At 34.5% G+C, this 144179-nt stretch overlaps 1 long non-coding RNA gene across 1 annotated transcript; it reads left to right on the top strand.

Annotated features, from left to right (window-relative positions):
- Positions 1 to 53937: 53937 nt before the first annotated feature.
- Positions 53938 to 119357, top strand: LOC309642422. The gene is made up of 3 exons (XR_014253186.1): positions 53938 to 59267; positions 76278 to 76327; positions 114426 to 119357. It is a non-coding gene; the product is annotated as an uncharacterized lncRNA (long non-coding RNA).
- Positions 119358 to 144179: the final 24822 nt, after the last annotated feature.

Here is a 144179-nt window from a genome sequence, read left to right as displayed (position 1 = left end):
ACATGCATAAACTCCCGGACTATGGACATCTCACACCATAGTTTTACATTAGTTGCAAGTCATGAACCTAAATTAACGCATCATTATCAACCAAAGTCCATAGTTTGCATTAGGGTTCACTTTTGGTGTTGTATGTCCTATGAGTTTTGCCAGATGTATTCTGACATGAATATGCCATTGTAATATCAATTCAAATAGTTTCACTGCCCTAAAAATCCTCTGTGCTTTACCTATTCATCACTCCCTCCCCAATCCTTTTTACTATCTTTATAGTTTTGCCTTTTCCAGAATGTCATATAGTTGGAATTATATAGTATAATTTATAGTTTTATAGCTCATTTCTTTTTAAGGCTGAATAATATTCCATTTTCTGAATGTAGCATCTTTTATTTATCCATTCAGCTACTGAAGGACATCTTGGTTGAATTCAAGTTGTGGACAATTATGAATAAATCTGCTATAAGCATCCATGTGTATTTTTTGTGTAGACATAAATTTTCAGTTCATTTGGGTAGAACTTTGAGGACGATTGCTGGGTTGTATGGTAAGAGTATGTTTAGGAAGAAACCACGAAACTTCCTAAGTGAATATACTGTTTTTCATTCCGAACAGCCATGAATGAAAGTTTCTGTTGCCCCACATCTCCACCAATATTTAATGTTGTTGGTGGTTTGGATTTTGTCCATTCTAATGGGTGTGTAGTGCTATCTCATTGTTATTATTTTTATCTTTTTTAATTAATTTATTTATTTTTGGCTGTGTTGGGTCTTCATTGCTGTGCACAGGTTTTCTTTATTTGTGTCAAGTGGGGGCTACTCTTCACTGCTGTACGCGGGTTTCTCATTGCGGTGGCTTCTCTTGCTGCGGAGCATGGGCTCTAGGCACATGGGCTTCAGTAGTTGTGGCACGTGGGCTCAGTAGTTGTGGCACACGGGCTCTAGAGCGCAGGCTCAGTAGTTGTGGAGCATGGGCTTAGTTGTTCCATGGCATGTGGGATCTTCCCAGACCAGGGCTCGAACCTGTGTCCCCTGCATTGACAGGCAAATTCTTAACCACTGTGCCACCAGGGAAGCCCCTCATTTTTATTTTAATCTGTAATTTCCTAATGACATATGGTGTTGAGCATCTCTTCATATGCTTATTTGCCATCTGTATATCTTTTTGGATGAGGTGTCTGTTAAGGTCTTTTCCCATTTTTTAAATGGGGTTGTTCATTTTCCTATTGTTAAATTTTAGGAGTTCTTTGTATATTTTGGATAACAGCCCTTATCACATATGTCTTTTGCAACATTTTTTTCCCGATCTGTGATATGATTGTATGCTAAAGTATATGATTTGGTAGAAGCTGTTTGGGGTCATAGAGAAAAAGTGATAAAACAGTATCCATAAGGAATGGGTGGCAGATATAGGCCCACATGTACAGAGGGAGATGGAAAGGCAAAAATAAGGTGAAATAATAGGCTTTGGAAATGAGAGAAGAATGGGATAGAAAGAGAAATAGGATTTTCTTAAAGAATCCATTATTTGAAAAATGTTTCCTTTCCAATCTGGAATGTCTTATATACAAAGTTACAATATGTAAAACTAAGACCTAGTTAAGTTAAATACTTGCCCAGCTAGTATGTGTTAGATCTGAAACTCAGGTCTTTCTTGTACTACATTACCATGGCTCTAATATAAGGCACTATGAATGAGTGTATGTGTATGTTTGTGTGAACATATGTACACAAATACATGACACATGTATATAAATATATATGTATGCATATTCATCTTCCAAATCTTTGATCCAACAGTGATCTCACTTTCATTTTAGCTTTATGCTTTAATGTTTTTACAAATTTACATTTAGTTATTGTGAAACAACAATTTGGAACCTATTTTCCATTACTTGGTTATGTCTAATGATAAAAACAACCTTGGTATGGCATATGTTAGAGGTGTAATAAAATATATTGTGTTTAAATGTAAGTAGTGGTTAAGATGTACTGAATTTATAGATGCCATAATGGATACATTACTTTCAATATCATTTTAATAACAAATTGAATTAATCAAATTATACATCAATTTTTATTTTCTAACAATCATTCTTTTTATATGTAATAGGTCAGTAAAATTTTGCTTACTTTCAAGCTATAGTATATGCATTTGGTGATAATTTTTATTTTGTCACATAGATCTGAATAATCTGGTTTAAATCTCCAGATTATGTTAATGACTTAGTGTTAAAAAAAAAAATTCAGTCAAGTAAATTTGAAGGTCTAATTGGCCTTATTCAAAAATTCATGAATCAAGCAGTATCCCATATAGTAAACAGACAGGTGCTCTGAAGGCTTTTGCAAAAATGAAAAGTTCTTATAGGCAGAAGTAGGGTGGAGCATGGAAGTTCTTAGCAAAAGAAAAGAAAAAAGCAAAAGAAAAGAAAAAATTATTTCAGGCAAGGTCGTCTTTTGGGAATAGGGAACAACAGTGAGGGGGGAGGGGTCCTTTATCGTTCAGATTAGCTCCTCTTCCTTTAGGGGATGGGGGATGGAAAGGGCCCACATAACAGATTACCTCTTTGGTGCTGACCAGGAAATTCCAGACTGCCACTTAAGATTACAATTCTGGGGCAGATCAAAACTGCAATTAGGTCAGGTATTAAATCTAGGTTTGGTATCATGGGCTTTAGAACAATCTATGCCATTTTGGGTCTGTGGTTTTCTCTTTAGCAAAAGTCTTAATTTTACATTAAAGTATATCAAAAAAACTATTTCATTTCTAGTTCTGATACTTAGAACAAAATGCTTTAAAAAGAATTAAGAATTACAGTAAACTTCAAAGCATTCTAATATATATATATACATACAGAGAAGAGAAATAAATTGAATAGTGTACTATCCTATTTATTTACGTGAATTTAATATACAATTAAAAATCATACATTAATGAGCATTGAGTTATTAATTTTACAAATGATTTTATGAAACATATTTTGTAAAATTAAAAAATCAACTTTGTTCTTAACATATAAATTCCAAAGGTTATAAATACAAATGGATAAAAGGAACAAAGCTATTTAATCAATTTTAAATAGGGTAAGAACTTTCAAAGAATAAAAATCAAGGAAAAACTACCAGTGATGTTATTTTATACAAGTTATGTATAAAATCTATGATAATTTTAAGGCAAACATCAAACTGAGACCATATTTGGATTAATATACTAAACAATTGAAGCACTGAGACTTAATAAGAAACACATTAACATACCAAACTGAGATAAAAATATAAATTCTTAGACATTAAAAATTTTTAGAAAGGACATATAAATTTTATATCTAATATATATAAAATGTTAAAGTCAGGAATCAAAACGTTGACATTTTTAATATGTCAAATTACCAAAATTTTCAAAATTATGATATTAGGAAATCTCCGTTAGATATTGTTTTTCAGTTATTCAACATTAGGTACCAAAAGATATTTAACAATGAGAATGCTTCATGGTATATTCCCAAGGGGAAAGTTAGGGCATGACCAAATTAATACTACATGTATACCCAGCAATTGGAGGCCCCTCCCCTCAGATATGGTCCCAAAGTCCCCAAGCTTTGGAGTGCTTTCCTAGAAATTTGCTCAGTTCCCTTCTGATGCTTAGGATTGAGAGATCCCAAAAGTGCCATCTGGGAAGAGCAGTCCCAGACTTGAATTCAGTTCAAATTTCTCCCCTTCAGGGAAGTCTAATCATGTGGTCAATCACATGCCCTGGGAAGCTAGGAGGGGGGAAAAATTACACCTATGTGCTCATCCTGGTACCTGCTGGTCTGGTTTTTGTTCCACAGAGCAGTATGATGACCCACTTGCCTGAATTAAATCACCAAAATAGTGTTGACACCCTGATTTTGGATGATTCTCCTTCACATTAGAACCAGGTTAAGTTCAGGGCTCTGCCTACTGGTCCATCACCAAGCTAAAGCCATATATTGGGACCAATGTATGGAGTTTCGCTTTTCCCGTTCCCACCATTGTGCAACCTCAAAGGGAGTGTGTGTGTGGTAACAGGCTCCACTGACTTCATTGTGCTGCCTCCACTGGCACCCAGGACAGTCCGTTATCCTCCCACCTAAGGTCTGAATCATGTAGTCAGACAGTCTTTCATGGTTGCACCCACAGGGTGGCTGTTCTGTCCTTTATGAGGACTTTCCAAACCCATGGCCCTTCTGATTGATGGGCTCTCTCTTATTGCTGATTAATGTGGAGGTGAAATTGGATCCTCACAGGCTGGAGGTAGAATAAACATTATCTGTGGGAATGCGACCACTGACTCAATCAGACAATGGGTTTCTCAATATCCTCCTTCCTGATGATGGGTGTATGAAAGGCAGGATGCAGTAGCATTCAAAGAGATCACATTTGGAAATGGGGCAGTTAAGGCCTAAACAGTTAAAATGAAGACACAGTTGGAAGATGCGTTCTACATTTACTTAATAAAATTCCAAAGACTATATTTTACATGACCTTTTACTTTAAATAATCTTTTACATTTTCCTTCATGTTCTGCGTGAGATTTACCTTCTGGTCATCATTAACAAAGCAGAATAACAAACTCAGAGAAAAAGCCATTAAAAGGCAGAATTCTTGGGTGACACAATGGATGATGCAGCCTCATGAGTAACCAGCATTAACTAAATGGTATCAGGGAACTATAGAGATAAGAAAATTTATATGGCTTCAATACAACAGCTATATTGAAGAGATACAGCATTGTGAGTACAAGTGCCACTGACTTTTTTCTGGAGGGTATGGCATATGAAATTTACAGGTATGTGGTGTGCATGTGTGTGTTTTTGTTTGTTTTTTGTTCTGTTTTTCAAAAAAGAACAGGAAGAGATGGTTTCTACAACTAAACAGAAAGAAATGGTACCTGAATACTATGAAGAATTTTCATGTACACTGATTGGACAATAAACAAATATGTAATTTCTTTTCTACCCATTATTCTAAAGTTCTCTTGAAAAATCACTGTACCTCAAATGAGCCCATGGATTTTATATTTTTAAAAATTAAATTGTTTATATTCCCTGGCATTGAGCAAAAGAAAAAAATATTTATACAGGGCTCATGCACCTGAAGACACACTTGAATTCTACCAATAGTTTTAATAGCTTGCTACTTTTTATATTAGATTAACATTTCTCAAACAACTCTCAATCACATATTTGCTATTTCTGTATACCATCTGTATCACTATATACTTATATGTTTTTAATCAGCATTTTAGTTTTAAAATACTTTTTAATGTGTAATATGATTTTACTTTTATAATTTGAAGCTAGTGTTATTGGCAAAAAAAAATGAACATGTTCCTAAAAATAAATACGATGAAAACAAAATATTGTCATTTTGATCCACATAGAAAGAGTTGCCTGTAAACACATGAGCCTGAGGGTGCCCCAGTAGTGTTAAAAAAAAGATATGGTGTCAGACAATTGCAAATAACAGACCAACACCAAACTTTATTTTTGATTTTCTCATAGATTTGAAAGAAAATAAAAAGAAGTACATTCTCACAATGTGATATTGGTAACAAATGCCACCTATGTTACAACTCTCACACTTTGAAATCACTGATATTATGTAATAACTGTGTATCGGATTATAGATAACTTTTATTTTTATAAATTTTGGGTTTTTTCATATATTTTAAGAGGTCTATAATTGTCAATTATTATAATTAGAAAAAAGAAATAGAAACACTCTCCCTTAGAGAGGTGGAGCATAACGCTCATTGCTTGAATGTGGACTACATATGTACAGTATGAAAAGTGGGAAAAGAGATTGCTTTCAGCAGAGAAACCTGAAACAAGCTGGGGAGCCAGGAAGGCCAGTGATGTAGTTCTAGTTCAAGTACCAAGACCTGAGAACCAGGAACTCTGACTGTGTAAATCAAAGTTGACATCAACAGTGATGTCATGTTAATAACATATGCCCCTGATACAGCTGGATAAAAATTACGCTTCTTCTCCATGGCCGACCTCCCATACAAAATCACCCCAATCTCATCATAGCAAAACATCAGACAAATCTAAATAGAGGGGACATTTTACAAAATACTTAATCAGTACTCCTGATCACCAGGAATACTTGAAAACTGTTAAGATCATAAAGACAATGAAAGTCTGAAAAAGTGTCACAGCCAAGAGAGCCTAGGGAAATATAACAATTGGATGTAATGTGGTATTCTGGATGGGATCTGGAACAGAAAAAGGATATGCTGTAAGAACTAAGTAAATCTGAAGAAAGTATGCTTTAATAAATAAAAGTAAATTGATATTGGTTCATTAGTTGTAACAAATGTACCAGACTGTTAGTGGTTAGTTTGATGTGTTAATTTGACTGGGTCAGATGGTGCCCAGATAGTTGGTTAAACATTATTCCTCTGTATGTCTGTAAGGGTGTTTCTGGATGAGATAAGCATTTGAAGTGGTGGACTGAGTAAAATTGATCACCGTCTCCAATATGAGTGGACAAGACACAATCTGCTGAAAGCCTGAATAGAACAAAGAGGCAGAGGAAGGGAGAATTTTCTCTTAGCCTGAGTACTTGAGCTGAAACATTGGTCTTCTTCTGCCCCCTGACTGGGATTTACACCATCAGAGTTCCTGGTTCTCAGGTCTTGGTACTTGAACTAGAACTACATCACTGGCTTTCCTGGCTCCCCAGCTTGTAGGTGGCGTATCATGGGACTTCTCAGCCTCCATAATTATGTGAACCAATTCTTATAAAGAAATCCCTCTCTCTGTCTTTGTCTCTCTCTGTCTCTGTCTGTCTGTCTGTCTGTCTGTCTGTCTGTCTCTCTCTATATATATCTCCTATTAGCTCTCCTATTAGCTCTGTTGCTCTGAAGAATCCTCACTAAAACGTTAATGTAAGACGTTAAGACTAGGAGAAATTAGATGTGGAGTTGTGGAGTATAGAAATGATATATTCTATCTTCATAAATTTTTTAAAATTTAAAACTATCCTAAAACAAAAAGGTTATTTTTTTAATTTTTGTTTTATATTGGAATATAGTTGATTAACAATGTTGTGTTAGTTTCAGGTGTACAGCAAAGTAATTCAGTTATATATATACATGTATCTATTCTTTTTCAAATTCTTTTCTCATTTAGGTTATTACATTCTAGTAGACCATTGCAGAACACAAAATTCTTAGATCAACTGCTGTGTAGTATAGGTAAAGAGATAATAGATTATATGTACTTATAACTAAACAGAAGATGAAACATTAGCTTGAGAAAAAAAATGAGTCATATTAAACTTTAAAAGTGTTCATTCCTAAAATTACTCTCAGGTAAAAATTGTTAACATTATGTACTTTCAAACCAAACAGGATTTGGTGGGGTTAAATTCTAACGTAAATGTCTAAATGTTTACTAGGGACTACTAAGCCCCTGGAAGTCAGGGAAGAAAACTAAAACAATTAATAAAAGAAAGCGTATACACCCTTTACAACAAGTACTAGTACTTTTTAGGTGACATGTTCCTACTTTTTCCATTAGTATAATTTCTTATTAAATCCAAAATATTTTTCTAAAGCTTCTAATAGTAAGAAAATAATTAGAAAAACTGCATGATTGTTTTGGGAGCAACAATTTAAGGAATCCAAATTGGTGACCTGCAGTATACATGTCTGGATATAGTTAAGCCAACATAGGAAAAATTGTTAAGGCAGCATTACAGAAAAGAAAGCAAAATTCTTAAACTCTGTGCTAAAAGTGAAAAGGGATAACTAAAAATAAGCCTTGAAGGAAGAAGGAATATTCCCAGGGAGTTCTATGTAACAGATAGCTCATATTCATCTGTACCACTTTTCTTCGTTTAGAATCTACTTCTTGATATTATGATCATTTTTCCCGCAATCCACTGAAATCTCAACTTCAGTGTGTTAAAAAAAAACAACAAAAAAACTCAGAAACAAGATGGTCATGTCCCAGAGCAATTTCTTTCTGTGACAATTTATCATATTCTGCATTCTTTAATTTAGAGCTTCACCACCAACTATATATTCTTCTGTTTATTAGTACCCCAACAATAGATTCTTTCAAATTATTGTAATTCATCTCTTTCCTGACACCATATTATTATGTCTGTTAGTGACTGTTCTTTTCTATGTAACTCTTTATTCACTAGGGGCTAAGATAAGGCAATGAAGGATAAAGACCTCTGTCCTTATGGAGATTACAGGGTAATAAAGAGATAATGTTTGCCTTGACTTACATGTCATTAACTATTCCTTATTTTACGTGAACCTTTTCAATTCTGATTTAGTTATAATTTTACAAATTTTTCTAAGCTGATGATATGTGAATCCATAAAAACTTGGTCATAATTTATAGACAATATTTAGAATTAATGTAATATATAATTTATATGTAATATAAATTATAACTAATGATATATTTTATATCAGTTATAGCACAGTATATGTATATACTGTTACTAGTACATTATATATACTACATATATACACATGCATTTTTTATATATATATGATATATATAATATGATTTTAATAGCCACAAGTTGAAATCCTTTCAAATTCTAGCTTTGTTGTATGCAGGGAAGTCTATATCCTTAAATAACATTTCCAATTTGATTTGATTGGGGGATAGTGTGCATCAAGCAATAAATATTTTCCTCTTTCAACTTATATTTGCAGTGATACCAAGTGCCTTTGTACTTAGTATAACAGATGATCCTCTCTCTTTTGTGTTCCTTTCTGCATGAAGTTCAATTCCATCATAGTCTAAAAATTAATTTCTTCATAGCCAATCTTGTTTCTGGGATAAAATGACTTCTAAATTACTAAATATCAAAATCAGGAGTTCTTCACCATTAGGTACGTGGTTAACCATGATATTTGTAATGCATATGCCTATTTTGCTTTTTAGTCCATAGGAATTCCATTTTCCTTCAGCATTTTAAAAATGTCATTTTTCCAAATTTTTTTTGACTCCTCCAAAGTAATATACATATATATATTACATAAAATGATATATATATATATTCTCCATTATATTGCTACTTTGGTGGGATTTAACTTTTTCTTTCTTATTTTTTAAAGAAATTTATCCTCTCCTACTGTTTTTCTCTGTGGACTTTGTCAAATTCCTCTTTCCCAGTACAGAGGTACTGAACTTAGTTTATACTGTTGTCAACTTATCATTGATACCATCCAGGATAAAGTTTCTTTTATATCATGATGTACAATTCCCAAAATCCATTTTTCTGGATTTGATTCTGATAGTCACTTTTTGAGATTTGGAAAACTAATGAGAAGGAGAAGTCATTATTTCAATATTCATCCTCTGTGGACACAGTCGAACATGTGAGCAGATGTGAGATACACATTTCCTTGTTAAGTTGCTGCTTATTTTATTTTTTTGCTCTATATTTCAATAACTTTTTGTGACAACTTGGAAAATAATTTTATGGAACATTTCCATAATTTATTTGATTTTGTGTACTGTTTTCTCTGATTTAATACAAAAATATATTTTGATATCACTTTAGTAAGAAACCCAACTTTCTCATTTTCCCTTTATTTTAGATCTTCTAATTGTGCTATTTTTAGATCTTATAATTGTGCATTATTTTACTGACATGATCTACCAACTTTTCTTGAGTGTCTTCTGTATTACCACAGATGTAGATAGATAGATAGATAGATAGATAGATAGATAGATGAATTATATTTTAAAACTGATTCTATCCTCAAATATATGACAGTTGAAGGAGGGATATAACGAGTGGTGTTCCAAATAGGGGTAGGGTTGGGAAGGGGTGGGAAGTGGAGGGTGCCTCTGGGTAGGAATGGTCCTCTCTGGAGGAGAGGAATATTTTATCATTGTCATTATGTAGAGTTGCTGACACATGGTGACAATAAAAAGCAGACTGCATTGTAGTCAGGTTTATTTTATTTTTTAATTCTCTACAGCCAATGAACTTCCCTAATCATTTGCACCTGTGGTAAATAGCTCCTACCACCACCCCCCCACCACCTTATTGTACCATTGGGTAGAATATATAAATCTATTTTAATAAAAGACTGTATATGTGTTGGTAATGTTACAATACAGTAATGGAAGTAAAGTAGAAAAGGAATAGGAGGTTCTGTTGGTAGGGCCAAAGAGCACTTCACAGGGGAGCTGATATTTCAAGGCTTTGTGAATGGCAAATAGATGATTACAAATGCTCAAGTTGCTCTTTTTCAACAAGGAAACAGTGTTTTCTCATTACAAGTCAGTCAATCCATGTATTTTTTCCAACTTCTATGTGCTAAATACACTGAGATATACAGTAATGGTTGTCTCTCCCATTTATGCATAAAAACATTCTTAGAGCTTCACAAAAATGGAATAAAAACCAAAGATAACAAACAAAAATCTATGGGGTTATTTCTTATCATTCCAAAATGGAAGAACTCATATTTTCATACTTTAACATTTTAGGAGATGCACAATTGAGTTTACTCAAGCTAGTCTTCTGCTTACTTCTCTTATTTTTTACAACTATACCATACAACTCATATTTTGATACTGTTATTTGGGGTCATAATGGCACTTGTATCATATTAAAGACACACTGAAAGCTTTATCACAGAAAGAAGCAGCTTCCTCAAGGCAATTTTCTAAAGTGTGAAGCTATCTCCAAGGTAAACCAGAGTAATTTTCCATTTAATTTGGCATTTTCTGGAAGATTGACTCCAAAATTCAAGGCTTTTCCAATTAAATTCAGTTGTATTTATGTCCAGATTTTCATAGAGGATTGGTTTCCTGCTGTGGAGCTGAGTCTTAAAGCTACTTGAACTAAATTGCAGATCCTAGCCAATGTGCATTCCTTTCAGCTACTCCCTCCATTCAGTAACCTGATTCTCAGAATAGTTGATTATTTCACATTATGCCTTAACATCTAGAAAACTGTAGTCTGAAAAGAATCTCACTGTATTAGAAATATAAAAAAACATTTGTTAAAGGCATTAATACATTTCAGGACATAGAAAATATACACAACCCAGGGGAGATAATGGGTATGTATAAAATCTTCTGACAAAATTACAAAATCTATTCATTTTTGTCAGGATTTAATTTTACTTTTATTTAATTTTGTCATAGTTCTTTTGTGCCTTGAACGCACAAATACTGAATATTTTCATCAATTCAAAAAATTATACTTCATGGGAGGCTTACTACTCTCAAATTAAGCATGTCTATGCACAATGCTTTTCTACTTCTGATGTTAAAGGATACAATAAAATGTACATGGGGAGAGAGGATTGTATTATTCTTCCCCCAGATGAGGAATAATGAGTTGTGCAAAGAATTAACTTCCTGTTCCTTTATTATTTCCCATTTTGTTTGTTTGTTTGCTTTGTTTTTAATTACTATGCCACAAAAAGGACAGGATTCTAAGAAAATTATTGGTTTTAAATTAATAAAAGGAAAGTGACTAAACATAAAATACAATACATAAATGCAAAATTGAATATAATTCTTAATATTAAGTTGATAAATGATATGAACAGAACTCACAGTATATGAAATATTAAGACAAAAATTTAGAAAATGTCCAGTACTGGTAAAAATTTGTGAGATAATGCTTTTATAAACTACGAGTGTAAATATAAATTGATATGCTATTCTAAATAACTCTTTTTTCTTTTTTGCAATATTACAAAAGTCTTTTTAATAGTTGCCTCCTTTATCCTGTAATTCTACTTTTTGGAAATTATTTTATACTAATCAGAAATACACAAAAAGATTTATTTTATAATAATTAATACCAAATAACTATTTATAATAGGGAAATATTGAAAACAATCTATGTACAGTTAAAGGGAATATTTTGCATTTAATGAAAAGAATAGTATATAATAGTTAAGAATAATCTTTGCAAAATATTAAAATATTTAATAATATAGAAAGTATTTAGGGCATTCTGTTAACTGAAAGTAAGGATGCAAAAATGCATGTATGGTATATGCATTCATAGGTATTGTATGCATATAAGGGAAGAAAAAAACAGAAAGAAAGTTACCAAAATAATAACAATGATTTTTCAGAGTATAGGCCTGCTGATGATACTGGTTTGAATGATCTGTGCTTTGCTTAGCTTTATGTAACTCTCACATATAATACCTTACTAAGCAGGTGACAGCAGTAATGACTCAGGAATGGTTATTTTTACAACCATTAAAAAAATAACAGCAATCAATCAAATGACAGAGCCAGTATTTTCTTTTAGAAAAACAGACTAATGGAAAGAACAATATGTCGTATTGGGCCTTGCACATAGTATGCTTTTGATTAGCATTTCTGCAAGTGTGTGGTAGCTCCTTAAGAGCAGATATTTTTTTCCTATGTATCTTGGGAAACCACCCTTGATCTAACTCCCCTAAGGTGGTGAGGATAATTCTTATATGAAAATAGGCTGAATATAATGATATGTCAAACATTGAAGTATAATTCATTGTTGTGTGGTTTTCCCCAAGTTATTTCATTTGAAATTAAATATCATAATAGAGACTATATATATGATCTTTTCTTTATTAGTACCATTATTAAGAATGGCTGAAAAATTACAAATGAACAATTATTTAAATCTTATCCCATTCCCTGCTTTAAACAATAATGGTCTTGTTCTTTAAACTCTCATATCTCTGTTGCATATTGTAGTGAAGGATGATCTAAAAAGAATTCAGTGTACCTTGTTCTATAAGTAGATGCAGGGTAATTTTAAGAGAAATACAGAATCACTCATTTTCTTATTAGTAAAGTAAATATTACATGCTCCACTACTACATATTCAGGTTATTATGAGGTTTTAAGTGAAATGATTGGTATGAAAAGAATGGATATACAAATATAGTGTTCCATTTACTCTATTTTCTTAATATAATTCATTTTTCACTTCCTTTTCCTCTTTCATTAGGACAAAACAATTACCAAATGCAAGATTAAGTAAATTAAATAAAAAATAAAAATATTTAAATTTCTCCTCCAACAAATTCATCGCTTTTAGATTTATATTTCTTAAACTAAATCTTCATATTTTATGCACTTTACTATCACAAGTTCCATAATGAAGGTATAAAACCACTTGGAATATGGTTTAAAATGCATCTGAGCCTCTGTGTGTGTGTGTGTGTGTGTGTGTGTGTGTATAGTGGGGTGTTATTTGTGTGTAAATCCAACTTTGATTAGAAAAAGAAGAAATAACATTCGTTATACAAGTCCTGAGACAACCAAATAAGTATAATTTGCTGTGAAATGTTATGTAACCAGCATAGATGTTTTACTGGCAGACTTGAGTTTGAAATGCTCCTTTCCTTCTTATTTTTCCAGCAAATATATACCCTGCTTCACCCTAAAATTGAATTGTTTGTAAATCCTCTGAAACTATAAAACAATTCTGTTTTTTAGATTACAGTAGCACTAATAGAAAATAAAGTATGCCACATATGTACCTTTAAAGTGTATAGTGTTCACATAAAAATGAAAAATATATGCAAAATATTATTATTTCAACATGTAATCTAGGTAAAACTTATTAATGAGGTACTTAACATCAATTTTTTTGTTCTCAGTTTTCAAATTCTGGTGTGTACAGTCACAACACATCTCAATTCGAATCCTATATTTTCAAAGTTTTGGTAAAATATAGTCCTAGGAAACAATAAAAATACGTCTAACAAAAATAAGTTTACTCTGCTTTAGCTTTTACTTAAAATGTTGTTTAATTTAAATAATTTAAATTAAAAATTCAACTCCTTAGGCACATATCAAGTGCTCATAGCCACATGCAGCAACCATATTTGACAGTGTTGCTATAAAACTAGGGCAGTATTAAACTCATAAAGCCAAAAAAATGTGAAGACAGCCACCGGCTTTACATTTTTTCAAGGAATTACTTGAAATATCCATTGAGTTTCTATTTTAAAAAGTATTATTCATTAAAAACAGAACAGTAACACTTGGTTACAAATGTGATATCTGTGGTACATATTCTTTTATATTTTCCTCATCATATATGTTAAGTGAAACTTGTCTTGATAGTCATATATTTTCTTCTTTTATTTTCTTATGATAATGTTTAGATAAAATATTGAAGCTAAAATCTATATTCTAACCAGGAAGCCTCAAATCAATTAACTAACTGCCCTACTTGAGGAAACTCAGTTCCTATAGCTGAAACGAAAATTGAAATAATATTATAAGAAAATGAAGCATAAAGGAATTGATTATATGACCATACCTAAATTATATTGTTTTTCTAATGATTTCTAATGAGAATCCAGAACAGCAGGAATATACCTGATTAAATAGTAATATCACCTACTGGGTTGTAGATACACTATTGGAAATAGTACCTAAACCATTCTAATGTTAAAATTTCAGTTTTACATAAAAATTCTATTAAATGTTCAGTATGTAAAAGGAAACACTGCAAATCCGGCATTTCATTATAGGCAAGACAACACAGTGTTTGCTGACATGTTATATGGTGTAAGTTTAAAGTGAATATGAAGGTCAAGGCAAATATCAAGCATAAAAGTCTACTTCACTATCAAGATTGGCTCTCTATAGCACTTATTTACTAGATAATTTTTCCATTCTCAGTTTGTCTTTTCTATGAGAAACATTCTCTCATCATTACTTCCTTCCACAATGATGGAGTCCTAATGCCATTCATCACAATATTGTGACCATGCATACATCTAATTCTTTAACCCATGGTATTGTTATGTGTTGAATTGTATCCCCCTCAAAAAGATGTGTTGAAGTCTTAAATCCTGGTGCTTTAGAATGCGACTTTATTGGGGAATAGAGTTGCTGCAGATGTACTAACTAAGTTAAGATGAGGTCATTACAGAAGTTGGATTGACCCTTAATCCAATATGACCACTTTCCTTATAAGAAGAGAAGAGACACAGAGATAGAGACGAGAAGGAAAAACAGTCATATCCAACTGAAAAATATTTTAAACTGATTTTCCTATTATTTCTTTCACAAAATTATAAGGTGAGGGCTGTTAAAAGCCACCAAAAATTCAGTTGTATATGGTTGCTTCATTAAATGACAACCATATTTAAATTCTAAGAAAAAACTTTATCATGAAGGAAAATGTAACTCCACAATATCAGACAGTTACTTGAGGAAAACATTCAAAATCTTTTTCTTGTAAAACCTACCCTCTTGGATTGTCTATGCTGGAAATCTTTTTTTTTTTTAACTGTTTTTAATTCACTTCTTCAGAACATAGTTGTGTGGGAAAAAAAAGTGTGTATGATGCTTGTTACAGTTGACACATAACGTTTAGAATGCATTTTGAATTAATATCTGTTTGTATTGTGTGAAGCTGTGTCCTTTGGATATCCAACTTTAACAGACTCAGGGGCCAACTATTTTAGAGAAAGAAACTGGAATTTTGCCAGCCATGATATTTCCACTCAACGGTCATTTCACACTTAATGCCTTCCCAGACAAACTGGCATGATTTGTCTAGAATTATATTTGTCAAAAATGCTTGCTGCCAAACATTATCGTTTAGTCATATCTATGAGTATTTTTGACAAAAATTTATAAAACTAATAAGTAGATATAAAAATGTAAGAGACATCTTTTTTCAATTCCCTAAGTCTAATCAAGCACTTTCTCACCTTTACTTAAGATTCTTGTGCTGACAATGAGTATATTAAGCCTGCTTTAGTGATTTCACTACCTCAAGAGAGAGAATCAAAATTGCAAGCCCTAAAATAGAGGATTCTAAGAAGCCAAGTTCAACATTTTGAAAGATAAAATATAGGCTTCTTTCACGGGGCTTTTTATGAGCTTGTGTTTCAAAGAATTCAATTAGCTGATTTTCTCTGATGAGCAGTACTGCTGTATTGAATCTTTTATCCAAAATTCTGTTGATTTATGATAGTCCCAGTAAGGGAATTAAATATACTCTCCATGTTGTCAAGTCTTTTATAAGCCTTTAAAATGTATAGATTTCTTGTGCTTATAAGGCAATTCTGTAGTGATTTCCAGAGATTCTTCAAAATGAACACAGTTGCTTCCATTCTGGGTGTTTCATGGTTTTAATTCAGTTGACAAATATATAGTTCAAAAGATAATACATCATGATTTTCCAGCAGTGCATGCTGTGGCAGTCCTCCTCTCTTCCGTGCAGCAACCATGAGAACTAATCACAGCTGCAGAAGTTTCCACTGGGGTCGTAATATTCATGTGAGGCTATCTCAAAAATTTGTGCACTTCTATAAATCCAAGGAATAATTATTTACAATAAAGCTATGACAAATTTTATAAACTTAAAGGAAACTATGAAAGTAAGTCTATGGATATGTTTGTTTGAATTCCTGGATGCACTATTTTGTAGGGAATAAATATTTGCAGTTAGTAGAGAACTAATTGTACTCTACTAGAGCAAATGTTAAAGCTTTTAACTTGTAGCCTGGGAAGAGAATACATTACAGAAGTGCTAATGGCCTTAAAAAATAGTTGAGTAAACAACATATGTAATTATTCTGTAGGGAAATGCTGCTTAATTAAAACACAGAGTCATTTTATTAGCATACACACCTGCTGTTTATATGGTTCATTTCTTCCTAAAATAACTTAATTCCTGAACAGGGTTCTCTCTCCACTTCATTTCCTTGGGAAATATCCACTTTGAATTTCTGCTTCAGATTTGTCTATGTTGGCTCCAAATATTTTTATATATTTGTTGTCGATATATATATATATATATATATATGTATATGTATAAATCACAGGGAGTACATGAATTTATAATGGCAACTGACCCTCTGACTTTATTCTCCTGTATTTTCTTAAAATATTCAGCATCCAGTCATGACAGACTGCAGATCGCAGTCTTTTTTTCTGAAGAGCCCGTAGGTAAACTTATTGTCTCTACCAAAACAAGAGAATTATTATTTACAAAGGCTTCTATCTGGCATAATCTTGTTTCAGACTTTCCAAGCTTTCAGCTTCATTCCAAGCTACTTTAAAGGCCACTGCATTTTTTAAAGTTTTTCGATGTTGAAATGAGGTTTATTTTCTACAGTCACGTCAGGCTCTCTGTGAGACTGCATGTGTGTATTAATATTGTGTTTAATGTAATAAAATTAAAAGTTGGGGTGTTTCTTCCCTATTTCTTAATCTACAGTGGTCCCTAAATATTTTTTGTATGATTGCACAGAGGAAAAAATAAGTGTGTGTACACTTTCATATAGTACTTTTTTTTGTTTTTATATTTGTAGCATTAATTTATAGTAGGATGATTGCTAAGTGGAAGAATATGTGACTTTAAATGTTGACAGACACAACCCATTTGTACTTCACAGAATCTAGGCAGTTGAGACTGTCACCAGTACTGCATGGAAATGGCCATTGCTCTTCACTTTCAACAGCACTACATATGAGAAAACATTTCACAGTCTTTGGTAACATTTAAATTATTTTATCTGATAGTTCATAAATGATACCTTACTGTTTTTTTAATTGTCTTTTTTTGTTATATCTGACTTGGAAATATCTTGAGCAGTTACTTTTGCATGTCCTTTGCTCTATACATTTTCCTCAATAATAATAGCTCACATTTATTAACTGCTCATGAATGCCAGGCAGGCTTGTTATAAGCACTTTAAATATATTAACTAATCTCTAATCCTCATAATACATCTTTAAAGTAGGAACTGTTAACAGTTCCATATGAGAAAACTGTGACATGGAAACATTAATAAATTGTTCAAGATCACATTGGACATAAGTAAGTAATGGAGCCAACAGACCAACTGAGGTGGCTCTAGAGCCCATGTCCTTAATCACTGCCTTGCATGACTACTATGTAATAGACAAGAGTGGACTTGACTTGGTGTTTTTAATGTCCAGTACTGAAGATGAGCCCAGAGGATTTTTATAAATCCCAATGTTATTTCTAAGAGCATTATGCATTTATTAATCAGATAAATATCACAAGCTTTATGATTACTTAAAAAGGTTGGAGAGGGAGGGAGATGCAAGAGGGAGGAGATATGGGGATGTATGTATATGTATAGCTGATTCACTTTGTTATACAGGAGAAACTAACACACCATTGTAAAGCAATTATACTCCAATAAAGATGTTAAAAAAATGGAGAGAAAATATGTAAAAAAGGTATAGTCTAAAATTGGGAACATGCTTACATAAAATATTTTTTAAATGTTGTAAGTGGTATGATAAATATATCTTAGAAAGACACAAAGCATTTAGCTGAAATTGTAAGGGACAGCTTACGTATGGCACACAGAATGGTGTTAGTTTCAAGGACTCCCTGTGGATTGGCGAATGTGAATAATTTTGGTGGGTGCTGGGCATAGGGGCTGTCCCTGGTTGTCTGGTGCCTGGCCCCTGGGGTGATTAAGGTGGGTGCCTAGTGGACCTGGAGTGTGAGGACATCATAAGGCAGGTGGTTGAGTGTGTGGACTTAATCGGCTGCTCAAGAAGGGACTGACAGACATCTGGTGAAGGCCTCAAAACTGGGTCAAGATAGCACAAACAAACAAAAAGCCATTACTATTGAAAGTTATATTGATTTACACATTCAACGAGCATTTGTTTAGTACCCTTAGGTATACACTCGTTAGGTATTTGATGTATAGAAATGAATAAGCCCATGTTCTCAGCTTTTGTAAAGTGCAGACAGTTGATGATCACACAAACATACTCATTTGTATTTTAGAATGATCTCCCAGGAAGCACAATGAAACTTGAAAAGAGACCCTCAAACTCTAGAGACATTAATAAGGTTAAAATTTTTCCTTACAATACAATCTAGAGTTAATTTGCCCAGAACTGCGAGGGAATATCCCCTCCATGTGGTCCTTTGGGATCTGATTTTCTTCTATTTTGCTTTGCCAGGAGAGTTTTAGTTTCTTCATCAAGGTGAAGTTGGTTGGCCAGTAACAATTCCTCATTTCATGAGGAAATATCAAACAAACTTCAACTGAGAAATATTTTACAAAATATTTGATTTGAACTCTTCAAAATGTCAAGATTAAGGAAATCTAAGAAATACTGAGACTGTATTCTAAATTAAAGGACATTACAATGTGTAACAAATAAAATAAGCACGTGATTAAGAATAGTATCCTAGACCAAAAAAACTAGCAATAATAGAAGTATTTGGACAATTGATAAAATTTGAATCAAAACTGGAAAATTGTTAGTAGTAATATATTAATGTTCAATTTCCATATTTCCATAATTTATGGTTACATAAGAGATTATCTTTGTTCTTAGGAAATGCATTCAGAAGTATTTAAGTTTAAGGGACATGTGATCTCCAATTTACTCTCAAATGATTAAGAAAAATTATTTATATATAGTTATAGATAAACATATATTTCATACATAAATATTTACATATGTGGGATATATATATATTTGTGAGTGTGTAACTATATACAGAGAGTACAAATATATATATGTGTGTATGTGTATAATATGCACATGGGAGTCAGTTGAATAGTCTGGCAACTTTTCTGTAAATTTGAAGTTTTGTTAATGTAATAATTCACAGAAATTATTAAAATTATTATGTGTATAATATGCACATGGGAGTCAATTGAATTAGTCTGGCAACTTTTCTGTAAATTTGAGGTTTTGTTAATGTAATAATTCACAGAAATTATTAAAAGACATAAAATGAGAGGAATCGAATGTGGAAAAACGGGGAGTCCAAGGTGAGAAGCATCGAGCAATGGTAGTATCCTAGAGACTGTGAAACAATTTTTTAAAGAGAAACCCCTAAAAGTGTGCAGATGTAGAACAGCTGTATAACAAGAGAACTTCTATCACAAGGATGTCTAATATTCAACTTTGTATTATTCCATTGCTTCAATATTAATCCCCTTTGTCACTTTGTCTTCCCCAATTCAACAAAGTTGGCTGCAGTTTAATAACCCTTTGTGAGAGGTTTTCTTTTTTCTTTCTTTCTTTTTAATATTATGAGAGGAGACTTACATGTGTAGGTTGAATAAGGGCAGAAGGAAGAAGAAAGTCTCACTAAATGAGATGGAAATTAAATTGAATTTCAGCAGCATTTTTTAATTTATTTGGTACAAAAAGTAAACCCCCAAGAATTTGCAGACATTTAAAAAATGTTATTTGATTTCCCATAGAACCTGTGGAGAGGAAACTATTTGTAATTTTATTTAATTGTCAAGGAGCAGGAGAGTGTCTGTTGATATCTGATTTCCAAAATAGTTAAGATATAGTCTACACAAAAGAGTAATCTAAAATGGTGACTAGGGGATATGGTCCAAAAGTAGAAAGATAACCAGAGAAAATGTAGCCAATAAAAGCAAAGGGAACAAATAAATATTTTTCCGGGTGAATAGAGAAGACAGTGGAGATAGACGGAAAAATCCACTGTATTTACCCACTTAGCAACTTTTTAAGAGCTTGGTGTACAATATGGTGAAAGTACTGGTTTCTGGGGGTTGGCAAATGAACTTGAGTTTAACTTGTGAATCTGAGATATATGGGTACATTTTTTAGGAACTTTTATTGTAAAGGTTCATTTTATCACCCATCATACCTAACAATCCAACAGAACCCTCTGGTTAGCAGCTCTACCTGACTGTTTTTCAGGTAGTTTTCCTCCTCTTCCACCAAAACTCTTTTCAGAGCTCCTAGATGACTTGACTTATCCCGACATGTTTCTAATATATGCATTGCAAAAATCTCTACTACTGCAGTTCTGCCCAATTTATCTTCCTTTTCTCTCTCCCATCTGAGACCTTTAATTTTTCCTTTAATAAGGGTGGTAAAAAAAAAAATCCTCATTTAATCATCTGCACACTGCCAGGATATGAGAGTAGCTCCATAAGTAATTATTGAATGAATAAATTCTTACTATTTATTAAATATTTGTTGAGAATAAATTTACCAAACCTGAACTCCTAGAAAGGAGAATTGGTGATTGGTAAAACTGCTGAGAAGAGAAATCTGCTGTTTGGTAGCACCAAAAAAGGCTGGAGCACAGAGGCCCTTGAGATGCCAGGAGATAGGTTCAAACACCAAACATCCCATGAGGAGAAGCAGGAAGCAAGGGACAGGAGGTCCCTGTTTTCAGCCCTGCTTAGGCTCACTGGAGCAAACCCAGGAAAAATCTCTGCAAAAATCATCACTTGGAAAGTGCCTGCCACAAAGTTATCTACTGAACTTGAATACTTGGCAGAAATTGACTGCCAGGCACCACAGAACACAATTACTAGCTTCTATAAATTTCTGCTTATTAAATTGTTGAACAACTTGAAAATCTTGGGAAATCCGTTTGTATAGATTTTGAGCTTTTTTTTATTGGACAGTAATAGAATGTGTGAAAATTTTTTTCTTCAGAAGGGGGAAAGTGTGTTATTTCTCTAGGAGAAATCAAGACACCTTTAAGCTTAGCCAAGACTCTCACTACGCACAGCACTGTGCATATTTATGCAGCCTGTCCCTAGCTTAAAATAAATAAAAGAGAAGAAAAAACCACATTTATAACCAGCTCCTTTACTCTTGTACACATTTTTCACATAGAGTCAGAAATATGTGAATAATTCATAGCTCAAATGTGCTACCATTTCAATTAATAACACCACATTGTGGTTGCTGCTTTGTTAGAAACTAAATGTTACAAATAATTGTCTCCTAGACCCTCTCTCTTTTTACTTTCTGCAAATCACCCTTTTTAAAGGCCCAGATCTGAAGGTCTGTATGTTTCTTTTAAATTTATGAAAATATTCTAAGAATTTCAGAATTTCTCTCAGGGGCATTTTTCGAATTGGTCTATCATGAGTGTTATTTCCGGCCCTTCCCTTTTACATTAGCAAATATTTATTAGGACTTTTCCTTTGCCAGAAATTTTACAAGCATATTTCATTTAATCCTCAAAATGCTCTAAGGGGGTTTCTATTATTTATTTTGCTTTACCGATGAGAAAACTGAGTTTCAGGGAGTTTCACTAATTATTCTAAGGTTACACAGCAGAAAGGTGACAAAACTAGGAATTTAGTCCAATCCAGGCTATCTGACATCAGGGCTTACATTGAAACTTTACACTACTCTGTCCCTCCCGATTTCTTGTCAGGTGATAATGATGTTAAACATATGATTACTTTTGACTGACTGGACCAAACTATAATAGCATAATAGATTAGATTACAATAACTTAACCTGTTCCCTTGCAGAAAATAAATAACAATTATATTGATGAGGCAGAGGAACAATCTCCACATAATACAGTCTAACAGTTCTCAAAGTGCTGTCCCCAGACCAACAGCATCGGCATCAAATGTATACTTGTTAGAAATGCATATTCTTGAGTCCCACCCTAGACTAGTGAATAAGAAATTCTGGGGAAAGAGCTAGCTGTGTTTTCACAAACCCTCAAATGAATCCTATAATTATTAAAATATTAAAAACAGCGCTACGGGCAAGGGATCAGCAAATTACTGCACATGAGGCAAACTTAGCCCCCATTTAATTGTTTTTATGGTTTTAATATTTTATTGTGGTAAAATATATACAGCATAAAATGTTATTTTAAACATTTTCAAATGTGCAATTCAGTGATATAACTACATTCATAATATAATATGACAACCATCTATTTCCAAAAATTTTCCATCATCTAAAACAAAAATTCTGTACTCATTAAGCAATAACATCTCTTTACTCCTCCTATCAGCCCTTGGTAATTTCTAATATATTTTCTGTATGTATGAATTTCCCTATTTGAGATATTTCATATATGTGGAATCATACGACATTTGTCTTTTTGTGTCTTGCTTATTGCACCTATCATAATGTTTTCAAGGGCTATAATATTGTAGCATATATTAGAACGTCATTCATTTTTATGGTTGACTAATATTTCTTCCTATTTATATACCGCATTTTGTTCATCCTTGCATCTGTCAAGGACCCTTGGGTTGTTTCTGTCTTTTGGCTATTGTGAATAATGCTACAATAAAAGTTGATACACGAGTATCTGTCTGAGTCACTCTTCTCCCTTCTTTTGGTTATATACCAAGGAGTAGATTGCTGGATCATATGTTAATTCTATGTTTAGTTTTTGAGGAGCTGCCAAACAAATTTCCACAGTGACTGTATCATTAAATATTCCCACCAGAAAGGTAAGAGTATTCCACCTTCTTTACATCTCAGCCAACCTGTTCTTTCCAACATGTTCTTTCACACCCATTTTTTTAAAAAATCCATTATAGCCATCCTAAGAGATGTGAAGTGGTATCTCATTGGGGTTTTGATCTGTGTTTCTTCAATTACTGATGATGTTAGATGTTAAGCATCTTTTCATATGCTTATTGGGTATTTGTATATCTTCTTTGAAGAAATGTCTAGACAAGTCCTTTGCATACTTTTAAATTGGGTTGTTTGTCATTTTACAATTGAGCTGTAGGAGTTCTTTATATATTTTGGATATTAAATGCTTATTAGATATATGATTTGCAGTTATTTTCTCACATTCTGCATGTTGTCTTTCACTGTCTTGATAATGTCCTTTGATGCACAAAAGTTTTAAATTTGGATGAATTCCCATTTATCTATTTTTCTTTAGTTCCTCATTCTTTTAATGTCACATCTAAAAACCCATTGCCAACTTTAAGTTCATAAAGATCTACCTCTGTGTTTCCTTCTAAGAGTTTTATAGTTCTACTTCTTAAGTGTTTGGATCACTGATCCATTTTGAGTCTTTTTAATTTTTTTTACATAATGTGAAGTAGAGGTTCACATTCATGCTTTGCACGTAGAAATCCAGTTATTCCAGCACAATTTGTTGAAAACTGTTCTTTCCCCATTGATTAGATTTGGCAGCCATGTTGAAAACCAGTTCCCATAAATGTGTAGGTTTACTTCCAGACTCAATTCAGTTGATCCATAGGTCTATCCTTATGCCAGTACCATGCTGTTTTTTTGTTTTGTTTTGTTTTTAATTTATTTTATTTATTTATGGCTGTGTTGGGAAGCCCCCCATGCTGTTTTATTACTGTCACTTTTTAGTAAGTTTTGAAATAGTGAAGTGTGTGTCTTTCAACTTTCTTTTTCTTCAGGAGTGTTTTGCCTATTGGAAGTCTTCTGGAATTGCATACGAATCTGAAGATTGGCATTTCCATTCCTGCAAAATGACTGTTGGAATTTTGATAGAAATTTTGTTGAATCTTTAGGTAGCTTTGGGTAGTGCCATCTTAAAAATATTAAGTCTTTCAATTTATATACATGGGATGACTTTTTTTTTTAAAGACATTTCTTTCATCAATGCTTTATTGTTTCCAGCATACAAGTTTTCATCTCCTTCATTAAATTTATTCCTAGGTGTCTTAGTCTTTAGATACTATTGTAAATGGAATTAGTTCCTTAATTTTCTTTTTGGATCATTCATTGAAGGTGTAGAGAAACACAAGTAACTTTTGTGTTGACCTTGTAACATGCAATTTTGCTGAATTTGTTTAATTTACTCTGATACCTTTCTGTTGGATTCTTTTGGATTTTCTCTATGTAGGATCATCTGCAGAGAGAGATAGTTTTACTTCTTCCTTTCCTGTTTGGCTGCCTCATGTTTATTTTCCTTGTTAATTGTTCCACAAGAATTCCAGAACAGTGTTGACTGGTGAAAACAGGCATCCCTGACTTTTCTTGGTGTTTCTTGGTGTTAGGGAAGAGCTTTCAGCCTTTCCCTCATTTAAAATACCTGACAGGTTAGCTGTTAGGTATTTTATAAATTTCCTATGTAGTATGGAAGAAGTTACCTTCTATATCTAGTTCTCTGGTTTTTTTTTTATCGTGAAAGGGTTTGGATTTTGTCAAATATCTTTTCTGTGTTGATAAAGTTGCTCATTTTTCTCTTCTATTAATGCGCTATATTCCATTGATTGGTTTCCTTATGTTGAATTACCTTTGCCTTCCTGTTGGTCATGGTGCATAATCCTTTTAAGGGATTTGGTTTGATAGTAGTTTGGTGAATATTTTTGCATCTACGTTACAAAGGCTATTTGTCCGTAATTTTCTTTTGTTGTGATGTCTTCATCTACATTTGGAATAAGTGTAATGCTGGCCTCATAGAATGAGTTAGGATGTGTTTCCTCCATTTCTATTTTTGGAAGAGTTTGAAAAGAATTTGTGTTTGTTCTTTAAAGGTTTGGTAGAATTTACCAGTGAAACTGTCTAGTACTAGACTTTTCCTCTTTGGGAGATTTTTTATTACAGTTGTAATCTCTTTGTTATTCCTTTGTTAAGGTTTTAAAATTTTCTTCTTGAATTAGGTAATTGGTGTGTTTCTAGGAAATTTGCCAATTTCTTCTGGTTATCTAATATATGGTACACCATTTTTTATATTATTCTCTTATAATCTTTTTAATTTCTATAAGGTCAGTAGTAATGACCCCAATTTTGTTTCTGATTTTAGTTTTTTGCTTACTTTCTCTTTTTTCTTTGTCAGTCTAGCTAAAGGTTTGTCTATTTTGTTGATCCTTTCATAGATACAGTGTTTGTTTTCATTGTTTCTATTTTTTTTCTATTCTCTATTTCATTTATTCCCACTCAAATCTTTATTTTTCCCTCTTCTGCTAGTTTTGAGTTTAGTTTCCTCTTCTTTAACTGGTTCATAAAGACCTAAAATTATATGACTGATTTGAGATCTTATTTTTTTAAATGTAGGCCTTTACAGCTATAAATTTGCCTCATTTGCTTCATCTCATGTTTAATATATTGTGTTTTCATTTTTATTTATCTCAAATTATTTTCTATTTTCCCTTCTTTGACTTACTGGTTAAGAATATTTTGTTTAATTTCCACATAATTATGTATTTTCCAGTTTTATTTCTGTTGTTGATTTCAAGATTCATTCCATTATGGTCTGAAGAGATACTTTATATGATTTTAATCTTTTAAAATTTATTATGACACTTTTTGTGGGTTAACTTATGGCCTATCATGGACAATTGGTATTCTGCTGTTATAGAGTGTTCTATATGGCTAGTAGATATAGAGGCACACCTAGGAGATATTGCATGTTTGGTTCCAAAACACTGCAATAAAGTGAATATCACAATAAGGAGAGTCACACAAATTTTTTGGTGTGACTGATAAGACTTACTTTTTGGTTATTGATAAGACTTACTTCTGCCATTTTGCTATTTGTTTTTGGTATGTCTTACACAGTTTGTCTGCCATTTCTTCCCTTACTGCCTTCTTTTGTGTTTAGTTCATATTTTTTGTAGTGAAATGTTTTAAATCCTTTCTCATTCCCTAATGTGCATATTTTTTAAATATTGTCTTTGTACTGACATGCAGATTGTTTAAAATTCTATGTTTAAAACCATCTAGTTTTTTAAAACCAACATAACTTCAATAGCATCAAACACTGTTCCTATACAGTTGGTCCCCTCTATATGTTGTTTCACAAATTATAGCTATATTCATTCCATGCCAATCATCATAGATTTAAAATTATTTTAAAGCATTTTTCTTTTATATCATATGGGAAATAAAGGTGTCATTACACACCAAAAATACAGTAATACTGAGATGTATAATTCCCTAAGTAGTTAACTTTTCTGGAAATCTTTATTCATCTGTCTTCAAGTTAATGTCTTGTGTCCTTTCATTTCAACTTGAATGACTCCCTTTGGAACTTCTCACAGGGCAGGTGTACTAGTTATGAACCCCCTCAGCTTTTGTTTATCTGGAAATGTCTTAATTTCTCTCTCATTTTCGAAAGAGAGTTTTGCTTGATATAGAATTATTGATTGACAGTTGTTTCTTCTTTATTTCAGGACCTTAAATACATCTTTCCTGGCCTCCATGGTTTATGATGAGAAATTAGCTCTTAATCTTATTTAGGGTCCCTTGTACATGATGAGTTGATTCCCTCTTGCTGCTTTTAAGATTGTCTCTTTGTTTTTTGGCTTTCAACAATTTGACAACAATGTGTCACAGTGTATATCTCTGAGTTTATCCTATGTGAAGGGTGTTGAGTTTCTTGAATTTGTGTGGTCATATATTTTCTCAAATTAGGGAAGTTTACAGCTATTATTCTTCAAATATTATTTCTGCCCCTTGTTCTTTCCTTCTGGGATTCCTATGATGTGCATGTTGATCTGCTTGTGGTGGTTGTCTCAAAAGACCCTTTGGCTCAATTAACTTTTCTTCATTCATTTTTTCTTTCTGCTCCCCATGCTGGATTTAAGTTGTTTTTTCTTCTTGATTCAACATTGGCTTTGTTGCTATAAATCTATGACTGTTTTCCAGATTTCTGGCAATGTTGTTTCTAAGAGTTCCTCCTTGTTTTTGATGTTTCTGTGGAGGAAGAGGAAGTTGGAATTGCTTCATCCAACATTTTGCTGATGTCACTCACCTCCACCTATTCTATTATTGTCAGAATACAACCATTTCCATTCATCCACATATTCTTTTTTTTTTAAGTTTTTAAAAAAGTATTTATTTATTTATTTTTGGCTGTGTTGGGTCTTTGTTGCTGCATGCAGGCTTTCTCTAGCTGCGGCGAGTGGGGGCTACTCTTTGTTGCGGTGTGCAGGCTTCTCATTGCGGTGGTTTCTCTTATTGCGGAGCACAGGCTCTAGGCGGACGGGCTTCAGTAGTTGTGGCATGTGGGCTCAGTAGTTGTGGCTCACAGACTCTAGAGCGCACGCTCAGTAGTTGTGGTGCACGGGCTTAGTTGCTCCGCAGCATGTGGGATCTTCCCAGACCAGGGCTCAAACCAGTGTCCCCTGCATTGGCAGGCAGATTCTTAACCACTGCACCACCAAGGAAGCCCGTCCACATATTCTTTATGGCTATTTTTATGCTACAGTTTAGTTGAATTGTTGCAGCAAAACCATATAGCCTACAAAGCTAAAATATTTACTATCCAGTACATTACTGAAAAGTTTGCTGACTCCTGCTGTAGGCTATTGAGAGCCAGAATTAGAATAGTCCAAATAGAAACTGTTGTATAGTCTCTTTTTTTTTTTATGTCTTCAGATTTAATAAGAATCTACAGTTTTTTTGAGTACTTAGAATGTACCAAAGAGTTTTGATCTCTTCCTTGAAATTTTACCTGTTTTGGTTAAAAAAACAAAACAAAACTGGAAAGAACATTTCAGAAATGTTCTGACTCAGCAAGCTAGTGAATCTTAGAACTGAGATTCAAACAAGGTGTGGCTGATTCCAGAGCCAAGGGTCCAATCATTTGAATCATATATTTTAGATAAAATTGATCTGTCTCCATAACAAAAGCACTGGGATTACACTTGACCTGTAAATCAGTTGTATATAAAGACATTATTATCACACCAGTTTGTTTCAGAAGAGCTTTGGTATTCAAAGCTCAAAGCTAACATCCTGAGTGTCAGTTAGAGCCAAAAGTGAGCCTGTGATGTCATCACTGCACCCACCCCCACCACTAGTGAGCACAGAGTTTTAGAATGGGCAATTTATTTGCCTGGTCTTTATTAACCTGATCAACCTAAATATGATGTTAGATTTAATCATAATAATGAGCCTCCTTTTTATAGTAGCATAGATGGGGGTTAGGGTGTTTGTTCCTTATATCTCTATTGACACATTATATATAGTATAATTGTATTATTTCAGATTATATTACATCATGTCAAAATACGTAATTTAACAAACTGAATACAAAACTCCAAGCTGGTTTGGCCAGATCCACACTGTTTCCTTTATCCTTACCTAAGGTAGAATAAATTGTCAGAGTCCCCAAAAATAGCTTTCATTGAAATGGATGGAACTTCTAAGATCATCAGTGACTTTTACAAGGATTTTTATAACATTATTCTTCGGTAGTAAGCCATCAATTTAATTAGTTTTCTATTTGCATCTTTAATACGGATATTTCATAGCAATTTCAAGAAAAAATTATGAAGGCAAAGTGAGTGAGAAGAATTAACATTACACATGTTCCATTTCCATTAACTTCCACTGTCTCCAAAAAGAAATTTAGGTAGTAGCAACATAACTAATGGAAAGAGCACTGAATTCATAGCAGAATCGTAGTGCTGAATTCTGCTCACAGTTTTGATAATAATTAATTTGTTAAACTTGGGTAAGTAGTGACCAGTATGTTCCAGGTTCTTCAATGATAAAATTATTATATAAGAAGATATTATATCAGTGCAAGATGTACCTCATATGATTGTTAAAGTGGCTAAAGAGACTCCTCTAAATTTAATGTGTCTCCCCAACTCCAATATGCCCGCTTGTGGGTTTATTCTGTTCTTAGCCTTGTTATCAGACTTGCAGACTTACATTGTAACTGCTTATTTACTTGTCTGAGTTCTCTTGTTATTGGTTTTTGAATACTATTTTTTTCATTTGTCTTTTTTAAATATCTGGTACATAGTGGGCCCTCTACGAATATCTGTTCAGGAAAAAAATATAATCTCTATTATTCATTCCATTCTGAAACATACACAGATACACACACGCATACATAGATAGATAAGTGACAGGTAGGTAGGTAGGTGGATAGGTAGATAGATAGATAGATAGATAACAGATAACCAAGGTTAATGGCTGCAGATTTTTATAACAGAATCAAAGTGTTTATTGTTGTTGATTTTGTTTGAAATTAATGCATAATTGATCTCACTGACAAATAATATCTATATATCTGATATTATTATCCCTGACATATGTTAATTAGATGTTTGTATGATTGTCTCGCATCACCACTTCTCACCTCAGTGATCCTTAGAGATATATTTACTTACCAAAATCAAAAGTAATTTCTCCTAAGCAAGTCTATCATGAATTTGTAAAAGATGGTTTTTTCCAGTGATAACTTCAAATGTCATTGAACCTATTTAAATAGAGCTTTATATCACATACCTTATGTTCAAGTCTTAGTGTGCAACCAAATGGACCTAATGAGGCAAAGAGAATCAGGCTTCCAAAAATAATCATAATCCTAGATAACCTCCCAAATAAGGTTTCAGTTTATACATTCTAGACAAGTATGTTTTTACATTAAATGCAGTATACTGTCGTCATTTTTCTGGTTTACACTTGTTTGGTGTCCATCTTTGTTCAGGTAGATGGCTCTGAAGGTGATAAAGCATCTGTGTGTCTAACTATATCTTCTTTCCTGTTTCACATCCTACACAGCATTTCCCTTTCACTCAGACTGTTCAAGTACTCCTATTTGCATATAAACGCCTCATGATAATTTTCTCTTTTCCGTCTAAGGCTACATCTTGATACTTCCTCTACCTAGTTTTATATATTTAGGGAGTGTCACAGATTTTCCTGCCAAGGGGGAGAGGGTAGGTAAGGGTAAAACTTCCCATATTTTTTCTCTAGCCATAAACTAATGGTATTTATTTTCTTTTAAATCACAAAGTATGATTGCTGTAGCACTGCTTCTAAGGCCTACTTTCTTCTTCAAAAACCCTGTAAATTGAAGTGGATAGGCAGTTTTGAGCAATAATAAAAAAGTAATGTATTGGCCTTGACATCTGTGGTTTGTAGATTCTAGTCTCTAAATTCTCTAGCTTGTAATGTTTATTAGATAACCCATGTAAAGAGTTCATACCTAATTTATACTAGTTTCATCATCTATAGAATGTGCTGTTGAGCAGAGGTAAGAGTGCATTGTCTGTATGTAAATATGCACTTAGATAGGTTGAATGATAGATAGATGATACATAGATAGATAGATACATACATACATACATACTTTACAAAGCAATTTTTACAATGTAGTTATCCCATCACAATATGCTCCTTTAGCTATACAACTCCTGCAGGAAGAGAGAAAGTTATTAAAATGTTATTTTTACAATTGCCTGTACAAAGATGGATTACAGAGGAATGCTATTGCTCTTCAGAAATAGTATTTGTAAACAAATTTTTTAAATTAGACAAACCAAATTAGTACACTATGAAATAATTTTCTTTTGTTTTGAAACAGTGAGCATAGATGATTGGCTTATTCAGTAAGTCTTTCAGAAGAGTGTTAATATCAAATTTATTATAGTGTTTAATTTGTTCAAAGCTCAGTTCTTATAAAAATCAATGCTGAAATCCTGACAACTCTGAGGGGAACTTAGTATCAAATCTATATATACTATTCTTCCATTTGCACAAGAGACATGATTTGTAGAAAAATAAAATGTGAAAATTTGTAAGTCAAATGTGTTTTATAATCATTTCTATAAGAGAAAGGTTTTCTTGTGGCTTCTAGAAATAAATATCACATATCTAAAATAAATAACTGGAAGGCCAAGAGAAATTTGCATTCTCTTTCATTTTTACAGCTGGGGAAAGAAAAAGTAAGAACTAGAATAATTTAGAGGGCAAAATATCCATTGAAATAATATTTTATAAAATGAAATATTGACTTAAAATAAAACAAATGGATGTGTTTTTAGATGTGTATGTTTAAAGATGGATACTGTGGATACCTGATGGCTTCCTTGATTAAGCCATAACTACTGAGCCGGACAAATGTAATATATGCAATTCTAAAATGGTGGTTAGCTGTCATTCCTGAGCTCATATTATCAATGGGTTTCATTTCACATTTGGAGGCATCCCATTATTTGGGGAACTGGAAAACAGATGTATCTGTGAATTGTCTGTTTACCTATTTTGAGATGCCACATGTAAATAATGTAGACATTAAGCAGATTATGGCATTCTATCTACTGCCCACATGGCAGAAAATATCCAGGAAGTAGTCAGAGGGGCGTATGCATACTTATTAAATAGCCTGGTTCTCCATTAGTCAAGCAAGTATTGCTGAATTTGTTTCACTCTTGAGAAATCAAGCTTATAGTTGAGTTACACAATCCAATGACAACTCTCTTCGAGTACTTGAGGTAATTTGCATAAATAAACATATAATAAAATTAGGCCTTTTATCATTCCCACTTATAAATGAGGAAACAGAAGTCTGAGTTATTTAAGTAACCAAAATCACAGTCAGACAGTGTCCATGATTAAAAATTGTATCTGGTCCCAGAACTGTGTTCTTCAGATAATATTTTTGCATAGTTACAAACCTGAGTACACAGAGTTCACGGTGAATCCTTTGCTGACCTTAGGAGGTTCCATGCAAACAAAAGTTTGTCTATAGTTTCATTTTCTACCAGTCTACATTAATACATATCAAACCAGCTAGGCAATCCAGTAATATATATGTACATAATATATATAAAAAGTAATATGTATATAAATGATGGATGGATGCATGGATAGATAGATAGATAAATACAGAGATAAAAATAAAATCCATCAAATGAACAAAAGTATATCTTGGCATCAAGAAGAAGAAGCTCTTCTTGTTTTTGTTTTTAATGTAGGAATTCTGTCAGGCAAACACAATTATCTAAAATAAAAAGACTCAATCTTATTTCCTAAGATAGATTTCTACTGCAGGTGGCTTACAGCTCTAAAATGGATCTACATCTAGAAGAGATAAGAATATTGTTAATAGAGATATTTCTGACTAGCAGTAAGTCCAATATGGACTTACTTATTATGTCTTTGTATACAAAGTGAATCCATTCGGATGCACAGGTTAGCAGTGTTCAAGGATATATTCTGTTAATAGAGCAATATTCAACTAAAACTTTAATGGTTACATTTTAAATCTTTCCAACCTATAGAGGGTTTTGGGGGTTTTTTGTTGTTGTTGTTGTTGTTGTTTTTGCTTAATTGCTTTTTCAGGACTGTAAGGCACTTGGGCATTCTTACTCTAAATAAAATTATCTGCATTTATTTTCAACATTTCTGTCAAGGTTAAATGCAGGTGACAACACTTTTTTATTTTCTACTTGAATGTTCTGTAAAAGCTGGATATCAATCCTCAACACACAGACAAACATGCATACACACATACAAAGTCACGCTGGCCTTTTTATTCAGTTCGTTAATTTGTTCACTTAAATTGGCTCACAGCTGTACACACATACAGATACAAACACACTCAGGAAGGAATGGCTTTTGTAAAACACTATTTCCCATTAGTATTTCCTTTATCTGTGCTTGATTTTTTATGGCTTATTGTTTTCTACCTCTAACACTTTTATTTTAAGAAGAAAAAGAAAGTAGGTAATTTGGACCAAAGATATAAGGCCTGTGTTACTTTGAATGGTTTTTCTCACTCATAATATGCACTAGCTGTTTCAGCTCTTATTTCCATATTTATTGGATGAGTTTGTCTAATTATCCTACAAAACTTCAGGGAAAAGTGGACACCATATACACTATTTTTCAGGTATATTTATAAACATCATTAGGAAATATAGAAATGTTTCAGAGTGAATTTATAAAAGTTAGAACTCATGTTAGGTCAGTTTTAACCTCAGGTTATCACGTGAACATTATAGTCACTAAGTATGACTCATACCGAAGTACCCACTGATGGAGTTAATAGATAAAAAGCTGCTCAATCACCAAGATCAATAACATATATCATCATTATTCAGATTCTCAATTGACTGCTCCTACCTCATCACCTCTTCCTCCACCACTCAAACACGCACACACACACACACACACACACCTATCTCACAAATACACTCTCATGGGTTTATCAAAGGTAATCCCACTGCTTCCATTCATTAAATCATTGAGCGAAAATAATTATGTGAGAAAAATTGTTGTGTTATTATTGGCAGTTAACTCATGAATTTAGAAATAGTCTGCCTGAATCTTAATAATATTTGATTTTAGAAAATTAATCCACCAAAATATGGAGAGGATAACAATGCCCCATCATAGGGTATCCATGAAGATTAAGGGTAGAATAAATCGGTGTGACGATGGGTATATAGTAAAGACTCAACTTAGGCTCAATCTTTACTCCTTTTTCCCTTTAAAAAAGGAAATGATATGCTCTGGTAGAGCTCTTTTTCTAATTGCCCACAGTATTGATATTTCATAAGTAAAACTTTGAAAAGTTTTACCTGGATTTATGGGTCAGCTTTCTTCCATAGAGGATTCAATACCCTGCATCAAAACACTTTGCTTTTTGGATTCAAAAAATGGAATTATTTGATTATATATTCAAGCTAGTTTTGTTCTTTTACATATATAATATTTGACTGTTCAGCAGTTCACTTGAATTATTAAAATGGGTTAATCAGATTCAATATTTATACTTCCAAGCAGCACTAACCCATAAGTTAAGACTTAAGAGTTTTATTTTTAGATCTGTCACTCATTAGCTGTGGGTTTGGGGACAATTCATTTATTCTCTTAACTCGTCCTAAATAATTTAGCATTGCTTTCCTTGGAGTTATTGAACTTAGATGCACTCTTTGGAGCTTCATGGGTTCTATTCTCAAACCAGAGGAAATAGTTTTTTAAAAACAGTAAGGGGAAAAAAAAAAGCTATAGTCAAAAATGATCTATTGCCATCTCAGAGCAGGAGTAGAAAACTGAAAAGCCTACATTGGATACAAGAAATTAAAATGAGGGAAGCAACCTGGGTGTGAAAAACAATAGCTGAAGCATGACAATAAATGATAAATGTCACCATTGTCACAATTAAGAACACTGTTGAATGCTGGGCATTAAAAATAAATGGAGAAAACATCTGCCTAACTATGGCAGCAGCTATTAAGACTTATGACTGTCTATGAAGAATATGAGTAGATATTCTGTTTTTCAAGATGTAACAGAAATTAAATTGTTCATGTGAAAAATACCCATTTTTTATATTTTAGTCACTAGTTTAAAAATGTAGTGATGTCTTTTAGTCAAACAATATATTGTCAGCCTAAAGACAACCAGTTTGTCATCCATCAAAATCCAGCTTTCCATTTGTTACTTGAATTTTCTTTATAACATTACAAAGAAGTGATTGCTTCTGCTTGAAAAAATGTATAGATGGAATTATTGTTACTTTTTTTGGCAGATGTTTCCACATTTGTAAAATCTCCATCTTAAAAATTTACGTTATATATTTTGATAGTACTGTCCTGACTGTACAAAAAGAACAAAGCGTTGCTCACTACCCCGTTCTACAAGGATTAAGTCATAAACTACTACAGTTGCTGCCTGACAGTGCACTGAGAGGAAATTAAGATGGTAACAAGATAAGGAACTCTGTGCTTTAGACAAGCAGGCTCCTTAGAGAGTTAGATGTATATCTCAGGAAGAATTTTAATGAACCCAGATTCTTGTATCTTCCCATACATAGAAAGGCACTAAAATCATTTACTTGAGTTATCTGTTCTTTGTGACTAGCAGTAATCTTTTACCAAGATGTATGCTTGAATGCACGCATTCCCTAGCCAAAAAAAATTGTATATAAACTGGCTTCCCCTCTACCTCTTCAGACCAATTTCCTCAGAGCTACTGAGAGACTGTGTCCCAGGCTTTGGGTCTCAGTAAGACCCTGAATAAAACTTAAACTCACAACTCTTATGTTGTGTGTTTTTCTTTAAATTGACGCTACCATTCTTACATATATTTGTTAGGTTCATCTCCTAAAGTAACATTGAAAAAGCTGCTAACTTTTCTGCTTTAATGTATTGAAGTATCACATTCCTGTCCTCCTAAAATATCCAAGTCTTTTCTTCATTTATTTCACAGATATAGTTGGATTTTCTTCACCATCCCAATAGATCTCCTCTGACATGATAAAACCATTTTATGTTCTCATACTATAGAGCCAGAGCATAGTGCAGAAGGACTATTAATTCACCACATATCACAACCACTGTATGTAAATAATCTTTGTTTTGAGAAATATTTGATTATTCAGATTAAGTTCTACATCTGTTATGTTAGGATTTTAAAAATTTTCTGAAAACTTTACTAAAAGGTAAATAAAACACACCACAATCATTGTAAATATAACATTAGCATTTTTAAAGGCATGCTCCATTTCTCTTTTTCCTGTTTCATAAACTCATTCTGAGCCACAGTTCCACTCTCTTCTCCTGAGTAAAATAAACATATTTTAAAGTGACAGTAATTATTTCTTACATCTACCACTCCATCCACAGTAAGCAATTTGTTCCACAATTGTCTGAATGAACAGAATGTCTTTTATATCAGCTCCCTACACTCCTCCAAGGCTGTTGGTGCTCAACATTATTTTTCTGAGGTTACTGTCTAGTCACTTTTTCTATTGTCCACTCTAAATGTACTTGCTGTTATCTCAGATTTGATCCTGTTGCCAGTTACTTGACTTCCACATCTCTGCCCAGGCTATTTAGATACATATTTTCTATTAGGCTATCCACTCTGGCATTTAACATATGGATGATGTAAATTACTGAGGTGGTGAGATGAAATACTTTGTGACAGATACCATTTTCTCTAAGGAATTTCCTTCTCAGGCTGTCAAGCCCAGTATAGTTCAGTGCAGTGCTTATAGCTTCTCCCCTAAGGGCACAGCCAACTGGGCTCATAGTCTGTGTCAATCTAAACAAGTTATTTAACCTCCTTAAATTAGCTTTCTTGTTTTATAGAGGGGTGATAACAAAACCATCTACCATACAAAATTGCCATGAAGATTTTAGGAATATTGTATGTAGGATGCTTAGTGCAGTGTCTGACATAAATAATTCCTACATTTTGACCCTTCTTATTGTTATTTTCACTGTCAGCTTTCTACATTACCCTTGGAACCTGTGGATTTGTAGTAAACCACCTCTGTCCCATAACTAGAACCTAGAACATTTACCCTTACATGGTTCCTATATCCTAGAACCCACAAATATAGGAGGGGAGATTTTTGCAATAGTATTCAAAAGATCTGGAAACAAACTGCTATTCCTTTAGTTTGTGGTTTAGGCGTTTTTAGAATCTGGCATTTTATTTCCTTAAAATGTTAAAACGGCACACACATAAATTTATGCTATAAGTATTTATTCAAGTAAAGTGAAAGTTTTCATCCCATGTCTAATTTAACTAAAAACTTCTTTTAATATAAATGTAATTTTATTAAATATCACTTCTGCAACTGAAAAAAAACCTAGGAAATGGATTACAAATGGATCCAAAGTGAGAAATTTCAAGAAAGAAAAATCATTTATCTTCTCGGCAGGATGCTAAGTGATAGGGAATGGAGACAGCAAAACATTCTTTCACTGGTGATTCTTCTGACCCTTTGCAGTTCGCTGCCTCATTGTCTCCCTTGATTGTGTTTGCTCCATAATGTAGGTATGAAACCACATGATCTGTGGTCTTCCCTTCTGCTTTTAGAGATAAATGAAAATCATCAATAAAAACCTGCTGAAAACCATCTTTTCCATTATTCTTTACATCAGGGCAGCTGTCAGCCACAACTGAGCGCTCAACAGGCCACCTTTTAGGACATCTGATGTACTGTATCGATGAGTTATTATTTTCACTTGTAACAACTGTTATTACCATGCTCCAAACTTCAAGTGTTGAGCTAGAGACAGGACTACAGTGGTCTCATCAGTCACACTCTTGTGCTTGACAGTCTTTAAATGGAAATTCCCAAAGAGAAAACAGGTATCTGTCATGCGATATTTTATTTCACACCCTCAGTGATTTATGCCTTTCACAGTTGGTAATATAAGTGGCTTGCTGAGCTTAAACAAATGGATTTTTCGTTTCAAACGGTACAGCTGTGTTTTCCCTCTGTATTAAGTACCTAGCAGGCGGGTTTTCTAATCATTTATGTTCAGTTTTTCTTCCATTATGAGAGAGAGCGAGAGCTTAGAGATGTGTGCAGTGACATTTGTAGTGAAATGACAATAAATAAAAGATGATTCTGTATATTTTGATTAGGAAGGCATTTACTTGGGACCATGGAACCAGAAGTATGTGAGGTGGGGCTGAATAACTTCAGTTATTCAGAAGTCATTCAACATCATCTAGCAGTCTTTGTCTTGGCTCTTGTCACTTGTTAAGAAATGATGAATTGGAGCATGCAATCAGTAGAAGTGTTCAGGACACTGTCTGCATTTAATAAAATCAAGTAGCAGTTGGTAAACATTTTGTGTGGGAAAACTCTGAGGATGGTGCAAGAATGCCTGCATCATCCATAATATAAGTTACAGGGTCTCTACCTGTGGTCAGGGATCTATGCATTATCAAGGATATCAGCTTTCTCATCCAGTTATACAGGTTAAAGCCATCTTTTATACTTTCTGTGTTCCATTCTCATTATAAATAAAGCAGACATCATGCTCAGTAAGAAGGATTCTGTATATCAGCTCACTGGCTCATATAGGCCTTTTTTTTCTTTCAATTCACTCTTTTCAAATTCTGGAATGTAAACACGTACATCATTTAGAATTCGCCTCCTATTTGTGAATGTATGTGTACAGGGAAGAATGGGAAAGTGTTTGTAAGGGGATGTAAGAAAGGGCTGTTGACCCAAAACAAATAGACTGCCAGATATTTCTCCAGCAAAGATGGGTTTATTCAGGATCACGAGAGAATTGCACTTTAGGAGTCTACAACCATGGCAAGCCATGTGCAAGTCCCTGCAGGACAAGGGAAGGATTGTGCTTATATACAGTGGGAGAGGAAGTTGGAAGGCTTCCTCTCCCACTGTATATAACAAAGAGTCCATGACTTTCCACTGTATGTGCCCTTGACAGGAAAGAAAAGAAGTCTTCCTTTTTGTTGGGTTCAGCTGTCACCACAGGGCATGAGAGCTTCCCCTTCTGGTCTATGGACTCTATTTAATTGAGGTTTCTGATTTTTAATTTTTAAACAAATTAAACTTATGAAAAGTTTATAAAATTTATGAACATTTATGGAAAAAAGTGAGATTATTGCCTATCCTTGGGGTTTTCTTTATTTTCTGATTCTCACACCCTCCCAAACTAAATGGACTGTTTTAAATTTTTTGGATAGAGTTCTGACTGAAAGGAACTCCGACAAGTAGGATGGTCCAGAAGTATATCCAAAACAAGTAGGAGATTTTGAAGATAGCATAAGCAATGGCAGAGTTCAAACCATGGCTCAGAAAAGAGGAAATGATTCAGAGCTGGAACATTAGTGCTCTTAAGGCATTAAGTTAGTCCCAAACTAGGAGGATGATTTATGAGGTTAAACACAATAAAGAGTAAGAACAGGTGACAACAAATTATATATATATATATATCAAATACATATGATATATAGGTTAAGAACTTTAGTACCAAATCCATCAAGAACTGTAATAAACCTAAGTTTTCTTTATATGAGTTAATGGCTATGTGTTTTGAGAATGAGGCAGCAGATTAAAGGAAGTAAGTATGATTGGACAATATTGGAAAAATACAAGAAAAGATTTTCATCTGTTCAGTTATTCATGGATTTATTCATTCTTCAAAAGACTGTTTATGTGTGTTGATGGTTCATAATACTAAAACCACATGGGGTTAATTATAACCACATAGAAGCCTAATATAAAAATGGAATCAGAATGTGTTCTGCTCAAGGAAGTTTTTAAAATCAAAATTGTCTATTTTTTTTTTGACTTTATCAGCAATCCATTTGAAGTCCTACGTTTTCCCCAAAGGTTAACAGCCTTATTTACATAATCACCCTTCTCAGTTTTCCTAGTTAAATACCTTCTTTAACACTATAACCCTTTTTTCTTGGTACTGTGAAGTGCGCCTCTAGAAGAAAATTAGAAGGTAGTGATTTTATGAATTTTCTATCCATTGTATGAATTGTGGACAGTTTAGGACTTTTGATTGAGGGGTCATGCCGCCAAGTATTTAAGACCTTGAGCTCTAGCAAGTAAAATACTTTGGTTTCAGTATTGTCCCAGTTATTTAAGGCCAGTTCCCCTTTCTTTCCAAGATTTTTTAAATCCCTGACACTGGACTGGTAATACTATGTCCTTCATATATTTGTTGTAATGATTGACTGAGTGTCTAATAGAGATTATTTTACAGACTCTGGATCATAGTGAGTACTAGATTGGAATTAGGTATCATCATTCCTATTATTTATATGGTGCAAGACAATGAAAGTGAGTTAAATAATTATCATTAATATTAGTAAATATAAAATGGTTTGAATAGTCAGAAATTTTATTTTCTAAACTGTATTTTTCATTCATATTGGTAAAACAATTTTGATCAGAGACTATATATAAAGTATATATATTCTTAAGTTTACACACATATAACTGTACTGATATATTTTGTAATCAAAATATACAAACATGGAAATTGTTTGAATTAGATAAAATAAGGCAGTGCCATTAAAACAAGCAAAAACAAAACAAAACAAAATACTTGAGTCCAACATGAAACCGGGATTAAGAACCACCAGATTAGAAAAAGAAAACAAATTCAATACTAGGCATCTATTAACATTAAAGAACTTAGGTCTCAAAAGAGTACAATATAAAAAGCTTCAGCTAGAGCTGGGAATTTACATTATAATGAGCATTTGAATTAACCTTAACCCCTCATACCAAGCACAATATTTAATTTGAGATGGTTTCACAAAAATATAAATACTGAAGCTTCTAGAAATAAAACTTTGAGAAATATCTTCATGATCTTGAAATCAACAAAGATTTTTTTAGAGCACAGAACATTTAAAAATTGTATTGATACATTGGACTATATTAAAACTTATATTCACTTACTCATGAAAACTTCATTATATAAATAAGGAGCCCCAACAACTCAATAGCAAAAATAAAACAAAACAAAATAAACCAAATAACTCAATTTAAAAATGGGCAAAAGAATTAAATAGACATTTCTCCAAAGAAAACATACAAATGACCAACAGGTATATTAAAAGATGCTCAACATCACTAATTATCAGGGAATGAAAATCAAAACCACAATAAGATATCATCTCACCCCTGTTAGGATAGTTATTATCAAAACAAAATAAAAGTGTTGGTGAAGATGTGGAGAAATTAGAACCCTTGTATACTATGGGTAGGAATGTAAGTTGGTTCAGCCACTATGAAAAATAGTTTGGAGGGTCCTTATAAAATTAAAACCAAAACAACCATAGGATCCAGCAATCCCACTTTTGGGTATATATCCAAAAAAATGGAATCAAGATCTTGAAGAGATATCTACACTCCCATGTTTACTGCAACATTATTCACCATAACCAAGACTTAGAAATGACCTAAATTTTCATCTACAGATGAATGAATAAAGAAAATCTGTGCCATGGAAATTATATTCAGTCTTTTAAAAAAAGGAAATCCTGCCATATGTGACAACATGGATGAACCCAGAGAACATTATGCTAAGTGAGATAAGCCAGTCACAGAAGGACAAATACTGCATGAATCCACTTATATGAGCTATGTAAAATAGTCAAACTCATACAAACAGAGTGGAGTGGTGATTGCCAAGGAATGGGGGAAGGGTTTGCTGTTCAACAGGTATGTAAGCTATGTAAGATGAAAAAGTGCTAGAGATCTGCTGTACAACATTGTGCCTATACTTAACAATGCTGTATTATGCACCTAAAGTTTTATTAAGAGGGTAGATTTTAAGTGTTCTTACCACAATGAAAAAAAAATGAATAAGCATGTCACAGAATAAGAGAACATATTTGCAACAATGTATATCTAACAAAATATTTCTATCCAGAATAAAGAAGTCCTACCCATCTATATGTAAAAGATAACCACCAAATTAAAAATTTGTTAAAAAGATTTGAGTGGTCAATTCATAGAAGAAGACAGTCAAGTGGATAATAAAAGTAAGAAACACAAGTGGTCATAAGGAAAATAAAAATCAGAACTTCAATAAGATATCAATACCTACCAGGATAACTGCTAAATTAAACTGGCTGAATATACCAAGAGCTGAAGAAAAGATACAGGTCAGTGGAACTCTCATACATTTTGGTGGGAGTGCAACTACATTTTAAAGAAGTTTAGCAATTTCTTATAAAGTTAAACTGCATGCATACCCAATGACACAGCAATTCAATTTTTATGTGTATACCAAAAATAAATGATTGTAATTTTCACACAAAAAAGACAAGTATAAGAATATTCACAGAAGCTATTTTTAATAATAGGCAAAAACTGGAAAAAATCTATCAAGAGGAGAAAAAATTTTAAAGCTATGGTATTGACCTATAAAGTAATGATACACAGCAATAAAGAATGAAGTACTAATACATACAATAGCATGGGCAAATCTCAAAAACATGATGCTGAATAAAATAAGCCAGACACAAAAGATTAAATACTATATGACTCCAAATAAATGAAGTTCAGCAGTCGGCAAAAGAAAACTGTAGTGATAGTAATTAGAATAGTCTTAGCCCTGTGTGGTTATTGACTGGAATGGAATACAAGAAAACTTTCTGGTGTAGTGGAACCGTTCCTTATCTTGATATGGGTAAAGTGAACATGAATGCATAAATATGTAAAATCCATCAAGGTGTACACTTAAGATCTGTGCATTTTACTAATTGTAAATTTAGCCTTAGTAATGCACTTCCAAAATCTTTTATTAAGGCTATAAATTATTTTATATGTATATTTATTATACTGTTAGTGATATAGTATCTTATATTTGCATATTTTCTAAGAAATAACCTTGTGGTCTAAGATTAAGTATTTCATTTAATACTCATACATTTATAATCGAGTAAGTGATTTATAATTGAGTAATAACTATGTATAAATCTTTATCACAATCTATAATTTAGGTAGTATTGTCTTAATTTTAAATTAAATTAGTAGTACAGTGATTTTACATGGCTTGCCTAAAACCCCACAATTATTTAATGGTGTATTTGGGACTCTAATCCAGGTCCACTTCTAAGTAGTAATATGTTCATTCTTCTTCAACTTGATAACTTTAAAATATACTTTGAAAGAGTTATTATTTAATTAATTGGTTAATATGCTCTCTTAATGTATTGTAAATTATGTGGATCATGTAACACTAGTTGGGTTGCCATTGTAGTTATGCCTTCTAATAGCCATATGGACTTGGCTACTGAGCTTTCTCTTGGCAAAAGCGAATGATAATATCTCCCATTCTCAAGGCTATTGTGTGGTTTAAATGGAATTTTAAAAATTCCTTTTTGAAAGATTCTATCAGGACACAAAGTGCAAAGAAGATTTTCAATTTTCAGAAATATCTGAATTTTTCCTTTACCTTCTCATTCTTATTGTCACCTCTCTCCACAACGCTGCTGCTTCCAATATAGCCCTCTAAGTGGTAGATTATTTCTTACCCTCAGCTCCCTATCCACTGTCTCAAGAAGTGAAATAAATGTCCTCTCTTGCTCTTTGGTATTGATACTTCCAGAGCTTTCTCACTTCCTTCTCCTCCAACCCCTCCAATTTGGAATCATATGCCATTAGAATCTGTTAACTACTCTCTTCCATTTTTGTAGGCATGTTCCCTCATTCTTTGAAATCTTTATATCCTGATTTACTGTCAATATTTGCAATTCTGCCACTGTCATAATTTTGGTGTTCCATAAAATTCCTCATCCTTAGATATTTGACCTACTCATTTTCAATATTCTTGCCATCTTCAGTACCTCAATCACTCAATCCCATTATCTCAGCTCAAACCGTGTCATTACTCATAATGCAAATTTTTACAATCTAAATTTTAAGCCACCTACTCTCTGAACATTAACTGCCATCTTTCCAGTTCACTCCTTTACTACTACAACTCCAAAAGTTTCTTGATTCCTTCTGGTCCTACAATCTCATACAATATACAATCCTCAATCCAATTTTCACATGCATAGCTCTCATTTCTCAGCAACTCTACCCTCAAAAATATCTAACAATTCCCACTACTATTATTATTCACTCAGTTCAAGTCAACGCATATTTCATCTGAATTTTTAAATATTCCCCTTCTTTCTTCCACATTTGTCACACTTCTATCATTTGCCTCAATACATAAGCAAGAACAGAAAATAATTGAAGTCATATCACTCATCTGATCAATCACCTTCAATAACTTATGATCTCACTCTGAGTGAAAGGTAGTCATCATAATAGTTTACAAAGCCCTGTCCATGCTCCCCACCAGGTGTACCTTTCTCACCACATTGACTATTGCTCTCCCCTTCACCCTGTTCCAGCCTCATTGCTGTCCCGGCCTCCTGATGATCTTTGAAAATGCCAGGGATTTTCTCACATTAGATTCTTTGTATGTGTTTTCTCTGACTGAAAATACCTATATCCAGATTTCCACCTGGATTGCTTTCTTACCTCTCTCATAACTTTCACTCAAATGCTACTTTCTCCATCACACCTTCCTTGATTTCCTTAGTTAAAATTAAATCCTCTTCCTGACATTCCCTATTTGCTTCTTCTGCTTTACTTTTCTCCATATAACTTATCACTACCAACATATCATGTGATTTCATTATTTATTTTGTTATATGTCACCTGCCACATAATGTACACTGCATGAAGGCAGGGATTTTTGTCATTTTTGTTCACTGTGGTATCCACAGTGCCTATAACAGAACGTGGTACATGGAAGGCATCCAGTATGAATGAATGAATGAATGTTAGTCTCATTACCTTTTAAATTTACCTTATTTTTATTTTCCATCTTTAATCCTTTGGGATATACTCACAGAAAGTAGCAAAGTTCAGGAAACACCTAAGCACTCTAGCCAGATTTACCCAAACTTAATTTTCAAACTTTAACTGCAAAGCCAGCCACACAATGTGCAAGCGACAAGTAGTTATCTTTTTTTCTCCAGTAGGTTATTTACCAGTTAAAATTCACTGAAATGATTTGGGGCATTTTTTTCCTCACTGCTTACCCTCCCAATTATATGCTGAGCTCAAATAATTTTTTTTAAAACTCAGCCTGAGCCAGTTTGTATTGCTTATAACTAAGAATTTCAAGAAATAAAATAGCCATAATAAAGCATTCATACAAGTTTATAAGAACCAAAGAGCCCAGTCAAAAAATATCTGGGAAGATTTATTAAGACTTTAAATGCACATATCATTTGATCCCCAATTATTTTTCTGAGAAAGTACTAGAGGAAAAGGTTCAGTTTATAAAGATATAAACCAGAATAGTTATTTCATCACTGCTTGTTGTGACAAAAAACTGGGAAGAGCCAAAATATCCACAAGTTGAAAACTGCTTAATACCTTTAATGTAACAACACTATGAAATACTATGCACTTGTTAAAATAACTTTTTAAACAACTTTATTGGAGTATAATTGCTTTACAATGGTGTGTTAGTTTCTGCTTTATAACAAAGTGAATCAGCTATACATTTACATATATCCCCATGTCTCCTCCTTGTGTCTCCCTCCCACCCTCCCTATCCCACCCCTCTAGGTGCTCACAAAGCACTGAGCTGATCTCCCTGTGCTATGTGGCTGCTTCCCACTAGCTATCTGTTTTACCTTTGGTAGTGTATATATGTCCATGCCACTCTCTCACTTCGTCCCAACTTACCCTTCCCCCTCCCCGTGTCCGCAAGTCAATTCTCTACATCTGCGTCTTTATTCTGGTGCTGCCCTTAGGTTCTTCATAACCATTCTTTATTCTTTTTCTTTGTTTTTAGATTACATATATATGTGTTAGCATATGGTATTTGTTTTTCTCTTCCTGACTTTCTTCACCCTGTATGACAGACTCTAGGTCCTTCCACCTCACTACAAATAACTCAATTTTGCTTCTTTTATGGCTGAGTAATATTCCATTGTATATATGTACCACATCTTCTTTATCCATTCGTCTGTCGATGGACACTTAGGTTGCTTCCATGTCCTGGCTATTGTAAATAGAGCTGCAATGAACATTGTGGTACATGACTCTTTTTGAATGATGGTATCTCAGGGTGTATGCCCAGTACTGGGATGGTAGTTCTATTTTCAGTTTTTTAAGGAACCTCCATACTCTTCTCCATAGTGGCTGTATCAATTTACATTCCCACCAACAGTGCAAGAGGGTTCCCTTTCCTCCACACCCTCTCCAGCATTTATTGGTTGTAGAATTTTGATGATGGCCATTCTGACTGGTGTGAGTGATACCTCATTGTGGTTTTGATTTGCATTTCTCTAATGATTAGTGATGTTGAGCATTCTTTCATGTGTTTGTTGGCAATCTATATATCTTCTTTGGAGAAATGTCTATTTAGGTCTTCTGCCCATTTTTGGATCGGGCTGTTTACTTTTTTTGATATTAAGCTGCATGAGCTGCTTGTAATTTTGGAGATTAGTCCTTTGTCAGGTGCTTCATTTGAAAATATTTTCTCCCATTCTGAGGGTTTTCACCTTGTTTATGGTTTCCTTTGCTGTGCAAAAGCTTTTAAGTTTCATTAGGTCCCACTTGTTTATTTTTGTTTTTATTTCCATTTCTTTAGGAGGTGGGTCAAAAAGGATCTTGCTGTGATTTATGTCATAGAGTGTTCTGCCTATGTTTTCCTCTAAGAGTTTTACAGTGTCTGGCCTTACACTTAGGTCTTTAATCCATTTTGAGTTTATTATTGTGTTTGGTGTTAGGGACTGTTCTAATTTCATTCTTTTACATGAAGCTGTCCAGTTTTCCCAGCACCACTTATTGAAGGGGCTGGCTTTCCTCCACTGTATATTCTTGCCTCCTTTGTCAAAGGTAAGGTGACCATATGTGCATGGGTTTATCTCTGGGCTTTCTATCCTGTTCCATTGATCTATATTTCTGTTTTTGTGCCAGTACCAGACTGTCTTGATTACTGTAGCTTTGTAGTATGGTCTAAAGTCAGGGAGCCTGATTCCTCCAGCTCCGTTTTTCTTTCTCAAAATTGCTTTGGCTATTCGGGGTCTTTTGTGTTTCCATACAAATTGTGAGATTATTTGTTCTAATTCTGTGAAAAATGCCAGTGGTAGTTTGATTGGGATTGCATTGAATCGGTAGATTGCTTTGTGTAGTATAGTCATTTTCACAATGTTGATTCTTCTAACCCAAGAACATGGCATATCTCTCCATGTATTTGTATCACCTTTAATTTCTTTCATCAGTGTCTTATAATTTTCTGCATAGAGGTCTTTTGCCTCCTTAGGTAGGTTTATTCCTAGGTATTTTATTCTTTTTGTTGCAAAGGTAAATGGGAGTGTTTTCTTAATTTCACTTTCCAATTTTTCATCATTAGTGTATAGGAATGCAAGAGATTTCTGTGCATTAATTTTGTATCCTGCCACTTTACCAAATTCATTGATTAGCTTTAGTAGTTTTCTGGTAGCATCTTTAGGATTCTCTATGTATAGTATCATGTCATCTGCAAAGAGTGGCAGCTTTACTTCTTCTTTTCTGATTTTTATTCCTTTTATTTCTTTTCCTTCTCTGATTGCTGTGGCTAAAACTTCCAAAAGTATGTTGAATAATAGTGGGGAGAGTGGGCAGCCTTGTATTGTTCCTGATGTTAGTGGAAATGGTTTCAGTTTTTCACCACTGAAGATGATGTTGGCTGTGGGTTTGTCATATACGGCCTTTATTATGTTGAGGTAAGTTCCCTCTATGCCTACGTTCTGAGGGTTTTTATCATAAATGGCTGTTGAATTTTGTCAAAAGCTTTCTCTACATCTATTGAGATGATCATATGGGTTTTCTCCTTAATTTTTTAATATGGTGTATCACATTGATTTATTTGCTTATATTGAAGAATCCTTGCATTCCTGGGATGAACCCCACTAGATCATGGTGTATGATCCTTTTAATGTGCTGTTGGATTCTGTTTGCAAGTATTTTGTTGAGGATTTTTGCATCTATGTTCATCAGTGGTATTGGCCTGTAGTATTCTTTCTTTGTGACATCTTTGTCTGGTTTTGGTATCATGGTGATGGTGGCCTTGTAGAATGAGTTTGGGAGTGTTCCTCCCTCTGCTATATTTTGGAAGAGTTTGAGAAGGATAGGTGTTAGCTCTTCTCTAAATGTTTGATAATATTCGCCTGTGAAGCCATCTGGTCCTGGGCTTTTGTTTGTTGGAAGGTTTTTAATCACAGTTTCAATTTCTGGGCTTGTGATTGGTCTGTTCATATTTTCTATTTCTTCCAGGTTCAGTCTCAGAAGGTCGTGCATTTCTAAGAATTTGTTCATTTCTTCCAGGTTGTCCATTTTATTGGCATACAGTTGCTTGTAGTGATCTCTCATGATCCTTTGTATTTCTGCAGTGTCAGTGGTTACTTCTCCTTTTTCATTTCTAATTCTATTGATGAGTCTTCTCCCTTTTTTCTTGATGAATCTGGCTAATGGTTTATCAATTTTGTTTATCTTCTCAAAGAACCAGCTTTTAATTTTATTGATCTTTGCTATCGTTTCCTTCATTTCTTTTTCATTTATTTCTGATCTGATCTTTATGATTTCTTTCCTTCTGCTAACTTTGGGGGGTTTTTTGTTCTTCTTTCTCTAATTGCTTTAGGTGTAAGGTTAGGTTGTTTATTTGAGATGTTTCTTGTTTCTTAAGGTAGAATTGTATTGCTGTAAACTTCCCTCTTAGAACTGCTTTTGCTGCATCCCATAGGTTTTGGGTCATTGTGTTTTCATTGTCATTTGTTTCTAGGTATTTTTTGATTTCCTCTTTGATTTCTTCAGTGATCTGGTGGTTATTAAGTAGTGTATTGTTTAGCCTCCATGTGTTTGTATTTTTTACAAATTTTTTCCTGTAATTGATATCTGGTCTCGTAGCGTTGTGGTCGGAAAAGATACTTGATATGATTTCAATTTTCTTAAATTTACCGAGGCTTGATTTGTGACCCAAGATATGATCTATCCTGGAGAATGTTCCATGAGCACTTGAGAAGAAAGTGTATTCTGTTGTTTTTGGATGGAATGTTCTATAAATATCAAGTCCCTCTTGTTTAATGTATCATTTAAAGCTTGTGTTTCCTTATTTATTTTCATTTTGGATGATCTGTCCATTGGTGAAAGTGGGGTGTTAAAGTCCCCTACTATGATTGTGTTACTGTCGATTTCCCCTTTTATGGCTGTTAGTATTTGCCTTATGTGTTGAGCTGCTCCTATGTTGGGTGCATAAATATTTATAATTGTTACATCTTCTTCTTGGATTGATCCCTTGATCATTATGTAGTGTCCTTCTTTGTCCCTTGTAATAGTCTTTGTTTTAAAGTCTATTTTGTCTGATATGAGAATTGCTACTCCAGCTTTCTTTTGATTTCCATTTGCATGGAATATCTTTTTCCATCCCCTCACTTTTAGTCTGTATGTGTCCCTAGGTCTGAAGTAGGTCTCCTGTAGATAGCATATATACGGGTCTGCTTTTTGAATCCATTCAGCCAGTCTATATCTTCTGGTTGGAGCATTTAATCCACTTACATTTAAGGTAATTACTGATAGGTATGTTCCTATTACTGTTTTCTTAATTGTTTTGGGTTTGTTATTGTAGGTCTTTTCCTTCTCTTGTGTGTCCTGCCAAGAGAAGTTCCTTTAGCATTTGTTGTAAAGCTGTTTTGGTGGTGCTGAATTCTCTTAGCTTTTGCTTGTCTGTAAAGGTTTTAATTTCTCCATCAAATCTGAAGGATATCCTTGCTGGGTAGAGTAATCTTGGTTCTAGGTTTTTTCCCTTCATCACTTTAAATATGTCCTGCCACTCCCTTCTGGCTTGGAGAGTTTCTGCTGAAAGATCAGCTGTAACCTTATGGGGATTCCCTTGTATGTTATTTGTTGTTTTTTTCTTGCTGCTTTTAATATTTTTTCTTTGTATTTAATTTTTGATAGTTTGATTAATATGTGTCTTGGTGTGTTTCTCCTTAGATTTATACTGTATGGGACTCTCTGTGCTTCCTGGACTTGATTAACTATTTCTTTTCCCATATTAGGAAAGTTTTCAAGTATAATCTCATGAAATATTTTCACAGTCCCTTTCTTTTTCTCTTCGTCTTCTGGGACCCCTATAATTCGAATGTTGGTGCGTTTAATGTTGTCCCAGAGATCTCTGAGACTGTCCTCAATTCTTTTCATTTCTTTTCCTTTATTCTGCTCTTTAGTAGTTATTTTCACTATTTTATCTTCCAAGTCACTTATCCGTTCTTCTGCCTCAGTTTTTCTGCGATTGATCCCTTCTAGAGAATTTTTAATTTCTTTTATTGTGTTGTTCATCACTGTTTGTTTGCTCTTTAGTTCTTCTAGGTCCTTGTTAAACGTTTCTTTTATTGTCTCCATTCTATTTCGAAGATTTTGCATCATCTTTACTATCATTATTCTGAATTCTTTTTCAGGTAGACTGCCTATTTCCTCTCATTTGTTCGGTCTGGTGGGTTTTTACCTTGCTCCTTCATCTGCTGTGTGTTTCTCTGTCTTCTCATTTTGCTTAACTTACTGTGTTTGGGGTCTCCTTTTCACAGGCTGCAAGTTCGTAGTTCCTGTTGTTTTTGCTGTCTGCCCCCAGTGGCTAAGGTTGGTTTAGTGGCTTGTGTAGGCTTCCTGGTGGAGGGGACTAGTGCCTGTGTTCTGGTGGATAAGGCTGGATCTTGTCTTTCTGGTGGGCAGGTCCACGTCTGGTGGTGTGTTTTGGGGTTTCTGTGGCCTTATTATGATTTTAGGCAGCCTCTCTGCTAATGGGTGGGGTGTTCCTGTCTTGCTAGTTGTTTGGCATGGGGTGTCCAGCACTGGAGCTTGCTGGTCGTTGAGTGGAGCTGGGTCTTGGTGTTGAGATGGAGATCTCTGGGAGATTTTCGCCATTTGATAGTACGTGGAGCTGGGAGGTCTCTTGTGGACCCATGTCCTGAACTTGGCTCTCCCACCTCAGAGGCACAGCCCTGATGTCTGGTTGGAGCACCAAGACCCTGTCATCCACACGGCTGAGAATAAAAGGGAGAAAAAGAAAAGAAAAGAAAAGAAAAGTAAGAAAGAAAGGAAGGATGGAAGGAAGAAAGAAAGAATTAGAAAAAATAAATTAATTAAAATAACATATAATTATTTTAAAAAATTTTAAGTAATTAAAAAGAAAAGGAAAGAAAGAAGAGAGCAACCAAACCAAGAAACAAATCCACCAATGATAACAAGCGCTAAAAACTATACTAAAAAAAAAAAAAGGACAGAGAGAACCCTAGGACAAATGGTAAAAGCAAAGCTATACAGACAAAATCACACACAGAAGCATACACATACACACTCACAAAAAGAGAAAAAGGAAAAAAATATGTATATCATTGCTCCCAAAGTCCACCTTCTCAATTTGGGATGATTCGTTGTCTATTCAGGTATTCCACAGATGCAAGGTACATCAAGTTGATTGTGGAGATTTAATCCGCTGCTCCTGAGGCTGCTGGGAGAGATTTCCCTTTCTCTTCTTTGTTCGCACAGCTCGCGGGGTTCAGCTTTGGATTTGGCCCCACCTCTGCATGTAGGTCACCTGAGGGCATCTGTTCTTCACTCAGACAGGACGGGGTTAAAGGAGCAGCTGATTCAGGCGCTCTGGCTCACTCAGGCCGGGGAGAGGGAGGGGTATGGAGTTCGGGGCAAGTCTGCGGCGGCAGAGGTCAGTGTGATGTTGCACCTGCCTGAGGCATGCCGTGTGTTCTCCGGGGGAAGTTGTCCCTGGATCTCGGGACCCTGGCAGTGGCGGGCTACACAGGCTCCCGGGAGGGGAGTTGTGGAGAGTGACCTGTGCTCGCACACAGGCTTCTTGGTGGCAGCAGCAGCGGCCTTAGCATCTCATGCACGTCTCTGGGGTCCACGCTGATAGCCGCGGCTCACACCCGTCTCTGGAGCTCCTTTAAGCGGCGCTCTTAATCCCCTCTCCTCGCACACCAGGAAACAAAGAGGCAAGAAAAAGTCTCTTGCCTCTTCGGCAGCTGCAGAATTTTTCCCGGACTCCCTCCCGGCTAGCCGTGGTGCACTAACCCCTTCAGGCTGTGTTCACGCAGCCAACCCCAGTCCTCTCCCTGGGATCCGACCTCCAAAGCCCGAGCCTCAGCTCCCAGCCCCCACCTGCCCTGGCAGGTGAGCAGACAAGCCTCTCGGGCTGGTGAGTGCTGGTCGCCACCAGTCCTCTGTGCGGGAATCTCTCCACAGGGGCCCTCTGCACCTCTGTTGCTGCGCTCTCCTCTGTAGCTCCGAAGCTTACCCCTTCCTCCACCCGCAGTCTCTGCCCGCGAAGGGGCTTCCTAGTGTGTGGAAACCTTTCCTCCTTCACTGCTCCCTCCCACTGGTGCAGGTCCCGTCCCTATTCTTTTGTCTCTATTTTTTCTTTTTTCTTTTGCCCTACCCAGGTACGTGGGGAGTTTCTTGCCTTTTGGGAAGTCTGAGGTCTTCTGCCAGCGTTCAGTAGGTGTTCTGTAGGAGTTGTTCCATATGTAGATGTATTTCTGATGTATTTGTGGGGAGGAAGGTGATCTCCGCGTCTTACTCTTCCGCCATCTTGAAGCTCCTCTGCAGTGCAATGTATGATAGCTGTTAGGGAGAATTTATTTTGTGCCAGATACTGCTTTAAGTTTTTTACTTACCTTAATGTATTAAATAATTAGACTCTTTAGGGAAGGCATTGTTACTGTGCACATTTCATAAATAAGCATACGGAAACCAAGAGAAATTCCAAGAGGTGGAGCAAGGATGTTTCACACATTCAGTCTGGATGATATTCTGTTTTTAAATAATATACCATAATTCTAGGCTTTTCAAAGCCCCCAAATTTCTCTGTTTTATTATACAAAAAGAATGAAAACATAAGAATAGATAACCTATTTTTATTCTCCTCTGTCAGGTAAGACAGGCTCTCCACTGAAATAAGGCAACAATATTTAAGGAAGATAAGAAATATTTAGAAAAAGACTCATATGAAATGTAATCTTAGTTTTCATCATATATGCAGAAAAAGAAAAAAGGCTTAAATCATTATTTAAAAATGGAACTACATGTTATATCACCTTTGAGGATCATTTCCATTTAATCAAAAGAAAAATAATGAGATTTTCTTGCTTATTATAGGTACCTAATACAAAAGGAAAACTTCTGTCCTCACTGAACACTGGCTTACAATGTACCATTTACCATGAACCCAAAGATGTAGACATTGAGCTAAAAATGTGTTAAGGGTTTAATTTCAACACATCTTTGGCATCACCTTGGGTACCTTATTTAATATGGTCTGTGAGTACTGACAGTTAAGCATTATTCTTCTTATTTTTAAAAGAGTATTATGTAGTCCAAGGTCAGACAGAAGTCAAAAATAAGGCACTCATGATATTCTTGATGAGTTCATTCCTTTCTTCTAACAACAGTATCCCATAGAGCATAGGTAAGCTAAGAGGCAATGAATACCTAATTAAGACAAGCTTTTCAGCATAACTGAGACAAAAGTATCCAATTTAGTAGGCTTAACCACAATGGCAACCACATCATTTTATAGAAATGTCCTTAGAATTTGCAGCATAATTATGTAGAATGGCTCATAGAGAAGAAAACTTAAAAGTTATGTTCGATTTTTTAAGTTCCATAGGCATGGAAACTGTAACTAAAGAACGCTACTTTGTCACAAAGGATTTATTAATGGCATTCCTTACTTCTCCAGATCTCTTTAATGCTATAAGTAAAGTGTACTGGATTAGGGGAAAACTTTCATTAAACACCAGAGCACAGAGACAAAAGCAGCATAGTGTCTGTGGGTTCTATTCCTGGCGCCACTAGGGTTTTTACTCACTGAAATGGAACTTGTCTTTCTGGTATACTACTTCTTTAGCGATCAGGATGTTTTACAGAAGCAGGAAGTCTTATGACCTTTAATATAATTGCCAGGTTTTCATTAAGATACATGTTATGGAGAGATTTTAGTCTCCTGGTTGTAAGAAGCTCAGTAGGTAATTTTCCTGTAAGAAAAGATGGACTATGCTTTGTTTCTTTCTATGACAAATGATGTGATGTCTCATTTTAATTTTTTGTTATATCTTCTGCTGTAATTGCTGTCAATGGGTAAAAAGTTCAAATCCACGTGATCTGTGCTTCAATTGATTTTCCTTTAATATCTCTACGTGTTTGGGAGCATCTGTCTGTTTGGAGGACATAGTGTGTAAAACATAGTTTTTCTGATGAAAAAAGATGTCCTAGTAAAAGGTAAGTAGGGAATTAGAATTCACTCAAGTTTTCAAATTTCGTTCTCTGGACTCAATATAAAGAGGTCTTGACAGTTATTTCATGGACTGAGGTACAGGATGCATATGTTCAGACAACGACAAAATCTCTTCTTTTTTATGTAAGACAAACCAGATTTCATGTTAAAAAGTAAGTTTGGTATACTAGTTTTATTTTTCAAATTGTTTCACTGGTAGGTGGGCTAGCTGCTTTACTCAGTACCCGTTAGAGATTGGCTCAGTTGTTGGTTATTTATAATTGGGGTTATTTAGAATGACATGTTGATGGCTGTAAATGCCTGCTTGCAGTTTATAACCATGTGTTTTATACTACCTCAGCTGCCAATGGCTGCACTAAGAAATCCAGAGGGAAATAACCATTGATTTTTTTTTAAGTTTTAGGAAATAACACTTACGAGCTTAGTCTCATCTGACATTGATCTGTAAAAGTAATGTTTCTCAACTAAGAATTGTCAGAAATATAGAGTGTTTTGGTTATGTGCCAACTTTCAGTTTCATAAACTCATTCTGAGAACACTAATGTGCAAGGCAAAAAATGGTACAAATAGAACAAAAGAATGGCAAAAGTTGCCTCTAGGTGAATTAAACATAATTTGTCTCACCCCTGACTTGGTAACTGTACACTTGAATAATTTCCACAACTATTCAGCCTGAAAACAAAATCAACACCATGTCTCTTTGGCAAGTTTGACAATGGCAACAGAGAGACACTGAAGAAGGAAAGGGAAGGTGGATACAGAAGGAGAAGTCATTGTAAAAGTAGACTAAGGCTGTACTTCTTGATACTAAATCATAGCAAAGATGCTATCAGGTTACTCTTGCTTCAATATTGAGATAAATTATTGATATTCTCATTTCAGTTTTCTTTACTGCTGAAATTTTAATTTTATTCTTTGGCTCCTGCAGTTTAGGCTGTTTCTTTACACACTAAATGTGCTGGAAAGATGGATTTCCAAATAGTTTCATCTGACTAGTCAATCCATTCAGTATCAAAAATTGCCTCTGTTGCTCTATTGAACTAAACGGTGTGATTAATTTTAAGTTATTCACTTCATATTCTTTACCCAGTCATTGCCTTTCTTATTCCTACCAAAGAAAAATGTAAAATATAAATCAGCTATGTAGTACTTCAGATCATTTGTTCAGTTTGGACTGAATGGTCAAATGGTAGAATGGGGTTAACAAGTTCACTTCTTTCTTTTATATTTGTAAATTTTCATGCAAAGTCAATAATTGTTTAATATAAATTGGGTTTAAGAATAAATTCACTTTCTTATATATGTCTTTTCTACTTTCCAAATGTATCTCTCTTACTAATATACTGTCATATAAGCTATAATTTTTCTTTGTAGCATATACCATGATAATAAGCAACTACATGTTTTTGTATTAAGCAGAGCTCTTTAGTTATTAAAAGTCAGAAACAGAACTTAAAACAGTTAAATGAAAAGAGGTGCTTTACTGATTCATATCACTGCGAAGTCAATACTAGTTTGAATGGTTATATCCATGTGATGTACGGTGCAAGCATGAACAAAGGTGAATATATATTCAGGTAGGGCAGGGAGAATGGAATACAAGGGTCTTATATGAAACATTTCTAACCTGTAAATATTTAAATGTAGAGAATACCCCTAACTGTCTTTGTAATACTTGCATAAAGAGGACCCAGACCCACTGAATCAGACTTTTAAGGAAGGAAGTTAAGAAACGTGTATTTGAATAAGCTGTAAAGAAGAATCTCAGGGAGCACACTGCCATTGATCTACAGAGAAGACTCTGGAACACAACCCTACATGACCTATGAAGTAAAAATACTAAATAAATATTACATTGAAATACACATTCTAAAGGAAATATTAAAAAGAAAATACAGTACAGAAATAAACTCCTAATATTTATACTTAGTGTTTAGGCCTTTAAATTTAACGTTTATACATATTAAACCATTTCCTCTGTAGTCTGATAATGCTTATATTCAAAGGAATGAAAAAAAGTTGCTCAGAATTATAATATGATCTTACCTTAGCAGAGCTTCCACTCAGAAAACATCTGCATTTATCGTGCTGTGGTGTATTTCCCTTGGCATAGTACCCAAAATACTATTCACGGAGGAAGTAATTTCACACTAATTTGAGTACCTGGAGCGTAATGAGAACTATAAGTACAATTCAAAGGATTCTTTCTAGTGCCTATAAGATTGGTTTGGAAAGAATGCTTAATTTGTACAGTTGGGACACATACTATCAGCAAGCAAATCACTTCCTGGGACCTGCTTTTGGTAAGGCAGGAGAAACTTTCCGAACGGAGATTTTATGTTCTCTTCTCTTGGGATTTTAAAGAGGAGGGGAGGGAACATTTGAAATCATTTCTTTCTACAATCCCACTCATCTTTCTAAGATATAAATCTGATCATATTTTCTTTCATATAGTTCCACAAATTCCACATTGCCTGCAGGATAAATTCTGAAAATTTAAAAATTACTAGACAGAGACTAAATTTACTAGTTACTAGACTAAACTAGTTACTGCACAGACTCAGAAAGAACAGATATGCAAAGAGAAGCGCCTCTTAGAATCCAGACCCTCTAGAGGCACAGCTTCACTTTCTGGGTGTTCCTCAATTCTGTTAGATCATTCTGTCTCCTTATAATCAAATACCTGTTTTGATTAAATATCTTGAGTGAGTTTGCGTTTTTTCTATCAGTGTTAGTGTAACCGTACAAAATGTTTGCCTTCGAGAATCCCAGTTACAGCTATATTCCTGCATCCCATTCAATTCAGCATCAGAATCTCCTGGGTTTCCATTTTGAAGAACAAATTATTGTTCAAAAATTATGAAAATAACTTGTGATGGGTTCCACAGGACTCCACTTTGTACTTTCCACTCTGCACTTTCCACTTTGCTTTTGTCTAATTAAGCATTTTCAGTGAAGACGGCTGTCAAAAAAAAAAAGATGGCTAATTGTGCAACTCTCTTTCCCTCAGCTGTTTTACATACAGCATTACAAACTCCTTCCTTACAAAAAAACATTATGCAGGGTGAGCTCAAAAGGAAAACTGGAGAAGTATTGAATGCTGTTGGGCCTGATGGACGTTTGCTGGATGTTTGGCAATGCTGTCATGGCTTATCCTGTTCCTTTCAAAATGCCCTACCATTCTAGATTGCTAGTAGATAGGGTCAGGAAGAGATGGGAGAAATTGTACTTTACGGTGTTCACAAAATATGCTCACAAAATGGCTGAATAGTTCTGCTATAGCACTTATAAAAATTATTATGAGCATTCTTGCTACTGAAGTTGATTTTGGTTTTTAGGAACACATTTTTATTCTGCAATAAACACTTTTAGAAATAATAAGTTGAAAATATGATTTTAATTACTGCATTTTAAATACTGAAAAAGGTACCAATTAAAGTATAATTTGCATAAAATATTCATTGACATGTAACACTTACCATTGGGGCTGTAGTGATAATAGTGATATCACAGAAAACATAAAAATAAGAATACATGAATCTTTTAACAGCATTAATGCCCACTCCAAAAGTCAATAATCTAGAAGACTATACTTGAAAACAATGGAAACAGATTCAACTGCAAAATCTGGGTTTACCTGTCACAATGAGAAGCCTGACTTTTCATTGAGAAAAAATGACTGTCCTAGAGCACAAATATAAGTGGAATGATAGCTTTTAATGTGTTAGCACTGTTAGTAGAACTACCTAAATATTTAAATTATGCTTGACTTACGTCAGTTTCAACAGATGTTTTGAATAGGTTATCGCAAATTAAGGGTTCCATTTTTTTATACAAATCTTGGCAACAGATAAACTTTTAGAAGTTGATTCCATAAAGGTAAAACACCTGACATAATTATTAATGCTATTGTAAATTCATTTAAAAGCTCAATATTTGGAGAAAATAGTTTTGTGACAAAATTTAGTTTTGGGTAGAACACAATATTGTGGTTAAAAATGTTCATAGGAAATTAAGACATTCATGAACACAAATGTACTTGGAATTGGTTATGGAGACATAATTATATAAATAAGCTATGATATTTTATAAATCAAAATCGAAGTTATAGACTAAGTTACAAATGTTTTCAGTATACAAAGATTAATTTTACTACCACATTTGTTAATAATTCCCTTGTTAAAATAAAAACATACACCTTGGAATACACTCATTGACTCTTTATTGATCATCTACCATCAGGTAGACTTCAAAATTATTTGTACCTTTGCAGAGCTACTTTGTAAATCTACATAACTGTCCTAAGATGATGTTGAACTGTTTTTGTAAATGCTCTAATTTTAGTTACAAAAGTTAGCTGAAAATTTAAATCAAGTATTCAATGAATACAGAGGTGTGCAATCTTTTTTAATCCAAAATGTGGCCCTTCTCAGTTTCTGTTGCCTGGTTGGTATTTTATTTGTTTTTTCTTTGTTGTTGTTTTTTGAATGTCTCCTTCCTGAATACATCCAGCTGTACTGGATGAGCTGTGCTTAACTAATTGACAGCTGATTGCTCTATTGTTTTCAACTGTGCCCTGCAGCATAAATTACTGCACAGACAGATCCAATGATATACTGGCTCCTTTAAAGGGGTTGTTTTTGAGGTCAGGGTTTGAGGTTTGTTCTGATTCCAGGAAGGCTTTCTTATCCAACTCTTTCCCTGTTTGTTTCTGGAAAACTTGCTGGGCTATGGTTTAGTTTATATCTCCCATAAAGCTACTATCCTCCACTTAATTGCTTTCCACTAAAACCATTGTTTTTGAGAGTGTCCTTAGGCCTGAACTTTCTCACATTCCCTTTCAAATTAGGGAGAGCTATAGAGCTCTCTATTAGCATATCTTGCCCCCTGGGCAAAAACTCTGAGGTATGGCTCTGGAGCTGATCCTGGGATAGTGGCTTGTTTCTGAGTGGTGCTGCTGCTTTAGAAGCAGAGCTCTGGGTAGGTGTGACAATCTGTGTTTTTTTTGTTCGCTTGTTTTAATTTCCTTTTACCTTTACAAAGAGAAGAATGTAACCTCTGTTCTAAGAATGAGCTGGGGCAAAGGCAGTTGGTCACCAGTATTCTCAGTGTGCTGCACCTTTGCTGGAGCCTCCGATTCTGAGTGGTGGTCTGCCTAGAAGAATGGAGCCTCCAACTCACTTGGAATTTAGCCTCTACAAAAGGTAACGGGGAAAAAAAAAAAAGGTAACTGGGTAGAGAGGATGAGAAATATTGTCGTCCCACACCCCTCTGGAACATGTCATAACCTTCAACTTGGAGGTGGGAGAACAATTCCTGTGTTCTAGTTGCATCCACCTGGAGTTGAGTTTCCATCTTACTGGGCTCAAGAAGGTGTGTGGGAGGGAGGGAGTAATTCATGGTTCAAATGCCAGAGACTCTGCCTTACTGAGTGACAGTAGGTTTTCTTGAATAAATGTTTCTTAGACTGCAGTTTGTTCTTAAGACCATTTCATAAGACTTAAATATGTTCTTATTGTTTTTTCACCAGTTGCTATGGTCTAAATGTTTGTTCCCCTACTCCCCAAAATTCATATGTTGAAAATCTAACACCCTGTGTGATGGTATTAAGAGGTCTTTGAGAGGTGCTTAGGTGATGAGCCTGCAGGAAGGTGATTAATGCTCCTATAAAAGAGGCCCCACAGAGCCTTCTTACTCCTTCCACCATGTGAGGGTGCAGGGAGAAGGCACTGGCTATAAACCAGGAAGAGGGCCCTCACCAGAATTCAACCATGCTGGTGCCTTGATCTTGGATTTCTGTTCTCCAGAACTGTGAGAAATAAATTTCTGTTGTTTATAAGCTAGCCAGTCTGTAGTATTTTGTTATAGCAGCCCAAACAGACTAAGAGACTAGTTATACATGCATCAGTGGGGAGCATATCTTGACAAATTTTGCCTGGTACTATTAATTTATTGTGAATTATATAGAGTACAGTATGTATGGGGTTAAGATAACTGATTGGGCAGACCATAAAAGTGCAGAGAAATGAATGAAACCTGGATCACAGACCAACAATGCTGAGTTTACACGTTAGGTAGTCATTAACAGGTCAAAGTTATCCAAAATGTAGTAGAGAATACTACAGATGCCTTAAAATTAGATCTTTTAAAGTATTTTTGTGGGGAATTCCCTGGCTGTCCAGTGGTTAGGACTCTGTGCTTTCACTGCCAGGGCCCAGGTTCAATCCCTGGTCAGGGAACTAAGATCCCACAAGCCACATGGCACAGCTAAAAAAAAAAAATTGTGAAAAATTCATGTGTGTGTGTGTATATATATATATATATATATATATATATATATATATATATATTTATATATATATATATTTATATACGAACATATATGTATGAAATTCATATATAAATGTATATAGCAGATATATAAAATACAAAACATAATTCATATATAATTTCTATAAATAGAGATTATTTTATATATTTATATATAAAATTTCATGCATATAATCTCCATTATATATATAATAATGGAGATTATTTTAGTCAATCTAACAACCTATCATCAAGATTTAACAAATTTCAACATTTGCCATATTTACTTCTTTTACTTTTAGTTTACTGAAGTATTTGAATCAAGTATGCAATCATGAAATGATAGTGTACATCTCTTAAAAGAAACCGTTTTTTTAATATAACAGAATTTAAAAGTCTCTTAATTCATCTAGTACCCAATCCACATTTAAATTTCTTTGATAGCTAAAGCAAAATAGTATTTTTATCATTGGATGATTGAATCAATATCAAAACAGGTTTTTTTTAAGAGAATTACCATTTGTGAATATTTCTTAATTTAAGACATTGGCTTGGAGATAGGACATCTGTTTTCCTTTACAATGTTCAGAATCCTAGAAATCTGATTGCTTCTTTGTGGTATGATTTAACTTGTTCTTATATTTCTTGTATTTCTTGTGAATTTAAAAATAGATGCAAAGGCTTCAGGAAATTTTGTTTACCATTTTTGCAAGACCATAAAAATAGGTAGTTGTATCTATTTAATTTTACCTTAGGTCATGCAGCACAGGATGCTGGAAATTCCACCTTGAGTGACTGATCATCTGGTTCGGATGGTGACAGCCTGATTCCTCCAGTGTAAATTTATCTTTTTCCCCTTACAATGAGCAGATAATTAGGATAGCAATGCTTTGATATCTTGTGAGTGTACAGTCCCCAAACAAGTTTTCAAGTACTTGTTTTAGCATCTGTTGATAATTATTACATCTTTAGGGAGTATAAAAAGGCAATTTACTGATAAAATTATTTACCTACATTTTTGAAATCAGAATTATAATGTAGTAAAGCCTATTTACTCAATCATGGCCTTCTAGTTGTCCTTACAGACAGTTGCATCAGGAAAATCAAAGTAAAGGCTTAATTCTTTTCCTTTAATTTATCAATTTTCAAAGTCAGTATTTGGTGAAGTAGCTATTTTCAATAGTGACAATTTTTTTTGTTTGTTTTTTGAAAATCATTGTGAAATCATGGACTTTCAGATAATCTATATGTCTCAATCAGTTGCATACATTGTTTTTTGTTTGTTGCTGAAATTGTCACATCTTTGCCCTGCCCTGTGGGATCCTTTTCAGATGTGCACCATTCCTTTTTGTTACAACCGTTAGTCTTTCGGTTTTTTTGTTTCTTCGTTTCTTTGTTTTCTGTCACGAAAAATAATGTTCTGCTAATACCCATCTTATGTTTCCTGCCTCAGACCTTAATTCAACCATTTTTTCCAAGGAGCTCTAGTTCTTTCATTTGAAAAGGAAACTTAACGACAAAAATATATACATGATTAGAGTACATATCATTACTGGCAATTGCTTCCCAGTAATCATTTCTTTTTGGTGGTCAAAATTATGAAATAAGCATTTAAAAATAAATAACAATGAGTTCATACTGCTATTTCTAATTCTCATTTAGCATTATAGAGTTGTACTCATTTCTTTTAGATTTTACTTGTATATATATATATATATATATATTTTTTTTTAACCAAGGACATTATTTCTAACAACATTTTGTAATTTTTAATTTAACACAATTTCTTACAGAATAAATGCAGTTGTTTAAAAATCACTTTGATAGTTATTTTTTGACCTGAAACATTAAAATGTCTGTACCCTAGAAAATAAGTGAAAATTATAACATGGTGCAGAGGTCAGGGTAGGGAATTTTCTAGTGTTCAAAATTGAAATTCTGTAGGTAAAAATCACAGTATGAACAATCTACACACAGAAAAAAGTTTAAATCAGAATTTTTTTCCTCTAATGAGTAGTTGTTATCAACTTCACTTGCAATAGAGATAGTGGGTAACATGTTTAGAATAAACATTTTCTTGCCTCTACCCACAGTTTTTGTATCAGCAGTTACAGGAAATCAAAATTATAAGAAGCTTCTCAGGTAATTTTGAGGTACATGGTATACCAGACCATGCCTTGACCGATACTTATCTGAAAGCTTTTTGATGCTGCTTCTTACAAAAATGAATTACCCTTTGTAGCTAGTGATAGGTAATTCTCATGTAAGCTCCAAATTGTTGTTGCTTGGAGAGCTGCAAGTGTGCTTGAGCCAAGACTAGAGGCAGTAAAAGGAAAGCGAGAACCAGAGAAAGAATCCTATGCAGAACTCCTTAATGAAACAAAGCATTCTGATTCTACAAAACATTGCATGTTTCAGTAGGCTGCATTTTAAAAAAAATTTGGTTAAATAAATAACGGTTTTGTTATAGCACACTAAATCTTGTCATCCTTGGCAAGATTTAAATCAAACTTATGTTCCTTGAAAAAAGTTTGTACATCTACAAACAAATAAAGCCCTATCATCTGGTGACAATGGGAACCAATATTCATAATGCAGGGTACCTTAATTACAAAGATAATGAAATGACCAGAGTCACAGCTAGCTGGCCTAGAGTTTGGGGATCTAATTACAAATTCAGATCTGTCTAGGAACACTGCTATTTGGCCCTATCTACATATATATTTTTGTTTGCATTATATATATATATGTATGTATATATGTGTGTGTGTGTGTGTTCTGTTTGGCCCTACTTGCTAATACATATTTTACTTATATATCAGTATCAGTAAGGATAATTCTGTCTTATGGATGGCTGGCACTTCCAAGACAGTGGCAGAGATTCCAAGAATGTCCCAATTCATTTGTTCCAATTGTATACTCCTGATCAGGAAACATGGAGCCAGAAGAATAATGGAATGTAGGGGTAACATTTGACTCTTTCCCCTGGAACAACTCCTGCTCACCTAACAGAACAAGCCTCTATTTGACAACAGCAGTTGGGTAGAGGCTGGGAGTCAATCCCAATCGTATTTCTGTAATGCACATCAAAGAAGTTATATTATTATGGGCATCTGACTTTCTGAAAATAAAATGAACTCTCAAACTGGAGAGAGATTGGTTTTAATACCAGTTGTATTAGAATATTTGCTTTTTTAAATCTTGAAATATTATTTCGCTGAGCTATGAAGAACTTTAGGACTCACTCACTGCAACCTCCTATTTACAGATTAAATGTGTACATTATGTCAGTTGCTAGAGTGATTAAGTGACTTAACCCAAGCTAATTTGTAATGTGTAGAACTGGAACCCAAATATTTGTAGTTGTAATTCAGTGCAAACATTAGGGAAGTGCAATTTAATATAGCTGCTTTGTAATGCAAGTCAGCAGGTCAGCTCCATTTGTAAGAATAAATCCCTGTCTTCCTAAAATTATGTTCTTTCTTACTTGTTTAAGTAGGATTTTTAGCTTATACTTTTTGCACTGCTACTTTAGCTTATTAAAGGCAAAAAAATAACAAAACAGTTAAACTTATGGTAAATAACATAGCAGGATTTCAGATAAACAAACATTGTTTAGCTCCCCTACTCTGCAAAGATCTCATCTCCTCTGCGTAGCATGAGTAGAAAGGAGAGAAATGATTAGGAAGTAATTGATGGTGATCAAATGGAACTTCCTTAGTTCAGTTATAGACTCCTTGTTATCTTAACTTCATTCTTTTCTTGGTGGCACTACAAACTGATTAAAATATTGTGGGGTTGTTTCATAATAGTGTGAGCCTTTATTTTATATAATTAAATTTTTAAACTCAGTTTCTTACATACAATTTCTAGGTAGACAAAGGCACCAACAGAGCTAATGCCACTTTGCTGATGATCAGCTAATCTACTGAGGCATTACACACTTCAAAGAAGGAAAGAACTGGAACAATCAGAAGTATTAGTACTGAGAAACCATCTATGGGGGTAGTATGTGTCATACCAGCAAAACATTTAACATAAATGAGAGTAGCTAGGTAGAGACAGAGGGGAGTAGAGGAATGACTGAGGGAGAGAGGTCTTACTTAAATGCTTATTTTTAAAGCCCCCACTTTTAAATATACAATAATACAGAGATGGTTTCCAGAACTGAGGAGATTCAGTGGAAATGAAACAAAATTACCTGAAGTTTCCTGTACTTTTCATAGTGCTGAGATTTTTTAAAATGTTATTTTGTTTTTTTCCCTACCATCTCATCTTTTTTTTTTTTTGGTAAATGTTTGCTTATTTTTTATTTATTTATTTATGGCTGTGTTGGGTCTTCGTTTCTGTGCGAGGGCTTTCCCTAGCTGTGGCAAGCGGGGGCCACTCTTCATCGCGGTGCGCGGGCCTCTCACTATCGCGGCCTCTCCCGTTGCGGGGCACGGGCTCCAGACGCGCAGGCTCAGCAATTGTGGCTCACAGGCCCAGTTGCTCTGCGGCATGTGGGATCCTCCCAGACCAGGACTCAAACCCGTGTCCTCTGCATTGGCAGGCGGATTCTCAACCACTGCACCACCAGGGAAGCCCCCATCTCATCTTAATTAAAGCAAATCTTTAACTAATTTCTAGAATAATGAAAGTATAAACCGTCATCATCCTCTTCAGTCAAGCAGAAAATATTATTTTTGCTTGACTTTTGTTTGCTTAAAAACTTATTTAGCATTTAAAATCATGCAAAGGTATGCAGACACACCATCAACAAGCCCACTGTCTTTATTTATTTTTTTAAATTATTTTATTTATTTTTGGCTGCATTGGGTCTTCGTTGCTGCGCGTGGGCTTTCTCTAGTTGGTGAGTGGGGGCTACTCTTTGTTGTGGTGCGCGGGCTTCTCACTGTGGTGGCTTCTCTTTGTTGTAGAGCACGCGCTCTATATGCACGGGCTTCAGTAGTTGTGGCACACGGGCTCAGCAGTTGTGGCTCGTGGGCTCTAGAAGACAGGCTCAGTAGTTGTGGTGCACGGGCTTAGTTGCTCCGCGGCATGTGGGATCTTCCCGGACCAGGGCTTGAACCTGTGTCCCCTGCATTGGCAGGTGGATTCTTAACCACTTCACCACCAGGGAAGCCCAAGTGTGCAGTCTTTAAATGTCAAACTGACCTCAGTTATTGAAATCAGTAAGCTGGTTTTGTATTGCCCTTTTTGAACAATTTGTGATTGCCATTCAAGAAAGCAGTCATACATACTGCACTGCCAAAGAAGTAGAAGCCTCAAACCAGTCTATCCATTGCCGTCCAAATTATTACACAGTAAATGGAAGCAGTGAATGCAACCATGGTCCATTCAGCTATTGACAAATAGCTTACAGAAAAACTTCTATATGGACGACTCAAAATTACTCAGTTGAAAGTATTTTGTACAGAATTGTTTGGTAGTTTTGGCACCCCTGTAGCCCAAATAGATGACTGTCAAAATACCCATATCCATTTTATTCCTGATTTATGAGAGGATAGCTAAGGGATAAAGCACTTTTTTGAGCATATTTATCATCGGTTAAATGGAGAGTCTCAAGCTATTTGATAACTATTAGAGTAAGTAATTGAAGTTTGAAATCTTGAATCTCTCTTTCAATATTGGCCAGTAGTTTATAAGCTGAGTAGCTCCCTGCCCTTAATAGTACCCCTGTCCTTTCTGGTATTAGAAAGATGGATTAGCTTTGTAAAGCACTAAAATAAAATGGATAAATTAAATAATTCCACATAGTATACATGATTGATAGTCTTCAAAATTGATAGTCTTTCATACATTTCACCCATTTGAACCCAATAATAACCCCATGCAGTAGAAAGTGTATTATTTTGCAACAGGAGCACAATGTGGGTCTAACCTGTTTGTACATCAGAATGTCAGTATGTCCAGATATGTCTGGTGCACTAGTAAAACAGGCCTAATAGGAAACTGTTTAACTGAAGGGTCAAAGAATTTGCTGAGAAAGATGTTTTTGGAGGGAAAAGAACAAAAGTTGCCAAGTTTATTTCAAAGACAATGAATCAGGATCAGTGGAGTAGCATATTTACAAGTGTAGAACTGTGTTTATTTCAGATTTTCCTGTGAGTCAGGAACTTTAAAAATATGTCCAAGTCATAGGGCAAGATGTTATAGCTAAAGTTTCTCATTATCAATAGTTTTCATGAGATGTTGACATTGTAGGCTATCAGAAACATCAGTTGCATTAGCAGTGGAGTAAGCCAGCAACATCAGTGAAGACCTGATGGCAGGTGCTACTAAATAGTTTTTGCAAAGCTGACTTCTTGCTTATGTTAGATAGCATCCTCCTTTGTTTCTTAATTTGCTTTTTATTCTGAACCTATCTGTAGAGGGACTTCATTTTTCCTGTATGACTGTCATGAACATAGGGCCTGTTAGTGAGTTTCTTCCACACCAATGAAGTTTTCTTTTGCTTTGTCAAGTGCACTGGGGTATCACCAGTCCAGATAATTTTAAAATTATTTTCTGAGTTTGCATATTCCAGAACCTCAAGAATAATGTAAAAAGTGATGCCTAAATCCACTCTAAGTGCAAGCCCTTAATTTTGAGTCTTCTGGGCTTTTATTCTCCTTTCATTTAACCTGGAGTCTTCAGAATAGATGTTTGTCATCTTTCTGGGCAAATAGGTGAATTTTCTATCCTTTTACATTGATGGTATTGGGTCTTATAGGGGGTCAGTTCATACGTAATATCCTTTTTTTGTCCTCCTTTCTTTACCTAGCATATCTGTTAATATAAAAGCCCTCATTTTGACTGGAACCAACCAAGAACTCTGGATCTAACCTCAAGAGCAAATTCAGTGTCTTTTCTGAAGGTACTCTTTCAGAGCTCACTTCATTAATGGAAACTGAACACTTCCCTTTTATTTAACAAATGTAGATATGTATTGCATTCTTGTCATTGCTGTAGATATATGTTATTGCAAAGTATGCTATGTAGTGTTTGTAGCCAGAGACTTCATTAGTTCAGCTGTCTTCCACTTTTGGGAAATAGAAGTATTTGTATTTGTCTTCCTGCTTCCCATTCTTTGGTCTTCAGCCAGCAGCTATTTCAGGATACCACACCCTGAACTACTTCAATATTTCTCATTACTGTACGTTTTTCCTTAAAGACCAAAATCCTTAATATGAACTGTAATGTTCAGCCATTTTTGTCCTTTACTTGCTCCTTCATCTTGCATCACACTCTTACTCAGTCTTTGTACTTCTGCTCTACAGGTCACCTTTCAGTTTTTCTACCATGCCATGCTTTCTGCAGATGTAGAAACTTTACATGCATTATTTCTGTTGTCAGATTGCACTATCCCTCCTTCTTAGCCTACTTAATGCTTTAAAATCTTTCAGGTTTTAGAAATGTATCACTTCTCAAAGAAACTTTCTTGATTTCTCTTCAATGTCAAGTCTCATAATCCTAGCTCTTGTCACAATTATAAGTGTTATAATTTTATATTTATTTTGGTTGTTATTTGTTACATGTAAAACTTGTCCTCCGCACAGCACCAGACTGGAAGTTCCAAAATGACAGAGGTTTTTGCTCATAATTTTATCCCCAGCACCTAGCACAGAGCTTGGCACAGAGTAGGTATTCTGTAAATATTTTTTGTATCAGTTAAATAATATATTAGTTCAATGTTCTCCAGATTTCACGCTTTTGTCAACATAATCCACATAACAAAAAATCAAGGGTTGCGATATTGCCTCCCCAGTGTCTTAACATTTTTTAAAAATCACTCAAATTTCCTGACTTTCCATTCCTTTTATACCTAAGTCTGATGTAATACTTACCGATTCCTAGTCACAAAATATTTGCGTATAAAGAGCAGGAGCTAGTTTAGCCCTGAATATGGAGGGAAAGCTGCATATATTAGAATAATACACTGAAAGTATAAATGAAAATAGAATAAATTTATGAAAATACAGAGCCTTCTTACATTGTGAATATTCAGACTCAGGAGAGAAATAATGAGGAAAAAAATTTTTAAATCCTCTCTGCTTCAATAGAGAACACTTGCTTCTGATAGACCATTTTCCTTGGAGTCTTTCTTCTAATATATTTTACCTCTCCAAATCTTTCATCAAATCTTTAACAAGTTATATCAATTCTTCCTTCACATTTTCTTAGGTATGTCTCTAAAGTTTTATTTCACAGTCAGCAAGCCTTGTCAGGCATTTATTTTCTCACACTTAGATCCCTGCAGTAGCCCCCTAACTCAATTGCCTTCATTTGATATCTGTTGCAATCTATTCTGCTTCCACTGCCAGAGCAATCTTCGGTTACACAGTTTTTGTAGCGTCACTGTTCTCTTTCAAACACAGGAGCCACACAGACAAATACAATGTGATTACTTAAGAGATAAAGTAAAAATACTAAGATCATGCAACACAATTTTTTTCTCTAATTGCCCGGGCTTCTCAGAGACAAACACTTCCCCCCAGCAAGATAGTCCATCAATTCAGTGTCCTGCGAATTGAATATTAGTTGCTTTTGTCTCTCCAGGAATTCTTCCCCTCTTTTGATAAAAGCAACCCTCTTTTTGGTGAAGAACCTATTCCATGTGATTCATGTAGATCTCTCCCCACTCAAGGCATGAAGGATGAACTCATAGTCTGGTCCATGCCAGACTATTTTATCTCTTAGATCACAGTGACTATTTCAGTGATTGTGTTAAGTAGTCTCAAAGGTGACCACCAATGATCCCCACCTCCCAGTATCCAGATCCTGTATCATCCTCTGCCCGGACTTACTGACTTGCTTCTAATGACTAGAATAGGGTAGAGGTCATGGTATGTCACTTCCAAAATCAAGTAACAAAAGGATTATTATTTCTGTCTTGGTGTCTCCCTCTCTCTCTCTCTCTCTTTCTCTCCCCCCCGCCCCCGTTTCTCTTCCCCCTACCCCCACCCTCCCTTGGGAGGAAGCAAGCTATCATGTTGTGCATAATCCTGTGGAGAGACCCATGGGCAAGTCTGAGACCAAGACTGTAAGTTAACAAGGGCCTGTGGTCTGCTGAAAGCCATGTGAGTGAACTTGGAAGTACATCCTCCACAACCCAAGCCTTGAGATGACTTCAGTCCCTGTTGACTCCTATATTGCAGCCTTATGAGAGACCTGAACAAGAAGTGCCTAAGGTGTGCTCCCAGATTCCTAATCCATAGAAACTGTGAGAAAATAAGTGTTTGTTGTTTTATGCCATTGAACTTTGGAGTAATTTGTTATGTAGCAACAGATGATTAGTACATGTGCTGTCAAGAAGAGTAGCTCGGTCTTTTGGAAGTTGTTATATACAGTGGGCCCTTGGTATCCACGGATAAGGTAGACCAACTGTACTGCACCATTTTATATAAGAAACTTGAGTATCTGTGGATTTTGGTACCTGGGGAGGTTCTGGAAGCAATCCCCCACCGATACTGAGAGATGACTGCATTGGAGGGAGTCTGTAAGGGAAATCTAGACCTGGGACTGACAGAAGCCATATTTTCTGCTGTTTAGAAATAATCCATCTGAGAATTAAATCAGTATACGTAAAGAATCAGAGCCCAGAAATGGAAATACAGACAGACCCCTGACCTCATTTGAGTCCCTGGATTCAGCAGTACCTCAGAATTCTTAATTATGTGAAGCACTTCTCTGCTTATGTTAAAGTTTGTTGTTTGCCCTTTGTAACCAAAACAATCTAGAATAATGCATCCTCCAAACTTACTTAAAGCCTTCACAAGGCTGCCTTTTTACTCAAATTTTACCTCTCATCTAAGCCTCCTCTGTTCAGTCTGATAAACCAACCACTAGAGATGGTTAATTTTATGTGTTAACTTGACTGGCCATGGGGTGCCCAGATTAAACATTATTTCTGAGTGTGTCTGTGAAAGTGTTTCCAGGTAAGATTAACATTTGAATCTGTGGCTTCAGTAAAATAGATGGATCTCCTCAAGGAGGGTGGGTAGCATCTAATCCATTGCGGGCCTGAATAGAACAAAAGCAGAGGAGGGAGGAATTTGTCCCTTCTTGCCAGATTACTTGAGGTGAGATGTCAGTCTTCTCCCTGCCATGGTGATACTGGTTTTAAGTCCTTTGGGCTCAGTCAGAATTACCGCATTGACTTTTTTGCAGATAGCAGATCATGGGACTTCTCAGCCTCTGTAATTGCATGAGCCAATTCCTTGTAATAAACCTCTCCCTGTATATAAATCGTATCAGTTCTGTTTTTCTAGAGAACTCTAATATGCTAGTTATCCTTTAAGACTAATTAAAGTTTTTTTTTTGTCTAAAGACTTTTCTAATTATTTCAAACAAGTCCACTGATGTATCCCCATTATTCAGACAGCCTATTTCATGAATTTAGCTCTTAGAATACTGTATTAGTTTAACTCTGTATGTGTGTGTGTTTTGGTGTAATGGCATATTTTTGTAACTATATTACAGATATTTGAGGAAATCAATGATTTTATATACTTCTTTGTATTAGCCCTAGTGTCAAAAATAGTGTCATGAAATAATATCAGTCATTCATTCATTAGATAGTAGTTTCTCAACTATCCAAAAGAAGAAAAGATCATATATGATCTTTTATTCAGGGAAATAATTATTCTTCTATATGGAACTATAACCCTTTGTCATCAGTAACTTAAAAGTACCATAACTTTAAAGTCACTGGTGCCTACCAGGTAGAAATGATATGTTTTATTTGTGGGACATGTGATATGTATACAATTATTAAACGTGTTTTACAATTTTTAGACTATCATCATAATTAGTAATATATATATATATATTTTTTTTTTGCCAGATGTCTCTCAATGACATTCAAAATCATAGCTAGCTGGGTATTTACCTGTTTATGAGCACATTAAAAATAAAGATAGAATGTTCTCCTTTTATTCAAGCCTTATTGAAATAAATACTTCTTCAAAAGCTTAACAAATACCTGGCATCTTCCTTGAATTAAAACGTGCATGTTTTGCTGCATGTGATAAGGACATAGAAGCAATAAACAGGTCAATTTTTTCACATTTCATGTTCTAGATTTTAAATATGTGTCAAATGCTGATGGTAGAAAAGAGCAACAGAGCTCAATGATTCCAAAATAAAGAAAGCCTTTCTATAGATAGAGACTGTGAAAACTAGTATGCAGCTAAAATGGCATGGAAGCTACTCATCCCTACAGCATGTCTTACTGGGAAACTGAAGGAAAAATAGTACAATTTTTAACCTCCAAAACTGTCATCATTTCCCTCCAATTCCTCCAGTTTACTTCAAATAAAGGTATAATCTAACAAACATAATAGAGTAAATAAAATATTTGAGACTTCTAGTAAATTACTAGGTCTCTCTTCCAACAAAATCAATGCCCCCTATCCTTCCTACATAGAAATTGTGGGGCTACCACTCATTTGGTAGAAATTTGGTCACAAGATATTTGTTAATTGTCTCAATGAATAAAGGAATAAAAGAAGAGAGCCAAGGGAGAAGGGAGGCAAGGAGAGAAGTTTGGAAGTTAAGAAAGCAGGCAAGATTATGCAAAAAGTACAGAGTATCAGAATCAAGTGTTAGGAAATATCATTTATGTATTTAGACTATATTGCCTAACTCTTTTACAAAGTAATTTATTTTTCTTCCTGGAAATACAGCAGTACTACATTTTTCAGCTTTCTTTCGTGTTAGTTAGCTGTGGCCATGTGTCTAACTTCTGGCCAATGGGATGTTAGGAGAAGTAGTGGCACCTCATCCAAACTGGGAGACTGGGCTCATTAAAATGTCCTGTACCTAATTTCCCATGGTCTTTTCCTCACTTAATATTGATGAACATGGCCACTGTGGAAGCTTTAAGTTAAAATAAATCTGTGTCTCTGATTCCTCACTTAGAACGACTTAAAAAACGGAGCAGGAACAATCACTGTATTTGGACTTCATGTGATCAAAACATAAAATTCTCTATTTTGAGACATCTGGGGGTTAGTATGTTGAGCAGCTAATGTTGCCTTAAGAAATATGCTTCTTCTGGTGAATATGCTTTTTTTATGTCTCATATAAAAGGCCAGAATTGCTTAGAACTTAGAGAAGAAATTCACAATAGAAATGTAAAAATTAAGCCAACTTGTATTAAGTGGAAATTAAATCACACCTCTGCTTCTGTGAATCCATTTCCAATGTTCTGGGTTACCCTAATAATTATTTTCTCCAGGACTATCTAAAACTAATCTAGGAATCGAATCTACTAGCATTTTATAGAAAATAATCTTTATCTTAAAATCACAGCAAAATCAAAGTAGTAACCAGCAAAACGCATTCATTATTCACCCAGTTTTCATAGTTCTTCAGTATAGAAATCTTAGAGAAGAGCCTCTTGAAATTATAGTAATCTGCTGACTTAAGCAAGCAGATTACTTTTGTGTCATCAGCAACTGTGTATATACCTCCAAAACCGAAAAGCTATCACAAGGTGGTGCTGACCCTGCTGTGATTATTTCAGGAAATGGATACCTACCTCATTATTCATCTGTTATTGAAGATAGTTTAAGAAACTTAGGTTTATATATAAAGACCTGTAACAGAAGCTTCTGTAGGACAGGTAGTGTTCTCCATTTTGGGGTTTATACTACTTTTATTGAAAATGAAGAAATGGATGATGGAAGTGAGGGCTGTTTAAAATACATCATTTGTTCATTCATTCAACAAATATTTATTATGCACCTGCTCTGTGGCAAGCACTGTTCTAAGCACTGGTGATTGATGATTCAGCAGTGAAAAAAAACAGTTCTCACAGAAGTGATCTTTGGATGGAAAATGTGGCTTCTGAAACTGCAAGTACTTACAGGTTTAACTCATCTGTGAAAGCCTGAGCTCTCAGTTAAGCAATGGTGATTTCCAAGTTTATATCACAAAAGGTCTTACAGAAGCTTTCTCAATGGACCAATGTGATACCCCAATCACTCTATTCTAAGTGCAAGGATGGAAAGATAAACATTTTAATTAAAATAGATACGTTTGCAGAGTATGAATCTGAAGGAACTTATTTATTGTAACGTAGAAACTCTAGTCCCCAACAGAACTTGGCTTGGGAGCTGTTTTGGTTAATGGAACAGAGGTAGGTGAGCCCACTTGAGAGTAGTTTTGAGAGGGAAGTATCTAGCTTGTGAAGAGCACAAGCCAGTATGTTAGGCAGAAGGGATGGAGAATATTGGTAGACTATTTAAGTGAGGTCTTAGAGCCCTACCTTTTTTTGTGGGATATAATGAAGATAAATATGGTACACTAGAAATAGCAATGAGTTTATAATCAAAAGGTACAAGAACCAATCCTAGCCCCAACAGAAATGTTTTATGTGGTCCTCAGACTTCTGAGTCTCTACTGCCTCAACTGTAAATAATGTTTTAAAATTCTGTGGCAATATGAATTACAACTCATATTGACCTGTATTATTTCTTACAAATGACTGCCTTCCTGCAATGTAACATGGTTGTTAAGCACATGACAGAAGGGGGTTTGATTCTTGGCTCTACCTCCTACTAATTGCATCACTTTGAACAAGGAATTTAACTCTTCAACATCTCAGTTTCCTCATCAGAGAAATGACTATGATATTGTTACCCTTACTATAAGTTTTGTGACTATAATATGAAATAAGCATGTATAATAACCAAGTCATTTTAATTGCTGAAGAGCTATGGCTTACTATGATTTTTCACATGAAAAGCGAATCATGAAAAGCAAATTAAGATTATGTGAAGAAAAGCACTTTAACATCTGTATAGATATTTTACACATGCAAAATATAATCATTTAGTCTGGTTCCAGAAAACCAGGATACCACATAATTAAAACGCATGTGAAAAACATAGTTCAGTGCAGTATTTAAAGGGCTTCTGAAGTAGTATCCCCGTTATCCAGGAAATTTCTCTTATTCTCCAGCTTCTAAGTCCATGCTTCCTTTGAGCATTCAATTGTTGAGTGTTGATCTAATATTTATCAAAGTATTAATTGAAATATGTATTCTTTTCTTTATATTTGCATGTGGCATTAGAGCCTATTAACTAAGTTTGTTGATTAAAGAAAGGGATGAGTATTTCAGTTTGCTGCAAGTGAATCTTAAAAGCTTCAATGATTACACATTTCAACTATAATTGCTTTTATTTCAGTGACTAATTAAATTTTCCGAAACTCCCTATGAATCTATGATATATAGATTGGGGAATGAATGAATTTTCAATACCTGAACACTATTTAAGTTAAATATTCTTAAAGTTATGGAAGTTTAGTTCTGGAAAGAACTATAAGAACTATCATAGACTTTTCCCCTTAGTTTACCCAGCTAGAAAGCTGAGGTAATGGAGGGGAGTTGATTTGCAACAGGACCTGATGTTGGAACTAAGTTCATTTCTCTTTCCATGAAAATGTATGACCCCTATTATACCGTATATTATTTGAAATCATAATACAGGAAAGATTTAGTGTGAAGTGAAGAAGAATAATTCACAGAAATATAGAAAATCCTGAGTTAGAATTTAATGTGATTTGGTAAATAATCAATAATTGGTCTGGTTTTATTGACACAAATATGATTTTCCCCAAATTAAATTATATTAGTCACTTCCTCTCTGAATTACCTCCCAAATACCAATATTCTAGGATGAATTTTAAGATGAAAACTAATATAATTCTCCAGTTTAGTAAATACTAAGGATGTTATTAAGAATGTTTGGGAAACATATTTAAACTATTTTATGAGTGACTGATCACTACTCATAGAATTAGGGAAAGAAATGATGTCCTTCTACCTGGTAGAGTTCTTGGAATTTGGTAGATAATAAATGATTGTTGAATGAAAGACTAAATAAATGAGTAAATGACCTAATGGATGACCTAAGGTAATAATTTGTTGAATAATGCTTTCTTAATCTTATGTAGTTAAAGCACTTTTCAAAATTAGATGGAAAATCACCAGGGAATCATTATATGCTCAGAATATTAATTTCCCATACATCCTTCTAAAGCAACTACCAATAAGGTTATCTTACAACTTAGCAAAATGAATATGAGAGAAGAAGAGAAGGGAAGTAGAGAGAAACAGTAAGAGAGAGAGGGCAAGTGCTATCCTCTGCATTCTGTTTCTGAGGATGCTCATTTATGTGACTGGACCCATGTAAATACATGTACACTAAGTAGAATTGTGAACAGCAGAATAGCTGAACAGATGGATACATTTTCTTAATATTATGGATAGATTCATTCCTAGAGGATAAATGATAATAGCTACCAGAAATTATATAATAGCTATGTAATAGTTGCATGAAATGCTCATGATAGTTGTTGACATGTAATAAAGTTACAGAAATTCCATGTAATAAATGAATAGAATAAATTATGAAAACACGTTATATACCTTAGCTCATTATGTTTCTTCTGAATTTTAATTCACTGTAGAGATCTTAAATGGTTGAATGGCTTCCACATATGCATTTCCTTTTACTTCATTCATTAACCCAGTTAATCATTAAGGCTATAACTGCTAGTTCACTACCTTCTTTGTACCCCATCTACTTCTCTTCTCCAGCCCCTTATTAATCTCACAGGGATTTAGATTCCTGCTGAACTGAGCTTGTTAAAGTTTGAAACAATTGAAATCTTTATAACCATTTCATACAGAATATACAACTCCAGAAAAGATCTACTTAAGCCCTCACTTCCTGTTATACGATGGGAAGAAGTGGTTCCTCTGTTTCATACATACTTGTGCCAAATGTGCTGTTTTAAGATGAGTTTGAGAAGTCAAATTACTCTTCTGTGTGAAATCTCTTTACTTCAGAATATAAAAGAATTTCCCAAATGACTGTAAATCTGTTTCGTCTTTGTCTTTTATTTTCTAGGTTACTCTTGGACACTTGGAGTTCTGGATAAAGAGTCTCTGGCTGTGTTAGTAAGTGATCAGTCATTCTGGTCTCTACCTTCTTGTTGCAGGGTTTACAAAAATGCAAATACACAGAGTCTCAGCCATCTCAAATTTCACTTTTGAAAAGGCAAATATAGATCCAGTATCTGTTTCAGTCACAGTATCTGTGACTGTCAAAGTCCCATGGGATTTTACTGTCAATCCAATTGCTGACTGGCTTATTTCAGAACAATCTCAAAGATCCACCAGCACAACTGTATATAGCTTAAGTCATTCTACTGATAGTATCTTATTAGATTCATGAAAATGAAATAAGTTGCAATTTAGAAATAACAATACACTGAAGAATGGTATTGCTATTTTCTTTTTTAATTATAATTCTATTTATAGTCTTTTCATTCTTTTTATATACTAAATATGTGTTTTCTATAGTTATTTTAATAAAAATTTGATTTTTGCCCCTTACTAATGATTATAGACTCCATGAGAGTAGGGATCATATTTATTTTAGTAATTGCTGTATTCTTAGTGCTGGATAAGCATCTGACACATAGTAGGGGCTCTATAAATACCCCAGAATGAAAAAAATTGTAACAAAAGTGGAAACATTTATACCACATGTTTGAGAATAAAACTGTTGAATTGCACTTGCTTAGAGGGGAGGTGTGGATCCAAATGTGTGTAAGACTTAGTTCCTAATCTGACAGTTTTCACATGTCGTGGGGCATATTGACATATACAAGACTCACTATAATATAAGGCAATCAATACTCAATAAGATACAGTTAAAATTGTTTTTAGACGCAAGTTTCAATACTGTTTTACTAGCACTGTTACCTTTGGCAATTTATGTAACCTCCTGAACCCAGTTTTATTATCTGTAGTTAATATCTGTTTATACTGTAGGAATATTAAATGAGATAATGAAGATAAAACATCTAGTGTAATGCTTGGCTCAGAGTAGGCAATCAATATAAATTTGATATGTAAATTTACAATAACATAACTTATTCAACAAATATATTTTTAAAACCTACTAAGGACAGCATACTGATAACTATCTCAAAGATCAAAAAGAAAAAAAGACATGAGTTATGCAATTGAGCACCTCATACCTCTGTGCTGTTACAGACGTTGAATGCTGTAAATGCCTTTCATTCAGTCATTATATGTAAATTGAATACATACTCTGTGCAAAGCTTGGAGCTGAAAACAGTATGAAAATATAGTCAATTGTGTGTGTTTATGTGTGTATGAGAGAGAAAGAACATTCCTGGAAGGTGAGGAGCCAGCACTTGCAAAAGCCCTGAGTTGTGGAAGCATGGCATGAATGAAGAAATGAAAGATCTGAGTTGCCAGATTATTGCAAGTAAGGCAGAGTGGTGTGAGATAAGGTGGTATAGTTAGGCCAATTTATACAGAGCCTTTGATAATTGTGTCTCTGCCTCAAGAAAAATAAGTAACCATCTAATAGTTTTATGTACAATTGAGGAGATGTGCATGGTATATGTATGCTAAATATTTCCTTTAAAAAATACTTGAGACTTCCAATACCAGCTCCAACATGGAAAGGACTTGGAGGTTATCAATCCTACTCTTACAGGAAGAAAAAAGCTGAAAAATTTGAATATCAGTGCCTTTTATTAGACCCATTAGAGAAAAAAATGTTGCAGGGCAAACAACTACTCTGAAATCTGGAGAGCTGGGTGAATATATAGAGAATCAGGCTGGGAACAGGAGCCATTGTAGCCATAAACTGGTAGAAAGAAATAAGTAGTAATTGTGAGGAATTGCTAGAGGCCAGGCATAGAGTACAGTGAGAGTGAGAAATTCCTAGGGACCATAGTATTATGGGGTGCCCACACTTTCATGAGTTTAACCTCCAGGAGCTCCCCACAAGAGTCTCATGATGAAGAATCAAAAAAAAATCCCTTCAGGACTTCAGCAGGAGAAAGGGAAAATGACCAAATTACAAATATTTCTAGAGTGTTTTCCATAAGAAAGGCATATTCCCCAAAGGCAAGACTTTATTAAAACCTTATCTTACCAAGGGACAGAACATTGACACAACTCTAACAACATCTAGCTTTCCTTTATCACCTAAGAGGAAAGGGGAGAGCTAAAAAACCTTGTGAATTTCATAGCCCCTGGACAAAAGTCAACTAAATGACAAATATTTAATTGTAAGATTATAGAATGATTTCACTCCACCGTACTTTACCACCACAAAAACAGGACATCACTATTAAAAACAGTAAATAGCTGAAAGAACTGGAAGGTACAGACTTTATTTAAGGAAGAGTTCTTAGGAAAACCCAAATACAACGAGAACAATAAAAATTGTGAAGTCTCTGACAATTGTAACTGCAGCAAAGGTGAACAAAGAAAAACTCCTAGCCAGATTAACATAAAACCTCACACTATAGGCCTTTTACCCCAGTTCCTATTACTCAATACATCTTGCCAGGTTTGAGCAACAACAGCAAAAGTATTCAAAGCACTGGAAAAAAGCAAGAAAGAACAAACAAATCAGTCTGAAGAGACAAAGCAAGCATCAGACCCATACTCAGATATGGTTCTAATGGAAAAAGTAGACAACATGAAAAAAAGATTGCATAATGTAAACAGAGAAATGGAAACCCTGTGACAGAATCAAAAGGAAAGGCTAGAAATCAAAACCAGTGCAACAGAAATGGAGTATGCCTTTGATGGGCTCTTCGCTAGACGGGAAATAGCTGAGGAAAGAATCAGTGACAGAGAAGATATGTCAATAGAAACTTCCCAAACTAAAATTGAGGAAGAAGAATCTAAAATCAAAACAAAACAAAAACAGAACAGAACATAATACCCCAAAACTATGGTACAAGTTTGGATGGTAAAGGATGTATAGTAGAAATACCCAAATAGAAGAAGGAGATAGGGGAGGAAAATTAAAAAGGTTGAGAATTTGGATCCAAACTTGTTGAGTTGTACAAAACCACAGATCCAGTAATATTAGAGCACACCAACCAGTTAATACACTTTAAAAAATTACAATTAGTCATATCATATTCAAGTTGCAGAAAACCAAATACAAGGAAAAATAAGCCTTACTATACAGGAATAAAAAAATAAAAAGAATTACATCAGACTTCTCATCAGAAACCTTGGAATCAAGAAGAGAGAAGAATGGAATATATATTAGAACGTTGAAGGGCAAAAACCCTACAGTTCTGTACCCATTGAAATTACCCTTCAAAAATGAAGAAGAAATACTCTGACAATAAAACAAAACAAAAAAACCCAGAGTATTTATTACCAGCAGAACTGCCCCATTAGAAATGCTGAAAGAAGTTCTTTAGGGAGAAAAAAATCATGTGGTCAGAACATTTACATAAAAAAAGAAGAGATACAAAAATAGAATAAATGAAGGTAAAATTAAATCTTTTAATTTACTTATTCTTAATTGACCTAATAGATAATTATGTGTTTAAAGTAATAATAGTAAAAATGCTCCCAATAATAGTAACAAAAACTTAGATGGAAAGGCAAAACCTGGAATTAAAACAAATTGAAATTTCACACTGCTGGAAAAGAACAAAATTGGGGAAATAAACAATTCAGTTAAAAATGGCCAAAAGATCTGACTAACCACTTAACCAAAGAAGATACAGAAATGGAAAATAAGCATAATAAAAAATGCAAAAAAAAAAAAAAAAAAAATGCAGATACTCAACATAATTTTCATTTGGAAATTGCAAATTAAAACGGAAATGAGGTAATACTACACAACCCTCAGAAAGGCTTAAAAGAAGAAAAAAACCAAATGCTGGTGAGGATGCAACACAAACCTTTTGTGGTAATACAAAATGGAGAAGGCCACTTTGGGGGATAGTTTGTAGATTACTATGGAGCTAAATATAGAGTTACCATAAGATATAGCAACCACTGTCCTGCATTTTCCCAATTCATCTGAAAACCTATGTTCATACAAAAACCTGCATGTGAGTATTTATAGCAGCTATATTTATAGTCACCAAAACCAGGAAACAACTAAGATGCCTTTCAATAGATGAATGGATAACAAACTGTGGTACATTCATGTACTGGAATACTAGTATATAAAAAGATGTAAAAATATTTTTTTAATTAAAAAGACATAAAGGGATCTTAAATGCATATGGATAAGTGAGAAAAGTCGGCCTGAAAAGACTAGATACTGTAGGATTCCAATTATATGACAATCTGAAAAAGTCAAAGCCATAGAACCATTTAAAAAATTCTGACTGTCAGGATTTGGGGAAGGGGAGAGGAAAAGAGAGTTGAATAGGTGAAGCACAGGGAGATTTTAGAGCAGGAAACTATTCTACATGATACTGGAATGATGGATACATGACATTATGCATTTGCCAAAACCCATAGAATTTAAAGCAGTAGAAAGGAACCTTAATGTATGTAAAATTCAAACAATCATTTAGGACTGTGGGGGATTCTATAAAGAAATGCAGACTGTGACAAAAGTATCTAAGTACTTTATGAATATATGAAACAATGGTACTGAAGGTTGTTCTAAGGTGTTGAACTAAATACCTTTGGAAATGAGTGGAATCTGTAAGACTCAAGGCATAAGGAACAGCACTTGATTTCCATGGGCTATGCCTTCACAATTCTGATACTTGTACACATGTATACTGCAACTGAACAGTTAATTAAAGAGATGGTTGATGGTGGGGGCAAGGTTTCTCACTGTTAAGAGTTTGAATTTACGGATAAGCAAGGGGAAAAAGCTAGAATGATCTATTTGGTATGAATTAGAATTGGAGAAATCAGTATTAACTCATATTTAGCTTAACATATAGATGTTACATATATATAAATAAACATATATATGTATTTATGGATATGTGTATATACAGATGGTAGTATATATCCATATAGTCTCTTTTTCAGTCAGCTGAGAAGACCTAAAAGCAACCACACCCCATTAGCAATGAGCACAGCTAATACCCAGATCTTTGTTCCCAATACCATTCTCCATTTAAAGGAACCAGGGCTCCTCAGAAAGAGGTCTCATTCTGGGACTGAGGCAATGTCTATATTAGATGATACTGCAGCATCTTGTAGTATGAAAAAGTAAGAAAGTGCTAAAAAGAAATTAGATGTGCCAAAGGGGCACAGGAGTCAAACTAAAGGAGGTCTTAGTAGCCAGAGCTAGGACAATTTGAGCAACAAAATAAATAAAGTAGTTTTGGATTATAACCCAAAGAGTAAAGTAAATACCCATGAGTCCATAATGATATAAATAAATTATTTCTACATGCTTGAAAAAATAATATAATGTAGAAAAAATTTTAATATGGACCCAAATTCAAATTTCTTAAAATATGTAAGTTTGTCTACGAAAATAACAACTATTGCTTACTAAAATTACTTTAGTGGAATAGTCTTATGACACATCAGAAATGTGCATTTTAAAAAGCAATAAAAAATAAATTATTGAATACATAAATAAGTGGGGGAGAAGTCACATCTCCCATATATAAGTATTTCAAAAAATTTCTGTAGATAATTCATCCTCAGAGAGGGGGAACATCACTCCCAATTCCTTAAGTTTAAGCTACACATAATTACTTCCTTCTAATTCATACAGTAGGAAAAGAGGGAGAAAAAATAATGACTTTACAGTAGAAAAACCTGACAAACACTGCCTTAGGCAGGTGATCAGGGTCAGCATCAGCAGTGATTATTAGGCAGGTTGCTAGTAAGCATCCTTGATATGTATTGAAAATGGTACTTCCTCTCTGTGATCTTCTTCCTCAGAACCCATAACTACAGTTTAATCATAACAGAAACACCAAATTCCAATAGAGGGACATTCTACAAGTAGTACTCAAAACTGTGAAGTCCATAAAAAATAAGCCTGACAAACTGTTACAGCCAAAAGGAGCCTAAGGAGACATGATAACTTAATGAACTATAATATCGTGGATGGGATCCTGGAACAGAAGAAGGACATTACTTAAATATTAAGGAAATCCGAATAAAGGGTCAACTTTAAGTCATAATAATGTATCAATATCAGTTCATTGATTTTAACAAATATACCAGACTAATGCAAGATGTTAAAAATAGGGGAAATTGGTTAAGGAGTATATGGTGCTACTTCTGTGCTATGTTTTCAATTTTTCTGTAAATCTAAAACTAATATTTAAAAAAGATTTGAAAGATATCCATTTGGGCTCCTTAGGTCATCTTGACTCTACATTTTGAGATTTCTGTGTTGCCCATAAACCTCAACTAGGAATGCCCGTCATATTTGCAATTCCTTCTCTATTTTATGCTGCCTTCACCGCTTTCACTGAAGGAAACCACCTTCTCTCTTCATAGTTTTTCTCTACTCTTCATTACTTTTGCTTCTAGTAAATCTTTTTTTTTTTTTTTAACATCTTTATTGGAGTTAATTGCTTTACAATGGTGTGTTAGATTCTGCTTTATAAGAAAGTGAATCAGCTATACATATACATATATCCCCATATCTCCACCCTCCCTATCCCACCCCTGTAGGTGGTCACACAGCAACAAGCTGATCTCCCTGTGCTATGTGGCTGCTTCCCACTAGCTATCTATTTTACATTTCGTAGTATATATATGTCAATGCCACTCTCTCACTTCATCCCAGCTTACCCTTCCCCCTTCCCCTGTCTTCAAGTCCATTCTCTACATCTGAGTCTTTATTCCTGTCCTGCCCCTAGGTTCTTCAGTACCATTTTGTTTTTTAGATTCCATATATATGTGTTAGCATACGGTATTTCTTTTTCTCTTTCTGAATGACTTCACGTCTGTATGACAGACTCTAGGTCCATCCACCTCACTACAAATAAATCAGTTTCATTTCTTTTTATGGCTGAGAAATATTCCCTTGTATATATGTGCCACATCTTCTTTATCCATTCATCAGTCGATGGACACTTAGGTTGCTTCCATGTCCTGGCTATTGTAAATGCAGCTGCAATGAACATTGTGGTACATGACTCTTTTGGAATTATGATTTTCTCAGGGTATATGCCCAGTAGTGGGATTGCTGGGTTGTATGGCAGTTCTATTTTTAAATTGTTAAGGAACCTCCATACTGTTCTCCTAGGTAGCGGTATCAATTTACATTCCCACAAACAGTGCAAGAGGGTTCCCTTTTCTCCACACCCTCTCCAGCATTTATTGTTTGTAGATTGTTTGATGATGGCCATTCTGACTGGTGTGAGGTGATACCTCATTGTAGTTTTGATTTGCATTTCTCTAATGATTAATGATGTTGAGCATCCTTTCATGTGTTTGTTGGCAATCTGTATATCTTCTTTGGAAAAATGTCTATTTAGGTCTTCTGCCCATTTTTGGATTGGGTTGCTTGTTTTATTGATATTGAGCTGCATGAACTGCCTGTAAATTTTGGAGATTAATCCTTTGTCAGTTGCTTCATTTGCAAATATTTTCTCCCATTCTGAGGGTTGTCTTTTCATCTTGTTTATGGTTTTCTTTGCTGTGCAAAAGCTTTTAAGTTTCATTAGGTCCCACTTGTTTATTTTTGTTTTTATTTCCATTTCTCTAGGAGGTGGGTCAGAAAGGATCTTGCTGTGATTTATGTCATAGACTGTTCTGCCTATGTTTTCTTCTAAGAGTTTTATAGTGTCTGGCCTTACGTTTAGGTCTTTAATCCATTTTGAGTTTATTTTTGTGTATGGTGTTAGGGAGTGTTCTAATTTTATTCTTTTACATATAGCTGTCTAGTTTTCCCAGCACCACTTATTGAAAGGGCTGTCTTTTCTCCATTGTATATTCTTGCCTCCTTTATCAGAGATAAGGTAACCATATGTGCATGGGTTTATCTCTGGGCTTTCTATCCTGTTCCATTGATCTATAGTTCTGTTTTTGTGCCAGTACTATACTGTCTTGATTACTTTGTAGGATAGTCTGAAGTCAGGGCAGCTGATTCCTCCAGCTCCGTTTATCTTTCTCAGAATTGCTTTGGCTATTTGGGGTCTTCTGTGTTTCCATACAAATTGTGAAATTTTTTGTTCTAGTTCTATGAAAATGCCATTGGTAATTTGATAGGGATTGCACTGAAACTGTAGATTGCTTTGCGTAATATAGTCATTTTCACAATATTGATTCTTCCAATCCAAGAACATGGTATATCTCTCCATCTGTTTGTATCATCTTTAATTTCTTTCTTCAGTGTCTTATAGTATTCTGAGCACAGGTCTTTTACCTCCTTAGGTAGGTTTATTTCTAGGTATTTTACTCTTTTTGTTGCAATGGTAAATGGGAGTGTTTCCTTAATTCCTCTTTCAGATTTTTCATCATTAGTGTATAGGAATGCAAGAGATTTCTGTGCATTAATTTTGTATCCTGCAACTTTACCAAATTCATTGATTAGCTCTAGTAGTTTTCTGGTAGCATCTTTAGGATGCTCTATGTATAGTATCATGTCATCTGCAAACAGTGACAGCTTTACTTCTTCTTTTCTGATTTGGATTCCTTTTATTTCTTTTTCTTCTCCCATTGCTGTGGCTATAACTTCCAAAACTATGTTGAATAATAGTGGTGAGGGTGCACAACCTTGTCTTGTTCCTGATCTTAGAGAAAATGCTTTCAGTTTTTCACCATTGAGAACGAGGTTGGCTGTGGGTTTCACATATATGGCTTTTATTATGTTGAGGTAATTTCCCTCTATGCCTACTTTCTGGAGGGTTTTTATCATAAATGGGTGTTGAATTTTGTCCAAAGCTTTTTCTGCATCTATTCAGATGATCATATCTTTTTTCTCCTTCAATTTGTTAACATGGTTTATCACATTGATTGATTGGCATATATTGAAGAATCCTTGCATTCCTGGGGTAAATCCCACTTGATCATGGTGTATGATCCTCTTACTGTGCTGTTGGATTCTGTTTGCTAGTATTTTGTTGAGGATTTTTGAATCTATGTTCATCAGTGATATTGACCTGTAGTTTTCTTTTTTTGTGACCTCTTTGCCTGGTTTTGGTATCAGGGTGATGGTGGCCTCGTAGAATGTGTTTGGGAGTGTTCCTCCCTCTGCTACATTTTGGAAGAGTTTGAGAAGGATAGGTGTTAGCTCTTCTCTAAATGTTTGATAGAATTCGCCTGTGAAGCCATCTGGTCCTGGGCTTTTGTTTGTTGGAAGATTTTTAATCACAGTCTCAATCTCAGGGTTTGTGATTAGTCTTTTTATATTTTCTATTTCTTCCTGGTTCAGTCTCAGAAGGTTGTGCTTTTCTAAGAATTTGTCCATGTCTTCCAGGTTGTCCATTTTATTGGCATATAGTTGCTGGTATTAATCTCTTATGATCCTTTGTATTCCTGCAGTGTCAGTTGTTACTTCTTTTTCATTTCTAATTCTATTTATTTGAGTCTTCTCCCTTTTTTTCTTGATGAGTCTGGCTAATGGTTTATCAATTTTGTTTATCTTCTCAAAGAACCAGCTTTTAATTTTATTGATCTTTGCTATCGTTTCCTTCATTTCCTTTTCATTTATTTCTGATCTGATCTTTATGATTTCTTTCCTTATGCTAACTTTGGGTTTTCTTTTGTTCTTCTTTCTCTAATTGCTTTAGGTGTGACGTTAGGTTGTTTATTTGAGATGTTTCTTGTTTCTTGAGGTAGGATTGTATTCCTATAAACTTCCCTCTTAGAACTGCTTTTGCTGTATCCCATAGGTTTTGGGTCATTTTGTTTTCATTGTCATTTGTTTATAGGTATTTTTTAATTTCCTCTTTGATTTCTTCATTGATCTCTTGGTTATTTAGTAGTGTATTGTTTTGCCTCCATATGTTTGTATTTTTTTACAGATTTTTCCCTGTAATTGTTATCTAGTCTCATAGCATTATGGTGGGAAAGGATACTTGGTATGATTTCAGTTTTCTTAAATTTGGCAAGGCTTGATTTGTGACCCAAGATATGATCTATCCTGGAGAATGTTCCATGAGCACTTGAGAAGAAAGTGTATTCTGTTGTTTTTGAATGGAATGTCCTATAAATATCAATTAAGTCCCTCTTGTTTAATGTATCATTTAAAGCTTATGTTTCCTTATTTATTTTCATTTTGGATGATCTGTCCATTGGTGAAAGTGGGGTGTTAAAGTCCCCTATTATGATTGTGTTACTGTCAATTTCCCCTTTTATGGCTGTTAGCATTTGCCTTATGTATTGAGGTGCTCCTGTGTTGGGTGCATAAATGTTTACAATTTTTATATCTTCTTCTTGGATTGATCCCTTGATCATTATGTGGTGTCCTTCTTTGTCCCTTGTAATAGTCTTTATTTTAAAGTCTATTTTGCCTGATATTAGAATTGCTACTCCAGCTTTCTTTTGATTTCCATTTGCATGGAGTATCTTTTCCTATCCCCTCACTTTCAGTCTGTATGTGTCCCGAGGTCTGAAGTGGGTCTCTTGTAGACAGCATTTATACTGTGGGTCTTGTTTTTGTATCCATTCAACCAGTGTATGTCTTTTGGTTGCAGCATTTAATCCATTTACATTTAAGGTAGTTATTGATATTTATGTTTCTGTTATCATTTTCTTAATTGTTTGGGGTTTGTTACTGTAGGTCTTTTCCTTCTCTTGTGTGTCCTGCCTAGAGAAGTTCCTTTAGCATTTGTTATAAAGCTGGTTTTGTGGTGTTGAATTCTCTTAGCTTTTGCTTGTCTGTAAAGGTTTTAATTTCTCCGTCGAATCTGAATGAGATCCTTGCTGGTTAGAGTAATCTTGGTTGTAGGTATTTCCCTTTCATCACTTTAAATATGTCCTGCCACTCCCTTCTGGCTTGGAGAGTTTCTGCTGAAAGATCAGCTGTTAACCTTATGGGGATTCCCTTGTATGTTATTTGTTGTTTTTCCCTTGCTGCTTTTAATATTTTTTCTTTATATTTAATTTTTGATAATTTGATTGATATGTGTCTTGGAATGTTTCTCCTTGGATTTATCCTGTATGAGACTCTCTGCACTTCCTGGACTTTATTGTCTATTTCCTTTCCCATATTTGGGAAGCTTTCAACTGTAATCTCTTCAAATATTTTCTCAGTCCCTTTCTTTTTCTCCTCTTCTTCTGGGACCCCTGTAATTCGAATGTTGGTGCATTTAATGTTGTCCCAGAGATCTCTGACACTGTCCTCAATTCTTTTCATTTCTTTTTCTTTATTCTGCTCTACAGTAGTTATTTCCACTATTTTATCTTCCAGGTCATTTATCCGTTCTTCTGCCTCAGTTATTCTGCTATTGATTCCTTCTAGAGAACTTATAATTTCATTTATTGTGTTGTTCATCATGGTTTTTTTTTTTTTTAATTAATAGCTACTTTATTTATTTATTTATTTTTGGCTGTGTTGGGTCTTCGTTTCATGCAAGGGCTTTCTCTAGTTGCGGCAAGTGGGTGCCACTCTTCATCGCTGTGCGGGGGCCGCTCTTCATCGTAGTGCACGGGCCTTTCACTATCGCGGCCCCTTCCGTTGCGGGGCACAGGCTCCGGATGTGCAGGCTCAGTAGTTGTGGCTCACGGGCCCAGTTGCTCCATGGCATGTGGGATCTTCCCAGACCAGGGCTCGAACCCGTGTCCCCTGCATTAGCAGGCAGATTCTCAACCACTGCGCCACCAGGGAAGCCCCCATCATGGTTTTTTTTTGCTCTTTAGCGCTTCTAGGTCCTTGTTAAATGTTTCTTGTATTATTTCCATTCTATTTCCAAGATTTTGTATCATCTTTACTATCATTACTCTGAATTCTTTTTCAGGTAGACTGCCTGTTTCCTCTTCATTTGTTTGGTCTGGTGGGTTTTTACCTTGCTCCTTCATCTGCTGTGTGTTTCTCTGTTTTCCCATTTTGCTTAACGTGCTGTGTTCGGGGTCTCCTTTTTGCGGGCTGCAGGTTCGTAGTTCGCATTGTTTTTGTTGTCTGCCCCCAGTGGCTAAGTTTGTTTCAGTGTGTTGTGTAGGCTTCCTGGTGGAGGGTATTGGTGCCTGTGTTCTGGTGGATGAGGCTGGATCTTGTCTTTCTGGTAGGCAGGACTGCGTCCGGTGGTGTGTTTTGGGGTGTCTTTGACCTTATTATGATTTTAGGCAGCCTCTCTGCTAATGGGTGCGGTTGTTTTCCTTTCTTGTTAGTTGTTTGGCATAGGGTGGCCAGAACTGTAGCTTGCTGGTCATTGAGTGGAGCTAGGTCTTTGCATTGATATGGAGATCTCTGGGAGAGCTTTCACCATTTGATATTACATGGAGCTGGGAGGTCTCTGGTGGACCAATGTCCTGAACTCAGCTCTCCCACCTCAGAGGCACAGTCCTGACACCCAGCTGGAGCACCAAGACCATTTTCACAACACGGCTCAGAAGAAAAGGGAGAAAATAAGAAAGAAAGAAAGAAAGAAAAAAATAAAATAAAGTTATTAAAATAAAAAATTAAAAAATTATTAAAAAAAAAAACTAAAAAGTAAGAAAAAAAGAGAAAGGACAGACAGAAGCCTGGGACAAATGGTAAAATCAAAGCTATACAGACAAAATCACACAAAGAAGCATCCACATACACACTCACAAAGAGGGAAAAAGGAAAAAATAATATATATATCTATATATAAAAAAAAAGGAAGATAGCATCCAAATCAATAAAAAAAATCTACCAATGATAATAAATTCTAAATACTAAACTAAGATAAACATAAAACCAGAAACAAATTAGATGTGGAAAGCAAACGCCAAGTCTACAGTTGCTCCCAAAGTCCACCGCCTCAATTTTGGGATGATTCATTTTCTATTCAGGTATTTCACAGCTGCAGGGTACATCAAGTTGATTGTGGAGATTTAATCCACTGCTCCTGAGGCTGCTGGGAGAGAGTTCCCTTTCTCTTCTTTGTTCGCACAGCTCCTGGGGTTCAGCTTTGGATTTGGCCCTGCCTCTGCATGTAGGTCACCTGAGGGCGTCTGTTCTTTGCTCAGACAGGACGTGGTTAAGGTAGAAGCTGATTCAGGGGCTCTGGCTCACTCAGACCGGGGGGAGGGAGGGGTACAGATGCGGTGCGAGACTACGATGGCAGAGGCCAGCGTGACGTTACAACAGCGTGAGGCGTGCCGTGCGTTCTTCCGGGGAAGTTGTCCCTGGATCACGGGACCCTGGCAGTGGCAGCTGCACAGGCGTCCAGGAGGGGAGGTGTGGATAGTGACCTGTGGTTGCACACAGGCTTCTTGGTGGCTGCAGCAGCAGCCTTAGCATTTCATGCCCATCTCTGGGGTCTGCGCTGGTAGCCACGGCTCACGCCTGTCTCTGGAGCTCATTTAGGTGGTGCTCTGAATCCCCTCTCCTCATGCACCCTGAAACAATGGTCTCTTGCCTCTTCGGCAGCTCGAGACTTTTTCCCAGGCTCCCTCCCGGTTAGCTGTGGAACACTAGCCCCCTTCAGGCTGTGTTCACGCAGCCAACCCCAGTCCTCTCCCTGGAATCTGACCTCCGAAGCCTGAGCCTCAGCTCCCAGCCCCTGTCCGCCCCAGCGGGTGAGCAGACAAGCCTCTCAGGCTGGTGAGTGCTGGTCGGCACCGATCCTCTATGCGGGAATCTCTCCGCTTTGCCCTTTGCACCCCTGTTGCTGCGCTCTCCTCTGCGTCTCTGAAGCTTACCCCCTGCCCATCCCCTGTCTCCGCCAGTGAAGAGGCTTCCTAATGTGTGGACACTTTTCCTCCTTCACAGCTCCCTCCCAGAGGTGCAGGTCCCGTCCCTATTCTTTTGTCTCTGTTTTGTCTTTTGCCCTACCCAGGTACATGGGGAGTTTCTTGCCTTTTGCGAAGTCTGAGGTCTTCTGCCAGCATTCAGTAGGTGTTCTGTAGGAGTTGTTCCACATGTAGATGTATTTCTGATGTATTTGTGGGGAGGAAGGTGATCTCCACATCTTACTCCTCCACCATCTTGAAGGTCTCTCTAGGAAATCTTGAGATGTTTTACTTTCAAGGTTTGTAAAATTATTTCTATCATTTTAATAGCCACAGTGGTTCAGCATTCTGGATACAAGAGGCCATGACAAAAGTAATTAATACCTTAGAAAATAAGGGGAAATGACAATAATTATCCTGACCAATCCTGAATTCCATGTTTTCTTTCCTACAAATGTAAATCTCACAGACAGTGTTGGATTCTTGAACTGAGAAATTCATGATTGGCTTCTCTCAATAAACTGAAAGGTAGCAACATATAAAGAGAATGAGACTTGGAACCCAAGAAGTCAAGAGGCTTAAGCTCTGATTCAGTCTCTTCCACAGATGAGAGTAGTTCAATCTCTTTCACAGATGAAAGTAGGAAAATCAGTGAGCAGTTTTAATCTTTTTGGGCCTAGTATTTCCACCTTTGAATTTGAGAAGGGTAGGTCTATATTTACCACCTGTTTTTCTACCATTTATAGTGCTCCATGTATTTTATGGATCAACAAATAATAGTAGTGATGTTTTAAAAGTAAAAGAGAAAGGAAAGGGGAGAGATGAACAAAAGAGAGATTCCAATTTTCTGGGTTTTTGTTACTGCTTATATTCTGTACCCACTCCCAACTATCCTTCTCACAGAAAAACAAGAAAAATCCACATTTAAAACCATTTAATGATTTAACACTGAATTTATAATATAACATCAACTCATTAAGTATCTTAAAAAGTCCTGCATGATCTGGCTGCAGCATCATTTTACTCATTAATGGGAGTTTTCCCAGCTCCCATTAATTTCTGCCACACTGGCCTTCCTCCAATATGTGGAGCTCTTTCCTGTTTCAGATTTTACACACATTACTGGAAAACTCTTTTTCCAACTCTTTGCTTTTGTAGTTCCTGTTCATAATTCAGGAGTGTTTTAGGTCACCTTCTCTGAAAAGAATGCCCTTAACCTTGAATCTAAACTAGTTCTCTTTGTTATTCTAGTTCATCGCACCTTTTACCTTTCCTCCAGAGTACTGATCACATTTTAAATTAATATGTATGAGGGGTTTTTAAATGTGTTTCCAAAAACCTTTGACATTCATTCCATTGAGAAGTGAGTTCTCTGTTCACTTCTCCTTGAATACAGGTCAATCTTAATGATTCACTTGTAACCAGTAGAATGCATCTGAAGTGTTGAAAGATAATTTTGAGCTCAGAAAAGCCCTTAAAAGGTAGTGCAGATTCTGACTCTTTAGATGTTGCTCTGGGGAAAGTCAAGCACCATGTAAGAAGTCTGACTAGCCTGAGAAAATCATGTGACAGAAACCACTGGTAGGAATTTCAGTCAGTAGCTGAGCTAAGTTTCCAGCTTCCAGCCATGTGGAAGAGTCATTTTGGAGGTTCAGCCCAGAAGAATCATGAAATGACTGGAGTCCAGCCAACATTTGCCTGTAACTGCATAAGAGACCCCAAGCAAGAACTGCTCATTCAAATCTCTCCTAAGACCATGACCCACAAAATAAAATGGTTATGCTAATTTTGGAGATAAAGTATTATGCAGCAATAATAACAAAAACAATAGGTGTGTATGTGACTATGTGTTTGCTGTCTTCTCCTCTATGCTGCAATATGTGTATATGCAGAGAGGCTGTGCCTATTTGTTCACTGCTATATACCCAGTACGTAGGATGCACTTAATATATTAATGTTAAAAGAATGATACTAATGTGTAATAGTTTTACAAACATTTAAAATGCTTATAATAAGACATTCATATAGTACACTCAATATTAATCCTTTTATGAATATGCTAAAACATTTTCAGAGGGTTTTCATATAGAATACCATTTAGAAACATAAGTTTGTTTTTCAGAATATATTTAAACTACATCACCATGGATTTTGTTCTTTCGAATAGCTTCAACTACATTCTAACCTCATACATTGCTGGTTGGATTGTACATTGGTGCAGCCACTTGGGGAAAAAGCCTAGAATTTTCTTAAAATTTTAAACATAATTTGTTAAATTTATTACATGAGCGAGCAGTATTACTCCAGGATATACAGAAAAATGAAAACGTATATCCACACAAAGACTTGTATATGAATGTTCATAGCAGCATTACTCATAATAGCAGAAAGCAGAAACAACCCCAATGCCCATCAACTGGTGAATAGATAAATGAAATGTTATATATCCATGCAATGGAATATTATTTGGAAGAAAAAAAGAATAGAGTACTGATGTATGCTACAAGATTAATGAATTCCAAAATATACTAAGTGAAAGGACCCAGAAACAAAGGACCACATATGGTTTGCTTCCATTTATATGACATATTCTTAAAAAGCAAACCTATGCATACAAAAAGTAGATTCATGGTCGTCTGCAAGTTGAGAGAAGAAAAAGGAGTGTCTACAGTAGGAAAGAGTATTCTTCTTGGGGTCATAAAATGTTTTAAAATTTGATTGTGATGATGCTTCTACAACTCTATATTTTTAAAATATATATATTGGATTGCAAAAATAAAATGAGTGAATTTTATGGTGTATAAACTATCCCTTAGAGAAAAGAAAATGTGCCATTCTATAGCACCAAATTATTTCAGTTTTTGAACAAGACTTTGCAGACGTCCAGTGCCACTAGTTTTGAAAGAAAGAGTTCTTAGAATTGTCTGAGTATTTGCAGAAACATATTTCTGAATGTGATTTACCTCATTAAACAATTTATAAAACTTTTTTTGGTGAGTATACATAATGACATAAACCAGCAAGCTAAATACAAAAGAAGGAGCTAAAGCAAAGAGAGAAAGACGAAATGCAGTGAGTTAACTGAAAAAAATAGAAGCGTTTTATAGCAAATGGAGAGGAAAGGAAACTCAGAAAAATCAACAATATATCAAATGGTGCACAAACTAAAAGAGTAGCCAGAGTTTATTGTTGTATAAACTGATTTATGACACTTTCAAAAATCCTGTGGTGAAAAATATATTAAGAAAGTGTGATCCACCAGAGTAGAAAAACAGATACCTGAGTACATCTTGAAACCAGTGAAAATAAGAAAATTGATCAGAACAATGAAGTCTTGTCTATGTGATAAATCAGTGATACTATTTCTCTCCAATAACAACTAAAAATGAAACACATTAACAAATGCAACTGACAAAGTTAATTCCCTATTGTAAAACATGACTTCCCTTTCTGATACATATTATGGTATTGAACAAGATAAATTTAGAAAACAATAATAAAATAACCAAGATTATAGACATTTTATGCATTATAAGAAATTTAATTTTGAATGTATTCTAAGTCATGAGTAATTTTTTAAGCCATCTGTACAGACTGCTAAATTCAATACTAGCCAATTATCACTTAAACAGAAAAACAATGCAGATTACGCGAGCTGTTACTATTTTGTTAGTACATTTAAAAAATGCAATTGAAATAATGAAATAAAACCTCTTTGGGAGCAAACATCACTAAGCAGTGATCTTTTTTGAATAGTGATCTTCCATATCTGCTGAGGTCTTTAAAACTTGAAATTCATTTGGATGGAAATAGGCCTTCTTTAATAAACTTTATATTGGTCTGAAGTTATTGCTTCTTGATGTCTCTGGATCACCATTAAACCATATATAATTTTTCAGGCCAGGGATACAAGGATATATATTCATGGGCAATTTGGAGTCTTTGAATTACACTAAATGGACTCATTTTCATCTTCCAGAAATTGCTGAATAACTTTTCCTTTAATATTGGTTTTTATTTCTTGTTTCTGTCATGTGGCTTATTTGAAGAAATCCACTCACTTCCTGCCTCTAAACTGCCTTGAGCTAAACAAAATATCAGAGTAATAGGAGAAGCAAGGATAATTTAATAAGTGTAACATCATTTGGCATGAAATCAAGAGGGTATGGACGGATGGTCAGAGTAGCCTCTCCCCTTGCAGTGCAATAAAATACATAGGACTTAGTCCAATATTCAGAAATTTTGTGTGACTTACTTTTATATTTTTATAGGTTGAGTTTGGTAGAGTCTGAATACTTGAGAAGTGTTACTTTGTCAATGCCCTAAAATTTTCAGACGTGTAACCAATTTTCCATTCAATCTTTCAAAATATTTTTCTCAAATCAGATTAAATATGTGAAAATATACTGTAACTTCAATTATTTTCAAGTGTTTACCCAGTTTCTATATTTTTATCTATTATATTCTGTCCTTCAATTTGTATTCTACTTTGTAATTTTCCCAGTTTGTATTTTCGCTTTTCTTCTGAAACACAATTTTCTGAAATCAAGAGCAGTGATCAATAAGGACCTGAATGTCAAATTATTGGGAGTATTTTCCCCTTCCTCCTACTCATATAGCTCATGTTGAGTGTCATTTAGAGTGTTCTGGTTTATCTCCTTACATTTTAGTGTTTGCATGCTTAAACCTGAATTGTCTTCCTAGCGTTTGAGAAGTTTTTTTCTTACTCTATAAGAACGGGAAAAGATAATTCTCAGCCAATAATTCACAAACCTTGAGGTTGTTAGAACATAGGGAAACCCTGAACTGGAGCCCCTGGCTGAGAATTGCCCACTGTGGACATTTTGAGACCAGGACTAGTGTCATAGTTCAACGGTAGAGGAAGAATACTGCTCTCTGCTCATTCACGTAAATCAACTGTAGTCAAAAATATGTCTCAATGAATCAATTTATTTTTTTATTCAGTTTCTCCATCCACCAAACCAACTTCCTCAAGTGTCTTCTTAAAATCCCAGGATTAGACTATTTTAGACCATCTTGTCTAAACAAAGGAAACAATTTTGAAAGATAAGATTAAAGTATGAGTGCATAAGTAAGAACATAAAGAAAAGATCTGAAGTAAACTTCTCATTGAGGACTCTCTAACTTTTAAATATGTATTATTTTAGGCATCCTTTAACATAATTTAGAAAAAAAGTAGTTCAAGAGTTTCCTATTTATTGTGTTATGAGGAAATAGTCTAGAAAACTTCCTGAAACATCAATTTAATATGCTAATTGAGAAACAAAAATCCATATATTCAAAAGAGCAAGAGCTACTATCAAGTAACATTTTTGTTTCCTCTTCTCACTAATGAATCTAAAGTTATTATAGAAATGAGAAGAGCTTGCATATTTTGTGCTTAAATTTTTGTCATCCAGATTGTCATAGAGCTTTTAAAATGGAAACCAGGGGATCTACCTTAAACCCTGAAAGTGGAAATTAGGTGAATTTAAGTCATGTGCTCCATAGCACGTAGAAGAAATAACTGTACATAGTAGAAAGACTGGCAAAATTAGCCTTTTTACTGTCTTCTCAAAAGCTGTGCAAAGTGTTAATGCCTGTGAATAAATGCTCTGAACTAGCCAGTTGGTATTAAAAAGAACATTTTAAATGAGAACTTGCATGAAAGTGAGACACAACATTTGTTCTCTCTAATTATTATGAGTCACATAACAAATGACAGTTCTTTAAGTGAACTTAGCAAGAAGAAAAAGACAGTTCAGAAAAGAAATGCCATAGAATTTGATTCTCTTAGATCCAGTTCTTTTCATTTGCTACACTGGATTTGGAAAGCTGTAAGTGACAAAAATAGCAGTGTGAAAAATTTGTAAATGCTTGAAGTTCCTGTGGCAGAGACTATGATGTGTTCATCAGAACCTATTTCATTTTCCTACCACATACTCTGTTAGGCTATATTTTATCATTTTCCTTGCACTTAAATGAGGTAATTTCCTGAGTTCTGGCCAATAAAGTGTAAGAATTGTTATCTATGTCTATTTCAGGACAAGTAGTCAACATAGGCGTGTTCCTTCCCAACAGTCTTTCTCCCTGTCTTCTGGGAGAATGATGAAAACATTGAGGACCTAAAGAATAGTGGCATCACAAGAAAGGAGTCCGAGTCCCAGAGTAGTCAGCTGGAAGGCGAGAACACCTACATTGCACTGTGACATGAATGAATAGTAAGCTCTTATTTTCTTAAGCCATGGATAAATCAAGATGTATTTACAGCAGTGAGTGATAACTAAGCTAATAGAGAAATCAGTTTTTTAGAGTGGGATGCTACAATAAAAACCTATAAAATGTTTGACATTGGTTTTGCAATTGGGCTTTTAGCAATGAGATAGCATACTGGAAAGCTAGAAGTCCATATTGTAAAATGCAAAATATTTAATGAAATCTTATCTATGATAACCTGGAAGGCAGAACAGGTGACTATGAAGCAGGTGGTCGAGGAAAGTGGTAGGAAAGAGTAGGCATGTTTGTGTGTTTTTGACATTCTTTGCCTTCCACAAAGTACAACAACGAAGAGCTCAGGCAGAAGGGGGCTGGATCTCAAAATAATATTAAAGGCAATATAGACAGACTAGAGAGCAAGAACCTGTAACAAACAGAAAATTGTTTTAACATTCACCTACTTATGCTAACACTTTCCCTCTACTCCACAGTTACTTAAATACTTCTATTTATACAATGTCCTTTTCCCTGGCAATATTAGTTACATGTGGGTATTTTTTAATCAAATAATAGATATCAGGATCTGGCACGTAATAGCTCCTTAACTAAAGTGCAAGAACATTGTTTGTATTGCTTTCTCAAGTGTTACCAAGTGCACAGATGAGTGTCCAGCATATAATAGGCACTCAGAAAATATATTTGCCGAATATATTTACACGTTTAATGTACTAAATTAAAACAGCTTAATTAAGGAGAAATGAAAGTTTAAGTTTCTATTCTGATAGTCTTACATAAACACAAATCTCAAAAAGAATGGAAAAGTAACAAGTCAGCGGAATACAAAGGAGCCTTGTATGTTGACAGAGTGTCATATATGTACAGTTTCATATATGTGCAAAATCACTACTTTGCAAAGTCATGCAACTGCCCTTTAGTCAAAGATCATTAGGAGCACCTATATGGGCAAAGGAGGTTTAGTTTATAGGCTCATTGCAACAAGGAAGATAGCCTACCATGGGGAAAGAGGAAGCATCTCAGCAAGAGGGTATTAGTAGGACGTTGTTATAAGATTTTAGCTTCTGTTACATGATTTTGGAGACGGTTCAGGAAGGCAGTGTTTTGCTTTGCATTGAGTGCTGTAGGAAAGCAAGGGTAATTCTAGGATTGGGTAGGCTAACATGTTTTATTTAGATGGTGGCAGAATTGGAGCAGATCTAAAGCTATAATTGATAAAGAAGCATCATTAACTCATGTTATCATGAAAAAGGGAATGCTTGGTCATTTTTGTGGTTTGGACAGAGTTCTTACTTTTGTCTGTGCTCAAACATGATTAAAGAGTGGTTTTGCTTTTGTGTCTCATGATCTCTGAAATTGTTTATGTTCAACAGGAGAAAACCATGTCTTACCTCTTAAAGCCAAACCCACTCCTACCTAATAGCTATCAGGGACTACCTTTCTCGATCACATGTTTGCAAATGAAAAATGATGATTGATTAGGTAAACTACAAATATAAAAATCATAAAATCATTGTCATTTTCAAATAAGGTGGGAAAATATCCATATGTTCTGGTCAGGAGAGGAGATAGGGATTCTAATATAATAATCATAACTTTAAAATATCCACAGGTTTCAGCTTGTCTTTTTCTGAAGTTATTCTCTTCTCAAAAATAAATAATAGTAAATATATAAAGTGGACTTTGGCTACTGCCAGTCTATTATTCTTCAAAAACAATTGTGTCTGTTCAGAACAACTTTTTTTTTTTTTACAATATGTTAACAGAGCCATTGGACCTTCCCAGAAGAAAAATATATTTCTCTCCTTTATTTTTCCAGTATGAAATTTCATACTAATGAATGTAATTTTCTGAACAAAGTAACCAGAGTATAATGTAAGTAAGCATACTTGGCTTCCCTTCCATTACAATTCAAAATAGTGCTTCAAACTTAAAAATACATCTATATCTCTATTATCTATCTATCTATCTATCTATCTATCTATCTATCTATCTATCTATCATCTATCTATCTATCATCTATCTATCTATCTATCTATCTATCTATCTATCTATCTATCTATCTATCTATCACTAGCAAATATGGACTCCAATGCATGAAGATAGATAATATTTAAAATAAGCAAGGCAAAATTTCATTAAAAACCTAATACATATGAAACAAATTTTTCAAATTAATGATGCATTTCATCAAGTCAGTGTCAAAAATGACGGGATAATACCTTAGTGACTTTTTGAAGAATTAGACAATGCCTCTATGCATTGTATACTGATAGGTACTAAGGGAAGACTATTAAAGCACAATAGAAGTTTGTCCCATGGAGGCCAAGAATGAGATTCAAAATTAGATAAAGATACATGACCTAAAATTTCCCTGCATATCTTAAACCACAAAAATAACTTGGCCCTTCTGAAACCATATACAGATAATATAGATAAAAGCCTCTCTGCAGTTTATACTTTGATAACAGATACCAGCACATTGTTGATCTAGATTTTGTAATTCTATCTCCCAGAAGAATCCTAATGCCTTAGGAGCAATGTTTATAGAAAGTCAGTTTGGGTGATAATCATGAAAGACTGAATTCTGATAACTGGGTAGTAAAACAACGTGGTTACAGAGCGCTGCGATCCTTGGCCTCCTTTCCTATAAATGACAAGCAAAAATAAAAATTTTAGAAGTGTCCTCCTTGGTTTTTTTTTTATCTGAAAAAGATATTAACTCTCTTTTAGTCAAATATTAATCTGGTAAAATATTTTCTTTTCTCATAATTTTTTAAAATAGAGACCATTTGACCATGTACATAGAGTACCTCTTTATTTATTTATTTATATGTTTGACATTTGGTAATTTCCTTTCTCTTAATTACTGAGAGGAAAATACAGTAGTGGAATCTATACCATTGAGAACTTTCTAGTAGATTTAAATTTGGGGTTTTGTGCCTAATTATTGAATTTTTATCAGGCTTGTAGATGGTGTTATTAGGTCATAATTACAATTTAAGACAAGTAATATATTTATTTAAAAAATATTTTGATTTATGCCATAAGTCAAGTTTATGTCTAAAATAAGTGTTACATCTAAAACTTTATTTCACAAACAGTTTTACTTTTGGAAAGCAAAACCTTGATCATTAAGATCTGCATGTATTAGAAATCCTGATTGATTTTCTTCCCTGGTGAAAGTGAGATCATATCAAATAAGACATCATAGCAAATTGTAGTTCATATGAGTTTTTAAGGCACTATAGGAGGGCTAAGAGTTGGTAAAATTTGATTGAAAATTAAATTTGCTTTAAGAGATTGTCCTCCATTCTCTATGAATAAATTGCAAATAGATACCTTACATGGAACAGGAACAGAAGTAAGTCATTTGAAAGAAATTTTGACACCAAATTTCTTAAGACCCTGACAAGCCAGAGATAGAGATGTGGTTATACTGGGAAGGATTCTGATTCTAATGAAGTTCACCTTAGCTCATTGTCGCTTCTGTTCGGAATTTAACGAAAGAAGATACCTAATTTTTGTAGCTGCTCTGTGTGTGTGTCTGTGTGTGTGTGTGTAACATTAAAATTAGATTTGCTTTAAAAATGTCACATTAGCATAAAATAATTTATACCTAGTTTAAGAATAGATGAGTATAAAAGTACACTAAACTAAGCTTAACAGTATTTCGGTCATAGCTCAACATCCTTGTGATACTTTCACCAAAATATATAGGCTCTTGACAACTAAGTCACCATGTACACTCGAACATATAAAGAAATATGTTTATTTGATCAATTAACAATCACTTTTGTTAGATCAATTAAGAATAAAAAATATAAAAGTCTTTATTTGTATATTTCTTCTTTAATGCTTTTTCTTTCTTTATGTAAATCCAAATTTCTGACCTATTCATTTTCCTTCTTTCTGAAGAACTCTTCTAACATTTCTATATATCAGGTCTACTGGTGAAAAATTCCCTCAAATTTTGTTTGTCTGACAACACCTTTGTTTCTCCTTCACTTGTTCTTTGAGCTTCCTGGACCTGTGGCTTGGTGTCTTATATTAATCTTGGGTTTTGTTTTTTTTTTTTTTTTTCACACACACACACTGTATTTTATTTTTACAAGAGATAAATAGACTGACACCAAGCATTGTACATGGATGACCACAACAAAAGCAACAATAATTGCAATTACCAAACATGAATCTTGGGAAATTCTCAGTCATTGTTGCTTCAAATATTTCATCTTTTCCTTTCTCTCTTCTTTTCCCAGTATTCCCATTACACATATGTTTGAGGACGTTTAGTATGTTTTAGAATGTGTCCCAGTGCAGATTCAGTGCAAGTAAGGGAACCTGTCTGAGTCTCATTAAGTAATCCTTGAATATATTGGAAAATGCTGTATAAATGAGTTAGTAATGATTGGCTAACTCTTGGGACACTGGATCTTATTAATAATAGCATATTTCATGGAATTTAAAAAATACTGGGTTAGTCATGGAAATTAATAGTTTTCTTTATAATGTATGTACTACATTCCATTTCAATATGTCATATAAAACTAGAATGATATAACAAATGACAGAATTTAATAACTTTGCATTGCCATTTATTTCTCAGTTACTGTCTCAATTTTGGTATATTAAGGTAAGATATCTGAATTGAAATTATTAATGAGAAAGTTAATCCTCTCTACTTATTTCATTGTCTAAATATATTCTAGGATTGTTCCAAATTGTACACGTATTAACAGACTTAACAGAAACTCTATTTTAATTGTTTCTCCTCATTTTAATCCACCATGCCTTAATCTCATTGGGCTCTTTGCTGCATTCCTGTAATTTAGGAGCCATCACAGCACCACTGTTAACAAGAAGAGTGCATTTAATAATAGCGTCTACCTCTCTGGACATCCATTCTACTAATAGGCCTAACAGAAAGCTAATCATCATTAGTGTGATCATTTTATTTCAGAAACTCCTAACCTCCCTGTTGAATTACGGTATTAGCAATTGCAAATTATTAAAAGTTATGGCAGGAGGACTAAGCTTATTATGATCTAGCTCTTAAAGAAATCTAAGTTGGGCTTCCCTGGTGGTACAGTGGTTGAGAATCTGCCTGCCAATGCAGGGGACATGGGTTCGAGCCCTGGTCTGGGAAGATCCCACATGCCGTGGAGCAACTAGGCCCGTGAGCCACAATTACTGAGCCTGCGCATCTGGAGCCTGTGCTCCGCAACAAGAGAGGCCGCAATAATGAGAGGCCCGTGCACTGTGATGAAGAGTGGCCCCCACTTGCCGCAACTAGAGAAAGCCCTCGCACGGAAACGAAGACCCAACACAGCCATAAATAAATAAATAAATAAATAAATAAATAAACCCAAAGTTAAAAAAAAAAAAGAAATCTAAGTCACTGGGAGACGTTCTGCAATAAGAATAGACACAAATCTCTTAGTAGTAAGCATAGAGTAGGTAATGAAAAACACAGCACCAAACCACCAAATGCACAGAATATAATCCTTTAGAGGTAATATTTTGTTTCAATAGCTCCTACTTTTAAGTGATTCACTCTATCTCTCTCTCTAAAACTTATATATTTGTTTCTTTTCTTTTACTCCAATAATTTATTTAACATAACATGGATAGAATCACACAGCTAAGTGACAGAAACTGGATTCATCATAAGTAGCACGGTTTCAAACACTGTGCTCTTAACTAAGCTAACCTGTAATTTAAAACATTTCTTTGATATATTTCTTGGTTTGACTCTATAGTCTTAATTTAGTTAATTTTGGTTGCTATTTTAATATGTTTATTAAAGTATATATGCCCATTTTTGAAAATCAAACACTTTAAATACCAAAAAGTTTATAAAAGTAACAGTCCTTTGCCCTAGTTTACCTGATCCCCAATTCCACATCTTAGAATACTCCATTTAATTCTTTGAATGTGTATTCTGGTATATGCTTCTGCCATTATGATTTGTTCTATGAAGTTTAAATGCTATCTATGGACAAACTATAATAATTTAATTTAATTCATTTACATATTTAATTAATTTACATATTTTCCCTATTACTTCCCTTACCCCTCCAAACAAAATATTACTACTTTAGTTTCTCCCATGGATAAGTAATATACATAAAGGATTTATTTTTTCTAAATGTATAAACTAAATGTCTTCATTATGTATTTGTAAGTTCAGGACAGTAATGATCCTAACTCAAATGCAATATTTCTACTTCCCCAAATCTGTCATAGATAGTTATCTTTTCTAGTTTGGTGTATGGCTTACCTATCAATATTGAAAATCAACAATTTAAAAAATATTATTGTAAACAAGAATTTTTATTGTAATGCAAAGTGATGTGTGATACTGTTTCTTTTCTTATTCAGTGTTTTGTCCTTAGCTTTGTAAATGCATGCCTCTTTTTCTTTGTTCCATTTTCCTTTGGTATAGCCTTAATTTTTCTAAGTATGCATCATATTATCTTCTCTACACAGATTATTCTCTTTCTCAGAGCACTCCACATATCACAAACACTACTGCCTCTCGCATCCATCCCTGATCTAGATCTGTTACTCTCTGAGTCTTTGTGAAGCATCACCCTGGGGTTTTCCTCCATACCTCTCTTGAGTTGGATCCACTGTGCCTTATATCTTCTACTTTCTAAATTTAATACGTTGCTTTGCTGAGTCCGTCACCAAATAAGTAGCTTAGAAAGGGTTTGTAAATACAACATTTCATCCATGAATATGAAAAATATCTTTATTTTGCTTTGCCACTGGATTGATAGTTTGGCTGTCTTTAAAAAATATAGATTCAAATGAGTTTTCCTTTAGTGAAATATGAAATCAGAGCAGGAATTCTGTGAGGAACTTGGCAGATCCTCTCTCCAAAAAGCAATGATGAAATGTGACAAACTTGACAAGAACAATCAGTTAAGCTTCTGGAAATTTACCAGATACATAGTGTTTATTTAAAAGAAAATCACTGAACTTCCATAAGAACAGTGGGCATCTGTGGGGACAGGAAATGCAACTTACACTAGTAGATCATTGAAAGGGGTGGTCAGTAGATCCACTCCTACTTCTTTATTTTCTCATATGTATAGTGTACCATTTGGAGTCACAACAGTACATGTTAGTCATTGATACAGATTGTATAACTTTGTATCCCTTCAGTGTATTACCTTCAAGCTGTCATCTCAACTGCATTTTCAGAAGGGCATACCTTTGGTCTATCAACCTGAATGAACATTCTGTATATCTGCAGATATGGATACTAACTGAAGTTCTGCCTGAAGGAAAGACAAAATCATACCCAGCATATATACAAATTCTAGCCAACATGAATAGCTGCCTTTTCAGTGTGGCAGAGGTCTAATGTAATCAGCTTGTCTCTAAGTTACTGATTGATTTCCTCAAAGAATGTTGTTGATATCCAAAGCTTTGAATTGGTCTCTGTTGCTGGAGTGATTGGACATCAGCAGCTGTTCTTTCTAATTCTTAGTTGAGGGAAGACCATGATATTGGGCCTATAATAGCCTCCATGCCTACTGCCACCATGACTACTCAGGGGTTCAGTACTGAGGTGAGTTAGGTCAGAGGCTAGTTTAAATTGGCTGGCCAAATCACTCTGATTGCTTAGGGTGTTTTCACGGTGAACACTTTTTGGAGGACATCAATATGCAGTAAAAGATCTTTATGCTTTCTGCCCCATTCAATGGGTATATCCATGTGCCATTTTCCCAATTCTCTTTAAGTTTTCAATCTTTCCTATTTCAGAATCTTAATTAACCAGCCAAGTCCATCACCATTACCCATGTGTCCACATATTGTTCTTATCTCTGACCACTTCTCTTTCCACACAAAGTGGATACTCAGGGGCATTGTCTGAACCTCTGCTATTCAGTAATTTTTCCTTCCACTCTTTCACAGGGCCACCTAAAAACAAGGTTGTAGCGCACCACTAGGATACAATAGCAGTAGTGAATGCTGCAGTGTGCCACTCAGATTCCCCTCCAAGTCTGAAGTGCCCATATCTCTGCCATGAGTGTTGGCTGCTGACACCCTCAACAAAGTCCTTTCTAAGCAGCTGTTCTTATTGAAAGGATCTTCTCTTGTCAATAGATTGCACATCTTCTTTAGGACCAGCAAGTGTCCATGGACTGGTTGATGCAGAGTTATGAAATCCAGCCTCAATGTTGGACACTTTGGAAGGGCAAATTTTAATTCTTGATTATAGCATATGTCTCCATTTTAAAAATCTTTCTGCTAATTTAATAACAATTTTGATTTTTTAAACTATTATAAATGAATTTTATGAAAATTCATTTAAATTCTTCATTTCGTGTGTATATATATATGTATACATGTGTGTATATATTTATACACACACTCACATTATATAGCTACTGTTCCTGAATTCATACTAAATCACTTACTAGTACTCTTTACTTTTTGCATTACCCCTATTATTTGGAGAGATTTCTACCATTTTCCATAAGTGCTTAACCTCTAGTTTCTCTATTCTGCTTTTAACCCTTCATGTGATCTCTCCCTGATCATGTTCATCTCATTCCTCAGCAAAAAAATTCATGAGGGACCACCACATGAACTTCTATGTACAGAACCCTATCTCTACTTCTTCTTTTCTTTTTAAGATTTATTTATTATTCATTTATTTATTTTATTTATTTTTGGCTGAGTCAGGTCTTTGTTGCGGCATGCAGGATGTTTGTTGAGGCATGCAGGAATCTTTCGTTGCAGCGCACGGGCTTCTCTCTAGTTGTGGCATGCAGGTTTTCTCTTCTCTAGTTGTGGCACGTGGGATCTGTAGTTGTGGCACACGGGTTCCAGAGCACTTGGGCTCTGTAGTTTGCAGCATGCAAGCTCTCTAGTTAAGGTGCATGAGACCAGTAGTTGTGGCACGTGGACTTAGTTGCCTGCGGCATGTGGGATCTTAGTTCCCTGACCAGGGATCGAACCCCCATCCCCTGCACTGTAAGGCGGATTCTTTACCATTGGACCACCAGGGAAGTCTGTGATCTCTGCTTCTTCATCTCTATAGTGTTATCATGTTCTTCTTGCACTCATTTTGTTGCACTAAGTTAGGAAATTGTCCCCAGGCAGAAAGCCAAGGTGATTATGGGGTGATATCATGTTTCCCTTTCCTTTGGGTAACAGTATTGTCCTGTCTCTCATGTAATGCTTGCCTCATACCTCATATATTGTGCTTCAATTTTGTGGTTGCTTATAGCATCCAGCCTAGTCTGGAACCAATTATATTGTCATGGCCAGAAGCAGAAGTTCCTCCCACTTTATTTCTTCTGACACTTTATGCCATCCACCCATCTTCTCAGATTCCAGTTACATGTATATTAAGTTATTTGATATTGTCCCACAAGAAACTGAGTCTCTGTTCATTTTTGTTCAGATTATTTTCACTATGGTTCAGTTTGACAGTTTAAATGCAGTAGTGTTTATATGTTCAATCTGTTCTTAAAGCCATCCCTTGAACTTTTCCATTCATATGAAAATTGGGGCTCAGTTGTTTATTGTTGTTTGTTTCTAGTTTTTAGTACTGTGATTCCCTATCTTGTTTCTCATTATATTTATTTATTTATTTATTTTTTTATATTTATTTTTGGCTGTGTTGGGTCTTCGTTTCTGTGCGAGGGCTTCCTCTAGTTGCAGCAAGCGGGGGCCACTCTTCATCGCGGTGCGCGGGCCTCTTCACTATCGCGGCCTCTCTTGTTGCGGAGCACAGGCTCCAGACGCACAGGCTCAGTAGTTGTGGCTCACGGGCCTAGTTGCTCCACGGCATGTGGGATCTTCCCAGACCAGGGCTCGAACCCGTGTCCCCTGCATTAGCAGGCAGATGCTCAACCACTGCGCCACCAGGGAAGCCCCTCATTATATTTATTTTTATCTTAAATCTTTGTTCATAGAAAATATATAATGGCTGTTTTAAATTATGCTTTTGCTAATTCCAACATGTCTGTCATTCTATTGATACTATGATAAATTTTCTCATGGTTGTTTGTTGGTTATATTTTCCTTTGTCTACACATATCAAGTTTTTTGTTTTGTTTTGTATGTAGGAAACTATGGGTAATATTGTTATGAATATCTGAGTGTGTTTTCTTTCTTTAAAGAGGTTTGCATATTGTTCTGACATGCAGTTCATTTACATTTGAATCTGCTTGATTTTTTTTTTTTTTAATTTTTTTTTTTTTAATTTATTTATGGCTGTGTTGGGTCTTCGTTTCTGTGCAAGGGCTTTCTCTAGTTGTGGCAAGCGGGGGCCACTCTTCATCGCGGTGCGCGGGCCTCTCACCATCGCGGCCTCTCTTGTTGCGGAGCACAGGCTCCAGACGCGCAGGCTCAGTAGTTGTGGCTCACGGGCCCAGCCGCTCCGCGGCATGTGGGATCCTCCCAGACCAGGGCTCGAACCCGTGTCCCCCGCATTGGCAGGCAGACTCCCAACCACTGCGCCACCAGGGAAGCCCTGCTTGATTTTTTTTTAAGACTTGTTTTTTAAGCTTCCTTAGTCCTTCTAGAGTGATCATGAACCTAGCAACTGAGTAGCCCTATAAATAGAAGCAGAAAACTCTGATTTTTTTAAAAATGAAGGTAGTACTCATTCAATGTCTACACTTTAAATGAAATGTGAGTAAGTGTATTTACTCACAAAAATACAGAACTTGTAGATTTAATTGATTTGATATTCTGTGATTAGCTTTCTTATCACCAGGAATGATATTTTTGAACAAAAATAGAAATAACAATACCACAAAACTTTTCAAAATTCTTTCAATGAATACAAATTATTAGGAAAATAAAATGCTATACATAAAATTATCTCATTATCTATTACTTGAAAGAATATAAGCAAAATAATCTTTATAGATTTTATAACTCTTGAAATTTAATTCTTGATATTGCTGCTGTGCTCTTACAACATTCAGTTCATATAAATTTATTAGTTATTTGAGAACCAAAAATTAATATAAAGCCTGAAAGCATTCTCCGTATTTTTTGATTTGGAAGTGACAGTCTTCCTATGAAAAGTTAATATGGGTGTTTTAACCCCTTTTGCATTGGAAAAAACAAAGGTAAATTAGTAGTTACTTATTTGAGGTTTCCGTTTAAAGTGGCCACATAAATTTTAAATTAGTTCTTTTTATACTACAATTTTGTCTTCTATACACAGTTTCTCTGTGATATGAAATTATGTCATAAATGATATATTACTCTCCTCTTTTTCCCTTTTAACATCTAAAGCCTAAATTTTAATACTAAATTATTTTAAGCCTTCTTTATCACTAGCAATCTTGGATATATAATTTTAAAATATATTTTTTTTCCACAGGGTTTACCTACCTTAACCCTTTTCCAATGAAAGAATTGCAAACTTTGTTTGTTTGGTGTGCATTTTAAAAAATGAGTTTTAAAAATAATTATTCTGTCATAGTAATCCCATTTCAGGGTTCCATCAGTGGCTTCAAAATTTACATTAAATGTTCATTTTTTTGATCACAGCTGTCATTAAAATGGGAGATTGCTATCTTGAGTTTACAGAGGGCATTGACGTGGAAAGCGTAATGCATAGTTTACTAAATGTACTTTGCAAAATAGAAGGAAGACTATTTTAAGCTGTCAAGGTTAGTTGTACATTTTTTGGATGAGCAATACATATGTGTTGGGCAAGTAACAATTGTGATATAACATAGATAATGAGCAGACATCAAAAAAGGGAACATTCTAATAAGATAATTACCTCCAAGATAGTATAAGTTTCCTTTGAATCATAGTGAAGTTTCCTTTCAAGTACTTGTCAAATATTTATCGTTTGCCTGTATTTCTTTTATGTCACATTTTCTGAACATGTTTCCTCTTTGATTTCTACAATAAAAACATTAAGTATATTTTAGATTGCAGACCAACATGAGTGTATTCCAGCATTGTAATATGTTGTCAGAAGTTGCTGGCAGCCTTTGAGAAGTGAACAAATGTTGCACATTAATATGTGTAGCCAGAAAGCACTCAGTTTGACTCTAGGAGGGTTGAAGAAAGCAAAGGAATGAGAGATAAGAAAAACTATAGATGTAGATAAATAATAACTTATTAAGAAAAGTGCTTTAAAGGTAGAATATGTAAAGAATATTACCATTTTATAGTCAGTGTTTTATTTGCTTAATGATTTCATTGATTCAACAATTTTGCCTTGAATATTCAGGTCCTTATATAAGGCATATGGCACTATATAGGAAGGAATATGGGAAGTTGCAGGTCATGAATGATTATGAAGAGGGTAGAATTAGTGAAGATGATGTTAATGACTGCAATACAATGTAGTAAACGTATGAGAGATATTCAGAACACATGGGGATTTTAGAGGAAGGGGAGATTGCTTTAAACAAAAAGTTTTCGGGAGAAAATGTATCACTTGAGTTGGACCTTTAAGGATATACAGAATTTCTTCATAACATGATAAAATGGGAACTAAACAAAGGGAGGTGACATGTGAACAAAGTCACAAAAGCTACTAACTATGGAATAAATAAACTGAAAGTAATCTAGATTTATGTAATTTGCTGTTTGAAGATGAATGACACCAAGTAAGTTTCGGAAAAACCCCTGTTCCATAGTATGGAGGGAATAAATTAACAGAATTATGACCCTGGATGTTTAATTGTTGCAGAGAATATTGAAATTCAGAATTAACTAGTATGTGAGCTGCTATTATCTAGTATGGTTACTGTGGACATCACTGCTTGGTTTGAAGAGCAATTCTAGTCTAGGGAAGTCTACAGCAAAATAGTACTATGGTATTCTAGAATGTGAATGAGATTCTAAAATAGGGTGATTGCAGTTTGATTCAAAAGGCGAGTGAAAAGAGAGAATTATGAAAAATCAAATACCAGTCAAATATAAGAGATGATAGAAAGAGCTAGAATTAATTTGGATATTTCTTCCAACATGTGATAAGTTTAAGATCTTAAAAGAAATAGGTTCAGAATAACAGGTTAGGGTAGAAGAAAAGAAATTAGGTCTGGAAAATTTAAATTTGAGTTTCTGGTAATATCTCTGAGTAAAGCTCTCCATGAAGCACTTTGTAATGTACCTCTGAACTCTAGGCATGAAAGCAAGAGAATGATTATTCAGATTTGGAGTAAAATTGTAAGGAGATAATAGATTAGGCTGTGTTCCTATGTGCCACAGGCCCTACCTGGACTGTATTGCCAGAAATACTGAGACTAGAAGCCTCTGGGATATGTTTCAGGGGTGGAATTAACCATCTGAGAACTGGAAGAGTTGTCTACAAAAGTGTTGCAATTGAGAGATGAGTGTGCCTCCCCCATTCCCCTCCTCCCCCAAAAAAGGTCAGATATCTCTAATGTAATTTTAGAAAATATAATATGTCAATAAGATGTAAAGAGTAAAGTGCCGTTTTTACAGAGTTTTGAGGGATATTGAAAAACAGTTTTGATATATTGAAAATAGGTCTGTAACATTATTTAACCGGCATTCTGAGACAGATTCTCTGTAACATATGTGATTATTCACTTCTCTTTAAGAGTATTCTTTTCAGTGGGTCAGGTGTTGTTTCGTGGCCTGAAAGAAATCTGGCAAACTTTACTGTTATTCCCTAGGGATGCAGGTTCTGTAACAAACATCGGCTTACTCTCTTTTTAAAGAGAGAAAATGTGGCATAATGGACTATCCTATGTTTTGACCATCAGAAAAACCTTGGTTAAGATCTCATTTTCCAACACATTAGCTCCATTGAATTCTTTCTGCTGGTCAAGCAAATTTTAGATGCTGAAGTCAGACTCCAATTTTTACTGAATCTTGTCCTAGATGGTTAAATCCTAATGTTTCAAATTTGCATAATTCCATCACAAAGTGTAAGCTATTTTTTAATATATTAGCCCATTCTACTATGAGTTAATGAGCATGAATCTATTCCCAGAATGGAACCCCAGATGAACTATTTATAGATTTGAGTTCCCAACACTGTTTTGGGTTTTTTTCCCCTTCTTACTCATCTTCCTCAGTCATTTGTACTGTATTACCTCATGGGTTGGTTGCAAACCAAGAGGCCTCTGGGGTCAGAAAAATAATGAAAGTGGTTAAGGAATGCAGGCTTCATGATGTAGTAGCCACCACTCATTCCTGGTGGTAACAAGGTATGACCTGTAAATCATTTAAATGATGATAAGCCTATGCCTTTCTTCCATAAGGCAGAATCAGTTAACTGTGACAATAAATCTAGCAATCAATGTAGTCAATTCAAAAGGAAAAGTAAGAAAAAAAATTCAGGCAAATATAAATTTCACTCATTTTCATGGGAAAAATTTTAAAATTAAGCAAAAGTAAAAATCAATTATGTTGCACAGTGACTCAAACAGAAAAGAAAATTAACACTTGAATATTTTGAATGTTTAATAACTATAGATTTGTTACATTAGCAAAAATACTTTAGCCCAAATTATGTCTTTCTTTCTAGTAAAAGTAAGATGTTGTGAAAGAAATGTATCTTTTTTTTTTTTTAACATCTTCATTGGAGCACAATTGCTCTACAATGAGAAATGTATCTTTTTAAAAGGGTTTCATCTACACTCAATTTCGTTTCTAATCTAAAAATATATAAATGTGAAAATTTATTTTTTCTCTACATATTTTTGGAATAGTTTTACCTAATTGAAGTATTTAATTTAGAGGAACTTATTTCTGGAAATACTTAGTGATTTTATTGTATGTAAAAATATAGATTTTCAAATGATATATACAACTAAGAAAATCATTTTAATGCTACAGATAGTTTGAAATGAATCCTACTTTTCTTTGAGTTAGACAGCTATGATGCAAATAACTTAAATAATGCATAACAAAATTGATTAAAAGGGAGTGAAGTGTTTTGTACATATCAGAGCAACACCTTGTCCAGAAGTTAGATTTTTTTTTCCCCTCGCCAAATATTCGCATTAGGCAAAATGCATGTTGTCATGACAACTGGATGGTAAATTTAGCCTGAATAATTTCTTAATATATCAAGATAGAACTTTTTGCTAGTATTTATACTTCTTAAAACATGGCCTTTTTTCCTATCCCTGATTCCTCAAAATACTGCTTATTTATATTTCTAAATAATTTCCCTAAAATATATTCACTTTTCTGGTATTCAAATATATACTTTTATATGTTTAAGTCAATTATATTTTTTGCATTTATAAAAATATATAAATGTTTGAAAAAAATTAAATATTTACAGCAGCATAATCTTTTTTCTAGATGCTATTTTGTAGACATTCCTAAAATGTTAGAGTACAATATTTTCATACAGTACCTATCCAAAATTTTGCAACAGTACTTATATTAAAATAATTTTCGATGTATTTAACCTAAATAGTTGATAGTCACCTAATTATAACATTTTCACAATGAGATAATAGAGAAATGAAAATTTATACTGCAAACAACTTTCTCTTTAATTATATACTACACAGTCTTTAAAACTGGGATATAAGTATTTTAATATATCGTAATAAGAAAGGTACCTGGAAAATAATATTGTAAAATGTATATGCATTTGGGGAAGCATTTTTAATTTAAATGAGAAAATGTTACATAATGAACACCAATATTTTTAAGAAATTCTTCAGTATTTCTCAGTTAACCTTAATTTTCTTTAATGTGATTAGGATAATAATAATAAGACTAAGAACTTGGTATGAATACATTGACTCAGTTAATGTTCACTAACACAGTGTGGGATCAGCAGTTTGCCACAAATCATATAACTGGAATCTGCAATACTAGGATTCTGACCTGGATCTTTTTGACTCCAGACCAGCACTCTTAATCTCTCCTCATGCAGCCTTTGTTGTAGCAAATGAATGAACAATTAAGCTGAAAACATTGCAGTTAATCTTCAGCTGTACTGAAGGGCATAGTTTCTTTTGAGTCAAGGACTTGGAGCAAAATTAAAACTAGCCCCAAATAACTAAAGTTTTCTTTTATGATTACTTACCTGCAAGGTAATTTTAACACTTAAAACAAAATTAGGGACTTCACTGGTGGTCCAGTGGTTAAGAATCCGCCTTCCAATGCAAGGGACGCAGGTTCGATCCCTGGTCGGGGAATTAAGATCCCACATGCCGCGGGGCAACTAAGCCCGTGTGCCACAACTAGAGAGAGACCCATGCACCGCAACAAAGAGCCCGTGTGCTGCAACTAAGACCCAATGCAGCAAAATTAAAAAAAAAAAAATTAAAGTGTTGTAATTAGGAGACACACTACTAATTATACAGAGTATCCCCTCAGAATCCCTGGGTTAAGCTCATAGACACATAGGGTAAAATTGGAGACTCTAGAGAGACATGCCACAAAACTAAAACCCACCCATATTTCACCAGGCAGGAGAGTTATATTAGAAATATAAGTATGCTTCCTATCGCTTAAAAAATTTAGTGAGCTCACATGTGTGCATTTTCATGTGTGTGTTGGCTTAATGTTGAAAAAATAGACATTTTTTAGAATTTAACATCATATCATGACAATTTCCCCATTCCATTATATATTAATTGTCAACAGTTTTCCTGACCTCAAGGTAACCTTGCTATTTTATTAAGAGTATCTTTGAGAGTAACAAGTTTCATGTAAGAAAACATCAGTTATATTAAAATAACAAGGTACTTTTAATCACTATTTGGTTCTATATCCAGTAGATTATATAAATTATTTTTCTGGTATTTAAATTTTTTCTCGAATGTTCAAGAAGAGGACATGTTTTCATTGGTGCCTAAAAATCATAAGCCCAAAAAAAGTGAACTATGCAGAATTGCAGATGTCCTCCCTAATATGTTAGGAACATTCACAATATATGAGTTTCTCTCCAAATTTAACTAGAGACTGTAGATTCATTAATATTGCATATCACAGAGAGCTCACGTACTTAATAAACTGTCCTTAAGCATGAAGATGGAAATTGGAAGAGTAATCATAGAGCTGATCCTAGTAGCTATCAGACACTATATTGTTAAATGATAAAATTTACTTCAAATTTTCATGACAGATCAAAACTTCTCTCTAATTTCTAGAGAGAAAAAAGAATGTGACGTGAACTCGCCACCTTTCACTCACTGATATATCTAATTAGAGATTTGGGGAGAAAGTATGAGAATGTGTGAGTTAGCCTCTTTTTCTCGTGTTTTGACTTACTCTGTCCTCAGAATCCACAGTTATCTCTGTTACCTCTGTTAGGTGACCTGCCCTTATTCTACAAGTGGTCAGTTGTTCACCTTAATAATGACTAGATAATACTTAGGAAGTCTCCCTAGCCATAGACCTAAGACATATTCTCTAATTATATTTACTAGAAATAAAACTTTAAATATCAAATCATAACTCAGGAAAAGAAAGAAGAATATTTTTATCTCCTCAAATTCCTGCCTATATAAACAGCAGAATGAGAGTTCATATGTCATGGGAACAAACATTATCAGAAGCTTTCCTAAGCTAATTATATTTTCTCATGCAATAATGGATTAACTTAAGCAGGAAAATAGTTGATAATAATGCTTTATATTTCAGTGCTTCACAGTTGAGGCCAAGGATAGTGGAAATGGCCAACTCTAATCATATGGGTGTTTCCGTGTATATTTGTAGGACTGTGTGCAAACTGACTGTAGCTAGTAGCAAATTCTATTCAATAAGATGAATCTAATTAAAAAATAATAACTGCTGCTTTACATAAAAGTATTGGATTAGATGTGGTGCCCTGAACTACAAGAAAATGCACAAATGCTATGGTCTGAAACCCATCCTGGAGAAAGATGAATGATGGCAGCCATAGATTCAGGGATGGGATTTGGGAGTAGCAGGGATTTGTCACTTAAGAAGTAAAAGATTATCTTTTCCTGCTGCTTTTAATTTTCCTCTTTTCAACCCAAAGCTACTACCTACCACAAGAGTGAGAAGTCAGAAACTCAAGCAAAATGACTAACAGAGTGAAATATATAAAGTATTGAAAGGAAAAAATTCCAAAAACCTGGAATTCTGTATCCAAGGAAATTATCCTACACAAATGATGCAGAGATAAAGACTTTCTCAGACAAACAAAAACTGAGGGAATTTGTTGCCAGTAGAACTACCTTGCAAAAAATGTTTTTGAATTTCTCTCTGAGAGAATTTTTAAATTCTCTCTGAATTTCTTTAGAGAGAAGCAAAATAATATGGATCAGAAATGTGGATCTACATAAATAAAGGAAGAGCATTTGACAAGGTAAATCCTTTATTTTTCTTATTCTTAAATGATCTATGTTCAAATTAATAATTGCATCATGTATTGGATAAATAAACTTATAGATAAGTGAAATGAATGACAGAAATATAATAAGAGATGGGAGAAAGAAATTGAGAATAAATTGTTATAAGGTACTTGCACTACCCATGTAACAATATACTGTTGTTTGAAAGTGGAAAAAAAATTAGTAGTAAATATATATCATAAACTCAGAAGCAACCACTAAAAAAATAAAAATAAGCATAATTAAATGCTAATAGAAGAAAAAATGAGATCACATTAAATTATTACAATAAATAGCAGAAAAAGAGTGAAAAGAAAAAAGAAGCAAATAATAAGGTTAACAACTAGGAAACAGTTAAAATATGGTCACTCTTATTCTAACTGTATAAATAATCAAATGAAATATGAATGGAATAAATACACCAATTCAAAGACAGAGATTGTCAGAGTGGATCAAAAAACAACACCTAATTATATGTTGTCTACAAGAAACCCACTTTCAATGTAAAGATACATGTAGACTAAAAGTAAAGGAATGAAGAAAGATATACCACACTAAGGCTAATCAAAAGAAAGCAGGGATAGCTGTATTAATATCCAACATAGCAGATTTCAGAGCAAGGAAAGTTATCAGGGATAAAGACAGGCATTACATGATAAAGGGTCAATACTCCAAGAAGAAATAACAATCCTTAATGCATGTGCCTAACAACAGAGCATCAAAGTACATGAAGTAAAAACTAATAAGACGGCAAAGAGTAATAAACAAATACATTATAGTTGGAAACTTTAACACCAGAAATGAACAGATTTGACAGGTAGAAGTTAAATAAGATGTGATACCAATTTCTCTAGAATATATTTGAGAAAACAGAAGCAAAGGGAACACTTCCAAATTTATTTATAAGGACAGGTATGCAAGGCTGGTTCAACATTCAACCATCAATTAAGGCTGTTCACAACATCAGGCCAAAAAAGGAAAATCATATGATCATATCAATGGATGGAGAATAAGCACTTAATAAAGCACAACACCCATTCATGATAAAAACTCTCAACAAGCTAGGAAAAAATGGAACTTCCTCAGCATGATAGGAACGTTTATCAAAAAATTACAGCAAACATTGCTCTTAATCTTGAGAAACTAGATGCTTTCTCCTATGATCAGGAACAAGGCAAGGATATTCTCTCTCACCACTCCTATACAACATGGTACTGGAAGTCCTTGCTAATACAATAAGACAAGAAAAAAATTATATAGCTTGGGAGTGAAGACATAGAAATGTCTTTGCATATGAGATGATCATCTATGTAGAAAATTCCAGAGAATTAAGAAAAATACTCCTGGAACTAATAAATGATTATTGCAAGGTTACAGCATATGTTTAATATACAAAAGTTAATTGCCTCCTATATACCAGCAATGAACAAATGGAATTTGAAATTAAAAGTGCAATACCATTTACATTAGTACCCCCAAAATTAAATGCTTCAGTGTAAATGTAACAAAATATTTACAAAATTTATACAAGGAAAACTACAGTACTTTGATAAACAAAATCAAAGAAGAATTAAATAAATGGAGAGATACTCCATGTTCATGGAGTGAAAGACTCAATATTATTATAAAGATGTCAGTTCTCAACTTTATCTACAAGTTGAATGCAATTGCAATAAAAATTCCAGCAAGTTACTTTATGGATAGTTACATGTTCTAACTTTTATGTGGAAAGCAAAACGCCCAGAATAGCCAACACAATACTGAACAAGAACAAAGCTGGGGGACCGACACTACTAACGTAAAGACTTACTCTATAACTACACTAATCACGACAGTGTGGCATTGGTGAAAGAATAGATAACTAGATTCCTGTAACAGAACAGAGAGCCCAGAGAGACCACACTAAAATATAGTGAACTTGTCTTTGACAAAAAAGGAAAGGCGATTCGGTGGAAAAGGGTAGTCTTTTCAAAAAATGGTGCTGGATCACCAGTACATCCACATGCAAAAAAGTGAATCAAGACACAGATATTACACTTTTTACAAAGATTAATTCATAATGGATTGTAGACCTAAGTGTAAAATAAAAACTATAAAATTCCTAGAAAATAACATAGGATAAAATATAGGTGACCTTCATTTGGCAATAACTTCTCTGGTAAGAGAATGAAAAGACAAGCCACATACTGGGATTGTGGATTTGCAAAACACTATCTAATAAAGGACTTTTATCAAAAATATACACATAATACTTAAATTCAACAATAAGAATACAACCTAATTAAAAAGTGTGCAAAATATCTGTACAGATACCTCTCCGAAGAAGATATACAAGATGGCAAATAAACATATGAGATGATGCGCAACATCTTTACATTTAGTAAATTCCAAAACACTGACGACACCCAAATGCTCAAGAGTATGTAGAACAAGGAACCTCACTAATACTGGTTACAATGCAAAATAGTACAGCCTCTTTGGAAGACAACTACATTTTCTTACATCAGTAAACATACAGATTACCATCCGCCAATTGTGTTATGCAAATAAGTGAAAATCTTATGTATGCATAAAAACCTGCAGACAAATGTTTACAGAATTTTTAGTCATAATTGTCAAAAATTCGACTAAACCAAGATGTCCTTCAACGGGGTAATAGATAAACTGTGGTACACTTATATAATAGAATATTATTCAATGATAAAAAGAAATGAGCTATCATGCCACTAAAGGATTTGGAGGAATCTTAAATGAATATTTTGAGTCTAAGGAGCTAGTCTGAAGAGCTTACATACTGTATTGGTCCAACTATATGATATTATGGAAAAGGCCAAACTATAGAGACAGTAAAAAAATCAGTGGTTGCCAAGGAGTCTCATTTGGGAGGTGGGGTCACGAGTTGGGTACTGGATGAATGGCTAGAGAAGATGTGATATTTAGAGCAATGAAACTATTCTATATGATCCTATAATGTTGGGTGTATGGCATAGAAATTTGTCAAAGCCTACAGAACTGTACAAAACAAAGAGTGAACCCTCATGTATTATGGAATTTAGCTGAGAACAATGTATCAGTATTGGTTCATCAACTATAACAAATGTGTCACACTCATGCAAGATGTTAATAATAGGGGAAAATTTGGGGGAAGGGATACATGGGAACTCTCTGCACTTCCTGCTCAATTGTTCTATAAACCTAAAACTGCGCTAAAAATGAAGTCTATTAATTTTAAAATTCATGGCAGTGATAAAATTTGTATTATTCTTGAGGTGAAGAGATAAGAATATAATTAGGAGAGACATATTTAGGCCTTCAAACCATTATTATGTACTATTTTTTTAGGTAGATTGTGCATAGCTCGGCAAGTATTTCATATCTACAAAAATCACTATGTGTATAAAAATTAAGAAGAATAACTTGAAATAATGATAAAGTTAATTGGTTTTGTAAGCTTCTTGTATTGTTTACCAGTATCCCTTCAATTTATCTTCTCCAATCTTATCCTTTAGGAAACCCTAGCTCTTTTTCTAAAATGATAGAAGGAAGCATTTTTATTTGGTATATATATTTTTTTCCTCAAAAATACTAAATCAAGAGAATTTTAATGTGTATAATGCAATTCTATGTTTTGAGGATTTTGGGGGTTTTTGCTTTTTTTAAAAAACTGAGAATTTCTCTTTTCTACATTGAAATCATTACATATGACTTTTTTTTTTAATATGGACATGTGTACTATTGAGAAATGAAATATCTATCATATTAATTTAATTTATTATTAAAAACCCGTGTTGTATTCAGAAATATTAACATCCATCAAGAAACCAATGATCACCAAATTACCATTTAAAAATAATATACAGCATAAAGCCTCCTTGTTCTAGGTGGAAATTAATGAAAGGGTAGATATCCAAAGAGGATATAGCATATTTAATTAAACCAACCTAAAATTTATTGATTTCATGTTTGAAAATAATCATTAAGGTTTTTTAAGGTGTTGCCTTCGTTGGTCATACATCTATTCTGGTGATGCCACCTTTGCCAAACTATGTTTGGCAGCTATATTTTGTAGATTTGCCTTCACATTTTATAACACATTTGTCTGAGTGTACTTAATCTTGTCAAATATGTTCCTGGTGTTTGTGAATAGTGTGGGTGGGATGAATAAATGGGATAATAAAGTTTTTATTAAGATATAAATGTTGATTATAAAATGATATAATGTGTGTGTATGTATTTATGTGTTGTATACTCTCATGTATTAGTTCTAAAGTTGTATCCAAAGAGGGATTCTAAAATGTTTGGGAACAATAAAAGCATCATCAAAACAACATGCAACACCTAGGTTATTGCAAATAGTCATTTATATACATAGGATTTGAAAAATGTGGTAAATAAAATATTTTAAACCTGCATTTAAACCTGTATATTTCTTCATAGAGCTATTTTTATCATGGAATTCAATAAAATATATCAATTGAATATTCTGTGCCTTAAGATATGAAACTCTTGAGATAGCCTCCTCCACTAGAGGGCAGACAGCAGAAGCAAGAAGAACTACAATTGTGCAGCCTGTGAAACAAAAACCACATTCACAGAAAGATAGACAAGATGAAATGGCAGAGGGCTATGTACCAGATGAAGGAACAAGATAAAACCCCAGAAAAACAACTAAATGAAGTGGAGATAGGCAACCTTCCATAAAAAGAATTCAGAATAATGATAGTGAAGATGATCCAGGACCTCGGAAAAAGAATGGAGGCAAATATCGAGAAGATGCAAGAAATGTTTAACAAAGACCTAGAAGAATTAAAGAACAGACAAACAGAGATGAACAATACAATAACTGAAATGAAAAAAACACTAGAAGGAATCAATAGCAGAATGACTGAGGCAGAAGAACGAATAAGTGACCTGGAAGACAGAATGGTGGAATCCATGGCTGCGGAACAGAATAAAGAAAAAAGAATGAAAGAAATGAAGACAGCATAAGAGACCTCTGGAACAACATTAAATGCAGCAACATTCGCATTATAGGGGTCACAGAAGGACAAGAGAGAGAGAAAGGACCCGAGAAAATATTTGAAGAGATTATAGTCGAAAACTTCCCTAACATGGGAAAGAAAATAGCCACCCAAGTCCAGGAAGTGCAGACAGTCCCATACAGGATAAACCCAAGGAGAAAAACACCGAGACACATAATAATCAAATTGGCAAAATTAAAGACAAAGAAAAATTATTGAAAGGAGCAAGGGAAAAATGACAAATAACATACAAGGGAACTCCCATACAGTTATCAGATGATTTCTCAGCAGAAACTCTACAAGCTAGAAGTGAGTGGCATGATATATTTAAAGTGATGAAAGGGAAGAAGCTACAACCAAGATTACTCTACCCAGCAAGGATCTCATTCAGATTCGATGGAGAAATCAAAAGCTTTACAGACAAATAAAAGCTAAGAGATTCAGCACCACCAAACCAGCTCTACAACAAATGCTAAAGGAACTTCTCTAAGTGGGAAACACAAGAGAAGAAAAGGACCTAAAGAAACAAATACAAAACAATTAAGAAAATAGTAACAGGAACATACATATCAATAATTACCATAAACATGAATGGACTAAATGCTCCAACCAAAAGACACAGGCTTGCTGAATGGATACAAAAACAAGACCCATAGGTTTGCTGTCTACAAGAGACCCACTTCAGACCTTGGGACACATACAGACTGAAAGTGAGGGGATGGAAAAAGATATTTCATGCAAATGGAAATCAAAAGTAAGCTGGAGTAGCAATACTCATATCAGATAAAATAGACTTTAAAATAAAGAATGTTACAAGAGAAAAGGAAGGACACTACATAATGATCAAGGGATCAATCCAAGAAGAAGATGTAACAATTATAAATATATATGCACCCAACATAGGAGCCCCTCAATACATAAGGCAACTCCTAACAGCTATAAAAGAGGAAATTGACAGTAACACAGTAATAGTGGGGGACTTTAACACCTCACTTATACCAATGGACAGATCATCCAAACAGAAAATTAATAAGGAAACAGAAGCTTTAAATGACACAAGAGACCAGATAGTTTTAATTGATATTTATAGGACATTCCATCTAAAAACAGATTACACTTTCTTCTCAAGTGCACATGGAACATTCTTCAGGATAGACCACATCTTGGGTTACAAATCAAGCCTCAGTAAATTTAAGAAAATTGAAATCATATCAAGCATCTTTTCCAACAAAAACGCTATGAGATTAGAAATCAATTACAAGGAAAAAAACGTAAAAAACACAAACACATGGAGGCTAAACCATATGTTACTAAATAACCAAGAGATCACTGAAGAAATCAAAGAGGAAATCAAAAAATACCTAGACACAAATGACAATGAAAACATGATGATCCAAAACCTATGGGCTGCAGCAAAAGCAGTTCTAAGAGGGAAGTTTATAGCAATAAAACCCTACCTCAAGAAACAAGAAAAATCTCAAATAAACTATCTAACCTTGCACCTAAAGGAACTAGAGAAATAAGAACAAACAAAACCCAAAGTTAGCAGAAGGAAAGAAATCATAAAGTTCAGAGCAGAAATAAATGAACTAGAAACAAAGAAAACAATAGCAAAGATCAATAAAACTAAAAGCTGGTTCTTTGAGAAGATAAGCAAAATTGATAAAGCATTAGCCAGACTCATCAAGAAAAAGAGGGCGAGGACTCAAATAAAATTAGAAATGAAAAAGGAGTAGTTACAACAGACACTGCAGAAATACAAAGCATCTGAAGAGATCATTACAAGCAACTCTATGCCAATAAAATGGCCAAACTGGAAGAAATGGACAAATTCTTAGAAAGGTATAACCTTCCAAGACTGAACCAGGAAGAAATAGAAAGTATGAACAGACCAATCACAAGTCATGAAATTGAAACTGTGATTAAACATCTTCCAACAAACAAAAGTCCAGGACCAGAAGGCTTCACAGCTGAATTCTATCAAACATTTAGAGATGAGCTAACACCTATCCTTCTCAAACTCTTCCAAAAAATTGGAGAAGAAGGAACACTCCCAAACTCATTCTATGAGATCAGCATCACCCTGATACCAAAACCAGACAAAGATACTACAAAAAAAGAAAATTACAGACCAATATCACTGATGAATATAGATGCAAAAATCCTCAACAAAATACTAGCAAACAGAATCCAACAGCTCATTAAAAGGATCACACACCATGATCAAGTGAGATTTATCCCAGGGATGCAAGGATTCTACAGTATACACAAATCCATCAATGTGATACACCATATTAACAAATTGAAGAATAAAAACCATATGATCATCTCAATAGATGCAGAAAAAGCTTTTGACAAAATTCAACACCCATTTATGATAAAAACTCTCCAGAAAGTGGGCATAGAGGGAACCTACCTCAACATAATAAAGGCCATATACGACCAACCCACAGCAAACATCATTCTCAATGGTGAAAAACTGAAAGCATTTTCTCTAATATCAGGAACAAGACAAGGATGTCCACTCTCACCAGTATTATTCAACATAGTTTTGGAAGTCCTGGCCATGGCAATCAGAGAAGAAAAATAAATAAAAGGAATATATAATGGAAAAGAAGAAGTAAAACTGTCACTGTCTGCAGATGACATGATACTATACATAGAGAATCCTAAAGATGCCACCAGAAAACTACTAGAGCTAGTCAATGAATTTGTAAAGTTGCAGGATACAAAATTAATGCACAGAAATCTCTCGCATTCCTATACACTATTGATGAAAAAATCTGAAAGAGAAATTAAGGAAACACTCCCATTTACCACTGCAACAAAAATAATAAAATACCTAGGAATAAACCTACCTAAGGAGGTAAAAGACCTGTGCTCAGAAAACTATAAGACCCTGATGAAAGAAATCAAAGATATCACAAACAGATGGAGAGGTATGCCATGTTCTTGGATTGGAAGAATCAATATTGTGAAAATGACTATACTACTAAAAGCAATCTACAGATTCAATGCAATCACTATCAAATTACCAATGGCAGTTTTTACAGGACTAAAACAAAAAATGTTAAAATTTGTATTGAGACACAAAAGACCCCGAATAGCCAAAGCAGCCTTGAGGGAAAAAAACTGAACTGGAGGAATCAGACTCCCTGACTTCAGACTATATTACAAGGTACAGTAATCAAGACAATATGGTACTGGCACAAAAACAGAAATATAGATCAGTGGAACAGGATAGAAAGCCCAGAGATAAACCCACACACCTATGGTCAACTAATCTATGACAAAGGAGGCAAGGATATACAATGGAGAAAAGACAGTCTCTTCAATAAGTGGTGCTGGGAAAACTGGACAGCTACATATAAAAGAATGAAATTAGAACACTCCCTAACACAATACACAAAAATAGACTCAAAATTGATTAGAGACCTAAATATAAGACTGGACACTATAAAACTCTTAGAGGAAAACATAGGAAGAACACTCTTTGACATAAATCACAGCAGGATCTTTTTTGACCCACCTCCTAGAGTAATGGAAATAAAAACAAAAGTAAACAAATGGGACCTAATGAAACTTAAAAGCTTTTGCACAGCAAAAGAAACTACAAACAAGATGAAAATACAACCCTCAGAATGGCAGAAAATATTTGCTAATGAATCAATGGACAAAGGATTAATCTCCAAAATATATAAACAGCTCATGCAGTTCAATATTAAAAAAAAAACCAACGCAATGCAAAAATGGGCAGAAGACCTAAATAGACATTTCTCCAAAGAAGACATACAGATGACCAAGAAGCACATGAAAAGCTGCTCAACATCACTAATTATTACAGAAATGCAAATCAAAACTACAATGAGGTATCACCTCACACCAGTTAGAATGCACATCATCAGAAAATCTACAAACAACAAATGCTGGAGAGGGTATGGAGAAAAGGGAACCCTCTTGTACTGTTGGTGGGAATGTAAATTGATACAGCCACTATGGAGAACAGTATGGGGGTTCCTTAAAAAACTAAAAATAGAATTACCATATGACCCAGTAATCCCACTACTGGGCATATACCCAGAGAAAACCATAATTCAGAAAGACACATGCACCCAAATGTTCATTGCAGCACTATTTACAATAGCCATGTCATGGAAGCAACCTAAATGCCCATCGACAGACGAATGGATTAAGAAGATATGGTACATACATACATTGGAATATTACTCAGCCATAAAAAGGAACAAAATTGGGTCATTTGTAGAGACGTGGATGAATCTAGAGACTGTCATACAGAGTGAAGTAAGTCAGAAAGAGAAAAACAAATATCGTATATTAACGCATATATGTGGAACCTAGAAAAATGGTACAGATAAACTGGTTTGCAGGGTAGAAATAGAGACACAGATGTAAAGAACAAACTTATGGACACCAAGGGGGGAAAGCAGTGGGAGGGGTTGGTGGTGGTGGTGGTGTGATGAATTGGGAGATTGGGATTGACATGTATACACTAATATGTATAAAGTGGACAACTAATAAGAACCTTCTGTATAAAAAAATAAATAAAATTCAAAAATTCAAAAAAAAAATATTTACAGATAGCTCATACAACTCAATAACAAAAAAGCAAACAACCAAAATAAAAAATGATATGAAACTCTTTTTACTCAGAATATATTACAAATCTTGGCAACTTTAGACCTGCTAGGAATAGAAATTTAAATGGTCATATAAAAGCCTTGTCTTTTTGGTTAGTTTTATTGTTTCCTACAATATTTTTCAGAGAATTTCTTCCCACATGGACATATTTGTAATTAATGTAAAGATAATTGTTAACTTGCATTGAATGATTAAAATTCATTTATTCAACAAACGTTTATTAAGTACCTACTATGTTCCATGTACTAAGAGCCTTATATTTATTATTTTCAATACGTATAGCAAACCACTATGAAGTGTATTCTTTTTTATTGTAATTTTCAGATGAGTAACAGTTATTAGAGAACTGAAATAATTTTCCAAAATGTCATCACAATGTCACAAAGTAACCACAATTAGAAAATCTTTTCTCTTGTATCTAGTTCCATTATATATAGCCATGTAAGATCATTTTTGTATGTGATTTCATTTGAGTGTTTAAACATATTATGTTCAAGTCGTTGTTTTCTGAATTATAAGAATCTGCTCATGGTAAAAATATTGTCATTTTGAAAAAAAATACTCTTTAGAAGGGTAATTTTCTTTTCTTTTGAAACACATTTAGCTAATTAGTCTTCTTTATATTTTCACGTGAGTTTATTATACATGTTTATACAAGCCTTTCTCTTTCACTAAAGATTTCATGTTATGACTTAAATAAAAATAAAAGGGATCTAAGAGGGAATTATGGTATATGGATAATAGCTTAGGGACATTCGAGAACTTTCTACTTGCAGATTCCTCTTAACTGAGCCCACAGAAGTGGCATGTTACCCCCTTTAGAAGGTGTTTCCCTTTTTCCTTGTTTGAAGATCATGAGGGTACCTTACAAAACAAAGCTTTCCTGCCTTAGGATTCACCTTTTTGTCCATTCTAGGCAGCTAGATCAATAACAGAACTCAAACCTAGCATAGCCTGGCTGAATTGAAACTGGGATTTCAAAGGGAGGAGAGGTAATGAAAAAAAAGTTTCAGGATCTGGTTAATAAGTATTTTCAGGAGCTGACTGGATCTTGAGGGTGTTTGATAGAAAAGGGAGAACATAAAGTTGATAAAAGGGAAAGTTTGCTGATATGGGAATACCTTCCCATGATACAAAATTTAACACCCTGACAAGAATTCTGGTAGGTGGTTCCACCATGCTATTAGGATTTCTCTTTTAAGCTTGGATAAAGTGATGACTCATGTTAAATGAAATAGAAATGCCAAAATTCTGTGATAGTGAAGGAAAAGATCATAGGATTAGAGAATTGGGAATTGTAAAGTAAATGTACAGCATAAGGTTAGAAATTCCACTGGCCAACGATATTCCACTGATGAGCCTAGAGGAAACTCCATTTACCAAAATTATAACAACAATAACAAAATGTGCTGATGAAAGGTGCACCACCATCTTTGAGTGGTGGCTCCTTCTTGTAGGTCAGGGCTAACCGCAGGTGATGCTGTAAAGGAATTGGTCCCCTAAGAGGTCAGGTGGTGGCACTTAAATGTCAAAAGTCAGGTGGGCACAATATTTGCAATGAACAGCAACATCAGAGTGGCAGTTGAAGGGGCTCATCTTCAGAGGGTCGTGGAGATGACTGATGTATTGCAGTTGTTTCTAGAAGGAAGAAACATGAGTCAAAAAAGTATTGCTTAACCTTTATAATAACTCAAATTATCAAGGGATTATGAGGAAATCAAGAAAAGCAGCCCCAAAATAGTCATGGTTCATGGTCAGTTACCAAACCTGAGACATTTCTTAGACTATGAAACCACTGAAAGAGAGCCCACATTCCTATTTGAAAGGACAAAGGAAAATCATGGCAACTATCATTAGTAGATATATATCCTCCCACAAAAGACCTACAATAATTTACTTAATAATTTAATTGTTTTAAGTTAGGTGTAGAATAGAAAAAAAAATCTGCAGGAGCTCCAGGTATTTGTGCCATTTGGACCATAGGACCCAATGGACCCTCTAATCTCTAATATTATAAAGATATCATTGGTAGGAAAACAATTTGTATGGAGCTTATGGCTAGCCATAATGGAAGAGGACATCATAATGTAAACCCCTAAGGTTCTGAATCGAGATCATGGAATATGCCTGAGAGACAACACACCATACTAAAAGCAGTTTCTGTCCTCACTTGACCTCTAGACTCATGCATCTAGTTACCTGATTTTTTTATTTGTATGTCTCTTATTTCAACATTATCATGCACTGCAGTGAGCTCTCCATTTCTTTCTACCACAGTTATTTGTGCATACATAAGTCTTCTCCATCTTACTACTTGGTAGCACCATCTATCTACTTACTAAATTTTGAAAACAAGGACTTATCCTAGATTCTAATTTCTCACAACCCCCATATCCAAGATATCACCAAATAAGTTTTTTTATCCATCACCCCAAATCATTCTCTACGTAACAGCAAGAGTGAAACTTTTAAAAATATAAATGAGATCATATCGTTCCATAGCTTGAAATGCTTCAAAAGCTTCACATTGCATTTAGAATAAAATTCATACTCCAGGCCTTTGAGTTTCTGTATGATCTAATCATTTCTCCAACCTTAACTAAGACTACCCTGCATTTCACTAGTTATAGACCACAGTCTTTTACAATTCAAAGACTGCACATGCTTTTTTCTTTTTTTTCACTGACTAGAATGATTCCCCAAAAAGTTCTTCACTGACCATATTATTTAAATAGCCACCCTACACCTTTCTTCATCTCAATCCCTTGTTTATTTCACATGATACAAAGTTTTTATATTTGTTTATAACCTTTGGCTATCTCCACACTAAAATGTGCATTATGTGAGGGCAAAGAAGCTATCAGTCTTCTTCACTGTGGTATCTGAGGTGCTTAGCACAGCTATGTGCTTAACACATAATAGGTACTCAATAACTAATTTCAGATGAATTAATTAACCTAAACTGAGACCATGGATAGTTTCGGTATATGCATATATCTCATATGCAATTACAACTTGAGTGCAAGACAATAATTATTTCTGTTTATTTTGTCTTCTGAGAAGAACGGCTCCTTCTATAAAACTTGCCCTACTCCAGACAGTTTTGCCCACAGTATAACTTTTTCATCCTTCCATTATCCAGCTAAACCTTGGCCATGTGTAAGAACCAAACCCAAGCTGGGATAACTAGAAACTTTATCTAAGATTATAAAATTTGAAATCAGAAAAGGCTTAAGATGTAAAATAGAAACTTTGAACCTGGTGTTTGCCAACTTTCCATCATGTAGCAAGAAATATGTAAAAAACGAATACACCCAACACAAGTGGAGAAGAACATATTAGATGAACCAGTCAGTGTTTGAGATCCAAATGTATTTTTGGTCCAGATTCCTCCCTGCCTTTCTGTTGATTTGTTCAATGAATTGGATCTATTTAGCCAATAAACTTCACCCCAACCCTAGCCCTATATTACTTAGATTAGGATCACTGATGTATTTAACTGAAAGTCCTAAATAATTAAAGATACATTTGGATTCTTCAATGGCAATGCAGAAAATACGGACCACTAATTGTACGATTGCTTGAGGATTTACACAGAACTACATATCCTACTCATCTCCTGGGAATAGATACACATTACGTTACCCACTTGGTAAGCCAATGGCCAAATCTTGAAAATTTTTCTGAATGTCAGTACCAGATAATACATCTCCCCAGTTGAATTTAATTTGTCTTTCACAATCCAAATTTCAAAGCCATTCAGATTTTCTGAATTTTCTCAGTATGTTGTCTCTGTTGAATTTTATTGATGGTTTAATTTAGCATTCAAATTTCTTTTCAAATGGGATTTCAATATTCTGTTAATTAAAATAAGAGCCTTTTAAAAGTAGCATGCAAATGTAGACACAAGATAAATACCTTTGAGTATTTGACTGTTAATAGATGACAACATATATTTTTGATATCTCTGGTATAATCCTCATTAAGATTACTGTCAACAAGCTACAGTGCATCATATCAAGTGGCAATATAATGCACAGTAATTTCTATTTCTAATTCTACACTGTTCTTTAAAGCCCTATCATTCCTATTTTATTACAGTTGTTAAGCAAGACAAGAATATGTCATGCAAGCCAGTGTTTTACTAAACCATTTCACAGTGCACACTTAGTTACAATAATAATTCATTTAATATGGCCTTAATATATATTATGAAGGCTATTTTGCAGAATGACAATTTTGTTGGCATATAAAATAAAATTATGCTTTAGTTTAAGTTGTGATGCAACAAAAAATAAAGGAAAGAGTCTGAATTGATTATCAGCCATATCATTTACATATGTATCTTAAGGGAAGCTAGTTATAAAATTGCATATTTATATGTGGTTGACTAAGATGTTTGGGAACTTAGACATAAAAATATGAATATATGATACTCTTGTTTCTCCAAAATCTTGTTAAAATTTTAGGGAATATAATATTCAGGGATATAATGTTAAATTGAGATAATTTATAGTTATCTCAGTTTATTAGTAGATAACTATAAATTATCTCAGTTTAACATTATATATAACAGTTTAAAAGTAGACTATTAATAGTCTACTTTTCTTACCTTTGTATTACTAAATCTAATGAAAAGAGAAGGATTTCCACTTTATGAGAAGTAAGGTTAAAGTATTTGAAAATAATATTTTTTTCAACTCTGATCATAAAATATGATTTTAAAAATGTATTCAGGATTCAGCACTAATTCTTAAAAGGTAAGTTACATGTAATTAATGTAATTCCCACAGACTTCACCTTGATTCAAAACAGGCATCGATGTGTGAAAAGGTATACCATTGGGGCAAATACTTTAGGCTCACTTATGTCATTTCTTTCCTCTGGATCTCAGGGTTCTCTTCCATAAAATGAGAAGATTAGCTTAAATAATCTCTAATTCTCCTTTTGCTGTTGATATTTTATAAAACCAATATGTATACTCTCAGAAGGAGTAAAATAATTGAGTCTACCAGGATGTTTTAGATTTGGAGAGCTTTAATAACTCAGAAGATGCAAAGACTTTCAATATTTGGAGTAATAAAAATTTAGAATTAGAAGGCATCTGAACAGCTGGATATAAAGAATAGGAAAGTTGTTTTGTTTTTTTTTTCTCACCAAATAATTTTTATCCTCATTCTATGTCTGTACCATATGTAAATTTTGAGGAACCGGTGATATATCAAAAACAAGATTTAAAAATATGTATATTTATTAACAATATTTAATTCCATGTCTCTTCCCCCATTTAAATTTGTAAACTGATCTCTAATTCATTACTTGAGAGGAGGCAAATGGGAAAGCAAAAATTAGAAGTTGCCTTTGTGTCTGGTGTGCTTTTCCCAGCAAAATATCTAAGCTCAAAAAAAAATCTTGAAAGTGGTGAAGATAAATAAAGGGGGAATAAGAGCATAATATCTTTTTTTTTTTTAAGCATCTTTATTGGAGTATAATTGCTTTACAGTGGTGTGTTAGTTTCTGCTGTATAACAAAGTGAATCAGCTGTACATTTACATATATCCCCATATCTCCTCCCTCTTGTGTCTGCCTCCCACCCTCCCTATCCCACCCCTCTAGGTGGACACAAAGCACCGAGCTGATCTCCCTGTGCTATGCGGCTGCTTCCCACTAGCTATCTATTTTACATTTGGTAGTGTATATATGTCCATGCCACTCTCTTACTTCGTCCCAGCTTACCCTTCCCCCTTCCCGTGTACTCAAGTCCATTCTCTATGTCTGCGTCTTTATTCCTGTCCTGCCCCTAGGTTCTTCAGAACCTTTTTTTTTTTTAAGATTCCATATAAGAGCATAATATCTTGAAGGGGAAAAAATAGTCATGAAACTAAAAGGGATATTAAACCTGGTTGGGTAATAGGAGGAAAATAAGGAGAGTTGTAAAGGTCCTTAACACAGAAGTAACAATAAGCCCTGGTGCTTAGGATCACTATGAAGGATTGATGGAGGTGTCAGATAGAAATTCCTGAATAGCACAGCTAGACATGGGGGATCACAGGTAATCCAAAGAAGACTCCTATAACCCAGTCATGGCACAGAAGTAACAGGTTATTTCTAGACCAAAAGGAACCGTGAGAGCAGGAATAATAGACATTTGAGCCACAACGTTTATTAACATGTTACTAAGGCTCAGATGTAGCCTCTTCTGATTAAGTTTTCTGAATTATCCTAGGATAATGAAACAAAAACAGGTCAAGGAAGAAAGGGACTTGAATTCAGAGCTAGTGTTGAGATACAGAAAATACGTTATTTTTTAATGTCATTGTTCTTACGCAACTGAATCTATGGACTAAGATTCATTATCACTGAATTAATTTTTAACGTGGCGTGAGAGAATGAAATAGAAAATTGGGCAACTTGCCCTTATTTATGTGCAAGGCAAGATTCAAGAATTTTCTAATGAGCTACATTTTAAAAAAATGAAAACTATACTATGTGCACCTACATGGATGAATTGCAGAAATGTACAGTAATTCTGAAAAAAGAAGAAAAACATTAAAATCTTTATACACTATGATTTTATTTATATAAATTTAAATACAAGCAGTATTAAACCATGGTCCTCGATAACAGGATCATAGTTACCTTGAATGTGAAGTAATATCTGGGAAGGGGCATAAGAGAGAGGGCCTTTCCTTTGTTCCACTAGTATTCCTTTGCTTCATCTGAACATTGATTATGTGGGCTTTTTAAAATTTGTGATAAATTAATCCAGTTTCACAATAATGATCTATATTCTTTTTGCTTGTTATTTATGTTTTGGTAAATATTTTGGTAAAAAAGGTATGTTGTGTATTTCCAACTAGGGTTTACTCTAAGAATGCGAGAATGCTACAATTTCAGGAAATCTTTAAATGTAAGTCATTACAGTAGTAATTTAGAATAGAAACATCATATAATTATAAAAGTCTAATTAAAACTCCAAATGAAAAATAAATAGAAGCTACATTCATAATATAGAAACACTTTGCATTAAAATGACATCAACTTCTTCTAAAATATAACTCATTTTATGAAAGATGTACAACTATATCTATATCACTTCAAATATTTCTGGCTTGGTAGGGATTTGGGGGTGAGCGATCCTTCGGATCCCTCTTGATAGCCAATCCCAGCCCCACCCAACCCTGCATAGGTGCTGGGAGCACCAGAAACTCTAATTTCTAGAAGAAAAAATAGAAACAGATAAGTCTGAGTTCATTAGAAGGAGGGGTCAAGCTGTCATCATGGGCAGAGCTGAGAAGCAGGCACTCAAATTCCATCTAGAAGGCCAAGCTAATGCCACAGACTGATGCAAGAGTCACAGCTGCCTGGGCTCCCTAGGTAAGGAAAGGGCAGGGGCACTGAACCCCTTCTCCAGGCCCCTGAGACAGCGGGTAGACAAACTTGGCTTCTTGTAGCCTAGAGGCAGGAGGAGGTCCATCCTGGAATGTGTGTGTGTGTGTTTATATGTATCTGTGTATACACTGAATTAGGGAACACTGAGCCACTGTTCCTAGGGAAAATACAGAATTCACATCCTGTGAGACTCTGGTCATACACTTTCACCAACAAATCAGTACATAACCTTGTTTTTAATTGAAGTATAGTTGATTTTGAAGTATAGTTGATTTATAATATTATATTAGTCTCAGGTATACAACATAGTGATTCAGTATTTTTACAGATAATACTCCATTTATAGTTATTACATAATAATGGCTATAATTCCCTGTGTTGTACAGTACATCCTGTTGTTTATCTATTTTAACATAGTAGTTTGTATCTCTTAATTCTGTACCCCTATCTTGCCCCCCCATTCCCTCTCCCCAAACCAGTAAACATGAGTTTGTTCTCTATATCTCTGAGTCCATTTCTGTTTTGTTATATTTGTTCATTTGTTTTAGTTTTTTAGTTTTCACATATAAATGATAACATGCAATATTTGTTTTTCTCTGTCTGACTTATTTCACTAAGGAAAATACTCCCTAGGCTCACCCACCTTGTTGCAAATGGCAGAATTTCATTATTTTTTTGTAGCTGAGTAACATTCCATTGTGTATGCGTGTGTTTGTGTGTGTATCTCACATCTTCTTTATCCATTCATTTGTTGATGGACGCTTGGGTTGCTTCCATATCTTGGCTATTGTAAATAGTGCTGCTATGAACATTAAGGTACATGTATCTTTTCAAATTAGTGTTTTCATTTTTTCTGGGTATATACCTAGGAGTGAATTGTTGGATCATATGATAGCTCTATTTTTAGTTTTTGAGGAACCTCTATACTGTTTTCTCTAGTGACTGTACCAATTTATACTCTCACCAATGGTGTACAAAGGTTCACTTTTCTCCACATCCTCTCTAACATTTGTTATTTGTAGACTTTTTGATGTTAGCCATTCTGACAGGTGTGAGGTGATATCTAATTGTGGTTTTGATTTGCATTTCTCTGATGATTAGCAGTGTTCAGCATCTTTTCATGTAGCTGTTGGCCATCTGTATGTCTTCTTTGGAAAAATGTCTATTCAAGCCTTTTGCCCATTTTTTGAATGAACTGTTTGGGTATTTTTTTATATCGAGTTGTATAAGCTGTTTATATATTTTGGATAGTAACCCCTTATTGGTCATATCATTTTCAAGTATTTTCTCACATTTAGTAGGTTGTCTTTTTGTTTTGTCAGTTTCATTTCCTTTGCTGTGCAAAAGCTTTTAAGTTTAATTAGGCCCCATTTACATAACCTTGTTTTGTGTGTTTCCGTTTAGACAACTCGTTTAATATATATTGTTGACTTATTACCATTGAACTCACAGCCAACAACACTATAACTCATGCCTGAACAAACCTTGTCTAACAAGCATATTTTCTCCATAAGGCACATCACAACCTTCCTGCACTTAGGAACACTAGAGAGCACTTCAGTACTATTCTGGGGGGTGGGGTGACACTTAAAATAGCAAACTCACCAACAATAAGCAAAAAATGCAGAAAACATGGCATTAAATAGACCACAAAAAGGATACCTGTATAGACTTGAGAGATGAAACAAGAAGATAAGGCATCGCATTTTCCAGCCTCATCTGGTGTGCATTGGGCAACTCAAATTTTTGCTACTGTGTGCATGTTTCACGAATGATGGCAAAATCCTCTTGAGTATTGATTTAGGGGTTACAAATAAATTTTAGTAAGTTGGTGAATTCACAAATATGGAATCCATGAATGAGTATTTACTATGTTTAATTTGTTTAAGCAGCTTAAGGGGAATAAGGGCATAATATCTTTTTTTAAAACATCTTTATTGGAGTATAATTGCTTTACAATAGTGTGTTACTTTCTGCTCTATAACAAAGCGAATCAGCTATACATATACATATATCCCCATATCTTTTGAAATGTATAATTTTTTAAAATCAGCTGTACTTATTTATTAGTGATTTTGTTTTATTGAGAGTTTTCCTTGTTTATTCACATAAAACTTTTTATCAAAAAAACTTTACTTATAATTTTTACATGAACAGTGTAAAAAAAAAAAGTCAATAACTTAGGGCACAATTCTTCTCAAACAGCAGAAGCCCACTCAAGTTAGCTTAAGTAAAAAAGAGATTTGTATAAGATTTTTATGATATTTTTGTAAAAGATTTTTATTAGGCAATCCTCAATCTCACAGACTTTGGGTCAAAGCATGTATTATTTGGAAGGGAAACAGGCTAAAGAATTGGTTCTGGAAATCATTTTATAATTAAATATATGACTCTAAAGAAGAGAACAATATGAAAAGGTCCTATAGATAATAAAGAATACCTTAAAACAACAATAATAAAACTATTAGAAAATGGGATAGGACTGGAAATGAAAACCACTTAATGGAACAAAATAGCAGAAACAACTTATATGTAGATGTCTAGTCTTTAAAAAGGTGGCATTTCAAATTGTGGACAGTTAATCAGTCAATCTGAATAGAAAGTGTTGGCTGAGTTCCAGATTGGCACCCTTGATCATCCATTTTACATTTCCACTCTAATAGGCATCTCAACCTCACAGGTCCAAAGTAGAGATCTTGTTTCCCCTCAAGCTAGCTCTTTCCTTTTCAACAAATGACAAAACTCTCTACTTGATTACTCAAAATGAAAATCTTACAATCTTCCTTGATTCCTCCCTTTTCCTTAATCCTAATACTAGCTAAAGTAATTGTAATAAAAAAGAAAACTATGCTCCCATTAAAATAATGAAGTAGATCTATAAGATTGTATACAAAAATTACCCTGATAAGAGTTTTAAGTAGTATAAGCAGGAAACAAACAAAAAACATAACCATGTTTATATCTAATTTTATAGAGAGCATAATAAAATAAATGTAACTAGAATTGAATACAGCAGATTATTATTAGTAATTATTTCTGATGTGATAGAGGTGATGATATGTGCTTAGTTTATCACTTTGTCTTTGTGGATTCACAGGAGGACCACATTTCTCAGTTTCACTTTGAGTCATAAGGAGGCTAGGTGGCTTGGTTTGTTTCTAAAAAGGGGTTGTAGGATGAGAATGATTTAAAACACTTCCAGTACTGGCCCCTTAAAACATTCAGAGGCAAACCTCCAGTAATAACCTTTGAGGCCCTATGTTACAAATCCAGAAGTTACAAGATAGATGAGGGCTACACTAACTTACGTCAAAGTTTGGGTGAGAAATAAATATTTATTATGCTAAGAGACTGATTAATATACCTTCGAAATACGTTAATGAGAACATTCTCTTCCTACTTTATATGTTACTAAATTGCACGCTATAACAAATTAACCCATAACATCAGTGGCTTTTTTTCACTGTCCAGTATATTTCCAAAAATATACCCCCAAATATTTGTAGATGAAAGTCTCAAAATATAGTACATCTATTATAGACTGAATTGTGCACCCCACCCAAATTCATATATCGAAGCCCTAATCCCCAATGTGACTGTATTTGAAGATAGGGTCTTTAAAGGAGTAATTTAGGTTAAATGTGTTCATAAACGTGGAACCTTAATCCAATATGACTGGTGTCTTTACAAGTAACAGAAGAGACACCATGGATACATATGCACAGAGCAAAAGCCATGTGAGGATAAAGCAAGAAGGCAACCATCTGCAAAGCAACATATATAAATATATGTCATACATTTATACACATATACACACATTCTAAAGCACTGTGAAGACATAGACTAGGCTTTAGCAAAACTGGGGGCTGCTCACATTTCACTTCAGAAGAAACCAAACCAGCTGAAAGCTTGCTCTTCTACTTCTAACCTCCAGAACTGTGAGAAAATTAATTTATTTTGTTTTAAGCCATCCAGTCTGTGGTATTTTGTTATAGCAGCCCTAAAAAACTAATGTAACATCTAAGATTGACTTTTTTCACTTATCTATATTTGTTATTTTTATATCTCTGTTATCTGAAGCATCCATATTTAATTCTCACTGAATTTTCTAGATACTACCTCTGACGTCACTTACTATGTTGAATCTTTCTTCCTGTGCATTTCGACCTCCACCACTTTTGCTCACCCCTCAATCTTCTGTTGTCTGAACTTATGCAAAAACATTATAAATGTTGTCCTCGTTTCCAGTTTCTCCCTGTGTAAATCTGTAACTGTGACCAGAGCAATTATTATGGAATGCAAATCTGCTTAAATCACCCACTTGTTTAATAAATTTAGTTGACCCCTAATATATTAAAGTATGGTAAAAAGGACCTTCACAATTTATTCTCAATCTACTATTGTGCCTTCATCATAAGAGCAAGTTTGAATATCACTGTTTCTTTAGAGTCTTTCCTCATTAACCAAAAAATTATTCTCTTCCCTTCAAATGGCATATAGACTACAGATTTATCATAGTATTTTTTTCTTATTAGTTATCTGTTTTATACATATTAGCATATATATGTCAATCCCAGTCTCCCAATTCATCTCACCAACACCCCCCCCCCAACCCACACTTTCCCCCTTGGTGGCCATACGTTTGTTCTCTACATCTGTTTGTCTATTTCTGCCTTGCAAACTGGTTCATCTGTACCATTTTTCTAGATTCCACATATATGCATTAATATACAATATTTGTTTTTCTCTTTCTGAATTACTTCACTCTGTATAACAGTCTCTATGTCCATCCACGTCTCTACAAATGACCCAATTTCGTTCCTTTTTATGGCTGAGTAATATTCAATTGTATATATGTACCACATCTTCTTTATCCATTCCTCTGTCGATGGGCATTTAGGTTGTTTCCATGACCTGACTAGTGTAAATAGTGCTGCAGTAAACATTGGGGTGCATATGTCTATTTGAAATATGGTTTTCTCTGGGTATATGCCCAGTAGTGGGATTGCTGGGTCATATGGTAATTCTATTTTTAATTTTTTAAGGAACCTCCCTAATGTTTTCCATAGTGGGTGTATCAATTTACATTCCCACCCACAGTACAAGAGGGTTCCCTTTTCTCCACACCCTCTCCAGCATTTGTTGTTTGTAGATTTTCTGATGATGCCCATTCTAACTGGTGTGAGGTGATACCTCATTGTAGTTTTGATTTGCATTTCTCTAATAATTACTGATGTTGAGCAGCTTTTCATGTGCCTCTTGGCCATCTGTATTTCTTCTTTGGAGAAAAGTCTATTTAGGTCTTCTGCCCATTTTTTGCTTGGGTTTGATTTTTTAGTATTGAGCTGCATGAGCTGTTTATATATTTTGGAGATTAATCCTTTGTCCGTTGATTCGTTTGCAAATATTTTCTCCCATTCTGAGGGTTGTCTTTTCGTCTTGTTTATAGTTTCCTTTGCTGTGCAAAAGCTTTTAAGTTTCATTAGGTCCCATTTCTTTATTTTTGTTTTTATTTCCATTACTCTAGGAGGTGGGTCAAAAAAGGTCTTGCTGTGATTTATGTAAAATACTGTTCTGCCTATGTTTTCCTTTAAGAATTTTATAGTGTCTGGTCTTGAATTTAGGTCTTTAATCCATTTTGACTTTATTTTTTTGTGTGGTGTTAGGGAGTGTTCTAATTTCATTCATCTAGCTGGGCCATTTTCCCAGCATCACTTATTGAAGAGACTGTCTTTTCTGCATTGTATATCCTTGCCTCCTTTGTCATAGATTAGTTGATCATAGGTGCGTGGGTTTATCTCTGGGCTTTCTATCCTGTTCCACTGATCTATATTTCTGTTTTTGTGCCAGTACCATATTGTCTTGATTACTGTAGCTTTGTAGTATAGTCTGAAGTCAGGGAGTCTGATTCCTCCAGCTCCGTTTTTTTCCCTCCAGATTGTTTTGGCTATTCGGGGTCTTTTGTGTCTCCATACAAATTTTAAGATTTTTTATTTTAGTTTTGTAAAAACTGCCATTAGTAATTTGATAGGAGTTGCATTGAATCTGTAGATTGCTTTGGGTAGTATAGTCATTTTCACAATATTGATTCTTCCAATCCAAGAACATGGTATATCTCTCCATCTGTTTGTGACATCTTTGATTTCTTTCATCAGTGTCTTACAGTTTTCTGAACACAGGTCTTTTACCTCCTTAGGTAGGTTTATTCCTAGGTATTTTATTCTTTTTGTTGCAATGGTGAATGGGATTGTTTCCTTAATTTCTCTCTGATCTTTCATTGTTAGTGTATAGGAATGCAAGAGATTTCTGTGCATTAATTTTGTATCCTGCAACTTTACCAAATTCATTGATTAGCTCTAGTAGTTTTCTGGTGGCATCTTTAGGATTCTCTATGTATAGTATCATGTCATCTGCAAACAGTGACAGTTTTACTTCTTCTTTTCCAATATGTATTTTATTTCTTTTTCTTCTCTGATTGCCATGGCTAGGACTTCCAAAACTATGTTGAATAATAGTGGTGAGAGTGGACATCCTTGTCTTGTTCCTGATATTAGAGAAAATGCTTTCAGTTTTTCACCATTGAGAATGATGTTTGCTGTGGGTTTGTTGTATATGGCCTTTATTATCTTGAGGTAGGTTCCCTCTATGCCCACTTTCTGGAGAGTTCTTATCATAAATGGGTGTTGAATTTTGTCAAAAGCTTTTTCTGCATCTATTGAGATGATCATATGGTTTTTATTCTTCAATTTGTTAATATGGTGTATCACATTGATTGATTTGTGTATAATGAAGAATCCTTACATCCCTGGGATAAATCCCACTTGATCATGGTGCGTGATCCTTTTAATGTGTTGTTGGCTTGTGTTTACTAGTATTTTTTGAGGATTTTTGCATCTATATTCATCAGTGATATTGGTCTGTAATTGTCTTATTTTTGTAGTATCTTTGTCTGGTTTTGGTATCAGTGTGATTGTGGCCTCGTAGAATGAGTTTGGGAGTGTTCCTTCTTCTGCAGTTTTTTGGAAGAGTTGGAGAAGGATGGGTGTTAGCTCTTCTCTAAATGTCTGATAGAATTCGCCTAAGAAGCCATCTGATCCTGGACTTTTGTTTGTTGGAAGATGTTTAATCACAGTTTCAATTTCATGACTTGTGATTGGTCTGTTCATATTTTCTATTTCTTCCTGGTTCAGTCTTGGAAGGTTATACCTTTCTAAGAATTTGTCCATTTCTTCCAGGTTGGCCATTTTATTGGCATAGAGCTGCTTGTAGTGGTCTCTTCAGATGCTTTGTATTTCTGTAGTGTCTGTTGTAACTTCTTTTCATTTCTAATTTTATTGATTTGAGTCCTCTCCCTCTTTGTCTTGATGAGTCTGTCTAATGGTTTATCAATTTTGTTTATCTTCTCAAACAACCAGCTTTTAGTTTTATTGATCTTTGCTATTATTTTTTTTGTTTCAGTTCATTTCTTTCTCCTCTGATCTTTTTGGTTTCTTTCCTTCTACTAATTTGGGTTTTGTTTGTTCTTATTTCTCTAGTTCCTTTAGGTGTAAGGTTAGATTGTTTATTTGAGGTGTTTCTTGTTTCTTGAGGTAGGATTGTATTGCTATAAACTTCCCTCTTAGAACTGCTTTTGCTGCATCCCATAGATTTTGGATCCTCGTGTTTTCATTGTTATTTGGCTCTAGGTATTTTTTGATTTCCTCTTTGATTTCTTCAGTGAGCTCTTGGTTATTTAGTAACGTATTTTTTCACCTCCTTTTGTTTGTGTTATTTAGGTTTTGTTCCCTGTAATTGATTTCTAATCTCATAGCGTTGTGGTCGGAAAAGGTGCTTCATAGGATTTCACTTTTCTTAAATTTACTGAGGCTTGATTTGTGACCCAAGAAATGATCTATCCTGGAAAATGTTCCACGTGCACTTGAGAAGAAAGTGTAATCTGCTGTTTATAGATGGAATGTCCTATAAATATCAATTAAATCTATCTGGTCTATTGTGTCATTTAAAGCTTGTGTTTCCTTATTAATTTTCAGTCTGGATGATCTGTCCATTGGTTTAAGTGAGGTGTTAAAGTCCCCCACTATTATTGTGTTACTGTTGATTTTTTCTTTTATAGCTGTTAACATTTGCCTTATGTATTGAGCTGCTCCTTGTTTGGTGCATATATATTTATAATTGTTGTATCTTCCTCTTGGATTGATCCCTTAATCATTATGTAGTGTCCTTCCTTTTCTCTTGTAACATTCTTTATTTTAAAGTCTATTTTATCTGATATGAGTATTGCTACTCCAGCTTTCTTTTGATTTCCATTTGCATGGAATATCTTTTTCCATTCCCCCACTTTCAGTCTGTATGTGTCCCTAGGTCTGAAATGGGTCTCTTGTAGACAGCATTTAGATGGGTCTTGTTTTTGTGTCCATTCAGTGAGCCCGTGTCTTTTGGTTGGAGCCTTTAATCCATTCACATTTAAGGTAATTATTGATATGTATGTTCCTATTACCATTTTCTTAACTGTTTTTGGTTTGTTTTTGTAGGTCCTTTTCTTCTCTTGTATTTCCCACTTAGAGAATTTCCTTTAGCATTTGTTGTAGCACTGGTTTGGTGGTGCTGAATTCTCGTAGGTTTTGCTTGCCTGTAAAACTTTTGATTTCCCTGTAGAATCTGAATGAGGTCTTTTCTGGGTAGAGTAATATTGGTTGTATGTTCTTCCCTTTCATCACTTTAAATATATCATGCCACTCCCTTCTGGCTTGTAGCGTTTCTGCTGAGAAATCAGCTGCTAACCATATGGGAGTTCCTTTGAATGGTATTTGCCATTTTTCCCTTGTTGCTTTTAATAATTTTTCTTTGTCTTTAATTCTTGTCAATTTGATTACTATGTGTCTCGGCGTGTTTCTCCTTGGGTTTATCCTGCCTGGGACTCTCTGTGCTTCCTGGACTTGGGTGGCTATTTCCTTTCCCATGTTAGGGAAGTTTTCATCTATAATCTCTTCAAATATTTTCTCGGGTCTTTTCTCTCTCTCTTCTCCTTCTGGGACCCCTATAATGCTAATGTTGGTGCATTTAATGTTGTCCCAGAGGTCTCTTAGGCTGTTTTCATTTCTTTTCATTCTTTTTTCTTTATTCTGTTCCATGGCAGTGAATTCCAACATTCTGTCTTCCAGGTCACTTATCCGTTCTTCTGCCTCAGTTATTCTGCTATTGATTCCTTCTAGTGTATTTTTCATTTTAGTTATTGTATTGTTCATCTCTGTTTGTTTGTTCTTTAATTCTTCTAGGTGTTTGTTCTTTAATTCTTCTAGGTCTTTGTTAAACATTTCTTGCATCTTCTTGATCTTTGCCTCCATTCTTTTTCTGAGGTCCTCCATCATCTTCACTATCATTGTTCTGAATTCTTTTTCTGGAAGGTTGCCTTTCTCCACTTCATTTAGTTGTTCTTCTGGGTTTTTTTCTTGTTCCTTCATCTGGTACATAGTCCTCTGCCTTTTCGTTTTGTCTACCTTTCTGTGAATATGGTTTTCGTTCCACAGGCTGCAGGATTGTAGTTCTTGCTTTTGCTGTCTGCCCTCTGGTGGACCTGTCTTAGTATTTAGCATGTTGTTGGAATTATTTTCTTGTCTGCACTTTCACTAAATAGAACCAACACTTTCGTATTTATCATTTTACTGACTACAGTGTTGGCATTTGCTCAAGCATGTTATATGCTTAAAAATTTTTTTCTGATTTATTTAATGAATTCTTCATTCATTCTTGGAGGTTCTTTATGTCTTTTGTAATAAATGGAAGGATATCCTAGGCTTTTACCAACAGCTCCATTATTAATATTGTTTGTATTACAATAAATGTTAAAATATTTACCTGGTTTGACTAAATGAGTATGTTATAGGGTTCTTAAATATAATATATTTGTAGCTGGAGCACACAAGATTATTCAGCATCTATGACAATGTCTTATTAAGACTTAAATAATTTAAAAAACACCCTAGCTTGTACTTTCTTGACTAACAAAAATATTTTTAATGCATTTATATGCATAGTATAGAGCTATTCCTTTTTTATTTGAAAAATTAGAATTTTAAATTTCTTTTAAGTAGTAAAATAAGTTTGATTTATTCTTACCTGCCATGCCCCCCTCAAAATTTAGTATTTTTTAAGCCATTCCCTTCATATGCTTCACTGTTATTTCTCTACTTGTCAAAGTAATAATAACTATAAAAAAGATTGTCTCTTTCTTCACACTGCATCAACCATGTTCTGTGGAATTTCATGGTAAAATTCATTTTGAGAAATTATGTCCTGACTGATTCATTTTGATAATTTGGCCCATCAGGATCTAATGAAGAATGAATTTTGGAAATCAGAAACTTTGTGCAGTATTGAAGCCATCTTTTTTTAAGGTCACAATGAATTATGTATGTCATGCAGAAGACTTTCTTTTAGATTTCCAGATAAATGAATCTATTACTCTAAAAAAAATTTAACAAGTTTATTACATATTGTATGGGTGTTTGTTTAGCTGTCTAATTACAATAGAAATCTGAGAGGAGACCATTTCCCTATAAATTAAACCCATTTCAATGAAATCATAGCACAGGGAGATCAGCTCGGTGCTTTGTGACCACCTAGAGGGGTGGGATAAGGAGGGTGGGAGGGAGATGCAAGAGGGAGGAGATATGGGGATATATGTATATGTATAGCTGATTCACTTTGTTATAAAGCAGAAACCAACACACCATTGTAAAGTAATTATGCTCCAATAAAGATGTTAAAAATAAATAAATAAACAAAAAGAAATATAATTATAGTTGTTCTAATATTTTCCCTTGTAAACATTTTGTTACATTGTATTGCTATGCAATTATACCAACTTTTAAAATAGGTAACTTTTAACTTCTTGTGAGATCTAAGGGCTATATCCCTCCAAAATAATACATGGGGGTATTTCTTTTAAAATTATATAAGACTGGTATATCTAATTATCTCAGTTTCTTTCTTTTAAAAATGTGTTGGAAACAGAAAGGAACAATTGAATGAAACTGACAATTGAAGACAAGGACAGGTGTCATATTTCCTCTATTTCAAAAATCAAGCTTGAAAAAAAAGTGGTGATATCAGCTAATTTAAAGAAAAGGAAAGATGAAGTTAGTCAGTAAAAAGCTGTTTTGCGTAAAGTATTTCTTCTTATTGAGTAAGGACAATTTTTATCTCTGCTGTTAGCAATTGTAGCTTCAGACAAAAAAAAAATGACATAACTTACATTTATGAAAGATTTAAATGCTAATGCATTTTGAGATCAAGAAATGGAATGAATGACTCAACCTCACTGACATATATAGATAAAAAGTGGAATTCTGATCATTGAAAATAACCAAATATAAGCTGCATGTCATGTTTTATCAGTCTGAATACTTAGAATATGATTTTCCTTTTTTAAAAATACTTGTAATAAAAATTTCCATTAATGTGTAACTGCCCAGAGTCAGAACTTAAACCAGATTTTCCATTCCTGAGATCTTTAAAAATTACTGGAGAACACCTTCATTTTCCATACATCCATTCTGTGTGCCCAAAGCCCCATCAGAAGCAGATCTAATTTTTCTCTTTTGTAGTGTACCTGCTGCATTCTTAGTTCAGTTTCCATCGTGTTTTGGCTGTCTTCTTTTTTGAGAGTCATGATTCTGTTCCTAGTGTCAGCAGCTGATCATTCTACTGTAACTTTAGCAATGGAATACTGGTCATAATTTACTGTTATTCTCAAAGAATAGGATAGGCCTAATAATAGTTATTAAAAATAGTTATTCTTGAAAACTAAATAGCAAATATACCCTGAGAGTGTTTTTCCAGTCTTCCTGCCCAGATTCACAGGCAGGCAGCAACTCACTGACTCCCTTCCCCCACCACCACCAGGGATCTCCAGGGAATTCCTTGACTCATATCCCAAGCCTAATTGGACATTTGGTTCTTATGATGGAGTTTTTATTTCCCAAGATTAGTGAACACAATGAACAGATTGGATCAATTTGCTGTAAGGATGGACTGTGAAATAATAATAAAAAAAAATCTGTGTCCCCAGTTCCTGTTAATATTTGGTCTTTGACCCCACTTCCTCTCACGGAGTACCTAAAACCCTTATAATTTCCTGAATGATAGAAGCATCTGACACTGAGCTCCTAAATCCCTTGGAATTTCCTGGATGTTATGAGCATCTTTTGTTCTGATGAACTGAAGCTTAATGGGCTTCTGGATGGAGGCTGGTCACTAGAAAGAACAAGCCATGATTAGAAGCTTGGAACTTTCAGCCCTGTGCGCCCACCAAGAGAGGAGAGGGGCTGGAAATGAGTTAATAATCAATCATGCCTACATAAATATCCCTAAAGTATGGGATGTGGGTAGCTTCCAAGTTGGTGTACACATCCAGTTGCTAAGAGTGTGGGGTACCCCATCTCCAAGGGGAAAGAAGCTCCTGTGCTCAATACCCCTCAGGACCTCACCCTATGTATCTTTTTATCTGTATGTTCATTTGCATTCTTTAAAATATCAATATCTTGGGCTTCCCTGGTGGTGCAGTGGTTGAGAATCTGCCTGCCAATGCAG

The sequence above is a fragment of the Balaenoptera physalus genome (genome assembly GCF_965194825.1).
Source record: "Balaenoptera physalus genome assembly, chromosome: 14".
Taxonomy (NCBI): domain Eukaryota; kingdom Metazoa; phylum Chordata; class Mammalia; order Artiodactyla; family Balaenopteridae; genus Balaenoptera; species Balaenoptera physalus.
This window is presented reverse-complemented; position numbering and strand designations above follow the sequence as displayed.